The sequence below is a fragment of the Podarcis erhardii genome (genome assembly GCF_964252035.2).
Source record: "Podarcis erhardii genome assembly, chromosome: 5".
Classification (NCBI taxonomy): Eukaryota; Metazoa; Chordata; class Lepidosauria; order Squamata; family Lacertidae; genus Podarcis; species Podarcis erhardii.
In genome coordinates, this window is record NC_138509.1 from 49,092,041 (window position 1) to 49,211,922 (window position 119,882).

Genomic DNA, 119,882 nt, shown 5'->3' on the forward strand with positions numbered 1-119,882 from the left:
TCTCCCCCATCCCTAATCTTAGGCAAGATGCTTGTGCAAGACTTCCATAAGGATGATAAATTATGGCTGTTCTGTGATTGCAGTCTCCAAGGTAATCATCTCCATATGAGGTCATTTATATTTTGAATCTGCCTTCCGCATGCAGCTTTCAGTGCAAACAGACACACTTGTACTGCTTGCACCTCCAGAAACAAATTGGCTAGCTTGTGCTCAGATGAGGAGCAAACGGAAGCAGGGGTGTGGGGAAAGAAATGTCACCCCTCACATGTGACCAGCCTCCCACCAAACAAAGGAGCTGCCACACCAGTAGTGACTTTGGATGCATCACTGGTTATGTTTCTGCATTAAGCAGAAACCCAGATTGAATGCAAGAAGACAGAAAGTACAGACTACCATTGGGATGCTGGTGCTATCATGTGGATGTCGCGACAAACATGTGTATGAACAGCACCAATAAATTGCCATCTAGAAGCACCTTGAAACTGTGCCTAACTAGAGGGGACATTAAATGTGTGGATGCCAATGGCCTGTCTAGTCCAGCATCCTATTCTCAGTGGCCAAACAGATGCCTGTGGGAAATGGTCAAACAGTTGGTTCATCAGAATTGCAGGAGTAGGAAAGCGGCAAATCCATGTTCCCTAAGTCCAGTGCTCCTGATTTCCCACTCCAATTGCTATTATTTAAGAAAATAAAAACTGGGATGAGTGTTTATTGTGGGATTGATCAGCATCATGCATGCCAGGGTGCATGTGTGTGTTTGCATCTACATGATATTATTGGCCTCGAAAACTGCATTCACACATTTAACATCAAATCTATTTTTGCCCTTACTCTTCTCTAAAGGAAGTGTGAACTGCAGCCATGACTAGCGAAATGGGGGCTGTAACACCTTTGTACCAAAGCTACACACTCGCATGGCATAATAAAGCATTTATTCTATGAAACATTCAGAACAAACATTACGGCCAATTCTGTGCATGTTTACCTGGGAGGAAACACCATTGTGTTCAGTGTGGGAGTCATTTCTGGGTATGTGTGCAGGGGATTGCAGTATTGTTGCAATGGAAACCTAGGCATGTCTACTGAGAAGTAAGCCCTATTGAGTCCAATGGAACTTGCTCCCAAATAAGAGTGTGTAGAACCAAAGCCTAAGAGAATAAACAAACTGTTTATGAAGTCAGGCCAGGCTAAATTAATACAGGAGGCAGAGAAAAGCTTTCAGCAATGGGCATGAGTTGCAGAAGTGGGTAGTGTGTGCTTAAGCACTGATCCCCTTTGGTGTTAAGAAGAGGGTTGTTAATAAGTACACAAGGGCGCCTATATTTTTCAGCTGTGAAAACGGATACGCAACACAAACTACTTCACAGAAAACAACACTTCTGTTGAAATTGAGCACATTGAAATAAATCAATAGTACTCACTAAGGCACCACACAAGCCTTTAAACCTTTAAAAAACTAGAGAGCTGAGAGCCAGTTTGGTGCAGTGGTTAGTATATCGGACAAGGACCTGGGAGACCAGGGTTCAAATCCCACCTTGGCCCTAAAGCTGACTGGGTGACCTTGGACCAGTCACTGCCCTTTGACCTAACCTACATCACAGGATTGTTGGATTAATTAAATGAGGAGAGGAAGAACCATGTACGCCACCTTCAGTTCCCTGGAGAAAAAGGGGGGATATAAATACAAGAAATAAAATAAATAATCCATAGTAATGGTGATTACAGACGGCTGTTTATTGCAGGATTGGCCATCATCATGCATGCAAGGCTGTGTGTGTTATTGGCATCAAAATGCCAATTCACAATGCTCCCATCTAATCCAGATTTACGGTACTTTTTCTGGGAGGAATCCAATCACTAAAAACAACCTAATGACACATTTTGTGCTATCTATGGCCTGTTTTCAAATTAAGCCCCACCTGGAAGCACCCAGAAACTGTCCCTTTGCAATATACAGAGAGAATCTTCAAGGCTGAGGAGCCATGAGAATAAATAACCCTTGTGCCCCCTTCCTCCATTTTTTCCTTTTTTATCCTTCCTCGTACACAGAGACACACAGGACTTCAGCAGCATGTGTTAGCACAGGGTTTAAGTAACTGCAACTCCCCAATGAAGCTAAATATGTGCATAGAGATTTTCTTCCCTCAAGGTCAGAGTGTTCACTTGTTTAGAGCTCCGATAAGAATCATGGAATGTGATTGTACTTGATCTGCAGCACTCACCTCAGCTGACTCTAGCTAAATGAAGAGATAGGAAAACAGCCTAGAGATCTCTTTTTGCTCCACTCTAATAGCAGGTAGCCATGGTATAATTTGGCGGGCCTGCAGGGAAACTAACTTACTCAGGAGCCATGCCACTAGTATTAATTAGGCTACTCTGAAGTAATTTAACTAAGTGGCCACGAGAGTTAGAATTCTATAGGGATCAAATTCCTCAGATAAAAAAAAATACAGCTGCTCTGAATAAAAAAAATATCCCATCTCTTTCACTGTCTCACACCACAGCTAAGAAATATGAATTTGTATACTTTCCCCCCTCACCCCTGCTCTGTCTTGTTCTCAGCAAGGACTGTTGACAAAAGGAGCCTAACTTTGTACAGATTGCAACACTTTGCTTAGGGGCAAGGAAGCACCATCTGTTCAAAGGCTGCTCTTGCAAACACATATTTTGAACCCTACATGGGAAAACAACTTGAAGCTAACTCCAAGTGGAGGCAAGGAAAGAGTTAACCTCCTCCTCCCCCTCCCCTCCCCAGTTACTGGGCTCCAAATCCAGTTTATTTCTTGAAATAAGATATCCTTACAGTTGCATATAACAGGCAGTGAGCCTCACCTGGATAGACTGTTGCTTACACACACACACCATGTACCCAAGTACATGGTTTTTGTTTCCGCCCTGCTATGCCATGCCAGACAAACAGTCCAGTGGAGGCTGGTCTATTAGGGCAAACAGAGAACTGCCCCGCCAACATCAGCCAGCCCCCATGCCTCTGTCAGGGACTGGGCAGAGGAGGAATGGTGGAGACCACCTCCCCAGCCTGACAATTCCAGAGAAGAAGAAGACAGTTCAGAATTACAACAGGGGTTTGAGGGAGGCCACAGCTCAGAGGAAGATGAGGGGGAAAGCTAGGAAATAATGGGAGAGGAGGAAGAGGAAGCACCAGGAGGGTGACAGCTGATAGACACAGTGTCCTTAGAAAGCATTCCAGAGCAGCAGCACCCACCTTTCCCAGAACCTGGCAAGCATTGAAAGTAGGAGAGCAAAGGCAGAGCTCAAAGGCAGAAAGTACTTCTCAGCACCTGTAGCGATGACGCATGGAGGGAGAGAAGAGGGGTGGAGACTCACTCGGGGCAACATCATTATTCCAAGAGGCTGCATTCCCAAGCCTCTCTCTGTGACTATTGAATGAAAAGCAGTTGGTAAGAACTTTTCCTTGCCTTATCCGTTCCTGGCAATCTGCCATGGGGGTTGGATCTTCTGCCGCCTGACAACCTGCCTGTCTTCTTAATTCCAGTGCACAGCACCACTCTTCTGAAAAGCAGCACCTGATTTTGGGTAGATTTTATGCACATTAAAGGACAAGAGACTTTCCTGTATCTTGTATGCCTGCCATTTGTACAAAAACAACCATCGCCCTTATAACTGGTGGGAACTTTAGCCAATGCTTTTCTTTTCCATGCATATTGGGGAGGGAGGGAGACGGATTGAGGTCTTCTGTGTTTCCTAGATCCTTGAAAAAGCAATTTTTTTAAAAGTTCTGAGCCTACCAAAGAAGGATACCTTCCTTTAAAAGGACCGGTGTTCATTTCTAGTCAGTACCATAAATTATCATGCAAGAACTGCAACAATTACATTCTGAGCACAAACACAAATTTCCCCAAACTTTACAATGATCATAATTAGATTTCTGGAATTGGGCTGTGAGTGTACAAAAAAGGTACCTGGACTGGGCCGTACATTTATTTTGATTCATTCATTTAATAAAATATTTACTACCAGTTTATACAATATCAGATCGTGGTGTATAAAAATATAGACAATAAAATAGAAAACTTCATAAAAACAAAACAAAACAAATTAAAATATGAGTCCACCCTTTGAATTAACACTTCAGGCTCCATCCAAGGCTAATTGGCAGAGCATTCTCCTAGATTCCTGCCTATTGCAAGGTTTCTAAAAGTTGTAGCTGGTGCCCTTTGATACCGGTAGGGTGGAAGGCAGGGAGGCCAACAGTAGGTGGAGCCAGAGACAATGACAGCCAAAGCCCACTAATTCTAGTTTTGCCCCCCTCCCCCTCCCTGCAGAGTTCTTCAAGGGAAAAGTTGAGAGTAAGGATGAGAAAGCTGACAGCCAGTCACCCCCTGAACTTGTTAAGCAAGAAGGCAGGGGCATAGGGACAACAAATTGAGGTTGCCCTAAAGGATCAGCCTCTGCTTGCTCCCAGTCTCTAGTGACTTAGCTGGGCCACATGATTTTTGATGAAGCCAATCCTCCTCTTTTGCTTACTTCTCCAATCCTGGAACTGCCTCATCTTCATTTTCCTTCTATGGAGCTAGTACAGTAGCTAATGGTTTGTACCATTAACTCAACGTCCTGATCTAACCAATCAAGATTGATTGATTAGTTATACTGGGAAACATAGAAAATGGGAAACATAGAAAAGGTCTGGAGCTCCTTATATTTCCTCTCCAGCCCTCTGCCCTGCACCCACACCCTGCTTCTTTTACTGTAATAAAGGATGTGGTTAAAGCTGCCTGGTTCAGATTTCTGGGGGCATTGCTGAATGATTGCATTTAGAACATAGCTACTGACATTAGCCCCATCAAGATAAAAAGCATGCAGCAATTTATCTGATCTGCCTGGAAGTGTCATTATTTTAAGGGAAACCACACAAGTTTGCCTGCACCTTCTAAAAACTGCAATTAAAAAACATACATGCAAGAGAGTCGCTTTCGCCCGAATCTCAAGGACAAACTCTCAACATGAGCAGAATCCTTGAAAGTGAAGTTCTGTAACCATACATGGCAAAACATTGCACTCATTTGAAATAAAGAAAGAAGAAAAGTCTGGTCTAGAAAGTAAAATATCCACTGAGTTTTATGGAACTCTCAATAATAAAAGCAGCATCGTCCATCTTATTGCACCCTTATTCCCAGAAGGCCAAGGAGTTTATCATTAAAGGAATCTAACTGTCAACTGAGGGGTTAAAAATATTTCAACGTTCTTATATTCAGGGAGATATCATAGGAAGCCATGTCTACCCTGGCAAGGATCTTTCATAGTGCTTGCAATCTGGTCCTTCCAATAGAAGATGCCCTTCTGATGTTGTTGGACTCCAACTCCCATCATTCCCAGCCAGTGTGGTCAATGGGCAGGGATGGTGGGAGATGGAGTCTGGACAGTACAGGTTCCCCATCTTGAAAAAGAAGCTCTGCTACTGAGCTACGGTCTCTCCCTTGAAATCATTACAGAAAAATTCTATCTAAATTGACTGACGTCCAAACAATCATGCAGCCTAGCACAGATGTGGCCTACCAAATGCTGCTGAACTACAACTCCCATTATCCCTGACCATCAGCCATGCTTGCCTGGGTTGATGGGAGTTGTAGTTCAACAACATCCAGAGGGCCAAATGTTCCCCATGCCTGACCTAGTAAGTAGACCTTTTAAGGCCTCTCTTTCTGACAGCCACACTTACACACACACACACACACACACACCCCAGCATCATTCAACAATGCTCCCAGAAATTTGAGCCAGCTTTACCAACATCCTTTCTTACAGCAAAAGAAGCACCTATTGTGTGTGTGCCGGGCAGCGAGGGTGGGGGAAACAGAGACAAAAATAGGAGAAACCCTCCTGACTACGCAGAAGGCCTTGCACATGCATGAACAGGGTCACTGTATCCTGGCTATTATGAAGATGCAACTTCCATTAACTTCCATGGGGCAATTTGGATTTTAGATTATTAACACACACATTCACCTGTGAACACAAGTATTCCCATATGTTTGTGAAGTGACTCTAACTTGCCTTTTCCTTACTGTAATTTGAATGTGGTTAATACATGCTATATAAAAATTATTACCCACATTAACCAATATGTAACTTTTTCAGGGGGAAAACGTTTTCTAAGATGGCAGTTCTAGTGTGAAATATACTGTTATTTTTTCTTTCACAGATCTTATCATATAGGACACAGTCCTCCCACCTAGAAACATATTTTGCTCCTTCTGTGCCCCCCCCCCTGTTTTTTTTCTGGTGCCGCCACTGGGTCCTATGCTGATAACAGCCATGACTGGCTTGGCGTAGCTAGGAGCAAGGCAATCTCCAAGAACTGACCACACTGGAGGTGTAGGTACCTAAATCTCAGTAACTTTATTATGGGCTATAACATGGGTATAGAAAGGTGAAAAACATAGATGCCAGTCAAATCCCCAAGGGGAGTGTGTTCCATAATTGGGGAGCCACAACACAGACAACCTGCTCCATGTCTCAGCATAGTATACCTCACCCAACAAAAGCCCATTGCACAGTGCACAGGCAAGCTAGTACAAGTTCTTGGCTCCTATGCTCTCTAGAGATTTATAAATTAGCATTGACACCTTGAATTGAAGTCAGTAGCATACAGGTAAGCAGTTCAGATTCAACATTATGTGATTCCAACTAGTTGAACTGGTCTAACGCTCTGGCAGCCACATTCTCCACTAGCTGCAGTTTCCAAACTGTCTCTAAGGAGAGCACCACACAGAGTACATTACAGTAACATGAGGTTACCAAAGTGTGGGTTCCCATAGCTGATGTTTCTATCCAATAATGGCAATAGCTGTGGACCAGACAGAGCTGGACCCCTGACATCACTTGGGCTTTGATGGAGAAATGATGGTGTATTCCCAGACTATTCACAGGTTCTTTCAAGTGGAGTATAACTCCATCCATATACTCAGTTCCTGAACCTGAAAGTTACCAGCCCACAGCACCTCCACCTTGTCCAGATTCAACCTCAGTTTATTGACCTGCATCCAGCCCATTACTGCCTTCTGATAATGGTTCTCACCTTATTCTGATGACAAGGAGAAACAGAGCTGCATGTCATCTGTATATTGATGGCATAACACCCCGTACCCTGGATGACCTCTTCCAGCATCATCAGATGTTAAGGAGTGAGGGGAACAACATGCAGCTTTGCAGAACCCCACACCTTTCAAGCCATGCAGCTGAGCAGAAGTTCCTCAATGCTGCTATCTGGAAATGGTTCTACGGATTGGCACAGAGCCACCATATCATCCCACCTCTGACGCCGAACCCACAGAGCTGATCGAGGAAGATACCATGACTGATAGTATCAAAACCCTCAGGTGATCAAGGCAAATCAACAGGATTGTACTCCCTCTATCTTACTCCTGAGAAAATCAATAAACCAGGGTAGCCAAGACTTTGTCAGTGCCAAAACTGGGCCTGAGTCCAGATTGAAATGGATCCAGATAATCTGATTCTTACAAGCATATCTACTGCAAGCTTCTCAATAAACTTTCTCTATAATAATAAATAGTTTCCCTGAGGTTTTTTTGGTCTGTTTTTTTTTAAAAGTTGGGAATTTACCCTCAGTGGACATATTTTGAGGTTGTGATTTTTATGTTCTGCAATTTTACCAAGCAGCCTGCCTGTAGAGTGCCTCTAGAAAGGGTAAAGGAGAGAGAACCAAGGAAGTCTATGCCAGCTTTTAAAGACAGCCGGCGTGCTGAATAAATCTGCAAAACCTTCTGTGCTGCAGAGCCACGTTAATTAATTGTGTGTAGCTCAGATGTCACTCACTGCTAGCCCATAGGCAAATAAGGGAAATGATTAGTAGTGCTGATACCTAATTGATCTAATCAGCAAGTCTTCACTGTCTCCTGCTGCCTTTAACTGGAATAGTATTAGGACAACTGAGCCTTTTCAATTTCTAAAGAAAGTGTGAATTAACATTTTGGTTAGGGGCCAAACTACACTGCAGTTCTGTGACTTTTCATTTCAACAGGTCTTGTTTTTTTGTTTTTATCTTAAAGGAAAATTAGCCACGGGAGCTTAAAATTGTGAAAGGAGGACTAAGTTGAGGGTAGGGCTACTTCCTTTTCTTCAGCTAAAAACACACACACACACACCCACACACACACACACACACACACACACACACACCGCTTCCTGGATAAGAGGTGAACATCTTTTTGAAACAAGTGGGATTTGCTACAAAAAAGTTGCAATTGTTTATTCTCTTAGGATGCAATCCTACATCCTACATACATTTACCTAGGAGTAGGTCGCACTGAACTCAACAGACCCTCCTTTCGAGTAGATGTGCATAGGACTTGGTTGTAAGTTATCACAACAAAAATACTAGCATTTATATTAGTTGCTATAAATTGTAATATGTCTATGGTAAAATAAACCTGGGCACACCTTAAAATGGAGGGTTGTTTGGAGTAGCAGAGTGATTCCATTCTGTCCGTATTCTAACTAAATGTCAGTTTGCACAAGGTGGACAGTTGACCCTGGGATTTTTTATTTTTTTGTGCATTTTTTTGCTGAGGCATTATTTACCCTAGGCCAGTGTTCTTTCAGCTTCTGCATACTTAGAATTCCAAGAATGGAAGAAGGATTTATCACAGGCTCAGCAGAACACTCTGACCATTTAGTTTTGCAGAATTAGTCATTAGTCTACAAATTCTTACCTGACTGAATTGTGGGCTCTGGACTGCTTCATTTTATACACATTTCTCCTACAAGGAGACAGTATATCTGTAAGGAGAATAAATGTGTGTAATCATGTACACACTGTCATCTGCAAAACATCAACAACTACGACAACCACTCCCCACAATCTCAGACAGTCAACCAATCAGCCTTTGGCCTAATCCAGGAGGGCAGGGCTCTTATGTTCTTATATTGTATTCAATAACTCTGCTTTCTGCTACAAGGTTGACTGTAAGTGCAGCCCTAAAACCAAATGCACTGAGAGGATACCGTGATTGCACTTTATCATGCCATTTGCGACATACCATATAGGCAAGATGAATATGAATCTAGGGGTATTTCACCTACACAGCATCCTGCAGGCGTTTGCCTGTACTAACTATGGGATTGCAAGTTGCAAGTAACTTTGCAACATAAGGGTGGGGTTGCAGGTGGGACTAAATGCAGGATGTTGCTGTAGTTCCATTACTATGTGTTGCTCTGTGCAGCATCATTAGCAAAGGAACAGCCAAACTAACTGCCTCAGAGCCACAGCCTCATTTGCAATAATTTTCATAGCTCAGTTTGCTCTATGGAAGCTTTGCATCGTATGCAATTACTATCCTCTGGCAAACAGTTGGTGCATAAAAATGTATCTGGAAAAGGTTTTCCCCATCACAACGGCAACTGGATAAAAGACAGTGGAAGCAATTGGTCCAAATTACTGCATATCAACCTTCAGCACCTTCCCAGCACCCTTCTACACTCATCATATAATGTTTGCTGCATACTTATAGAATCTGTATGACATATTATATTTATGTCAAATTTGTCAATTCTGGCACAGTCAGTTTTGGCCATGTAAAAGTATCCTGATGACTTCAGTGTACCGCTAAGAGGGGGGAAAGTCAATTGCAGTATATACTTCTGTTGGAATTGTTAGCTTGTGGTTATTAATGTTATTGACACTATACATACAGGAAACTTTGTGCTGCAGCTGCATTATCATGTGGTTAAATATGGAGGCACTTTGCAATGCCTTAGAGCCTTTTTCCAGGCTTACTAGAAACCTGAAGACAGAGCAAATCATCAAAATCAATAAGACATTTATTTTAAGAGTGGAGGGTGGGTTTTCCTACCTCCTCCTGGAGGAAAATGCATTTCCTTTAATAGCGTTCATCTTTATGTCACTGTTTTGCTCATAATCAACCCAGGATGGGTGAAGGCATTTTGTATATATTGTGCAACTGTCTCCTGCCCAGACGTGCGCTGCCAGATGATTCCATTAATAAAGAATGACATCCCCAAGGGTGGGTCTCTGAACGCAAATACAGAACCCACAACCCATGCTCTCAGGGAGGGGCCAAAGGAAGCTGAGGGCAGCCACCTGGACTGCTCCTGCAGTTGATCTCCTAGCAGAACTGTTGCTTAGATCTCTCAGTGCAAATGGGGGTGGGGATGCACTTTAAAATCCAGCTGCATGGCTCCAGATGAGATTTACTGAGATCTCGGCGGCGGCAGCAGCAACCTGGGCAACTAGCTATCTGCCACCCATTTTGTAAATGGTTCTGACCAGAACTTGGAAAATCATTGTGAGCATTATGTTAGGGGGGGGGAATGTTTTTCAGCCTGAGGGTTGCATTCCCTTATGGGCAATGTTTGGAGGCCTCTGAATCCAAAAGAACAAGCGTCCTTGGCAGAACAGGGAGTCTGACTCAAAGGTTATGGCAGAGGATGAGAACTTTCCACAGCAAGATAATGCACAGCAACAGCAGGGGAGGAAATACCATGCAGGGGCACCAAGGACACCTTGCATGCCCTCCCCCCCAAATTTTTTGGCAACACCACTGGTTCTTCAGAATTCATAATGCATTGCAAGCTGAAGAAAATAGCTGTCGGGGGGGGGGTGGTCCTTTTAAAACCCAAGAGCTGTGCTGTGACAAAATCAGATTTTAACTGTTTTTGGATTGATAACCTTATAAACAATCTCCAGAAAACAAAAGCATTGCACAACAGGGGAAATCAAGTTATAGATAGATTTATATTAATACTTTTAAATTAGCAAAGTATAAAAACCTGACACAATTTTACATGTTATTTTGCACTCCACATTCCCTCAACCACTGGGACATTTTAGAGCAGGTTTGGTTTCCTTGGGAACACCGGAAACGGTCATACACAGTTGCTTACAGATAAATATATTGAAAAGGTGAACCACGAGCAGGCGCTGCTACTTTGAAAGTGGTATCAGTCAGTCTCCAAATGCAGCCTCTGTTCCCTGATGCCTACCTCTCTAGCCAATCCCGAGAACTGAGAAATTGTTCTCTTTTTTCTAATCCACTTCAAGCAGCTTATTTTAAGCTCTGCTGGCATATACATTTATATCCAGAGTACTGGGCAAACTAGTTTAATAGCTTTGCTCAATATATATTTTATTTTAAAAAATAACAATTTTAATTAATTTTTCAGTTTATACATCTCAAAATAAACATTTTACATAATACCATGTGTAACAATTGACTTCCCAGTTATTTTCTAAATATTTTCTAAATATTCAGCAAAAAAAATTCTACTCCTCTTTGAATAAAGATTCTTCTTGCTCTCTTATTCCATAAATTAAACCTGCTGCTTCCACAAATTCTATCATCTTAAGTTGCCAATCTTCCTTACTAGAGATCTTGCTCACTTTCCACCTTTGGGCTAGCAAAATTCGAGCCGCTGTGGTTGCGTACATAAATATATTTTTTCCTAACAGCTAGGAACTTCAGACTGAACTATTCCTAACAAAAAGGTCTCAGGTTTTTTGAGGGGATTGTTGTTTCAAACTTTTTTTTAACTCACTGTAGATCAATATTAGCAAGATGTTTATTTTAAGAGTGGGGGAAGAATTCAGATACCTACCACAGTGAAGGTCTGAAGGCACATGGAATATAAAAAGAGGGGGAAGGGTTTTAGCTCAATGATAGTGCATTAGCTTTGCAAGCAGAACAAATCACAAGACTGAAGATCCTATGTTCAATTCTCAACATCTCCAGATAGGACTGGGAAGGATTTCTGCCTGAAACCCTGGAGAGCTGTTCCCATATTCTGAGAACTCACAATGGATTCAGAAGCTGTGGCATGAGCTATTGTTGCAGAATCCCAGTTCTGCAATTTGAATGACTGCTGAAAATACCAGAAAATTTAAAGTTCTTTCCACTGCTGGCCTTTCCCTTTCCCCATACTTAACATGGGCTGTTCACTTTAAGAAAAAAAAATGTTTTCAAAGCTCTGTATGATTCTCTGTTTGGCCATTAATTCATCAAAGAGCTTTTTAAAAGAGAGAGAGAGTGTGTGTGTGTATGTGTAAAACTTATCAAGTCTGGAAAAGGAAAGCTTTCCATTTGTAAGAAAGCTTCTCAAATGGCCCCCCTGTTCTAAAAATGAATACTAGATGACAGTTGAGGTCAGCTATAGGCCAACTACTTGATAGCTCTGATACCTGAGGACTCTTAGGTCTGGGTTTTAGGGCTGGTTGACTTAATGCAGTTACATATACCCCGATACAGATTTTAGAGTGGGAGAGTGGATTGCCCCAAAAGGATTAACACCTCCCCCCAATTACTATGTAAAAATCATAAAATCATATGGGGGGGGGATGCTGTTATGTCACATACATTCAAGCCAACTATCACAATAATGATACTCATCTTCTCAGGTTAGAGAAATTGCACTTTGAATATTTGCTGAAGAAGTATGATCCTATCAAAACAAAAGTACTACCTTGTGGGGAGATGTGTAGACCGGACACCACAAATGTGCATTCATTTTGTGAAAAGAGGATTGTACAGCAAAGGTCATTGTACCTCTCCCATGCACTCTGATACCACCTTCTATTCTGTTCTGATGCTTCTCCTCTTCTTTTTCTTAACTAGTATGCCAAAATAAAAATGAGAATAACATTTAACAAAGGTATTTGATGGTGCTGTTTAGAAAATTCAAAATATATTCTAGGCACAGCTTTTAGTCTTTCTTGATGCTAAATCTGGGTAATTTTTTATTTATTTTTTTGTTCCACCAACCTCAAGCCTTGGCTATCAGCCCAGGAACATAGAGAAAGAATTGCTGCAGTGAGTCAGATGCATGGTCTACTGAGTACAGTAACCTTACACCTGTAAACTGGGAAATAATATTAGCAGAGTTGCCTGAGAAATCCCTCTGGGCAGCACCATCCCCCCACCGCAGGATGACATGACAGCAGCAGATGAAGACAATGCTTTCCCCTTCGCTCTCTGGCAGGAGAGATTGCAGTGAAGTCCATTTGGGACACTAGCAGAGAGGTTTCCCCTCCTCCACTTCCAGATCTGACTCCCTGTCAAGGACACGCAGCTCAGGGCATGCAGCTCAGGACTGTCGTTCTTCGGACACAAAATCCAATCTTACAAATTCGCAAGCTGTCTTACAGCATTTAGCCGAAGCATATTCGTGGCCTCCGTCTCTAGACAAATTCATTGCCCAACTTTTCCTTTTGCAGTTCTTCTCTCTCTCCCTGCAGCCCCAATATAAGTAAAGCAACCAGCAGTGCAGTCTCATTCATATTTCTGGTGCGGCAACAAAATGTGACACTTAAAAGGAACCAAAAAGGAAATTATCATTACTGGATCTGATTGAGAGACACACATATGAAAGTGGACAGTGATTCTGTAGTGTAAAGGTAAAGGGTAAAGGGACCCCTGACCATTAGGTCTAGTCGTGACCGACTCTGGGGTTGCGGCGCTCATCTTGCTCTATAGGCCAAGGGAGCCGGCATTTGTCCGCAGACAGCTTCCAGGTCATGTGGCCAGCATGACCAAGCCGCTTCTGGCGAACCAGAGCAGCGCACGGAAACTCCATTTACCTTCCCACTGGAGAGGTACCTATTTATCTACTTGCACTTTGACGTGCTTTCAAACTGCTAGGTTGGCAGGAGCAGGGACCAAGCAACGGGAGCTCACCGCGTCTCAGGGATTCAAACCGCCGACCTTCTGATCGGCAAGGCCTAGGCTCTGTGGTTAACCCACAGCGCCACCCACGTCCCTTATTCTGTAGTGTATGTGAGTATTAATTCCACCATATGCACATTCTGCATCTTGAAAGTTGTCAAAAAACCCTTTTTTAATATTGAAGAAAGTTAGTGTTCTTAAAAAAAACAAAAACTGCTAATTTGCAATATGGGAAGCTGCCTTACACTGAGTCAGGCCACTGGTTCATCTAGTTTAGTTATCTGGCCACAGCATCTTGGACCTGCTGAAGTTTCTGAAGACTTTCCAAAGACAGCTACATATATAGCATGTAACTAAGGCATGTATCACCAGATCAGACATCTCCAGGAAATGCTGCAGCTTGTGCACTTTTAACTGGATTTTATGGTTGGCCAAGAGCAAAATTGTGAAACACCCTTTTAACCTCAGGCTTTATAACCAATGATAATAAAGCCACAGAGTACAAACTGATCTTTAGTTATGCTTGAGGACAGTTGGTGCAGGATGAGGAGACCATGCTTTGAGATATAATAATTATGTGGCAGCTTTCCAGTGGTTCCACACTAAGGAATACCCTGGGCACTCAGACATTGGAAAAAGCAAGCTTCACATGTTCTGTGTCTCGTTCAATTTCTTCAAAGCATTGAGCATTTCTCTTTTGACTGCCAGCAACCTGCCCTTGATATCTCCTAGAGCAAAACGTGTCGACTGCATCTGGCTAACCTCAGACACAGCCCAATGAAATCAGTGAACTTAATTTAGTCAAGAGTCATGGCTAACTTGATTTCAGTGGCCATGTTTGGAATATGACTATGTCAGGTACAGCCCTACAACTTTAGGCTCTTTTTGCTATTTAGTAAAATGCTGACTTGAGGAAACAAGGTTCTTAAAAGGAGTAATTAGTTTTAACAGTTTTTAAACTAATTCACTTAGAAATAACATTATAGTAAAAAGAATTAGAAAAGTACAAGCTACCAAGTGTTTGCAGAAGGTAGAAGCAAGAAGAAGAAGAAGAAGAAGAAGAAGAAGAAGAAGAAGAAGAAGAAGAAGAAGAAGAAGAAGAAGAAGTAGTAGTGGAAGACCAGAGAGCCTGGCGTGCTCTGGTCCATGGGGTCACGAAGAGTCGGACACGACTAAACGACTACACAACAACAATAAGGAGTCTCAAAGTGGCTAACAATCTCCTTTCCCTTCCTCCCCCCAGCAAACACTCTGTGAGGTGGGTAAGGTTGAGAGACTTCAGAGAAGTGGAGAAGTGTGACTAGCCCAAGGTCACCCAGCAGCTGCATGTGGAGGAGCAGGGACGCGAACCCAGTTCACCAAATTACGAGTCCACTGCTCTTAACCACTACCCCACACATACAAAAGAGAAGACTCATATTCCATCCCTAATCTTTGTTTTAATGTTCTACATTTTCAGTTTCCCAGACTCATCATTCCCGTTCATTTCACGGCAATAGTGACTGGCTAGTGTTAACTCCTAACTCTAGTACGGGAATTATTTAAAAACTCTTCTCTGGATCACACACCTCCTTTCCCTAGGTCACAGGTACTATCATCAGAGCCGTCTTAAGAATATCCAGTGCTGTGGTGCAAAGCTCCCTCCAGTGCCCCTGCCCCCCCCCCCCGGGTGGACGGTGCTGCCAGCGGAGCTGGAGGAGGTGGGCAGTGGCTGGAGGGCAGCTCCTCCAGTGGGGAAGAGGCGGAGGCTGGACGCAGTGCTTCTCGGCTCAGCTGGACACTTCGTGCCGCTGTGGCCATGGCAGATGGAGGCTCCAGGAGCGGTGCTGCTTTGGCAGGGCACGCAAGGGTGGCAAGCTGATGCTGGGAGCTGCCGCGTTCCGCCTCCACCTCTTCCCTGGTGCTCTTCAGAACTTGGTGCCCTGGCGCCCCGCACCTCTAGCCTCTATGGGTATCTGACTATCATTCCCCTGACTATCATTCCCTTTCATGCTCACAGAAAGCCCATTGAAAATGTCAAAATTCTGTTTCTTTGTTCACCTTGGCTTTGCTACTTGCAAGGTGTGCTGCTCTCTCTTAATGGGGTTGTGAGATAGGGATGGTACAGGCTGCAAGTTGTCCCCTTCTTTTCTCCTAAGAGGTGCCTAGAAAGGAAGAGGTCTCAGTTCTGATCACACTAGGTGGATATTAGGCAATGACCACGTATGCAGTACTGGCACTTCGTTTTGGTTGTTAAAAAGTGTGGCACTTACTGTAACAACTTTATGGGGAGTACCGGCACCTATTTTTCTAGGGGAAAAGCACTGCTCAGGACTGATAACAGATGTTTCTGTCCAGCCCTTGTAGAGACAGCAAAGCAATGGAGGAAAATTACCTTCATCATATACCCACAGGAGCATGTGGGGAACGAATATTCCATGTTGCTGTGCAGTTCTTCTGCTATGCTGACCTAAAAATCTCAGAGAGGAGCAAACAAATAAGAGTTGCTTTCTGGGAGCTGGTGCATTCATCTGGTCATGCTAAGCCGTACTCCAGTTTACCATCATGTACACACCAGATCATTAGCCTCAATGCCCAAGCTGCAATACAGCGCTAAAAATACCTCACTGCCTTACAGGACTCATCTATGTAAAACTCATTAAGACTTGAAAAGTGTCATATGCCAAATGTTGTTTTTAAGAAAGAAATCATGGTCCTTGAAAAGGATGAAGTCTAAGGTGGTATTCAACTCAGTTTTGCTCAGAGTAGATCTGTAGAAATTAATTTAATTATGCTCATTAATTTAGTGGATCTGCTCTGAGTAAAACGGAGTTGAATGCCACCCGTAATGTTTACCCTGCTCATGGGAGATTAAACATTTCACATCTTTAATATTTTCAACACCCTTCCATAGATTTAATAGTACGATCCCATGCAAATTTACTCCCAAGTAAGTCTCATTGTTTTCAGTGGTGCTTACTCCCAGATATGTATGTATAGGATTGCAGCCTTAGTCAGAGAGTGGAATAGAGATCACATTACAGCAACAGATGCACTGAACAGCTGGTGAGGAGGTGGTGTTAAGGCCTACAAATCTCTAGTATAAAATTAAACACAGACAACTACCTTGATTTTAGCAAAGGCGGGAGGGAGGATATCAAGCCTTTCGATAACCTCCCAGGTTCTATGTGGGATTGCAGGCTTGTTGAAGAGAATATCGGGATGATACAGTAGCTTTTTGGGCTCTCCTTTATTTGGCAATAGCCATGCGCTATTACTGGTCTCCTGGGCAGACTTAGAAATGCTCCTCATCCAAACAGCCATTGACAGTGTGGGGTGAGACAAGGACGAAGCTTAAAAGGGATGCAGGTGCACAGGCCAAAATGGATTAGCCTGGCTGATAACACTGTTCACCCAAAAGGATTTCCCCATGCATTAATATCTCTAAGCCACGGGCCTGCTTTTAGGCTGAGCAAAGTGGGACGAGAAAGGGGAAGAGAAACAACCTGCTCTCAGGGAAAGCAAGGGCAACAGACTTCTGTCTTAACAGCCTCTCTGCTTTGGAGCTCAGGATGTTGTTTCACTTGCTGTCCCCTTCAATTGCCACAGCTGCTGGCTTCTGAAAGTCCCTCTGTGCTAACTTTGCACAGGAGGCTGGGGAAAGAGGTGAAGCCAGTTGCACAACATTCTCTTGCCGATTCTTATGCACAAATCAGATGAGACTTGTGTAAGGGGACTTACAGGGTAAGGATGCCAGATGGGGAATGCCGCTGCCAAATCATTGATACTTCTTTTTCAAATGCAGGTTTCCCCTTTAAGATATGTCAAGGTGCTGCGGGAAAGAATTAGGGCCTTGCTTATGTATATTTAAAGGGAATATCTAAGTTTGAAACACGTGTCCATTTTCGTAAACAATTATGTTACAGGATGCAGGCTTGGTCTGGATGTCACCTTAGGTTTCCTCCAAGCCTGTGGTTTTATATCTGTAAGATGGGATTCTGTAGGGAAGAGGCTGCAAAAGTAGTCATTTTGCTAAGTTGATGGTTCTAACAAGTTCTGCTAAGTATATATTTGCATGAGTAAATAGTAGGCCAAGTACAGGTGTGTTCCTATAGGAATTGCTAGTGTGATATGCTTCCAGGAGAAGGGGGCAGGTCTTCCTCCCCTCCCCTAGGTGGAGGCAATGTCATTCTCAGTGGGTGACTAAAAGGTCAAGGGCCAGTCTCATCTTACCTCTTGTGTATCTGGAACTGGGAAACACAGAGGACTTATGCTGAGTCTGAAGACAGGGCTTTGCCCCGCCACTTCAGCACAATGAGGGAGCAAGAGTGTTAATGTTCTGAGCCCTTAAATTTCATGCTCATGTGCAAATAAAGCCATATATCTCAAATACAACTCAGTCTCTAGTGATCTTAATTTCAAGGAAACAAAACAAGAGATATGCACTCGCACCTTCAAATCTCTCACTGTTCAGAGATTGGGAAGCATGCAGTGCTTTTATTCTAGAAAAAAGGTGCCGGTATTCACTATGATGTTGTTATGGTAAGTGCCACACTTTTAACAAGTGCTTTTCTTCGGGGGGGGGAGGGTGCTGGTACTGTGTACCCTTGAGTACCCCCAGAAAAAAGCACTGAATACATGTAGAAATAGGTAAAGGTAAAGGTAAAGGGACTCCTGACCATTAGGTCCAGTCATGGCCGACTCTAGGGTTGCGGCGCTCATTTCGCTTTATTGGCCAAGGGAGCCAGCATACAGCTTCCAGGTCATGTGGCCAGCATGACTAAGCTGCTTCTGGCGAAACCAGAGCAGCGATTGGAAACACTGTTTACCTTCCCGCTGGAGCGGTACCTATTTATCTTGCACTTTGCCGTGCTTTCGAACTGCTAGGTTGGCAGGAGCAGGGACCGAGCAACGGGAGCTCACCCTGTTGCGGGGATTTAAACTGCCAAAAGGTCGGCAAGTCCTAGGCTCTGTGGTTTAAGCCACAGCACCACCAGTGTCCCATAAAAATATGTACAGAAGTCTAAATGTTTCATAAAAAGCAGCAAGGGTGGGCATGTATGCATTGCCAACAAAAGGAAAGATGAAATTCATCACTCTCGGAAGAGAACAGATTTGCATATATTTAGCATAAGGCGGCATGAACTATTGTCAATCACTAGTTTAAGCCTTCCAGAGTTCTTCGCCCCATGTGACTATCACTGCATGAGGGGAAGCATGGCAATACTCTCTGGCTGACCTCACCGCTCCTTCATTATCATTGTCACCTCTCCCAGAGCTCTCTCACTTGTTGGGGGCTGAACCTCTGCAGCAGGGAGCCAGTTCTAGTCCTGAAAGCTTCTTGCATGGTCTAGAACCCTGGAATATTAGGATTCTAAACCATTTGGGAGCCTACATGTATAGAAAAGCCTTGCTGCAGAAGTTAACTCTCCAATGCATGGAGGGCTGCGGGACTGGTGGGGAATCTGTGTCCCTCTAAATATTTGTTGGATTCCAAATCTCATCAGCCCCAGCCAGCATGGCCAGTGGTTAGGGATGATTGGACCTGTAGTCCAACATTGTTTCTCAGCCCTGGGCTAGAGGGAGGCATTAAATAGAAGGATGAGAAAATATGTGTGTTTTGGCTAAGGTATGGTTTTGTGCCTGTGCTTCAAAATAGAATTTAGTGTATTTTGGGCAATAAGGTGTGGATGCTGTTTGAATCATAAGGTGGCTGGCTGCCATGTCACTATATTTGGTTTCAATAAAATTTTATTGGTTTGAGTTTCTGCCCTACATTGGGTATTTGCTTCTTTAAGATTTCAGCCATTGCAAAGACATTTGTGTCTCTCCGCACTGTGCCCCCCCAATCACCAGCAATAGTGGTGGTTTCTCTGCTCTACCTCCTCACTGCTTCAGCTCACTCTGAGAAAAGGCCAAGGGGATCGTTCAGAATGAGACCTTCTGGCCAAAGTGGCCAGAAGGATACCAGAGTTGCTCTCGCAGTTTGTCATGGAAGCTAGAAAGGCTGTTTTAAACATATATGCCAAGTTAATAATGAAGTGAGCAGAGGATCTGGGGAGCACCAAAGTCCTCACCCCTCCTCCATCCTAAGATAACTGTCTCACTCTGCCATATTTTGGACTGGCCCTGTCCAAGGATGATGGGCATTGTAGTCTAGCAACATCTGGAGGGATGTAGGTTCCCCATCTCTGCTTTGTGATTGAGATGCCTTTTTTTTTTTTTTTTTTACTACCACCACAGCATGTAGCTTAGGCAACAGTTCTTCCTGCATACTTAAGCACCAGCTCTTTATTCCTCTCCAGGCTTTTATTATGCATGTTTATCTGCAGACCTCTCTTCCTGTGCCTTTAATCATCCTGCTTCCTAAAACTCTCCGGAGAACAAATAGAGGGGTGTGTGTGTTTATAAGCTGAATAATGGATGAACACCATGCTGCATTTACTGTGCTGTGTTTCCAGCTAAAGTACATTATTTCTACATGGCACCATGCTGCAAGACCTATGTTTAAAGCTAATGAGCCATAGATTAGCATCTCGGAAAGTCAATTAACACAACTGTCTCTCTTGCTCTCTCTCCCCCCCCCCTTCATTAACTCGTATTTATATATTATTAATACAGAAAAATACGTGGGCTCCTTCTGTGGTGCATATAATACCTGTGTTATTGCTGTGGACAAAATAAATCATGTTAATGGCCCTGAATATTAATCCCAGAAGTGTGGCAACTTTGAAATCAAAGAGTTGTATGTTGCTTCTGGTAAGCAATCAAACTGCCACAGTAAACATAGCTGTTGATTTAGTGTAGCTCCACACACTTTGCTTGACTGGGCTTCACATTCCCGCCTTTCTGCTGATCTCATATAATGTAAATGTAATTAGTCCCTAACTATACATGTAATGTGATTAGCAAAGGAAAAAACTTAAGAGCCCTGTTGAACAAGCCAAAGGTTCATTGGTTTCCAGCATTCTGGTCTCACAGTGGCCCAGGAGAAGCCTGCATGGAGGACCAAGAACAACACTTTCCTCACTTGTGATTCCCAGTGACTGGTATTCAGAGGCATACTGCCTTCAGTAGTGGGGGTAAAAGCATAGCCATCATGGCTAGTGGCAATTGATAACCTTTTTCTCTTTGTGTTTGTCTAAGCTTCTTTAAAGACATCCACTTTGGTGGCCATCACAATCTCTTGTGAGGGCAAATTCCCCAGTTTATTTATGCACTATGTAAAGTATGAAAGTACTTTATTTTTTCCTTAATCTTCCAACTTTCCTGCTTCATTGGAGAGGGCAAGGTTCTACTGCTCCCTATCCATCTTCTCCACACAAAAGACACAATGGAAAAAAGTAGCTTGCTAAAAGACACATAGTTGGAAATCTGCCAATGTTTATGTTGCAAGATGAATCTACATGTTGGGAATCAGAAATACTTGGTGTACAAAAATAACAAATTGGAATTAAAGTTGCTACCTACCTGTGACAATTGCCTTAGCTCCCTTTAAAACACACACACACACACAGAGAGAGAGAGAGAGAGAGAGAGAGAGAGAGAGAGAATGAATAAGAGGACAAAAAGCCATCTGCCCAGTCTCCTCCTCTTTGCAGCAATGTGTCCTGCATTATCTGGCCAGGTTGGATCTATTCACATCCCTTAATGTCATTTTTTTTGTCCATGTGCCACATGCCAATTGCATCCTGATATGTTATGTGACACTGGAGGGCTAGACAGCTGCACCTGTCAGCAATTTCAGCCTCCCTTCTATAAAGTGGTTATGCAAAAGCAGGGTTGCCAGATCCAGTTTCAAAAACAAGAGCTCTTGTGTTGGAAATAAAGAACACACCTTATGTTAGGTTGAAATACGGTGTTGTGAACTGAGGGTAGTCATTCAAAACAAAGGAAATGCTTTATAATTTCAGTGTTGATATGCCTCTGAATGCCAAGGACTGAGGGGTAAGATATAGGAGAGGGTAGTTGCCTTCATGTGCTTCTGTGCTTCCCAGAAGGTCCTAGGACTAGGGCTGTATACATACCCAAGTGCTAATGAGTTTGTGCGTCACGTACATCAAACTTTTTAATGTGTGCTTTTGCATATGTATGTCCACCAGTGGCGTAGCGTGGGTTGTCAGCACCCGGGGCAAGGCAAGTAATTTGCGCCCCCTAACCCTGGATTTGCGCCCCCTAACCCTAACCCCCAGATGTTGCGCCCGGTGCGGCCGGCACCCCCTGCACCCCCCCACGCGACGCCACTGATGTCCACACATGAGCCCTTTCAATTAAAATCATCATCTCATTGTTTTCCATCCGCACAAGGGGGCAGTGTTCAATGGGATGTATTTGAAATATGTGTTCCCACCCACCCTGAATATTTATCTACCAGACCTGTGCAAAACAGTGAGTTAAAATGTGTGTGTGTGTGTCTTCTTGCCTGCCTGCCCCGCCAGCAGCCCACCCGCCCTGAGTTGTGGAAAACCTGGTTTCATTTTGGGCATGCATCCTTTTGCCTGTGCAGGCACTTTATTTCTTTATTTGTTTATCAAATTTTGTGGAACACCAGACTTGCTCAAAACAGCTGCAGCCTACTGAGGGTGTTTGGTAATGGATGGCACCCAACAAAACATTGCTATACATAAAAAAAAAACCCACCCCCACAACGCACTGCAGTATGTTGATTGGGGGCAGGTCAGACACCCACCTATCCCCGCCCTGGATCCGTCCCCAAAACAATTCAGAAGACATGTCTAAGGGTTTTTAAAAGGATTTTTAAAAAACTCAATTTTAACTTACAGGTATTTATTATTTTATTTCAACAATGTAGAAGTGCATTGTGCAGTAAGGTCACAAAGGATACAATATTATCAATTCTTTGTCCAGTGTGATTAAATTTAGACTCTTGATTAATTGACCTATCTCTAGGTCACTTATCAGGTAACATGAGGTGTGATATCACCACCTGTCTTTTTAACTGAGCAAGGGTTTGGGGGAAGGAGAAGGCCAAAACTGAATGTGTGCTGGCTAGAACAGGCTGCATCGAGACATGGATGGGAACATGACTGGCTGCTGCTTTAGACCCAAGCTTGCTGAAGCTATGAGAGCCACTATTAGAGTGTAATGTTCTGCACTTCCTCAAAACTCAGGTTGTAAATTTGTATAAAACAAACCTTTATTCTCAAAAACACTAGTCGCAGGTTTGCCTCAAAGATAAACTCTTTACCCAAAGTGCCAAGACCCCAGAATCTTGCTGTTGCTCAGCTTTTTCAAGTAGGTGCTGTTTGGACTGCAATCTTAAAGCATCACTCAGAGACATGTAGTTTTTCATACCATCCAATAACCATTATTTTAGAGGAAAAGAGGGACAACAGTAACTCTGAATAATTAATACTCCATTGCACTTTTGAATCTGGATAACATTAATGGAAAACCGGAAAACCTGTGTTTGTTATTCTTTTCCCTTTAGCATAATGAAATCTGTGCCTAATTCAGTTGCATTGTGTAATTGGTCCGTAAACAGCATATATGAAGCAATATACAAGTTCTGCGTGTTTCTTAAGGTTAAAGGCCTTGTTTTAAAAAGGTAAATAAAGGCAACCCCCATCCGCTGGACTTTGATTTGGTATTTTGTCATGTTCACAAGAGCCTAATTTCACACCCAAAACCCACTCCCGCTCCGCACCCGCTCCTCTCCCTCTTCCCCTTATTTTTGCATGGGTAAAAAAGTTTACAGGTTCCTTTCGATTTGTCTGTTTCATTACAAAAGCCATCCTTCGTGTCGATTCGGCATATTTAAGTCACTGCAATCCTTCAAGGTCCGGCTACCTTCTTGCTTGAAACTGTTATGTTCAGTGAAGTATAAGCTGCGTGCCAATGTTATCTTGGCTAGAATATTTTCATTCATTTTCTTGGCAGTAGTAGTTGCCTAAATCTGAACCAAAAGCAGGAGAAAGGGAGTGATTTTCACGGAGATCGGAAAACGACGCGGGTGGGAGGAGCATGCCGGTGAAGTGCAAACAAAAAAAGGACGTTTGTTTGCCACGACATTTGGGTAGCACCCAAGCATTTGATGCTTCTGCTCTAATTATATTTCTGATGTGCTTGTGTATGCTTTACTCTATCGCTTTGGGACGTTCTGTTGTGGGAAGCGGCTTATAAGTTCAATAAACTAATGCGCTGGTTGCAATTGCTTTGTCGGTGGACCAGGTGGGAAGAGAGCAAATAAAATCCAGGCCAGCAAAGCGGGTTGCGGGTGCGCGCGTGTCCGAATTCAGAATCCCTGTTGTTATTCTTAGAACACCGCTTGCATCGTATGCAGATAAAGAAAACACCGCTTCCGCAATCCCCCTGGTGGAGACAGGATTCAGCCCGAGCCTGCCCTCGAAACAGGCTTCGACCACGTTTCCTTCTTGCGGTGCCTTTAAGGACCCTCACACTTTCAACCCTTTTGCCTTACAAACACTAACTAACCTCTCAACCAGCCTTGAACACAGAACATGCCGGACGGGCGGGGGGAGTAGCGGGAACCAAAAGCAACAGAAGGGAGGAGGAGGAGGGGCCAGAAACAAGCACGCATGCGCACTTCCTATCTCCTATTTTCCGCCTTACTTTTTTTCCCCTCCTCCCTCCGCAGTATTATGAGGTCAGCGCATGGGACGGCGTAGCCTATGACGTAACCCACCCACTCCCGGACCTCCCCAGCCCTTACAATCCAGACAGAAGAGGGGACGGGGCAGCCAAAGGGAGAGAAGTGGCAGTTGGTCTCTCCTCAGGAAGGGGGCGGTGGACGCGAGAAGACGAGAAAAGACCCGGATGCCGCGGCCGCTGCTGCTGTGTGAGGCGGAGCGGGCCACGGAGGGAAGGAGTTGTGGATACGGCGGCGGTTTGTCGTCTGGGGCCGGCTGAGGGGAGCGAGCGTTGGAGGGGGGGGGCTGCGTCGACCTCGAGCTCCCCGGGTTGTTGCTTTTGTTTTCTGACGGAGTTGCGGCGGCGCCCGTTTCCCCTCAAGCCGCTGCCCGCAAGATGGAGGTAGCGGGGCTGGCCGTGGCGCCGGCGGCGTGAGGCGGCGAGGGCCGCGGGGTAGGCGGCTCGCAGGGAGCCGGCGCGGCTGCGTGAGGGGCGGCGAGAGGCGCTGAGGCGATGCTGTCGGTGTATGGAATGCTGCTGTCGGCTCTGCTGGGCTCCTGCCTGACGCTGCTGTGCCAGATCCTGCTCTTCTACCGGAGGAAGCCCGAAGCCCCCGAGGGGCCGTCCTCGGCGCCCAGCACCGGCATCTACACCACCCGGGCAGTGCCCGACACCAGCCTCAAGGAGTACTTCGCTGGCTTCGTTGGCGGCGGAGGGGTGCAAGAGGGGGCTGGCTCCCGCAGCGTGCCCCCCAGCCAGTCCCCTTCCAAAAATGACCAGGGCACCCACCCGGACTCCTCCTCTAGCTCGGTGGTGGAGTTCACCGAGGAGACCCTCTATTGGCTCAATGCCATCTGTCTCTTTCTCTTCAGGGAGCTCAAGGACACTGGCTTTGTCAGGCACTGGGTCACCAGGAAGATCAAGGTGGAGTTTGAGGAGCTGCTCCAGACAAAGGTGACAGGCAAGGTGCTGGAGGGGCTCAGCTTGAGAGACGTTGCCTTCGGGAACGTTGTGCCCGTTTTCAAGAACATCAAGATCCTGAGGCCAGTGACCTGTAGCGAGGAAGGATGCCCCGAGGAACTAGACTTTGAGGTGGACGTTGAGTACAACGGTGGCTTCCACTTGGCCATTGATGCCGACCTTGTCTTTGGCAAGTCGGCATATCTCTTTGCCAAGATCTCTAGGGTGGTGGGTCGGGTGAGGCTGGTCTTCACCCGCTTGCCCTTCACTCACTGGTCTTTTGCCTTTGTCGACGAGCCTGTGATTGGTCTTGAAGTCAAGTCACAGTTCGAAGGAAGGCCCTTGCCACAACTTACTTCCATCATTGTCAGCCAGTTCAAGAAAGTCATTAGGCGCAAACATACTTTACCTCATTATAAAATCAGGTAAGGTGCTTTGGGTTTAACTGGAGCAAAGCTATACTTTACTCACATTATAGCTTGGGGAATTGTTGGAAGGAAAACTTTCTATTGACTTATTCTTAATAAACACTGTTTAGTAGTATTTGAAACATGGTAATAACAACAATGATGATAACATTCGCAAAAATGCCTTCTGAAGGTGGCATTTTTAGAAGATGAAATGGTTTGTATACATATGCATAGGTCCACAGATTTTTGGTTTGTCTTATCAAAGCCATTATTTAGTTGTACTACTGACCCCACTCCCCCATTCCACACCTCATGGTGCCCCTTATTCTGTTGTTGTTTTTTGAAGAAAGTGCAAGCAGTAACTCACTGCTGTTTTCTTCCAGTCTGCTGAAAATCTTGATCATGTGGAAAGCTTAAGGTGAATAGAGCCAAACATGTACCTTTGATTTCAGGAAAGCTGGATTTAATCAGCTCAGAGAAATGCTAGGTAGGATTCCATGGCTAGATATACTAATAAAGAAAGGAACCCAAGACTAGTGGGAGTTCATGAAGTGAAGAAGTTACTAAAGGCAAATCACAATTCTAATGGGAGAAAAATATGAGGCAAAATGTAAAGAGCTGATGCTGCTGACCAAAAAGTTTGGTGATGAACTAACCCACCCCGAGACTTAGAAAAAATGAAAGGAAGGAGAGGTCGTCACAGAGGGCAAATACAGATGCATACCCAGACTTGTTAGGAAAACTGAGGCTGGCATACTATGTAATGAAATGGATTGTATGGTTTAAGGAAGAGGAAGGTAACCAGGCCTGCTTCATTGTAAGGATGATGAAATGTTAGTATGTACCGGTAATAAAGAGAAGGAACTACTTTTGCCTCTTGTTTTCTCCTAAAAGGGGAACTGTATGTGACCTTGTGACAGTAGTTAAGGGTCAGGATTGCAATTTAAGATAGAAGAGGAATTGGTCAGAAAATGCCTAGCTACCTTAAAAGAGTTCTGGTTTTTAGGGCCAGATGCATTGCATTCTTGGGTACTAGAAGAAGCTGCTGATGTATTCTCAGAATCTCTGTCTATCATGTTAGATATCCTTGAGAATAGGCAAGGACTGGATATAGGCAAATGTTGGTCCAGTTCTCAGAAAAGAGGAAGATTAGACTGCTTTGCTACCAGGAAAGATACTTGAACAGATTAGATAGGGACAAATTTGTAAGCATAAATCTTGACAAAACACAGTGGTTAGTAGAAGCCAACATAGATTTGTCAAGCATAAATACTGAAGGGCTGAATAGTTCTCTGCTATCCCAGAGCAAGAGCATATATAATGGGCTTAAGTTACCAGAGTGTTGCATGTTAAGTTAGACTTGGGTTGCATGTTAGGAAAAACTTTTTAGTGGTAAGAACATGAAACCAATAATCAGTTATCTGGGGTATATGGTTGGGCTTTCTTTTGCTGGAGGTCTTCAAGTAGAGACTGGTCATCTGTTGGGGATGCTTTTGCTCTGGATTTCCTGGAATTTCTAGCTGGGGGTTGGTCTAGATGGCCTATGAAATCCCTTTCTACTCTGATTTGCAAAAGCCTTTCTGGAAGGAAAGAAACTTCATGTCTTTCTTTCCTCTCTACTTAGGGAAAATAACTAATATTCTCTCTCTTGCAAGAGATGTAAATAACATCTCATTCACTCTTTGGTACTCTTTGACCTGCAGAGAACTCTTGGAATTGAGGACTCTCTGTGTTTCCTCTTGATACTCTTCTATTTATGGACAACCTGGGGTGGGAATATTTTTGTGCTGGGTGTTTGGTGCAGGGATGCTTGCAACTGGCAAACAGGTGAGTGTATTTATGGAACTCTGTTTGCAAATTGGAAGCATGCGGGGGGGGGTGTTGTTTTTTGTTTTGGTAAACTACATAAACTTGCTAGAATTTTTAAGAGGCATGGTTTTAATGCTATCTTATTTTGTAGATAGTCTATGTTGGCAAAATGACTTTGTACAAAGTAGCAGAAGAAAGAGAAAAGTTGTTGTCTGTTCTCTGACACCCCTTGACTACACCCTTTTCTTCTAACACTTTAAAACACACATGCCATGTTCAAAAGATTATGTACTCTGTTGATATTTAGTCCAGATCAGCTGCCTTTCACAGTTTTTGGTTTTGTCTTTTAACCACTAATGCAGGTAGGAATTATTTTCCTGTGTGGAGCTTGTCCTGAAAGGAGTGGTTACTTGTCTTCTTCCTTCCTTTCCCTTTACCATCTTTATCATTAGTTGTACAGGGTTTTTCAGCTTAATGTTAGATTGTGGATGTGTTCCCATACATTTTAAAAACACCAATTTTGAGATATCCTACATATCTCAATCCCAAATACTACGTTTAGAGCTTTATAATGTATAATAATAAAGTACTTGGATTTATTCTAAATGCAATAGTAGCTACCATGCAAGGCGCTGGGAGATGTTGGATAGTTTTTCACATAGCATGTGTTCCTGAGCACTAGAAGATTCTGTTTCCATCAGCCTGATCCCCTTGGAGAGGAAGCAGACTCCCTCATTCAGGGGTGGGAGTGCCTTGCTGTGTTCAACTAATCATTGGAGCGATTGTGTTGTTTGCATACTACAAAGTATTCTGCAATTGAACAAATGGTGTAAGTTTTGCTTTTGGGGAATTTCAGTTTAGATGAGTAAAAGGCAACATGAAATAAGCATATAAAATTATGCATAGCACATAGTAAGTTGATAGAGGAAAAAATTCCCTCATAATGCCAGAATTTGTGGATATCTAATGAAGCTGAATATTGGAACTTTCAGGAAGATTTTGAGTGGGGGGTGCAGAGGGAGGAGAGAAGCCCCACTGTGTGAGTGAACACCTTGCATTACAGTGGATTTTAACCAATGGATATTGGTAGAGAAAATTTAGTAGGGCCTAACTGACAGTAAATCACTGATACCACAGAATTATAAAATCATAGAATTCTAGAGTTGGAAAGGACCCCATCATTATCCATCTCCCTGCATTACAGGAATCTCAGCTAGATCATATATGACAGATGGCTATCCAACCTCTGCTTAAACACCTCCAAGGAAGGAGGGTCCACCACCCTTCATGGGAATCTGTTCCACGGTTGAACAGCTAAACTTTACTGGCATGGCTATTCCATAATCAGCCTGGAATATACCACAGTATAATAGTGACCTCCTTTATTCATCAGATAATACCTTAATATACACAGAAAATAGACAGCTTTTTATTTTATTTTTCAAAATTTTTATCCTTTTCATATTTACCTAGAAGTCTGTTCCGTTGTGTGTGGAACTTGCTTCTAGATAAGGACATTAGTGGCTAGGGTTGCTGTTCCTTCTTGCTTCATTTTTTTTAAAAATTAAGCTGGAAATTTTGGCTGAAGAACCCAAAACACTGAAATATCCGTAAAAAGACTTTCCACTTCCATTCTCACAGTTGAATTAAATGCCAAAAAGAGTGAAATGGAAAAGGGAGAGACAACTCTGGTCTTTCCTTTATGATACAACTTTCTATTTTCCTAGTGACTTTGGAAAGCACAGATCTTGGTTCGTCATAGGAGTTTATCTTGTTCCTGGTGACAAATTTGATCTGTGATTATTACATATGTTGGTGTTTTCATTAACTGAAATATGGCCACTGAGTTTAATAAGTTTTGCTAGTACCAAAGGTTAAAAGTTATTTTTTCACAGATCTAGCTGTTGTTGTTCTCCCTGTGTGTAGTATGCAGATTCCAGATCTATTATAATCTGATGTTGGTGAGGCAATCTTCCAGGTGCTTTCTGAAGTATTAATAAACCCCTCCTGGAATGATGTACTGTTTCAGCTAGCAAGTCTCTAATTTGAACTATAATCCCAAATTTAGACTGGTTTTTAAAATGTAACTTTGTGGTTATAAGAGCCTTTTCTCACATGGCACATCTTGTATTTTAAAAACGTATCTAGTGCATATCTGTTTTTAAAAACAGCTTCTCCCTAGACGGAAAAAAAGGAGTTAGAATATTATTAGCTGCTTCGTAACAATATTGGCTCTGATTTGATATTTTCCATCTCTAGATCAAGTGAAGCTAAAATTGGCTTCTTTTGTTTTTCTTATATCCTTCAGTTGGTTCTGTTGATAGAACTTCTCCCTTGATTAAAAGTTTTCCTGATTTTGTATGTTTGTGTATTCTGATGCTGTGGCCTAGATTTAGTTAAACTTGATTTAATTATAATAATATTGAACTTGGATAGTATTAAAGTGATAATCAAACTAGATATTTAAAGAGGAGGGAATCCTTTTCTAAGGTGGCATTTGCAGGTTTTAAGTACTGTTTGTGTAATCATAGAATCTGTCCAAATCTACAATGCTATGATTCTAAGTTGAATTGTAGAGTTGGAAGGGATCCCGAGGGTCATCTAGTCCAGTACCCTGCAAGGCAGGAATCTCAACTAGATAATACTTGACAGATGACAATCCAACATTTGCTTTAAAACCTCCAAGAAAGGAGAGACCACCACCTCTCATGGGAGTATGTTCCACTGTCAAAACAGCGCTTATTCTCAGAAAGTTCTTCTTGATATTTAGTCAGAATCTCCTTTTTTGTAACTTGAATCCATTGGTTTGGGACTTGGCACCTGATGCCTTATTGATCATGGGCACCTTTTTCAGCCAATCAAAATGGATATTTGATTAACTGGATAATTACATATTGCAGCCTTGCTTTTGGTAACTAGAAAACTAGCATATCAGGATAAAGGTTAGACTAAAACATAAATGTGCTGAACATTTTTTATGGTATTTCTTGCAGGCTGAAGTAATACACGCTGATCAATCTTCTCAGTACGAAGTATGCCTGAGTTGTAATGTGTTGACCCAGCTGGATCAACCCCAAGGCTTTGACATTTGTCCAAATTATTCTTCTCTTTTTTGGCAAGGTGTCACCTTGGTGTCAAGTTATTTCCAGATATTTGGGAATAGTACTTCCTACCAGTGTATGACTGAAGGACAGAACAATAATAATAGGCAGCCTATTTACTAATTAATAAGATTTGAAAAGAAGTGGTGTGGTAATTACTCCTTTTCAAAGAGGTACTTAAATGAAAATGATGAAGGGATCTTTCAGAGATGAAGAAAAATAGCTGTTTTGCTCAAAGAGCGTATGAAATGCTATTGTTTTAAAAAAGCTATTAAAGTATGTCAAGAATTGGAAGTCCTGGAAAGGATAAAGTAATGTAGAGTACAAAAACAAGGTACTTTAACATTTCTAATCACCCATGCATAGGACAAATAAGGTTCAGGTAATGAAGCTTTTTCCAATGTGCTGCTCTCCTGTTGTTTTGGACTTCAAATCCCTGCAAGCATGGCAAATGGTTAGGAATGATGAGAGCTGTAGCTCATAATGTCTGAATGACACCATACTGGGGAAGGCAACTTTGACCTCAAGCTGCAGATATATTGTTTGTTATTAAGTTATGTATTTTTTGTGTTTTTATTGGTTTTTGTGTTTTTATTGGTTTACAGAATACAACCAACTCTGTCTGAAGGGTGGTATATAAACAAAACAAACAAACAAACAATATATGTATTAAGTGGCAATATGGACATAAAACAGTAAATAGTCTATTGCTTGTGTTCTTTGTTTTGCATTTTGTTCTAGTAAGTATTAGCAATTAAAAAAGAATTGGAACATTCTTTTAATTGGGACACTTAATTCTCTGGGGCAAACAACTGTTGCATTGAAGGTGACTGGTTTACTCTCTAACATCTGTTTTGTGAATTTGCATGTTGAATGATGTCCATTCAAGTGGTAGATACACAAATGCAGCCAACACAGATTTTGAGGCTGTTACTGATTAGATGTTTGCAGGTAAAGACAATCTCCCCAGCTTTGTGCAGTACTACAAGAGGGTTCCACAAATAAATCACTGGATGGGTATAATTGCTAGCTGTGGAAGGAAAAGTTAAGAGTTTAAGTAGATACTTTCTAGGGCAGACTAATAGTTAATCTAGTCCAGCATCCACTTTCCCATAGCTGCTAACCTAGTGCATCTCTGTGCCTCACAGGTAGGGTATGAAGGGAATAGGGCACTGCCTTTGTTGCTCCACAACTGCTGATACTTGGTGGCATACTGCATCTGAACATGGAGGCCTGTCTTTGATAGACACCTTCCATGTATTTGTTTAATACTCTTTACAAAATAGCTTAACACTGGTCATTACAGTGTCTTGTAGCAGTGACTTCATTTAATTTCTTACACACTGTGAGAATAAATTCTTTTTTTATTTCCTGAATCTCCACCATTAAACTTCTTTGGATGATCCTAAGTTCATCCAAGTTTTAAGAAGGTAGGAGACAAACTTACCTTGTTTTATTTTGCCCACACAAATCATAATTTTAATAACTTTCATCATGCTCTCCCTTTAGGTTACTTTTTAAAAATTAATCTAAATATTAATTTTAGCAAAGGTGCTCCAGTCCCATGGAAAAAGACTTGTGGAAATGAAGTATATATAATTAGCAAGAATGCCTGTATTGAGAAACAATCCTTTGGGCCTGTGGGACCTCCTGTAGAAGAGTAATGCTTGAAAACAGCCTTCCTAATTGCATTTGGTTTTCCAGCACTCAGATCTTACAATATGCATCCATCCATGTGCTATAAAGTCCAGAGGTCCTTTACCTTTACCTTTACCTTACATTTACTATTACAAGCTTATAGTAGAGGCTTGCTATTTGTTTTGAATTAGTATGGGTAATTTTGCAGTCTCTGTCACTATGGCTGTTTGTCCAGGGCCACCATATAGGCAGTGTTGTTTCTGTCTCCTTTCTTAGGCCTATCTTTGTAGACCCTTCATACTTAACCTCTCAATATGGCTCCCTGATTATGGGTTTTCCTCCATCTGGAGATGCATATGCTTCACTTGGCCTTCAGAGGTTTATGAGATGGTCACATCAGTACTGCATAATGATAATCTAAGCTGGTGGTGGTTATTTTTTTATCATAGTTATGACAATTATAGTTGTATTGTTTCTTGTTTTGGGGAAACAGTTCTGTGGTTTATTGTATACTAGTCATTGCCTGGGGAACTTTTATTGAAGCTTGGTTTACACTAATAATAAAAAAAAATATTTGCTACATGCATTTCAAAAAGTGCTTTGCAACTAACGCATTGAGTTCTGCTTTTCACACACCTGCTTCTATGAGAAGTTATTTCCACATAAGTAATATGAAAAATCTGCCAGCTGCTGTGTTTCCTAATTCAAGGTCTTGCGAGTTCATCCATTAGATACCTAATCTGCTTAACATAGCTAAATCAGTAAGGGAGCTCTGTATATAATAAGGACATTAGTCTGTTACATAAAAGGAGCGGAATTCTTTACTTTTTTGTTTCACTTGAGAAATATGATTTTAACTTGCAGGTATGGTAATTTTAAATTGAAATATACTTTTTTTGCAGTTTGTTTCTTAGATTAGGTTTGCAGGATGCTAACAGTTTCCCAGTGGAATTCTTTATCTTTCGGAATATGACATAACCATTTTATGTGGCACCTATGGTGTTTAGGAAAGAATGAATAATGTGAATCCTCATTCTGACCATTTATCAACATATTTCCTCAGATTTGTCTATCTCTATAGTATACTCTTGCATATTGTTTCTCCCTTGCCTTTGTTGAATAGCTAACCATCTTTATTAGAGCTTCTGTAACATTTCTGCATCACAGATACAACAGTAAAAGGTAATTATTGTGCGGAACAATTATTAATATTTTCAAGTAAACACTAGGTAACTGGAGAATATTCTTTCTGGGAACCATTATGTTAATCCTCTATCTTCCTGCATTCTAAAAATTGCCAGTGTATATTCCAGAAAGCATAAGTTACAAAAATAGTTTACGTTTTTTACTTTGAGACAGTTCTTTATTATAGAAATTAAACAACATAATTGGTGTCTGTTATAACATGATTCTTGCAATGATGCCTTGGACATCAGATGAGCTCGTGTGATGGCACAGAACATTCTAACTCCTCAGAGAACCAAGAACTTGGCAACAAAAGGTTCACTGTCTAAGTTATAAAAAGGAATAATTGTCTGTCTGTGTGTAGAACCCCATAGACTTTATTGAAAGAAAAGCTGTATGGGGTGAGCTAAGCTGACTGGGAGAAGGCCTGGGAGGATAGGGAATGTATGAAGTAGAGTGTGCCCATAGGCTAGGGAAATGAAGAAAAGCAGGGTGAAATATATGATCCTGAGGGAAAGGCAAGTATAGGAGCCAAGAGGCCAAAGGAAAAGCATTGGGGATGTGGGTGAGGGAGCCAAGAGGTCATGGGGTGCCAGATCTATGTCCTGAGAGGACTCCTGTGCCTTTAAGAACTGTGTTGAAGTGAGAATTCTGCCAGTTATTGCTTCTAGTCACTGCAGCATTTTAATTTGAAATGCAAGAGCAGTAATGGAGTACTTGATTTTACTTCACATCTTTGTCACAACACATCTTTTAAAACTGGGAAAATATTCCTTATTTTCTGTGAGGGGCAACTGCATATCACATGCAAATGTGTGTTCTTAAAAATGAAAAGCACCCTCTGAAATCTGACTGGGGTGTGTTTGTGTATGTACTTAACCCCTTTCCCTGCCAACCATCTACTCCAAATCATATCTTCCTCCAAACTTATTTTCCACCATGGAAGTGCGAGTAGCAATGCCTAAGTACTCTTGTAAACTTTTATATGGAACCTTTCAAGGAGGGAAAGCTACTGGAGGGGTGTGTGGAGATTTTGTAATAATTCTGTTTTAAAATTCCCCCACTTTTCCGCTCAAAACAGCAGCTCCTTGTGGCTGCTTCTTTCCTCCCCACATAAAGCCCTGTTCACATGCATTTGTGTAATGGGAAGATAGTATTTTCATAACTTGAAAGTAGTCAGACGTACGTTTAGAAGATACATTCATCAAACCTCCAAACTTCTGTTCAGCAGAAACATCTTTGTAACTCGATAATGGTCAGGGGTGTCAGTCAAGGACACATTATTTTACTATATGTTTCTTAAAGATTGTGTGAAAGAAGAAGTAACAAGAGTCTATTTTAAGTTTTATGTGTTTTTACATACTGCTTCTGCAATGTTTCCTCACTATGGTAGGATATATAAGCAGCTAGCCAAGAGTTAATAACTGCAATAACTGTTATTATAACCTGATTTTATTCCTGTTACATGGGAATAAACACCACTAAATTCATTGGGACACATTCATTCAGTTTTTAGCCTTTAGTTAAGGTTAAATTGGCAGCACTAAATTACTGTTTTCGATGACATATTTTAAGAACTCAACAACTTAATAGGTTTTCAAAGGTGTTGTATGTTGAAAATATGAGACAGAATAGTGGAAAGTTTAATGCTGAATCTCTGTCTCAAAAGGATAAGAGAAATCATTTTATTTTTATAGTCTGATGATGGCAAGCATCTTTCCTGGTGGCAGCTAAAAATAACAGATATATTTAGGAAGCTATGCTTGTTTATATAATGATGTTGGCACACATTACTGAAGTTTTAACTGGTCATACCTTAGATATTAAAAATGAAAGCAATCATAAGTACATTTAATTAAGAAGCTCTATTTAACTCAGAACTTTCTGAGTATAACTTTCATGTGTAAATAAATATGAAGAGGATTGCGCAACATCTGTCTTATGTATTCGCTAGAGGGACTTCCAAAGCAGGTCAGGCAGTGTAGTTTAGTGGGTAGTGTTGGACTAGGGCTGGAGAGATTCTTTTCATATTCTACTCTGCCATGAAGCTCATTCTGTGACCTTGGACCAGTTATTGTATTGAGGTCTAACTTACATCACAGGGTTGTTTTGAGTATAAAATATGTTAGTTCAAGTGCACCAGTCTGATCACTTTGGAAGGATGGGATAAAAATGCAATAATAAGTTATAGATCGTTATTCTATTTAAGATAGTGCTTGATTGAAGTATTCAGCCCGCCCCAGTTTTGTAGGTTTGGCAGATGGTAGCTGGGTTAACCTCTTCCCAAAATTGTATTAATCTTCTAGGAGGGTGGGTAAATTTAAAGAATTTTCAAGTTGGTGAAAATTGAAGTTGATGACAAAGATTAACCATTTGTCATCCTCTTCAGGGGTGGTGCCGCACTAACCATGACAAGTGGATTTGTTGAAGCCTGCTTATTCTTGAAACAATCATGTATTTATATAATATATTATTGACACACATTACTGAAGCTAGTCATATCTTACAAATTTAAAATGAGCGCTACAGTTCAGCTAAACCTAGCTGTAGAACAGGTTCTGTATCTTGCTGGTGGAAAATGGATCTGCCTAAAGTTGCAAATCTTCTTTGTCTCAAGAAAATCCAATTTTAAATTATGCTGAGCTTGAGAATTATTTTAAATTGAATTCACAAGCTGCTTCATGGAGACAGTTATTTATTTTGGGGAGTTCCGTATTGAAAAACATGCCAAATTCCATTCTGCTCTCTTTGCTGTTAAACTTAAATAATATGCAATGGGTATCTTGACAAGGTTCTGTAAACTGCATTGTGAATGCAGATAAACATCTGCACCCTTGGTTAGAGTAGAGCACTGTAGTTCTGCTGCACTGGTAAAATTTGGTATCTGAAGAAGTGTGCATGCACACGAAAGCTCATACCTAGAACTAACTTAGTTGGTCTTTAAGGTGCTACTGGAAGGAATTTTTTGTTTTGGTAAAATTTGTATCTGCAGCAAATGTAGCCATATGATCAGTTACCAGATCTGCAGGGTATAAAATGTATTGCAATAGTTATATTGTATATGCCAGGCCATAGTAGAAGTCTGTGTTATAAACTTACTGTCTTGGTAATAGTGTATAAACATTAGCTTCTAACAAAAATAACTTGTACTGATTATTTCCAGTACAAGTTTGCTTTTCGGAAAACACTATCCCACATGATAAGGAGGAAATTGTTCTGAATGGCATAATAAAATGATACCATTGTAAAATTTGTTAGTCTTTAAGTCTAACACAGCTGCCCCTCTGGAGATCATAAGGGTTTGTTGTGCAATCCTGTCATTTGATATTCCCCTTCTCATAGAGGTCAGTGAAAGGGCACACATAAACTCATAATTTCAGTGGCACAACATTGACAGATAGTTCTGATTAGAATGTGTTAGGAGTTATTTTATTTCTTTATGCTGTTCCTGTTGAGAAAACTATTTTTCAGCAGTTATTCCAATACTAGCATGCTAGTATTGTATCCATTAAGATACTAGCATGCTAGTATCTGCATCCATTAACATTTTATGTATGCAAAGGTGAGCAAATTAATGTGAACTCTGTTTAGAAGGATAGAAGTCTATAGTAATTTTATCTTGGCATTTACTTGGCTGCATCTGGTTGTAACAATAAGCTATGGTTAAAAACTGGATTTATCATTACATGAACAAGCCGAGGTGAAACTCAGCTTGTGTACTCCGCTCAACTGCCTGTTCAGTTCTAAAGAGAATAGAAGCTTTCGCTTTCATTTTTAACTAACCACAGGTTGTTGTTGTTGTTGTTGTTATATTTTAAAAACCCAATTTCATACTGCCCATTAGGTGACAGAATCCTAGGGCAGTTTACAATTGCACATTAAAACAGCAATAAAACAAATTCTAAATCAGTCTTCCAAATAATTAATACAAGTACACAATTAAAATGAGATGTATAGCTGCAGTAAACTGATTGCCTTTCTTGTGGCTGATCTCATCCAGAGATTCTGTTTTGTTCAGTATTCTGTGAAGGCCTGGGCAAAACGCTGTCTGGATGGCACCAGAATTACAGTAGTGAAGGTACATTATGCACCTTTCGGAGGGGGCAGTTCAATAAATGTGTGCACTACAGAGAAAGCCCTCTCTAGAATCACATGAGATCCAATGGCTCAGGCAGGCTGATATAGGCAGAAGCACTCCTTCAAGTATTTGGGTTCCAAGTTCTTTAGAACTTATAGGCAGACGTCTGAGGCCCAGGGCATGAATTTTGTTAGAACAAATTTATAAACTCAAAAAAGCAGCCAGTCCCTAGTCCCTCTGAGGCCCAGGGCAAGTGTACCCGGCTGCTTCCACTTCTGCACAAGCCTGCTTATAAGCTAACAAACACCCTGAATTGATCCCAGTAACATTTGGCAATGAGTGCAACACCACTTAGAATCCTTGCAGCTCTATTTTACACTAGCTGCAGCTTTCAAGTATTCAAGGGCAGTCCCTTGTAGAACATGTTAGAGTAATCTAATTAGAAGGTTACTAGGGCATGGGCTGCTAGGCTATCCTGGTCTAGGAATGACCATACCTGGCAAACTAGCCATAAATGCTGATAGACACTTTTAGCCATTGAAGCCACACACACCAGCACCTAGATCTGACCAGCTTATGGAAAAATAGAGTCACGTTTCATCAGTATATTGGTGATGCTATGCTCCATACTTCCTCAATAGCTCTCACCATGGTTTCATTAAACAGCAGTGGGAACAGAATAAAATCCTGCAGGACTCTTCTGCTTAACTGTCAAGGCACCTAGAAGAAGTCTCCCAATGTTTATTGTCTGGAGACAGCCCTGCTGGAAAAACACCCACCATATCACAGTGCCTCCAATCCTCAACCTCCAAAAGGACACTTAGGGTCAGTGGTATCAAAAAGCTTTTGAGAGATAAATGAGGATCTACAAGGTTGCACACACTCTGTCTCTCTCATAATAAGTCATCAACCAGGGCAATTTTAGTGCCGAACCATGACTAGAGTGGGTCTGAACCAAACTAAACTGTGGTTAGTCTTAAAGATAGATTACTGAAACAAGCCAACTTCAAACCATAGAGTATAAAGAATAAGGTGTCTTGAGGAGGCAAGCCATATGCAACTTGTTACTCAGTATAAATTGAACTTCTGTGGATAACTTGGAAACTTTGTCTGAGCCTCTGGAACTTCCAGGCCCAACAGAGATTTTAGGGATCCCAAAATATATTGATGGAAGAAACAGATATTTGCAAATCATTAATTTATAACATGAATAGGCTGGCTGACTTTAGTTTCAGTAGGGTAAAAAGTGGCTTTTGCTGTTGCAACAAAAGCCAGCCTCAACATCTGGCGATAGGGACATGGCCATTCAGTTCCAATCCGCATGTCAGGCAAATACCTTATTGCAGGGATTGGCAAACAGTGGTCCACAGTGTGTCTGTGAAGAACACTTAATATTTGAGTTCTTTGAACTTCTGTGTATTCAAATTGTAATACAATAAAATACAATACAGTGGTACCTCGGGTTAAGAACTTAATTCGTTCCGGAGGTCCATTCTTAACCTGAAACTGTTCTTAACCTGAAGCACCACTTTAGCTAATGGGGCCTCCTGCTGCTGCCACGCCGCCGGAGCACGATTTCTGTTCTCATCCTGAAGAAAAGTTCTTAACCCGAGGTACTATTTCTGTAACCTGAAGCGTATGTAACCTGAAGCGTGTGTAACCCGAGGTACCACTGTATTGTATAGTGTTACTTACGCAGTTGCTTTGTTCTTACAATCAGACCTTTCATCTCTTCGTTGCAGTGTGTAAATTTTGTATGCTTTTTTCACCTATGAGGGAAAGTTTTTAACCTATTTATACATATATTTTGACTAGGTTCAAGCCGTTTTTTCCATTTCAAGTTGTGCCACCTGAAGAATTTAGAGATTGGAATCTCAGTATACAAGATTTTTCACTAACTGAAGGACGACTGAAAGTTTCCTTAATAGAATGTTCAAGGTATGTTCTTGGTACTCTCTGCATGTCTGGTTTCACTGAATATCTTCCATTGGATTTCCCTTGTGGATTGTGGAATGGGACTGTAGCTCTTAAAAATAAAATGAGTTTGTTAACCAACACTATTTAAAATTAATTCCTAAATATGTGTTCCTTTACATTAGTTTGCTTTTCTCTGCTAATTACAAAGATGATTAGGAGTTGTTGCTCACAGCTTCTATTAGCACATTTTCTTCTTTTCTTTTCTTTTTTTGTATCTTCTTTTTTTTGTATCTTCGAAAATGTATTTCAAATGAAGAATACCTTTTTTCATTTTGTTGGTGTCTTAAATGGAGTAGGAATAGACTGTAACTGTAACACTGCTTCATGCTTAAGTATTAATGGTGCAATCAAGTGCTTGCTGTGTTCAGTGTGGTTTACTGCCATGTAAATTTTACTGCCTTAGCACTTCTTGAGCAAAAATGAGTAACTCTGTCAAGCAGATCTTTAGATAGCAATTCAAATTTAAAATGTATTGTCAACCTTTAAAACTCATGACAATTGCAATTACTGATCTGGTCTACTGAAATCTAAGGCTGGTTGATTTGGAGGCCGGGGATGATTAGCTTTTTGTTATGAGCACAGCTTTGTTTAGTGGGTTCTATAACGGAACAAATATTCAGAGTACTTGTTGACAGTTGCACTTACAACATCAAGTTTATAATACTAATAGCTCCCTACCTCTGATATCTGCAAGGTTTTAATTGTTGAAGGATTCTAAAAACAGAACTGATGATAGGAGCTGTCAAGCAGATGAAATACAGATAATTCTCTTGACAGAGTAATGTAAAGTATAACATCAAAATAGCAGACAGCAGTATATGAATTACATTTTATCCGCTGGTATTTTAATATTTTAGTGTGCAAGACAAATCCGTCCTCCTTGCTGATGAGTCCTTGCAGAGCTACAGCCCAGCAGCTCATGGAAATGGGACTGAGAAGGACTATTGGGCCTGATCCTTTTGCCAGCTCTAGGCTGCAGACTGTGCATGATGCTGTTGTGATATGGTAGTTAGACTTACTTGGGATCTGGTAGATCCTGGGCCGGCTTTTAAATATGATCATTATTTTTTCTTCCTATCACACCTCTTCTGTGATGGTGTTAGGTGTGCATGCCAGAATATGGAAGCACGCATGTCTTGAGTACTAGGCTGTTAATACAAAATTGATCATTTAATATATGATCAATTTTCTTCATTCTTTATCACTGTTACATATGTAGTAATAGTGCAAGATTCAACTTTCTGCCTACTTCAGTGTGCATGTTATGTTTTTGAGAAATTGAGAGACTGCATCTGAACAAGTTTCATGTATCCTCCTTTCCCACTAGAGGGGGCAAGTGCTTTATAAAACTTCTGATGTTACTTGTGCTACATTTGTCAAGTAAAATCATGTGGGCTTAGCTATACATTAAAGTTATTTAATATTTTAAGGGGTTCCTTAATATGGGCAAATGTTAAACCAATTACAAACAATGAATGATGGCTTAAAATATATGTTTGTGTTAATGCTACTGATATTCTTGTGTTGCAGATTACTTATTTTTGGATCCTATGAGAGAGAAGTATCTATTCATTGCACATTTGAATTGGGTGAAAAAGTTTGGGAAGAAAAAGAAAGATCTTTTATCAAGACGGTAAATTATATATATGCTATTTTATATTATTTTTATGTGATGGCTCATATTTCCCCTCATTTCACTTAATAACTTGACAAGCAAGCACAATTGAATACAAAGTACTCACTTCTTGTCTCTAAGAAGTTCATGAGATAAAACCAATAGGAAACCCCTCCACCTTTAAGAATATGCACATGAAGTAGCTATGTAACCTTTTACCCAATTACATCAAAAATTTTGTTTAAATAAATAGCACTGAAATAATACTATGAATACAGTGTATCAAAATATTAAGGGCAGGATCTATTTCTCACACACTCACCTACACCGCTCCCCACATTCTTTGAGAGAGATTTCTGTAGATCCCAATGGAAATCTCCCCTGTCAATTCTTGGGCCAGCTAATGGACATAAGGATTGGCCCTTGTGCTCTTCCTGTACATATATACAGTTGTTGTTTTCCTCCCTGGGCCCCTGGCCTTCAAATTACAGTCATACCTTGGAAGTCAAATGGAATCCATTCCGGAAGTCTGTTCGACTTCCAAAATGTTTGAAAACCAAAATGCACCTTCTGATTGGCTTCTAAAAGCTCCTGCAGCCAATTGGAAGCAGCGTTAGCCCTATCGGACATTCAGCTTCCAAAAGTAGTTCGCAAACCAGAACAGTCACTTCTGGGTTTGCGGCACTGAGGAGCCAAAACATTCGGGAACTAAGCTGTTGGACTTCCAAGGTACAATTGTACTTGAATCCCAATCTTTAGTAGTGGGCAGAGGTCCGAGGGAAATAAGCAACACTTGGTGAAAGTGCGGGAGTCGCATTGGTCTCCCTATTCTGTGTATCAGCTCCTTTTTGCACAGAGGGCCAGTAAGGGGAAGCAATCTAAATACATCTGGAGGTTTCTGCAGGATTTTTTTTGCAAATAAATACCACCTGCCCACAACCCAATTGCGTACTTTGTAAATATGTGTTTCTTCCCTTAACATACATAGTAGTTACATACATTTCAACACCAGATGGCAGTATTACTACACATATAACTAGACAGCAGAGTAGGAATTAGACCAGCAGGAAAGAGAGAACTGTGTTTTAAAAGAAGTTAAAAACTGATGATGGTGTGTGTGTTGTGTTTTAACCTACAAGATGTTTATTCTTGGCATTATGGTGATACCAGAAACCAATTACTCAAATTGAAAAAATGTTTAAAACCAGGGTGGATTTGATTTAAATCGAATTTATTTAAAGAACAATTTAAATCACTAGTCAGCAAGGCTTGATTTAAATCATTTTTTACAGAAAGGTTCAACCCTGCTGGCATCCTCTTAATATTTACAACCAGAGGAAGGTTTCATTTTTGGAATAATAAATGTTCAGCGTAGTTTTTACAGTTACATCAAAAAATTACTGATTTGGTTATACCTATCAGAAATACATAGACAGATAATTATGAAATTATTGTTTATATTTGGACAACTTTTCTGCTGTACTTTATTGGAAGGAGAAAAATAATCATTTCCTTAACAATTTAAACAATTTATTTAACTAAAACAATAACATTATAGCATATGTATCTATGTTTGTTAACTGATGTGGTTAAACAATTTAAAAAAAACTTTAGTCTGAGTTTTAGCACACATGAAAAACTTGAAACAAATGCTCATTTCCTGATGAATAGCCTTTGGGCTATAATGTAACTTAAATAGAAAACTATCTTTAGAAAGATTTTTCCTCCAAAAGCATTTTATTTTAAAAATCCAATTTAAATTTTTTTTTTTAAAAAACTGATTTTTTAATTATTTTTTTAAAAAAAACTTTGATTTTTATCCACCCTGTTTAAAACTCACTCAAGCTGCTAGTGAAAATACTCAGATTCTCCTTTACGAGCAGAACAGCAGTCTGGAACATGAGTTGGCAGGGGACAAGATTAAGTTTGCAAGGAAGAGAGACTTCAAGCTAGATGAGTACTCTTTAAGGAAATATTTTATGTGTGGTGACATCAGCCAGGTGAGAGACAGAGGAAATGTGTCCTCTTTGACCTCTCAGTGGCTTTTGATAACATTTGGGCATGGTATCCTTCTGGAGCGGCTCTCTAAGTTAGGGGTGGCACCGCTTTGCAGTGGCTCTGGTCCTACTTGGATGGTCATGTCCAGAAGGTGGTGCATGGAAAGTATGTTGTCAGCAATATGCTGATGACACACAGCTCTACTTTTCCTTTACTTTTGTGGATGTGGCAGTGGATTTGCTAGACTGTTGTCTCGCCTTGGTAATGGACTGGATGAGAGCCAAGAAACTGAAGTTCAATCCAGATATGACAGAGGCATTGTTAGTGGGTGGTTCCCTGGACCGGATGGATGGGAAATTGCCTGTTCTTGATGGGGTTACACTCCCTTTGAAGGAGTTGGTATGTAGCTTGGGGGTGCGCCTGGATCCTTTGCTGTCACTTGAGGCTCAAGTGGGCTTAGTAGCATGGAGTGCCTTCCAACAGCTTCGCCTGGTGGCCCAGCTGCGCTCCTGTCTGGGCAGATATAGCCTAATTTCTGTTGTCTATGCTATGGTAACCTCTAGTTTACATTACTGGAACGCATCATAGGTGGGGCTGCCTCTGAAGATGGTTTGGAAACTTCAGGTGGTGCAGTTGCCGGCCAGGTTGCTCACTGGGGCAAGACAGTTTGAGCATATTGCACTGATCCTGGCTTGACAGCACTGGCTGACAATTAGTTTTGTGTCCCGGTGAAAGTGCTGGTTTTCACCTATAAAGCCTTAAATGGCTCAGAATTGCAATACCTGAAGGACCGCCTCTCCCCATATGAACTGACCAAGAACCAGTGATCATCATCTGAAGCCCCTTCTTTGTGTGCTGTGAGGGTGGCAACACGAGAAGGAGCCTTATCTGTGGTGGCAAAGCCAGTGACAACACTGTAGAGAGTGGTAGGATATCTTACACAGAGTATCCACAGGATCAGATGAAGCCACAGCCCTTCCATGCAAAAGTAATATTTGAATGGTGAGGATAGGCGACATAGCTCCATGGCAGAGCACATGCTTTGTAAATCAAAGATCCTTGGTTCAATCCTTACAACCTCCATTGTAATGAGAAATATTCTGATTTCCCCATACCACTGCTATTTTTTTTAATGTACACCTATAAACACTTATGTAGAAATTGATCCCACTGAAATAATTGAATTGTAATGGATTAGCATGTGAATAATGGTCCTTTGTGACCTAGAAACTAAATCACAGTATAGGGACCTCAAATGTCATAAGTCTGGATATTTTCAAACAATTTCTTGTTTTGCAAGTTTACAGAAAGAGCTAAATTTGTTCATGGGCAGTTGACAAAACAGTTTTTTCTTACTATAAATTGCCCTCTATAATTATTTCCAGTTGCAAAATACCAACCTTAGGTCTTGCTTTCATACTTTTGTTATGTAAGCAGTGAGGATAAATTAGACAGCTTGATGCACAATGACTAAAAATATTGAGACTTTAATCAAATCATGTCCCTTTACATATTGGTGTATAATTGATTTTGAACAAAGATTCTAGGTTATTAAACCTGTCCAGTGCATTACTTCAAATGTCACTTACAATGGAAGATGGATCTGTTTCAAGCAAATTTATATGGTGCATGGGCTGCAATTTTCCACATTGCCCCTAATATGCTAACATTGCAAATAAACCATTACATGGAGAAACCAAATGTACAAGAAGAAGAGTTTGGATTTGATATCCCGCCTTTCACTCCCTTTAAGGAGTCTCAAAGCGGCTAACATTCTCCTTTCCCTTCCTCCCCCACAACAAACACTCTGTGAGGTGAGTGGGGCTGAGAGACTTCAAAGAAGTGTGACTAGCCCAAGGTCACCCAGCAGCTGCATGTGGAGGAGCGGAGACGCGAACCCGGTTCCCCAGATTATGAGACTACCGCTCTTAACCACTACACCACACTGGCTCAAACGTATTAATGGGAAATAGTTGTGGTTGCACATGGATGCTGTTGAGATAGTTTGGGCATGGTAATAGTGAAACTGCATGTAGAATCAATACTATTATGTAACTCTGCAAAAGTTAAATACTTCAGATAAAATATTGTACATGAGAGGTCGCTACATATGGGGTTTCTGGATTTATTTATCCAGTTCCAAGATGAGATTAATATGGTAGGTGAACCTATGAAGCTTCCTTACACCAAGTTATCTAGCTTGATATTTACACTGATGGGCAGCAGCTACAGGGTTTCAGACCAGAGTCTTGCCTAACCCTACCTAGAGATGACAGGAACTGAGCCTTGGACCTTTCCCATGCAATGCCCATAACCTATAACCAAGCTACAACCCTTTTCATATGTTGTTGGCTGTGGAATATACAGTAGTTGTTGTGGTTGGAAATTTTCCATTTTCCATTACTAGATTGATTTTAATCAGTACAGTAGTTGGATATGAAGTAAGGCAGGACTTTCCTTTAGACTTTAGATGTTCTCCATTAAGTGACATTGAACAAACTATTTGTTAAAACTGAAACCTGGAAAATTAAACTAGTGTTAGTCTTTTTTCCAAACAAACAAATTGTTGAGTCTCCCGATTAACAAAGACTGCATTTTCATTGAATACCAAACCATGTTTTAACATTAACAGAATGAACCATAGTAAACCTTGGGTTTGCCTGCTATCTGCTCTCCTTTCTCGCACTGCTCTGAAGAGATGGTTTTGCTTCCATTTTAGACTAAATGCAATTGGTCATGCTTAGCCTTAACCACTGTCCCCCCCCCCAATATAAAAATAGGTGCCAGTACTCTCCATGAAGTTGTTAGAGTAAGTGCCACACTTTTTAACCAAAAAAAGAGAGGTGCCAGTACTGCATACCCTTACGTCCCCCCTGAAAAAAAGCACTGGCCTTAACTGTGGTTAGTTGAAACAAGCCATCTTTGAACCCTGGGTTATGCAGCTGACTTGCTTATGCTAAACATAGTTAAGGTTAGTCACGTTTTAGGGTTTCAACAAAGCCAAACTGTAGCTAATCTTAAACAGAAGTAGATTCTTCTGATCTTCAGTTGGTCACTTTAGAGGAGGAGGAGGAAGGAGTGCACAAGCTCCTCATACTGCTTTATCTCATAATGCTGAAACATAGTTTAGCATTATGTGCCAACTGGGTTAAAGAAAACAGTCTTACTATATCTCTCTACCTATTGGTTGGCAGATGAGGCATTCTGAATTTAAATAGCTATTATAAAACAAGCCAACTTAATCATATGGTTGAATTGATGTCATCCAGTAAATGGCCAACTCTGGAGGGTACCAAAATTGATGGCATTCTTAGAGGGTTATTAGCATTAATGGCTAGAGAAGACAACTGGGGTACATTATGCTGCTACTTCACTGGTAGATGACTACAAGGAACTCTGTTGTTGGCTTGAGCTGGACTTTCATGACACCCAATGTAATAAACATATCAAAATATGTAACCTTATTGGGTCCTCTTTTAGTTTTTTTTCCCCCATTGCAAGAAATTGCAGTAGGTGTGGCATGATATATACTCTAATAAAATGCCATTTTTTCAACTACTTGGTAAACTTGAAGTAGTTGTGAAATAATAGTGTAAATAGACTCAGTCAAATGTCTCTCAGTAATAGTATTTTAGTGAGCTTACTGAAGTCTGCCATTTCAGTGTTTAATCCTGTCAAAGGAAAGAACTGAGATTAAGGCAAAAAACAAATAAAAAACCTTCCATTTTTGAAAATGTCACTTTTTATGAAAATACCAAGTCTTGTAAAACTTAGCATTTGAAAATACAGTGGGGGATAATTTTGAGACTTGCATAACTTTCTGTAATCCATATTGCATGTAAAATGGAAAGCTGTCTGCTTTCTCATGTTGAGCAATAACTATTTGGCTTACTTAGTAACTGCCTTGATTTAAAGTTGTTATATTCTGTTGAAATAGCTTTCCTCTATCTTCCCTTTCCTGGCAACAGTTGCAAGCATTACCCTGATGTGCATATTATTATTATAATAATGTCTGCAGTCATATGATATCTGTCCTTTCCCTCCAAGATCCTTCCAATAAATAAAGGACACAATTTTGTACATACTGTGAATGCACCAAGGTGTGGTTTTTTTAGCTGAACTTGGCTACTTTGGATGAGAAAAAGTCAAGGTGTTCCCAGTCCTATTTTATGTTACAGTTTCCCCTTTCTTAACTCTGTTCTTGAAACAGTAGTCAAAACAAAATAAAAAAATTCCTTCCAGTAGCACCTTAAAGACCAACTAAGTCAGTTCTTGGTATGAGCTTTCGTGTGCATGCACACTTCTTCAGATACACTGAAACAGAAGTTTCCAGACCCTTCTATATAGTGAGAAGGTGGGGAGGGGTATTACTCAGAAGGGTGGTGGGAATGGGTGATTGGCAGATAGCTGTGATGAGCCTGTTGACGACTCTTAACGACTGCAATAGGTCTTACAGGAAAAAGCAAGGGGTGAGAAGGTGAAAAATGGCTTTGTCATGTATATCTGTAACTGGAACTTGAAACAGTAGGTTTACTATTATTAATTAATTAATTAATTAATTAATTATTGTTTGGATGGCTTAGGTGTTAATGATGATTCAGTGCACTGTAACACATGTTTTCTAAAGGCATATGTTATCCTAGGGTATAAACTTAACTTGGTTTATTTTCTTTAAGCAGCTACAAATCCTAAAAGAAACAAAGAGGAGTATTTATTTTTCACAGATGCACTGTGCTGACAATCCATTTTGTATTCACATGGTAATCTGTTCTGTTGCTTATATAAATATTGGACACAAGGCAGAGTTTTCAGTATTACTTGCAGACAGCCATGTTTCTCATTTGAAATTGATTTACAGTGACAAGTGATTTCAGCTATAAAGGTGGACTCAGCATGAAAGCTAATTATTTGTGTAAACAATATGGCCTGTACGTAAGAGTGATAACAATGTTTGTTTTCTTGACCCAACTAAACATGGTGGTTTCCAGGTAATGTGCTTAGTTTCAAATGACTTTCTAAAGCATATGTGATATATTGTACAGAATATATTGCCTGGTTACGAGGTTCCAGCGTAATCTAGTTAATATTGTGTCTATGTATGTGTGTGATTTACTTGGGAGTCCTGGCTTGTGTTCAAACCAGAGTTTCTCAAAATATGGTCTGCACACTCCATTCAGGTAGTCCATGGAAAGGTTGCAAAACAGTCATCTGTCCTTGGCCCTGCAAGTTCATATCTAAAAGAGAGGCAAAGTTGAAATGGTTCAAGGGCCAATTGTCATTCTTGGTGTTCTGGTTCATAGCTACTGCAGCCATGTTTAGAATCTGTTCCTTCTGAAGCCAAGTGCTGATGTCATAGCACTAGCAATACTAGTTGTTGATGTTGTTGTTTCTCTTTGGACACATTAAACATGTTTTATGACTATATGAACAAACTAGAATGAGCAGAGTGAAGCCTCAGATTAATATGCTACCTCACCTCCTCCCATATGACCAAGAGAAGGACTTCTGGCATGTAGACTTCAAATTTCTGGCTTGTTAGTTATGGCATAAAACAAACTCTTTTTAAGTTTCAGAACAAGCCAACTTCAAACCATGGATTGTGAAGCTGACTTGTTTAATTTAACCTTAAACAATTGCCCCTGATTTGTGTGTAATAAGAAGCCAGGATTCATGGAAATTGAATGTAAACATGCCAGTTCTATTCCCAGCTGTACAGGGTGAGGTGGGGGGGGGGAGGGTGAGAGAGTACATGAGGCCAAGACTTTGCTCAAGCTTATTCTAGTTCATGTATGAAGTTCTAAGCTATGGTTTAACGTTATGTTAAACCAGCCTCTTCTGCCCAAAAACATATTTTTGCAAGTTATTGGGATAAGCTCAGTATCAAGCAACGAATATATTGCCTTACCGAGCATTTCCTCTCATTGTTACTAGAAAGATGTTCTGTGATAGTAATGATCTCAGTTCTTGGAGGAGAGTCTACTCTTTTAATCTTCTCATATATATATATATATATATATATATATATATATATATATATATGCAGGTTTTGGTGTCCTCGGGTGTCTTCCCGTGTAAAAGTTGGGGTGTCTAGGCGACGTTTCGACGAGGTCTCACTCGCCATCTTCAGGCTGGTGCTTTCGGCTTCTTGTTACTGGAACAGAGCTGGATCTCAGTGTTTGAGTTCCTATAAATACTGTAGAGGGGGTGTGGTGTGTAGCCTCCAATGTTCTGGGCAGAGAGGAAGTTCCCAGGCTAGTGTGCCTTTTCTTCTTTTGTTCCTTAATTACTTGAGAGATATCAAGTAATTAAGGAACAAAAGAAGAAAAGGCACACTAGCCTGGGAACTTCCTCTCTGCCCAGAACATTGGAGGCTACACACCACACCCCCTCTACAGTATTTATAGGAACTCAAACACTGAGATCCAGCTCTGTTCCAGTAACAAGAAGCCGAAAGCACCAGCCTGAAGATGGCGAGTGAGACCTCGTCGAAACGTCGCCTAGACACCCCAACTTTTACACGGGAAGACACCCGAGGACACCAAAACCTGCATTCCTGTACCCGTGAAAATCTACGAAAGCATATATATATATATATATATATATATATATATATATATATATATATATGGCCATTTATTCTTTCTTTTGCTTGTTTCCTTCTAGCTCGTTGCCAGTCTATATAAGAGGACCTTCCTTCTTACTGCATGATAACCATATTTTTTAGAAGCCTTTGATAGGGGATTCCTTTCTAAAAGGTTTGGAATTCATTTCACCAGGTTGTCCTTATCTTCATATTTGGTGATACTCCAGAAAGCTACTGAGTAATGACTTCCCTTTTAAACATGCTAAACTGATGCTTTCTGAATGTTTAATTGTTAATAGGTGCTTTCTTCCAGTTTGCATTTCTGAGACAGAAACTAGGTTGACAGATCTGAGTTTTCTGGATCTTCTGTGGGTGTATTTAAAACTTGGCTTTACATTGGCCATCTTCCATATACCTGGCAAAGGGAGTGTATGATCTTTTAGGAGAGAATGTTCAAAATTTAATAAAGGCTTAAGCCCAAATATGAATTATGGGGAGGAAGAGGGGAAAGGCACAAGAGATAACCTACTGAAAGCATTAAAGAAAAATACCCTGGGTGGAATTCAAAATAGTACTAAGAAGAGTTAGTTATGCCAGCACAAGAATTATTGTGCTGGCATAGCTATCACCTTAGCATGACTTACATGATAGAATGATCTCTCCTGTCCTCCTGCCACATGCAGTTCTGGGGACTCTCCTGACCCCCTATAGCTGATGGGGCACACAGGGGAAGGAGTCAAGGGAAAGCTTTGTTGTACCAGCCAGACATCTTGTGTTGGCTTCTGCTAGCGCAGCTATTTAGTTGAATCTGGCCAACTGTGTTACAAACTAATACTATTGAGAGTGACATTTCCAGTCATATTTCTTCCTACCAAAGGGTTTTTGAAGTACACTGATGTGGTCTGGTTCACATATGCTAAGAAATTATTTATTATGTGTGAACTCTGTACACTAGTGAGATTTTTTAATGTCAAAAAACATGATCAGAAGCTTATTGTTGACTTGTGAACCTTTGTTTAACTATGACTTTGTGTTAACCTGTAGACCTGCCACACCTCCTTAGCCATGGTTTGTTCAGCCACCCCATATCATGTGCTTACCAAACCAGAAAGGCACAAGGCAAAAGAGAAACATATCAAACTTTGGAGAAACAAGCCATAGTTTGTTTGAACTTCTGTGGGACAACTTGTGCTTTATTAAACCATTGTTTACTGTTATTGTGCAAATCAGGCCAGTGTTGGGTCTGTTCTCTGCCCCCGTCAAGTGGTAGGTGTTAGGGCATATGATTGTCCAAAAATGTTTGTTTTCTTTACATTGCTGTTTCCTTATTTTTACTTCTGTGCTAAAGCATTTAATCATCCTTGAAGGGAAAGTGGCATTTAAACAAATCCATAAATTAAACCTATTTTTGTACAATAAAACTCAAAACAATATTGGTTGATTTAATGGCATAGAAACATAATTCCATCTTTACTTTTCCAAGCTATCAAATCATTTAAATGCCATCATACTGTAGAATCTTTTCACTTTTAATTATTTTACCACACTCGTGTTTAGAGGATATTAAAGTATATAGGTCAAAGGATATGAGCCACCAGAGTTCAGTGATGAAAACAGAGGTTTACTCTTCATGATTTTCTGCTGACATTTGAAAGCTAACAAATTTCCTCAGTAGGAAATAAAACTGCCTTATTGATGTATTATGGTAATTGACAGAACTGAGTGATCTTAAAATGATAAGGTAACATAGATCCCTTTGTTTGCAAATAGGAACAAAAAGGGCAAAAATGTAGCACTCTTTCTGTCTCTAGGACTTGCAGAATTTCCTGAACATTCTACTCTTTGAAAGGCTCACAGAAAAGATCATTTTTTTTTAAAGTATTAAAAGCACAGACAGTTTTCAGCTGCATATATAGAGATGAAATGTCAAATTGCTGCATGCAGAGGAATAATAGTCATGATATACTGTGCAAATAATACTGATATGTTTCACAAATACATTGTGCTCAAAGCAGTTCACAATAAAATTTAAATAAAATGATAATTATAGTATAAAATTGCCAGTCAAACAATTAGTTTATTTAAAAACCTTCTTTCCCCCAATTGTGGTTAAAATTTACCCCACCGATACTTTTCTTTACACCTAAGTAGTCCCTCTTGATATATCATCATCTGCACAGTTGTCACCTACCCAGGGTGCTCCCAAATTTCAACCTTTCAGTTTTATTTCTGTCAACAACAACAAAAACCTGTGAAATCTATTGATTTCTGCCACTGAGGTGCTTTTTCTGTCTCAGCCACTGTTAGTATATTGGAGTAACAAATGTACCACACAGTTTTTAAAACAAAAATCAACCCAAGGAAGCAGATAAGTGCCCTTCTTCTGATAGAAAACACATTGCTGTTGTTTTGGAACATTTTACTATCCAGATGCATATTAGAATTTCACTTGGGATAGTAAAACATCCCCCTCCCCCCAAATTACCTATGTCATTATCTTAGTTTCAGCTTAAGAATTATAATATTGGGGTAAAAAAATCCTAGATGGTTTTTCAAACAAAAGCAGTTACAGGGAAGCAGATGAAAGCACTCCTGACACACAGCACATGGCACTGTTGGGGTCATTCTGCTTCCCTGAGATGCACTGAAATTTGGTTTAGTCAGCTGCTGTTGAAAAGTGAAAAATACAGCACAGTGTAATGTTGAGCAATAGTCCTTGGGGGGAAATAAACACAAAGAGGTAGAAACATTTTATAGCTCAGGAAAAAGAAATGGAAAAGCAGAAGAGACTATTGGTACTTAGGAAACCATAAACAAGGGGTGCAATCCTAAGATGTTCTTTTTATGTTAAGTATATTCTGCTTACAGAAGAGCTAGCTTGCACCTTGTGCTAGAGCTATGCACTGAAAAGCGAAATAGTTTTGAATCTTGCTCTACTCAGCCTGGGACAGTTTTTGGAAATGAAATGCCCTTACTGATGGTGAAGAGGGAGGGGCATTGGTCTGCACCAATGGAATGTCATATTGTCCCCTAATCAAGGGGATCAGAGATTTAATTTGAAATGCTGCATAATTGCTAAATTGGGCATTCTGAGACCTCCCTTACATCTATGCCTAAATAATGTTTTATAATTTATTCTATATTTTCCCACTAGATGAATAGAATTAGAATTTCTATTCATAGAAATAGAATTAGCTGTCATTGCCATTTTTTTAAGAAAAGAGGAGGAAATATGGATGGGCAAAACCTGGAAAAAATATGAAAAATTTGGAAGAATAGACATTTTAATCACAGCTATTCTGCCAAGTCAACTGCGATTTCTAAAAGCAGTGCTGATGGTGTGGAGAGATTGGGACTCATTTCTGGCCCCCAAACCCTCTTGATTCTCTCCCCCCCCCCCAAGCTCTTCTTGCAATATTTGAAAATTGACTTTATGAGTCAGTCAATGTGAGATTGTACAACATTTTGCAATAACTGATCCATGCTCAAGTGCTATATTAGAGGAATCTTTTCTATCAGTGGCTGTCAGAATTGAAATATGAAAAATCAATTGTTTTCCATTTTTTCAGGACTGAGAGAACATCACAACTGCATTTAGCAAGAACTAAAAGTCAATGAGTAATAACCATTCAGCATGAGTTACACTAGCATCTTTTTCTAAATTGCTTTCTTTAGAAGAGGAACAGAATTGCATGTAAAACCAATGGCTTCCTTTTTACATGATGCAGACACTGTCCTCCTAAATGCTAGTTGCCCTGTTGTAGTTGTTTGTATCTGCTGCTTCCATAATTGTCATTGCTTGGAATACCTGGGCAATTCATGCTAATTGCTAAAGAGATTGCGTCTTGCATGTCACAGAAACTGGTTATTTCTGAGTGTTCTGAAAAATTACTGCTTTGCAATTCGAAGGTAAACATAAGCTATTACAAGTATGCCCAGAAAAGCCCCCTTTTATATAAATCACATATTCTAACAGTAGAGAATGTTTTCTAAGTTGGGAAAATATGAGCATTTGTACATATGAAGTTGTCAGACGTTGGTCCATCTAGCCCTGTATTACTCAAACTGTCAGTGGCTCTCCAACTTCTCAGGCAGTTAACTTTTCTAGCTCTACTAATTGCTTTCCTTTACTAGATGGCAGGGATTGACCCCTCTACATGCAAAACATATGCCAGGGACGGCCTGTCCCCTTGTGTTGCCTGAGGTGTCCCCCACCCTTCCACCCCTGCCAAAGCTCTGCTTGCTAGGGTCATGCAATGGCAGCTTCCAGCAAGATCTCACATAACTCTCCCAAGATCTCTGCAAAAGCCACCATTGCAGCCACACAACCACAGTAAAGAGTTGTAACCCTTGCTTAGAGGAATCTGGGTAATAACTGCACTTAATGAGGTCCATGGTGTAGGGGCCCATGAAAGGTTTTTCCTTGTGGGGGCTCCGCACCTGTTGAATGAACTCCCCTCTGAGGTGTATCACACTCCAGCATGTTTTTTTGTTTTGTCAGCAGGAAAAAATATGTACCTTTTTGCCCAAGCCTTTGGGGAGGGGTGGTGGTGCCAGGTGGCTGAATGGATCAGTGCATCTGGCTTTTAACCAGAAGGTTAGTGGTTCAGGCCCACCCAAGGACAGCTGTGGGCAGGATTCCTCATTGCAGGGTGTTGGACTAGATGATTTCTCGGGTTCCCTTCCAGCTCTATGACTTCTATAACCTCTGCTGAGGGAGCCTCATTTTGCAGCTGCTGTTGCGATTTTATTGGTATGTGTTTCATATTGTTAATAAATCAGTTTTAGATGTCTGTTGGGGGCTGCCAGGTGCCATCATACCCACAAATGCCTTCATTGGCATCCCCAGACACTGAGCTTTTATTTTTTTTAAAAAAAGTAGCCCTAGAAAAGTAATTATGAAGCAAAATGTGCAGGTACACTTCTAAGTGATTTCACTTAAATGAGTTAACCTGGGTGTTCCCACCTGTCAGTGTCCACCATAAATGTATAAGTTTTTCTGCCCCTGGTTTTGCAGGCTTTTTGTTTGCTTCAGACTGTACCTGGAAAAAACTTACTGTTCCTCTGAGAAGGGAGACAGATGTATTTCCCCGATGCCTATATGATGTTTTTTGAAAAAAGGAAATGGGAAATAGTTTGAGCCTAATTTATCCCCTACAGCAATAAGTGCTCTATGATTTCAAATCACTTCATCTTTAGTAAAATAAGATTTTCGAATGCAAAATATGTTGATTTGCAGCATTTCAGATTAACTTCTGCTTGAGACCCTGAGCACTACTTGTACTGGAAGAAGCAAATTGTTTGCCACATGGTTTTGAATACAGCATATGATATCTGTAGAGCTGATCTTAATTTGGTTTTCTTTTTCTGTTAATTGGCTTGATTAAAGTCATGGATCACATAGTGTTCTGCTGAGTTGGAGTATGCTATAGTTCATGTAACATGTTCCTATTCAACTTTATTTGATAAAAAACATTCATTTTTGCAAACATGGATAGAAAATGAAATTCTGTACACTATTCAGGTAATAGGGTGCAACTTAAAACAAAAAACTGTATTATAGTTCATTATTGATCATCCCTGTTTTAAACGTACCACATTTTGTAAGACAGATTTGTCTAGAGAAAACATAGTAACCTTATGCATTAAATCTTTATTAGATACCAGATTAAATGTGATTTCATTTTACAATTTCTTTCTTCCCAGGCAGAACTACTAAAAGGAAATTCACCAAGTGTTGGACTCACTCTGCGCCAAATACAAGTTAAGGAAGGTGAAACAGGGCATGTTGTCATTGAAACTATCACACCGAACTCAGCTGCAGCAGTTGCTGATCTTCAGAGAGGGGATAGGCTTATAGCTATTGGAGGTAAGTAGTAAAACAACTTGGATAAAACTGTATGTCAGATCCATCTTTAGCTATCCTCTCTGGACCAGCTTCCCTAATACTGTACTAGTCCCTTCTTCCACACATAGCATATTGTGGTTGTTGTTCACTCCTGTCCCGTACTTAAGTGACCTGAGATTTATTTATAACCTCTTCTTGCTTTCTTTTCCAGTTGTAACTGTCCTTTTCCTCAAGCCCTACTCTCACTACGTTTTCTTTGGGCTCATTTCAATCCATACTTTGTCATGTTGCTTCACCCTCCTAGAGCCAGTGTGCTGTAGTGGTTGAGAGTGGTGGACTCGTAATCTGGTGAACCGGGTTCGCGTCCCACATGCAGTTGCTGGGTGACCTTGGGCTAGTCACTCTTCTCTCTCTCAACCTCACTCACCCCACAGAGTGTTTGTTGTGGGGGAGGAAGGGAAAAGGAGATTGTTAGCCGCTTTGAGACTCCTTAGGGTAGTGATAAAGCAGGATATCAAATCCAAACTCTTCTTCTTGGCTTTCCTTCCCTCAGTTTTTTTGTTTTGTTTTGACATCGTAAAACCTCTTCCCAGTTCCAAGCCTTCCTGTGTATGAGGTTCCAATCCTGTCAACCCTAAGCTGTTAGTTTTACCTACCCTTGCAAAATGTAACACATTTCATAACACTATATACCAAGTTAGTCAATTGGTGTCAGAAGCTTCACTGAAACAGACACAGTAAAACCTTTTTCAGTTCTGTGGGTCTAGGTTACACCTACAGTTTGTTCTAAACCAAAACTATGTTTTTGTGCCTCTTGCTGTTAACAGTTAGGTTGCACTTGCTCTGAAAGTACTTGCTGTAATGCATTATTTAGATTTAAAGCTTCCTTAACACCTGACTTCCATAATTGCACTGAAAGCATCTGAAAATCAATATAAACACATTTAAATTCTTCCTACTCAAAGACAGACATGTTGTCTCCACTCATTAGACATTTCTATGTTTACGTGCAATTGTGTTTTTCTTTTTCATGAATACAATTTTTTAAAAAGTTTATTTACACTTCAATCCCATGATCCCTGAGATGGGATCCTAGAGGATATTTGGAGAATCTCTTTCCAGGGTAGAGAAAAAGAGAGAGGCCCACTCTTGGGTGAGTGAGATTGATCTTGTGAGCTGTCTCCTAACCATTATGAAACTCCAGCACCCTTGCCTTGCAGATGTCAAGTAGTATAGGAGCCAGCTCCTAGAGGGGCCAAGGGGGCTTTGCCATTCAAATGGTGTTTTGTTCACTGCATCATGTGATTGATTATGTGGGGTGGAGCTTACGTGGGCACTCCCAATATTTTATTCAAGTTGGCACCCCTGGTCAGTAGAGACATAAGGGGGGGGCAAGGAAAATGTGCCAGAAGAAGCCCTCCCATTCTCCAGCTCACAACTGAAGTATGGAAGAAACTATGACAGTCCTGGACATGACATTTCTTGCCTGCCCCCACCATTCAAAAACAGTAGGGGAGGGATAATAAAAAAGGTGGAAGAACCAGAGGCAAGGACGGGGGGGGGGGGCGCTGCTCCCTTCCTTCTGCCCTGCCACATCACTCCCAATAGAACTTTGGAATCTGAGGGTCCACTAATTTCAGTCCCAATCCCTCCTTGATGGACTCGTGGAATTGCTATGTTGGAAAGATAAATTTACCTACCCCAGTGCCTGCAGATCAAAACCAAAAGGCACTGACACTGTTCCTGGTATGTAGTGTACCAGTGTGATGCAGCTGCTAGAGTATGTGTGGAAAATGCAGATTCAAATGTGCATTTGGCAAAGGGTGACCTTGAACCTAGACTTCACCGTGTGGCGGGGGGCAGGGAAGGCAGCTTTTACTGCAGCCCCCCAGCACCATTCTAGAAGGTTGGAAGGTACATTAGAGGTATAGCACATCATCCTCTTCAATATTTTAAATGTGAATGGGGTTCTCATCTGAAACCACCTTTTGTTAAAATCTTCTAGATGGTATCACAGTGTTTCTTACCTGGCAGAACTACAGGGTGGTTTTTCCCAGCAGCTGTTGCTTCGCAGTTTCACTTCCCTGGCTATTGCCTGTGTGTAGATTCCAGCTGTACCTAAACATGGGTCATGGTTTTTGCAGGCACTATGGGCTGATGCAACAATAATTATTGATAAATTATTACCTAGAGACCTGAAAAAATATAAATAATTTGGCCCATATCGCATTAGGCACCAACCATTCTGAAATTGAGGAAGTATTTTGGGTTCTTGTGCAACAATATCCAGTAATTTGGAGTTCACAAAACAGATTCCTGAACATTTTTCTATATGTGGTATTCTGGTATATTAGCAACTTACTTCTATCTTTGTAAGTTCAAATTTATTTCTTCATCATCAGTTGGAGTGACAATAGTGAAAATATTCTCCATGGCTCTGGTTTGTGTTAATAGCTTGTGTCTTCTTCCTTGAATCGGGAATGGTTTACATGGTTAGCTACTGAACCAAGTGTTTCACACTGCCATGTTTGATGGTACCAATTCCCTTTAGGATCAATAAGGAGCTGAATTCAGGTGCCTATCACCCTACCACTAGGAGGGGCCAGAGTTCCATTTCACATGTATGCTGTCAAATCTGATTGTCTTGTTCATCATGGAAACAAGATATTCCGGTCAAAGTGCTGCCAAGATCTCCATGTGTCGGGCCCTTTCTGTGCACACAGTTCCCAGTCAGCAGAATCTGGTGTTTGGTATGAAAATTGTCCTCATTGAAACAGGGCATGAATGTTTTATAAAGTCAGCTATATATTTTTTTTTTTCATTACTGTTGATTCTTGGATTTTTTTCTCTTTTTTGACAGGAGTGAAAATTACATCAACAATACAAGTGCTAAAGCTCATCAGACAGGCTGGTGACAGAGTCATCGTACATTATGAGAGGCCTGTTGGCTATAACCAACAGAATTCAGTACCGCAAGATAGTCTTGCACCATTTGTAAACTCAGTGTTTCCAGATGAGGAGACATCAGCAGATCTAGAAAACAAAGAACTAGATTTACAATTTGAGGATTTGGCAAATGAATTAAAGTCATATGAACCCGGAGATGATTCTTCAACCAGTCCCAAGCATACCACAGTGTCATCTACAGCAAAACCACCTGGAACTGTATCACCGCTACCAAGCCGCAAGGGACATTTTGGAAGTCCTCAGGCAACTGGAAAGGCACTTTTCAGAGAGGCAGCCAAACAAGTGGTACAAAAAAATTCTGAAAATATAGATGCAACCCACCAAACAAACAAACAGACAAGTAAACCTCCTGTCCCACCCAGGCCACAGTTTAAAATCACACCACTTCCTAATGAAGTTCAAAATACACTAGAAACTGGTGACTTATCTGCTGAGAAACCAGAGAAGCAGCCACTTCCTGCAAGTAATGGAGATAAAAATTCAGTAAAGCTAACAAAAAATACTGATATAGAAGAAGAACCTACAGGATCCAAATTAGTTGTAAATAAACCAGAAGTAGTTAAGGAGCCTTCCGATTCCACACTGAATGTTAAAGCAGTTACAAACAAACCAGCTGCAAACAAACTAGAATTAATGAAGGACGCTTCAGAATCATTACAGAGTCCCAAAGCAGTTACAAACAAAGCAGTTACAAACAAATTAGAAACTGTAAAAGAACCTTCAGAATCTTCACAAAGTTCTAGATCAGCTACAGAAAACCATAGTTCATGGGAAACACCAGAAATTCCTTATCGCAAACGATTAGGTAAATGGACAAGGACAAAGACCTCTTCCTACATATTTGAAGTAGAAAAAGAGCACAAGTACCTAAATGTGGCTGTTTGGTGTAGGGATCCTTTCAAATTAGGTGGGCTTCTCTGTTTAGGATATGAAAGCATAAAACTTGAAGAAATAGCTTTAGATTGTATAGCTACATCCTCCATGGAATTCATTAGACAATTTAGATTAAATCCTCCTTCACCTAAAGCTTCAGTAACTAGAACTGCATTGCGTAATTTGATTTCTCACAAAGGTTTCAATGAAAATTTTTGTTACGGTGATATTACTATACATTTTAAATATTTAAAAGAGGGTGAACCAGAAGACTCCAGTTTTCTCCTGGAAAAAGAAAAAGAAAATATTTCAGAAGATGAATCTGCTCCCATTCTTCCCAAAGAGGACCCTTATTTTGGACAGATTATCTACACTGAAAACAAGCATAATTTTCAGGACACCCAGTTTCAGAATCCAACTTGGTGTGATTACTGCAAAAAAAAAGTTTGGACTAAAGCAGCATCACAGTGTGTTGTTTGTGCATACGTTTGTCACAAAAAATGTCAAGAAAAATGTCTAACGGAAAGCCCATTTTGTTTAGGAGCCACAAGACGGCTTGAACGAGACCTTCGCACTTTTAAATTTGATAGCCCTGATTCTCTAAGCGTACCAGCATCTCGTGCCGATACAGAATTGAAAACTGCAAACAGAACAACAGGTTTAACAAGACATATCATCAACACTAGCTCCCGGTTGTTAAATCTTCGTCAAGTTCCTAAAGTTCGTGTTAGTGAGCCAGGGGCTGATGTAGTAGAACCTTCGCCAAAGCACACGCCACATGGTTCCGATAATGAAGGTAGCGACACAGAAACTGGTGGTCCAAGTAGCCCTTCCAAACAAGCCAGTACAGGGATAAAGTTAGCAAGAAAAGAAGGTGGATTAGATGATAGTGTCTACATTGCTGTTAAAGAAATTGGTCGAGACCTTTATAGAGGTTTGCCTACAGAAGAAAGAATCCTAAAATTAGAGGTTATGTTGGAAAAACTACAGTATGAAATAGACCAGGAACTGGAAAATAACAATTCTTTAATAAGAGAAAAGAAAGAAACAACAGATACAAGGAAAAAAATGCTATTGTCTACTGCATTGGCTAAATCAGGTGAACGACTGCAAGCCCTAACACTCCTTATGATTCACTACAGAGCAGGCATTGAAGATATAGAAGCTTTAGACCTGGAATCCAGAAAAGAGGATAAATATGAAGACGAAGAAATGGATAATGAAGTTGAAAGTGCTCTAGTAATGGAGCCAGTACTCGAACAACTACTAAAAGAAGGAGAGCTTGAAAGATCTGATGACTTAGTAGAATGATGTTGCACATTTGGCCTTGAGAATGATAAACTGGGAAAATACTTTGCACTTAATCAAAACCACACCAGATACATTAAAATGTAATTAAACACTGGTAAAATGTATACAAGCTGCTTTTCCACAGGTGTTTTTTTAAATCTCTGTAAGAGTATAGTTAGAGTTTTCTTTACAAGTACAGTTCCCCTTTCTTGTTTTTTGTTGACATAGCTGGTCCAATTTGTGTTTAAAGAACATTTTGGAAGTTTATACTGGAAGATTAATTTATTTGAACTTTTTCTAAAGTTTCATGCTAATACAGTTGTTTTATTTTTTGTTCCGTTCCATTATTAAGTTTAATGTTTTGATTTTTAACTGCATGCTGAAATTTACAGCCATGGGGACCAGGTTCGGAAGATTTTGATTGTGTCTCATTATTTGGCTCTTTGATTTATTTCAGAGCAGGGGTGTTTTGTTTTTTTGCCAATCATGCATCATAGCCAACACAGGCTTTATTTTCAGTTATTTAGTAAAGGTGTTACTACATATCATGATGCTTACTTTCCATAATTTTTTTCAGTCACAGATTTTTGAAGCTTAATTGACACTTGAATACCTTTTTCCTTTATGGGTTTAGCAAAATTGTAAGCTGGGAGAGAATTCTAAAACATGTCTAGTTCAAAGCTCAAATAATTATCAGTAGGTGCTCATCTCCCCCTCTCTCCTTCCTTAAAGACCACAAACATTCAATTTCACCTGATCATAAGCTGTACCAATATTGTATAGCAATTTCTTGGAAATGTACCAGCAAAAGATATGTTAATGTAAAAATAGGTGGAAGCCTTATAGAACATATCACTGTAATATTATAATGCATAAAGACCTATTTTTAAGTTGAGTTGTAGCTTTTTCTGTTTACCTAAGCATTGATTTTTCCACAAAATGTATGACTTTTGTGTGTTAATGTTTAAAGGGTAAATGAAATGCAAAAATAATTTACTTCCACTGGTTGTAATGCCATCGTGAACAGAAAAATGCTAGTTAGATACCCAGCTTTTTAATATAGCATGTGAGTTTCCTTACTGGTTCCTGGGCCCAACAGAAATTGGGGACCTTTTTAAAATTTCTTTTTTAAAAGCCTCAGCTGGTCTGCTAAGAAATATATTTGGAGGGGGGTTGACATTTATGTGTCATAAGGCTTTGTTTTCCATATCATTATTTTAGGCCCTGTGCTATATATACAAACACCTGTAGAAACTGGCAAAGCTAGCACACCTAAAGCCTCTTATTTTGACAGACAAGCAATCAGCTATCCTATTATGTTGAATCTGCTTTTCAGTTTGTATAGGAGTGATAACAACCTCTTCACATCTTTTTGGCCTTAAGAATAACCTTTTGCATTTAAAAAAACATAACTGAGCCGAATATTAAATTAGAATACAATCCATACTAGTAAAAAAGGGTACAGTTCTGCTCTTTTAAAAAATTTGCTTCATAACTTATACTAGATACTTCCAAAAAATAAACCCCTCCAAAAGAGTTCAACATTGTGTTTAATGAATTTTATCTCTCAATTTATTTTCTGGGTTGCTTACCAACTGAGGTGGTTTGGAATAATTCTCCATTAGTTTTTCGCTTGAGTCCAGGTACTGCCTTGAAACACTTGCTCATTTGAGAAAACAGCTGCAAAAATAATATAGGCATTAGGTTTTTTCAAAATAATACCTTATAGTTTATCAGTTAATGAAACGGGCATGAAAAGTTTGGTATCAATACTCTGCTATGATGATTGTATAATAAATTAAATGTAGTGCAATATTCTAAATGTTGCGTGAGAATGGTGGCAAAATAATTGTATGGTAGCAAGGGAAAACATAATTATAACAAACACTGATCTTGAGAGGCAAGCTGTATTAATACATTCCTATTATATTCTTTGCTTCTGTGCTTTACTGTACATAGCTGAAAATAAAAAATGCCACTGAAAGCAAGGATATCTTGATGTAGTGGTATGTAACTACTTGACACTTGCACATATTTATAGAAAGTCTGCCCAAGATGATTGTCAGACATGATTTTATCATGAAAACAAGCTTTAATAAATTTTTTAAAATAAGTTCTCAGTTTCTCTGTTGCAAGCTGTTATATTTATAGGATATTTTCAGTACTTATCTGCAAATATTATCTTATCCATGTTGTAGAGGATTGACATCCAAAATTTTTATCTTCAAGTGAATCCTTTCAGTGATGCCCTGGAAAACAACTCAGTGATAGAGAACATGCTTTGTCTGCAGATGGCCCCATCTTTACTCCCTGACGTCTCCAGATAGAGTTGGAAAGGCACCTGCCTAAAGCCCTTGAGAGTCACTTCTACTCGCTGTAGACACTACTGAGCTTGATGGGCTAGTGGTATAGACTGCTTTCACTGTTTCTTTCCATTGACTTGTTAGCTAAGGAACATCTTTCACATCCGCACAGAGGATTCAATGATACATTCTAGGTAGCATGCTAAATTTCTCCTGCATTTGGGGGGACTCAACAAGTGCAGGGGATTGAAAGTATTGTAGGCTGCCTATCAGGATCCATTCTGTTGCAAAGCTGCATAGATAAAAATCTACTACATCAAATTAGTATAAATTCCTTAAATGCACTTTGGCATTGCAGACCTAAACTTCACAGTATTTTGATTTTTTGTGGGGGGAATGTTTCAGTCTCACATATCCTGAAACTGGCAATGCAACCTTGGAAAGTTGCTTTAGGGCCTATATTTCATTTTGTGTGGGTTTAACCTGAGTCCAAGAACACATCCCTTTGTAGCTGCACACTACAGAGCCTTTCTCCTCCTTCCAGAAACATGTATCAAAGTGACAGGACCAATGTCTTTTTCACATGCAAAAACTGACAAATCTTCATATGGATGTGGGCCTACAGGTACAAAATTGCAGTGCAATGTGCTCAGAAGAGAATTTCCACAATGATGCTCTTTTTGTGAAACAGCTATGGCATATTGTCTAATGCTTGTGGGTATATAAAAAACATTTTGAAATTCATTTTACCATGAAATTAAAGCTTCAGTCATAAAGTACTTCAGATTTAGTATTAATTTTCATTTTAAAATAATAAAGTTAACCATCTCCTCTGACCCAAGTTATACCGACGCCACTTGAAGGGATGTTTCTGAAGTTTAGTCTGATAGAAAAACAATATGCAGACTACAGCATTTTCAGATAAGTAATGAAACAAATGCAACCATTATGACATAGTTCTAGTTACAGGTAGCTGTGTTGGTCTGCCGTGGTCAAAACAAAATAAAATTCCCTCCAGTATCACCTTAGAGACCAACTAAGTTTGTTATTGGTATGAGCTTTTGTGTACATGCACACTTCTTCAGATACACACATTATGACATAGATCTCACTTCCACAGTGGCTAGGGCAATCCAGTCTGATGGGTGAGGTATATTATTCAAGGTTCTACTGAAACCATGTATTATTCGCATTAGTACTGTTTCCATTAGAAAAAACTTAAAAACATGTTTGAATAGTTATCACAGGATATTTGATTTATAATTTGAACCATTCAGAAGCATTTTGATAGTGTACAGGCATGTCCAACGGGTAGATCACTGGACGTCTCTGGTAGATCACTGGCTCCCCCCCAAAGAAGCTCAACAACTTTGACCTGAACCCCTAAAAAATGGGGCTTTCCTCCTCCCTAAAAGCTCAACCTGAACTGCCAAGTTTTAAACTCTCTGAGTAGATTGCAGTCTCTTGGGAGTTGGCCACCCCTGGACTATATAACAAAATAAAACAGGCTTATATCCAAAACTCTGAGTAGCATTCTGCTCCTGCAATAAATAGGGCTTCTTCATCTTCTCTCCCTGTGCCCCCATCTGTTCCACAGGGGGAACAGAGACAGACGTTCTGTTTTTGCAAGTGAAAATCTGTTTAAAGCACAAACATTTATCTGTAAGTTAAGTCAAGCAGTCTGAATTTGTATATGACCAAATCCTGTACTCTTAAGTGACTTTGCAGCAGAAGTTGCAACTACAGCTATAGAAGCACCCTTTGCAAAATACACACAACAGAGTACTCTCTTGTTATCAGTCACTATACTGTCCTGTGCTACAGGAATGGTGCTGACTTGGAAGGATATGGAAACAGCATGCAGGAACAAGTGTGGTTTGAAACAGCTTCCCCTAAGCTCTCATATGATCATATCAAGAGCTGTTACAGCAAGAGTGCAACAGCATGATGAAATCATAAGCCTATTTTCTTCCTAGAAGACAATGTTGGAGTCATTCTACTAATCTGTACATCACTTGTAGCAAAACAACATCAAATTGTCCACCGTTTATTTTGGGGGTTTTCCAAGAAATGATAACATTCCAAGTTGTTACTTTTCTGCATAATTAACAACAATAATTAATCTACAGCATCTCTAATTTTGACCAATATATACACTTACAAAAATATGTAAACAAAGTGTCTGCTTTAAGACACAAACCATCTGTTGATAAATGAAAGAAGGCACAGAGATCATGTTTTACAAACAGCATGACAAGTACATGACACTAAATATTTGATATTGATACATGGTCTATCATTTGTTGGAATTCTATTTTCACAACTAAGGGCACCACACATCCTTTCATGAGCTCAGGTCCAAATGAAGGACAACACTGTTGTAGGGCTCAATGGACTGCTGAGTTGCCTATCAGAAGAGGCAGGGGTATTACATTCCTCCCATATAGCAATCTACACAGTCCTTGTCTCTCCAAATCCCCTTGCTGCAAGTTACTCTGCCCAGAGCAGGAATACTTTCTAAGGCTGTGGTTCTGTAGTCTCCTCATGCCTGAGGGCCAGCCAAGAGTGAAAATTTGACTACCTAATTGATAGCTCTTAGATTTATATTATTTGGGCAGACACACAGGTCCCCCAGGAGACATTTGTGTCTTGCAACTCTCTTAATTAAAAATCAAAATAAAGCTTTAAGAAATAAAAATAAAGAAAAAACAATTTCATCCAAATTGTTGAGAAGTTTCAAATCAACTAGGTGAAACTGTTCAGACATCGACCAGTCTTGCTTCTAGTGTCATATATTTGTCTAAACTGTCTTCTCTTGTGTTATATGGGAGGGATTGTCCATCTGCGAGTATTATGCATCTGTAAGTGTCTGACACAATTTGGATTTAATTTATGGTGTGCACCTAGTAACACTTGTCTGAAATTTAAATCATATAATGCACTGTGAATCAATATTTCTATACAGATAGATTTTTTCCACCTAAGTTGCACAAATGTGTTGGCAAGCAAAATATACAGCCATTTTTTGGTTTAGTGCCTACTATCTGATAATAAGGAGTTCAATTAAATGTATCCTTCACAATTTCCATATTTTATTTTTCAATGATTTTTTCCTCTAGGAATAATGGGGAAATGCAGATAATTAGGGGAATTACATATTCTATTTCATGGTTTCAAGGAAAGCTATTTAACAAATGCAACATTTTCATTTTTTTATATAGTGTCCAATCAGATAATTTATCATTGTTAGTTTCAGGCACTCTCTGCTGCTGATCAGTCAAATAGAGAAAATGGTGGAATAAGCAAAGTGTTAATGAATAGGCATTTTAAAGGCATAGATCTGGATTTAGATTTACACTACTAATTTAATCAAAAATATAGTGCATAATGTGAAATGCACAAATTCTTGACACTGTAGCAAACTCCTATAAAAGCTTCCCTTCTCCTTTTATAAGGCAGTGGGTAATCTGCTTCATAATCAAGGGCAATAAATAAAGCTACCTTTGGCTTTTTCTTGTTTACTATTTTACCATTAAAAGTACAGTACAACTAAAATGTCTTGATGAGATGTTCCACAGGAAACACTTGTATACATTAAACTACTTGATATGGCTTTCAGAAATTACTCATCACTTTCTGATTCTTCTTCATTATCGCCTACTGGATGTGACTGGATGTTGTTCTGCGTATACATTTTGGTTTTATAGTGACAGTTATGGTCCATAAGTATTGCCTGCAAAAGAACAAAGCTGTGCATTAGTAATCTGTTAAGCATTTTATTGCTTTCAGCAACAGATGGCTTAGAATTGGGACCAAGTATCTCCTAGCTTCTGTGCATGCACTGCAGCAACCCTGAGGGCTCTCACACTGAAATCAGATGCCTGAAGGTTCTCAAGACATTCCACTGTTCCTAAAGTTGCTTCAGGTTTTTGACACAATTTGTTAGCATGAGGGTTCAGAGAAGGTGTTAGTCTCAAATACCCTTCCATGTGAACTCTTCACAGTTACTTGAATTCCAGCATCAATGTGGCAAAGCCTCACACATCAAAGAAAACCAGATGTCTAACATGCACTGTTAATTCAAACTTCACCCAAAATATAGTAACGTTGTTACTGCTGGTTTCCAAAGATAAGCCAGCCTTGTAATTTTTTTTTTTGTCTTGTGCAAACCAAGTTACCCCACTCAATACAAAATACTGATTTCAGCTAATGAAATAGAACATTACAAAATAGTCCGTTTCTCTATTTGCTTATGTACTAAAATATATCAGAATTCAAATACAGCGAAACAAGAACAAGTTTGTGGTTACCATTTTTTCTTCCTTGGCAGGAGGGCTGCGCAAAAACAAACACAGAGGAGCGAAGAGGATGTCAACGATTCCTATAATGGTCATGAGCCATGGGAATCCAATTGCCTTTGCAATGGCACCACCAGCAGATGGACCTTTGGGAAACACATTTTTTTTTAAAAAAAAAAAAAGAAAAAGTCTTAGGGTACATACATAAGAAAAACAAGAACTAGCCTAAAAGAATCTGTGAGCCAGAAAAAAATAAGTCCTAACATAATATACTGTATGAGCAGAATTAACAAATATACGGTATGCTTGAAAACCTGTGTGTTGGAAAATTAATTGATTTTTTAAATGCCTTTTAAAGCCAGTGAAAATAGTACAAATTCAACATGGATTTTAAAGCTACCCACTAGTTCAGTGCTTTTGTTTCATTACCAAGCAAGAGGCTTGACAACAGTTCCCATAATTACAGAAATGGAAGGCATTCTGCCCTCCCTCTATTCTCCTCCCACCACCACCACCACCAGTAGCCACAAATTAATACCAGTTCATGAGTCCTCTCTTTTTCTGTAATCTGTGGAAGCAGAATGTATGGGTTTGAAGTCTGCAAGGGCCTGGGCCTATAACAGGCCTGGGCCAGCTAAGATCTTAAGGCCACATCTCTCTAGGAGAGTAAACAGAAAGTAAGTGTGAAGGTGGGAGAGAAAATGAATGTAGATGAATGGAATGTCAGGGGTTTTGACTTCAGCCTAGCTAGTTTCTTGCTGTTCCTTACTGACCAGGTTGTGACAACTTTGTCATCCCTGTAAGAAGCTGTTATCTCTATATGTAAGCAGAACACTCTTATTGATCAGTTCAGAAGAGAGTCTAGCTGATGGAGTTTTCAATGCAATTGCCTTGTCCTAACAGAGACTTGGGTAGATATTTACCCCAATAGTGTGGAGACTGACTGTGTGATACAGCTAATAGTGCCAGTGGGAAAGGGATATTTCTTACCCTCTTCTACAGCCTTATCACCTGCATATTCTATGCAGCAAACCCCACTATTGCTGCAGCCTACCAGGCAGCTGGCATTGCCAGCATTTGCTCCAAGGCCTCTGTAATATCCTTTTGGTACTGTTAGATGCATTTCAAGAAGCAAATTCAGCTCTTACCTAAAGCAAATCCCATACAAAATGCAACATCTGCAATTGCATAGACACTTCCATAGACTGAAACATGGCGCAGATCAACAAGGTAACCCATAATAGGCATCATCGAAGAATCCACCATCCCTGGTTATAAGATAGGGAGAAAACAAATGCTATTTTGAGAAAGACCTTTCATTTTTCCTCTTTCCACAGTTTAGAAAACTTATTTTAAAGCATGAATATATGAAAAAAACAGATAATAGTGAGACAATTGCTCATTTTTATGACCAATATGTTGTGTTCAATTTTCCTTATACCATCTTTGAATGTATGAGGTTTTTTTCATTTTAAGATGGTGCCGTTGTCCTAAACACAAGATCTTCCAGCAAATGCAAAACCACCCTCTTCACAAAACCTTATACAATTATAATCTTGCACAGCCCTCTGACCCTTTTCTCCAGAATTGGAAAAAATGATATTCAGAGAACTTTTAAGACCTTCAAAAGAAGCTAAATTTCTAAATATCAAATTATTTCATCACCTGTCAACTCCTGTACTGTATAATAAAGACGCTTACATGACTTTACTACTCCCAGCACAGTTTAAACACACTTGCTTGAAATAAGATGAGATTGCTAATATACCTGGTTGAATTACTTAAACTTGAATCTGTTCACCTGTTGCATTTCAAGCAATACATACTGTATTTTTCGCAAGGCTTGCAGATAGCTTCCTGAAGCCTGGAGAGCGAGAGGGGTCGGTACTCACCGACCCCTCTCGCTCTCCAGGCTTCATCGAAAGCCCGCATTCGCCCCATAGGACGCACACACATTTCCCCTTCATTTTTGGAGGGGGGAAAGTGTGTCCTATAGGGCAAAAAATACGGTAAATTGCTCTTTGAAAGGAAAGGAACAGTAGGGAATTTACATTTAAAAAATTGAAAATTTATGTCATATAAATTACAAAGAATTTTAAGTTTTCTGAGCCCCCCCCCCCCCCCGAAGCTAAAGCCCAAGCCAGAATTATTCACCTGTAGCTGTGGGCCACACCCACTGCTGTGAGCGGCAGTGCTGATCACCCATTAGAAGTGGAAGCTGGGAAGGGTTCTGGATTCAGAGCCACCATCCCCCCAAAAGCAACCATCTCTTAGGAATGCACATAAGCAGGCTTAATTCAGAAAGGATCAACACATCCACAGTCTAGAGAGCTTCCCTTGATTTTTTAAGCATATCCATCCATACGGAGTTTGGTAAGCAAAGCCACACATGAAAGTCTACTTACGGGCCTTACTGTTTAGAGTGACATGCTGCAACATAATCATTAAAATCTAGAACACAGCAGAGCATGGGAGGCAATCCCCATAAGTTAACTTAGCACTTTCCCCTTCCTTCCCTTTTCCTATCAGTCACTAGCCTGGTGCATATGCACCAGCCCTTACTTGAAATGCGATAACATGAATGCACACCTGGCAGGACTACTCCTCCCCAGTTATCACACAGGTGGACATTCACCCCATCTAGAGAAATCTAAACTGAGTCCTATCTATTAACAAATATATTAAAGTGCAGGTTGTTTTTAACCCTATTAGAATGGGTGGAGCCAGGATTTTTGTGGGGGAGGGGAGGTCTTTGTTGGGGAGCAGAACCGATATGATTGGTTAGTTATTTCTATTGTTTTACTTGATCTAGGGGGGCAGCTGCCCCCCTGCCCCCATTGGCTATACCCATGCCTATTAAGATAACATTCAAATGCGATCCTGTATATAACTTTGAAGTCATACTTTCAACCACTAAATCAAATTCCCAGCTACAGTTTCACTTACTTAGTATTTGTACAGTATATGCCACTCAATAACATACATTCTCTGAGCGACTCACAAAAAAATAGAATACATCAAAAAACAGAAACAAGTATTTTGTGTTTTCCTTACCAATGGCAAAACCAACCCCAAAATTTGGTGCTATGAGTCCATATATATTTCTAGCAAGTGGCACCTGAAAAAAGAAAAGCAAACATTCAAAATCAAACATCAAGCTGCTTACTAGATTGTATCATATGACCTTCATTTAATTACTGGTGAGTGTTTGTTTCATCTGATCTATTAGCTTTGATCTATTAGCTTTCTGATCTATTAGCTTTCTGCTAATGTTTATTGTACTGCTTTCACTGAACAATTATATTTGCAATCTCTCTTGCTTACCCTCATGAAAACTCTTCACATACCAGTAGCTCACTAAGTCTTCAAATACTGAGGGGATCCCTAATCACAATCTTATATCCAGGGCAGCTGTCTACCAGCTCCTCCTCATATACTGGCTGAGACCCTACTTACCCACAGACTGTCTTGCCAGAGTAGTGCATGCTCTGGTTATCTCCCACTTGGACTACTGCAATGTGCTCTACATGGGGCTACCTTTGAAGGTGACTCAGAAATTACAACTAATCCAGAATGCGGCAGCTAGACTGGTGACTGGGAGTAGCCACCAGGACCATATAACACCGGTCCTAAAGGATCTTCATTGGCTCCCAGTGCATTTTCGAGCACAATTCAAAGTGTTGGAGCTAACTTTTAAAGCCCTAAATGGCTTCGGTCCAGCATACCCGAAGGAGCATCTCTACCCCCATTGCTCAGCCCAGACACTGAAGGGTCTTCTGCTGGTTCCCTCACTGCGAGAAGCAAAGTTACAGGGAACCAGGCAGAGGGCCTTCTCGTTAGTGGCACCCTCCCTGTGGAACACCCTCCCTTCAGGTGTCAAGGAGATAACAGAACTATACAACTTTTAGAAGACACCTGAAGGCAGCCCTGTATAGGGAAGTTTTTAATGTTTGATGCTTTATTATGTTTTATAGATTCTGTAAGCTGTCCAAAGTGGCTGGGGAAACCCAGCCAGATGGGTGGGGCATAAATAAAAAAATGTTATTAATATTATGCTCTGTAGTCAGTAAGTTCTGACATACAGCGATCGAAGGGCAGGGTGCAAGGAGAAGGGTGCAGTGGCCAGGTTATCCTTTTCCTGCACTCTTCATATTATGGTCAATGGAAGGGAATTAACTATGCCAGCTCCAGCTCGAGCCTTTTAAAAGTGGGATTTTGGGGAAACGAGGGAATTTGATCATGAAGATTCACAGCCTCACCTGGCACTCCCCAAACGTGTCCTGATCCTGGCCCTACCACTGGCAGCTTTTTCCTGCCACACCAGGGACATCATGCCACACCATTCATTCCACCACCCACAGAGGTCCACAGTTCATTAGGGCCTTTCAGCTGTCCTCCCAAGTAGCATTTGATTGCTCCCTACTAGCATTAAACATGAAACATCTAATAACCCATAACAGTTTAGGTTCAAGTTAAAAGAAGCTAATCAGCCATGGTGACGCTGCTGTAAATGAGGAGACTGTGTGCAACCACAAATAAAGACAGCCCAGATAAAAAAACAAATATAATAGAATCTTCCCACAGCTCTCTTCTCCATATTCTCATGCATGAAACCAAAAAAGTATGAATGCTATAGCACCCTTCAGGGGATTACATTCAAATTAAGATTGAAGAAAGTTAGTGTCATCACTGAATCCCAAATACCCTCCCCCAATTTACATCTACAAATACCCACACCAAAAGGATAGAACCATCAGTAAATTATAGAAATTATAGAAATAACAGAATTTGCTCTTCAAAGTATCAACTTTTACTCACACACAAAATGCTTATTCCCACTATTACCATCCCAATTAGAGCACAAAGCCACCTATGAAAGAAGAAACATTATCTTTTAGACACCAAGAAACGTAGGCACTAAACATGTGTTTTACTTCAGCATTTCTACTACAATTACTACTAAAATATTAACTTTAAAATAAAGCAGCAGGTTAATTTATTTATCATGAAAGCTGCAGTTTGTTTCTCATAATGCAGCTACCTGAAGGAACACTGAAAGAATAGAAAATACTGTACAACTGTGTTAAGGAATTAGATAATGTTTAAATTCAGCATACCGTCCCATTTTGTGTGCAAGGACCCCAAAAATATTAGTTCCAATCAGATAAGAGACACTGGCAGGAATAAAAGCAACGCCTGAAAAATATGAACGGGTTATCTTATCAACACTGGTTTCTGTGAAGCATTGGGAAAAGCAATAAGTTCAGACACAGCAGTTTTGATTAGAACATATCTAATGAAGGTCTTCAGCCTGAACCAAAAAAAAATTAATATCCGGTTTGTTTCAAGCCTTTTGTTTGATCTAGCAAGATTATCCATCAAATTTAGACCATTGTTATATTTAAAAAATAATACTTGCTATCGGACACCAGTATCTGTGCATAAGTGAAGTAGCGTGTGTGTATAAAACAAAAGAAAGTTAGCTTCCAAATTAAACACAATAATAAACTGTGTTAAAAGGAGATGAATTAAGATTAAGAGTATTGCAATCCAGACCTGGATGGGGCAGAATTTATTCAAACAGAGGGGACAAATTGCATCTGCAACCCTGCTGCTCATGCCAGGCAGAGTGAAGGGGAGGGGGCAGAAGGCAGGCAAACATCTGACAGCCTGGACATGGGACAGCAATGAGGTTCCATGTCATCATGTAATGGCAGTTAGGCTCAGCCCCTCTCCTTCCTCACCCCCAGAAAACAGCAGGTTACTTATAAGGATGAAATGGGTAAAACTCCCAACACATTGCCCTGAGCTTCTTGGAGAAAAGACAGGATACATATGTAATAACTTTGATCACGCATATTCTCTTTCCTATACTGAACTTGGGTTATGATAAATGTAAAATACCATATATACCAACACCAAACTCAAAAGACTTCAGCGGTTCACCTTTCTGTAGCCAAAACCATATCACTCATGCACAAGAACAGGATATCTAGAGATCTACGGAAGTACAACGCCGCCCCCCCCAACTTAAACACTAAAGTAGGGAAGGGGAATAAACCAGCCCAATGAAGAATGAACATGCTCAGTGCACAGAGAAAGCTGACACAACCAGGGGTGGGGTGTGCTGAAAAACAGGTGGAATGTAAAGGAGTTACTTGGGGAAAGGAAGGGAGAAAGACACACAGATATTTGTGTAGGTTAACAATTGCTTGATGCAACAATGCATAACAAACCAACCAAAATGACAGCATCATATAACCTCTCATTGAAATCAGCATGTTGTTGTTGTTTAGTCGTTTAGTCGTGTCCGACTCTTCATGACCCCATGGACCAGAGCACACCAGGCACTCCTGTCTTCCACTGCCTCCCCAATAAATAGGTACCAAAGTGTCCCTTGATTATGTGCAATATAAACTATAGAATGGCATACCAGCAATCTATAGTATTCACTCAATTGTCTAAAGACACATTTTTAAAAAAATGTTACCATTTGTCTTATGATCTGAGATGGCAATCACAAACATTCTCAGGATCAGAAATACAATAAATGAAAGAAAACACTTTACCGAGTTGCCATTTTCTCGAACACATTGTCTCCATCATCCAGATGGGCAAAGCTGGTTCCAGCATAGCAATTGCCATATTTGAAAAACATATTGATCCTTGAAAAGAGATGGAAAACAAATTGCTGGAATTGTTTCACTTAAATTCCAATCAACAGCTCGAAAAAGCAACACTTACAGAAACAAAACGTCTTTTGAAGACTTGCTTGTCAAATAATACAACACTGATTACTTCTAAATTACTAGTGTGGGAGGAAAGTCATTTAATCTGTAATTTCATATATAGTCCCGTTATCCCCCCCCCCAAAAAACACCCAAAACATTTCCCTATTTTCATTGCATTTCAGAATAGAAAGACAAAATATTTCAGTATGTGATGACACTGTGAAAGTGAACTCTAGTAGGAGCAACACAGTTATCAATAGGAGATTTGCCAATAATTCTATTGCACCTGGTTCACATGCTCCGGTTGTAACAAAACAATTAATCTGAAAATATACTTCTAATTTTGTTCAGAAACAGTTTACTTTGTTGGACACAGATTTGTTAAAAACCTATTCCTCAGGTACTTGAAGCAGAATAAAAGAAGAACACCGAAGACTTTCAGTTGTATTCAATGTAGTACTAATGTGAACTTTTTGTCAGCTCATTTGCAATGGAACATGCTCCCCCTCATGCGTCTCCTAAATCTGTTATTGGGGTCCCACCAACTCTCTGGAGCAGATTTGAGGTTGATAAGGGGGGAAAGTCTCATTGTGCTAACATTAATCCATCCACCAGAACATTTAGTTAGTTGAATTGCCTTTTGTCCCTTTCATCCCTATGGGAACTGAAGCGTTGATCACTTGTTGGCATCCATTTGTCTCAAGAGACAATGGAGTGCACCTCCAGGGGTGAAGTCAGAGCAAAGTGACCTTCCCAAGGTGCAAGTCTGGGCAGTGTGTATGGAGGTCCTGGGCTGCCCAGATAACAATACCCCCCTCTCAGCCTCACTAATGTGGTCCAAAGGAAAGCAGAGTGATACATCTGGCAGTTAAGGACTTCCCCTGCATGCAAAGACAGGCTCCAGAGAATTGATCACTTGTAATAAAATAGAATTGTTGCCTGGAGAGATAAAGCTAATGAGAACTAAGAGTGGATTCAAATGCACACTTTGGTACATGTGCATATACTTGTGGATGACATTCACTATATGGTATATTATGAACTTGCATGCGTGCAAAACATAAGCAGATTCAGGATGCAGTCCTAAACATACTTACTAGGGAGTAAACCATATTCAAGACAGGAGGACTTACTTCCACAGAAAACATGAATAGGACTCCATTGTCAGTACTGTAAGTACACACCCAAATTAATCTTAATTAAGGATTATTCTTCATTATAAAAAGCTGACAAAGATCACACTAATTCTATATATATGATGATGCATATATGTGGGCTGCCTTACTCTCTGCTGCTTAGCCTGTGATGAAATGGTCACCACTAATTTAACAGGATGCCAGATCCCAGCTAATCAAATGTTTAACAGGACAATGTCCCAATATATTGAGTGCATCTAATATATTCAAAAGAAAATGTGATATTCCATGTAAGGGACATGGGCTAAACAGCATTTGTCAATACATATCTGAATTTCAACTTTGGACTATTTGATATATTCTTGATGTACTATGCCGTGTGCAACAAAACGCACATGGGTTTATTTTGCCATAGCAATATATCATACTAATGCCCCATCATTATAGATTACAATATGTACATGTGACAAAGCAGGCAGTGTGGAATCATCATGCACACACTATGTTCATGCATTTTTTCCTACCTGGAAATCTAGGATGTTTGTCTTATGTAAAGAAGCCCTGAATCTACAAACTGCCACTCCACTTTGTCGAACAGCACATTCAGTGCTGAATGTACCTTCAAAACATGTTTATACCCTTTCGATCACAATTAAAAAATACAACAGACTCGTGCTGCAGCCATTTACAGCTAAAAGAGCTTGTTATCTTTAAAATTCAAGTCAAATTTGTTTTAAATCACGGATAAATTATTTCTCCTAGGAAAAGGCTCTCCTCTTGTAACACAGTTCAGCAAAAAAATGACCACTGCTGTCATTCTTTGTTCAAATATGCCAAGTTGCATTAGACTCTGTATGAAGAATCCCTAAAACAATATTGTGGTCTCACTAGTGCTGTGATCCTGAGGGCAAGAAGCAATAGTTCAGTGCTGTTCTTACAAAGATAAAATGTTATGTCTAATGTAATCTTTCCACTATAATCTCCACCTGAAAAACTCATGTCTATGAGCACAAGGTAGTAGATTTGTCCTTCTATCACAACTGAATACCTGAAAACAACACTGGCTGTTTGTTCATATTATAGTTTTAACCATAATGTGCACAAGCTGCATGCTGGTGCGTGCAGCTCAAGTGATCCTTCCTTAGTTGGACTAAGTGATCCGTCCCACAGACTACCAAATACAGATCAGAAATGACCACAACAAATAAATGCAAGTGTGCAATAACTGCAAATACCTGCAGCAATTATGATGTATGGATCCCTCAAGAGTGTCAGCAGCGATGCTCCTTTCTGACTCTATCAACAGATAAATAACCTCAGTTTTAGGGAAAGTGTAATACAAGCATTAAAAAAAAACAATTGTTGAATTACTTACTTCTGGTTGTATCCTGGATGGTTGCAGAATTAGCAATTGTATTGCTGCAGGAAAAGAAATCATAATGTTGGAGTATTTTTCAAAAATAAAAGTAGGTGACAATGTCACAATTCAAAGCTATTGGTCATGTCATAGATATGGGAATTTTACTTACCACCATCTAAAAGAGCCAATGCTGCTAACACCAGGAAAGGTGCTGTCTTCCCAACAAATTCATACATTACACTTCCAAAAGGCGGTCCCACTACCAAAAAAAAGTCATTTACACATTTCTTAGGGTGGAATTCAACATAGTTCTAAGTGGGGTATGTACACAATGAATGAGGTCCACTCATGCAACAGGACTACAGTTGTACCTTGGAAGTCGAATGGAATCCATTCCGGAAGTCCGTTCGACTTCCAAAGCGTGGCTTCTGATTGGCTGCAGGAAGCTCCTGCAACCAATCAGAAGCCGTGGAAGCCCTGTCGTACATTTGGCTTCCAAAAGAACATTTGAAAACTGGAACAGTCACTTCAGGATTTTGATCGTTCGAGAGCCAAAATGTCCGAGTTCCAGGGCATTCAATGACCAAGATACAACTGTATTCCATCCCCCTCCACCAAACCTGTTTTGGGAGTTCACACAACCCTCCTCCAGGGGCACAGAAGAGGAGAGAGGGGGAGTGGCACTGAATACGCAGATCTTGTTCTAACATATTTTAGCTATGTCACTAAAATGACTTTATGAAACAGAGGGAGGGCAAAGAGATACCTGTATATTAATAACTGAAATATTTGACACTTAGCAGAAAGGAACAATCCTGAGGCAAATGACTCAATTAAATGATATATAGCAGAAATAATTAAGATTACACAGCTACTCAGGTATATCTTCTCCAATCTGTACCAATATGGAAACTCATACTAATTTACTAGAAACAGCAGTCGCTCACAAGAAGGCAAAGGCAGTGGTGTCCTGCTGGGAGCAGCACTACCCCTGCTGGGATGGGGACTGCCTCCTCCACCAACACCACCCCCATTAGCCGCTGTTGATTAGAACATTTTAAATCATGCATTTATTGCAGTGTAGGTACATAAAGGCATCAGTGTATGAAAGAGATAGAACTTGGGGGGGGGGAACCACACATTCTTTTTCAATGAATTTCCTCATACTAACCTAATACCCCCATAGCCATGCCTCCCAAGGCAATCCCCATTGCATTGCCTCTTTCTTCATCATCAGTATACACACTGGCCAGCATACCCATACCTGCATAAGCAGTAAACGAAAAAGGACAAGTCAGTACTGATGATTTTTCTCAGTGTGAAAATCAGACAGGAAATCACACAGTGATATGAATAGCAAGGTACATATGAAGCACAAGAACATGCTTCATTTGTTCAAAAAAAAAGCTAAACTTAGCAAGCTTGTTGAAAATAGAACACCCAAATGAGAAGGAAAAGGAATCCCAAGAGCCAAGAAGACCTGCAGTAAAACGTATCCTACCTCACACAGAATATATTAATATCATCTGACCTATAAAACTGAATTTTAAAACTTTTAAAGCAAAAGAAAATTATGCAATAATTCTTTTAAAAAGCAACAATAATGGGGTCATTAGACCATTTCAGCTTAACTGTAAACAGCAAAAAGCTAGATGGACAAAATTTATCTGATTAAATAGAGGAAGTAAATGAAAGTAAAAATTATTTTAACTAAAGAAATACTTAGCTAAAACGACAGAGTCAAGAATATGTTGATTGCTCAAAATGACAGATCTAGCAACCACCAATCTATATCATGAAGTACATATGAATACCTACCAGCTACAGAAGAACAAGAAGATCCGACTCCTTGAAGAGATCTTGCTATAAATAGTAACTTATAGCTTTCTGAAAAGGCAAACACTGTGGAAAAGACAGAACACACCAACACAACTGTATTAAACTGAACTAGATTGATCCAGGATCTTGTAAAGGCATTTCACAATGCATTTACCATAAAAAAAACACCACAGGAAGTGTCCCAAACCAGATACAGTTCACACTTGCTGGCAGAAGTGCTTTGCTGAAAATAGCACAGGAAGAGCCAAGCTAACGTCAAACCTCCATAAGAACATGGATACAGCACAAGGAAACATTCAGATGGATCAGCAGAAGAGCATAGAGTTTCCTCTTTAATTATTCTGTGGCTGCTTGTAAACTAGCAAAGGAAGGCGGGCAAAGTGGAAATGCCAGCCTTCTCTTCCCACTAACTGTGTTAGGTTGTAAATAGTGCTGCTGATTCAACATTTTGGACTGGACAAGAAAAGCAAATATTTTAGGCACCAAGCAACGCCACCCAAATTGAAGCAAGGAATGATCATGTCCATACTATACTGTTATGGAACAATATAAGCAGGGAAGTTCCTCAGTACACTCATGCATGCTTTAAACTAGTCTCCCCATTTATGTATTTCCTATTCGTCCACCCCTCCATCTCCAATATAATATAATATAATAATTTTTGGTGACATGGGCAGGGGAGGAAATGCACTTACTAATTGTTGAGACAAACATGATGCAGAAGCCAGCAAACATGGGAATCTGATAGCCTATTCTGGAAAACAAAACCAACACAATATTTTGGCTTGCTGTTTATGCTTTCCTGCATCTTAACATACTTTAAAAGACCTATTTCACTAGAAAGCTGCTTTAGAAAATTACCGTAGGTCACATGGACCTCTCTGTGGTCTCTCCATTGGGCCTTACTATTTAGCTGTAACAAATACTAAAGCATCAGGTGCTATTGGACCATTCACTAAGTCCTAAATGCCACTAGTTATCAACAGGGCAGTTATCAACACATTTCCAGCAGATAGTGTCAAGGGGTAGAGGCACTTACCTGATCTCCCAGCAGGCAAGTCACCACTGCTTACTAGGAGAGGCGGGGTGAGATAAGGCACTGAGAAGGGCATTGCAGTACAAATGCACCAGCAGGAGCACCAAATTGACTCTGCTGGTGCATTTGCACTGTGCCAACCTTGCCTGGCAAGCAGCAGCAAGTTACCTTCTAGATCAGGTAAGTATCTCTGCCCCACCATGCCAACCACAACTGTCATATATTGTGGAGATTTCATTTTATCTATTATATTAAATTTATATCCCAACTTTCCTCTAAGATGCTCTATATGATATACCTTTCATCCTCACAACAACCCTATGACAGGACTAAGGTCACCCAGTAAGCTTTATGGCTGAGCTAGGATATGAACGGTGATCTCCCAAGTCCTAGTCCAACACATTAACCAGTGCACCACACTGGCTTGGTTAATTTCTTGGCAGCATCTGCTTTGGGTAATGGCTACTTCCACTCTAAGCCACCAATTATTCTGGTAGATTGGAGGCTTTGGATCAGCACATTTCTCTTCATAATGCTCTGATACAATGCTTAGTTTGTCATTCAGAATCCAACATGTTTAAAAAGGTATGTCTCCAGCTAAAAGAAAGTACTGATCTCCAGAAAAGTGTGCATTGTTAGGCTGATAGAAAGCAGGCAATGACTAGCAATGTATGTATAAATTGCCAAGACTGTGTGAAAAGATGGATCCAGTATCACAGAACTGACTGGTAATGAGAATGTACATTAAAAAGAATGGTTTAAACGTTAAACCATTTATAGATTTATTTTCTTGCAATGAAATAATGTGGAAAAATAATATACTTGCAACAAGTGTCTAATTCTACTTTATAATACCACATGGTATTAGCATATGGTAATAGCACAGTTCTATTATTTGTGCACAGTTAGCTGCACAGCTGTTAGATACAATCCTCCAAGTGGTCTATAAGTGAAAGCCAGCTTTGCAGCTCAGATATCACATTGTTCCAAAACTATCTGTGATACACCTATCATATGCGGGTGGCGCTGTGGTCTAAACCACAGAGCCTAGGGCTTGCCGATCAGAAGGTTGGCCGTTCGAATCACCGCAGTCCCTGCTCCTGCCAACCTAGCAGTTCGAAAGCACGTCAAAGTGCAAGTAGATAAATAGGTACTGCTCTGGCAGGAAGGTAAACGCCGTTTCTGTGCACTGCTCTGGTTTTCCAGAAGCGGCTTAGTCATGCTGGCCACATGATCCGGAAGCTGTATGCCGGCTTCCTTGGTCAGTAAAGCGAGATGAGCGCCACAACCCCAGAGTTGTCCACGACTGGACCTAACAGTCAGGGGTCCCTTTACCTTTACCTATCACACATTTTCCATCTGCAGAAACACTAACAATCTGTTTCACTTGCATCATATTTACTTAAAAGCACTTCTAAACAGCTTAATATTTTGAAATCTCTTCTACAAAGATACATTTAAAAAGTAGAATAGTATTATAAAAATTAAACACAGATTCAATGTTCCAAGAGTTCTGTCTGCACATAGAGTAGCCAGGTGAAAAGAAGATAGGACTTCTTCACCTTTAATAGTTGTGTAGAAGAGGGAAGTTGAGTAGAGGCAGGCACAGCTTGTCATTCAAGCAACACCTGTTGAAATTGTATCTTCTAAACAACTATTAAGTGGTGCAAGAGCCATGTGCCCTTTTCCATTTGCAATCATCAGCAGTCTGGACAGTTTCACAACATGGAAGAACATGCATACATATGATGAGCAAACCCCACATGTTCTGTGGATCTGGCTGCCAGACTAAAGTTGTGTACACACTATAGCAGGGAAGCACATTCAAAGTACATTTTCAGTCAAATAATTCTGGGCATTGCAGCTGACCCCATGAGTTACATTTCCACCAACTTAAACAACAGTGCCCAGAATTATTTGAGGATAAGAATGCACTTTGAATGTGCTTTAAATGTAGTGTGTATAAAAAACAAAAAGAAAAGTGGAGTAAGGCAGATTGATAGTTCTTTTCATCCCAGATCTTTAGTGTTCTCTGTTTCGGGACAATTTCACATGGATACCAATACAAATGTGATGTATGCAATGTTCTTTATGCTGTCTTTGTGGGGATCCTTGGTATTGCATCAGGACTTGAATCCTTCTTGGGAAAGGAAGATGATGGTTCCATAAAGGTATTACATACAGATCTCCTAATTAATGGGCCAACTGAAGCTCTGACAGACATGTTATGGCCTTTTCTTCATAACATGATTGTGCATTGTGTATGATAGTATGTGTGAGTGGAACATCATCCTGGAATTCCACTCATTGCTCTTTGTTTATTGGTGTCTTTCATGCATGGCTAATGTGGATGTATCACCAGCACTGTGGGAGTGGATCACAATATTGTTGTTAGCTTTTGCTTCTACCCCTATTTTTTGTGCTTTTGACTTTGATGTTCAGAAACATAGGATTGTGACACTGGGTGGAATCCAACATGGAGAATGTTCTGTGAGTGCAAGGATTTCCCCAGCAGCAGAAAGGGCATGAGATACACTATTATAGATTTTTAGCTCTGCTTAGCTATCAGTAATATGCCTTATTTAGTCTGTTTAAACTGTGATCCATTACGATAAGTGTGCATTCTTCAGTTATATGCTTTTTGTGCTTTAATAAAACCTGCTTTCCTCACTCAAGCATGCCTATTGCCTCTGAATCCATAAAGTAACTTACTGTGGCAACACAATTGGCCTTAGCAGAATAGATAGCTGCACAGCCTGCAACCAATTTCTGCTACTGAGTTGACCAGCCTGTGACCTGTGATACAAATTCCCCTAGGCTGAGGACATTGGCACCTGCTGAAATTGGGGGTCTTGGTCCCTCACTCCCAGACTTCCAACTAGTTTTTAATTAACCAAGCAAGATGGTGGCCTGTTTGTATGAGATACTGTTTTATTGCATTTTGGAATATGCTGGAAGCTGCTCAGAGTGGCCAGGGCAACCCAGTCGGATGGATAGGTTACAAACATTATCATGATTTAGATTTAGATTTAGATTATATATATTATTCTGAGATGTAAAAATCCAACACCTTCAGAAGCTCTTCAATCTTACAATTTCATATTTTGTAGTTGTATGAAATAATCCTGAAAAGTTCTGAAGACAAAAATAAATATTCAAAAATTTTACAAGTATAACAACCACTGTTACCTATTTCTACTTCACACATGCTGGTATTTACCCTGGTATAAAAGAGGTTCATTCTTTCTACAAAAGCCTTCATAAACAAGTGCTATTCAAAGAATACAGAAGGAAGGAGATGTTAAAATTATTTAACGTAACCAATAGAAGCCCCTGTTATTTAAAAAATATTGCAGGCTTAGAGGAGATTTACTATTCAGATACATATTTTAGTAAGAGCAATCCATTAATGTGAGCAATCAACGAAAACATACACATAATGCAAATGATTAAAGGAAAAAGGCAAACCTCTCTCAGAAATGCTGGTATATAAACTGGCAGATCAGTATTAAATGTCACTTTAGTGCGTAAGAGATAGAGCATACCTATTTGTCATTGGCCCTATAAAAGGGTTAGTAAGCAGCTGCACAGTTGCTTTGGAAGCAAACAACAAACCAACTTGGACATTTTCATTTAGCAGGTCTTTGTCTTCCTTGGGGCAGTCAGAAGATGGTGATGCCTTAGTCATATTTACCACCATTTGCTCTGTCCAAGCGTGATAAAAATCTCCTGGTCTTGTCCCTTCAGAATGATTTCCAGTAATCATTGTGGAGTTGTCATAATAGGAGAAGATACTTTGAAAACTATTCAGGCTTAATGTAGATGTCTCCGGCCTAATAGTTTGGATTTCAGTTGCATTTTTTTGGTGTGTAATGCTGTACAAGTAACTGGGAATAATTGGCACTGAAAAAGCAAACAGGACAAATATTATATAAGGAAATATACAAATACCACTATCAAAACACATATAAATGTTATAACTTTGCTGGATCAAACTACAAGAAGATTATGTAAGCTTTCAGGTTATACAGAACTTATTGCCAGAAATCATGGAAGAGTACATAAGTTATAACTGAATCATAAGCTGTGATCCTTACAAAAAATGTGCAGGAAGTTCTCATGCAAACTGAAACACTGACACCTTAGGCATCCTCCTATCTTACCTCCATCTTTGGGGAAAACATAGGTGCTGCTACTTTCTAAAACGATGGAAATTCAACCTCTCCCCCCTACTCTTTTCCATACGGTCAGGAGAATTTGCAACAAGTTCTGCATGGCATCCATTTTCAATGCAAAGTTCATTTCTCTAAAATGCAAGGAAACTAAACTATAAAGTTCCCGAAATTTTTTTCTCTGTTTGGCAAATAGAGAGTGCCAATTTATCAAATATTGTGGGAGAAGGGCTTCTGGATAGACTTGAGCACCAGCAACCAGTAATCCAGCTATTAGGTACTAAATGTATGAGAGGACAGGTCAAGGGAGAAGGGAAAGACCCATATAGTTGATGAAACAGATTTAAATGTTTTTCATATGAATAGGAAAATTTAGTATTTCAATTTTTATTATGTAAATTGCTTTGAGACACCTTAGTGCAAATATGTAGCTAATAATAATACTGTAATTAAGATGAATTTCTTTGTTGGTTTGATAATGTGGGTATAAAATACTTTGAAAGATGTATTTAATATATCTGTTGCTTTTTATGGAACACATTTATTCTTTATGTACTGTTGTGATTTGAGTATAATTTGAAACAGTGGCATATAAATAAGCATCATGACGATACCTTATTGCAAAATAACAGTGGGGTAAGTTTTGATGAAAAGAGAAGTGAGATTATGCTCAAATCCATTTCTAAATGGATAGGGCTTGGGAATGCACAAACAGCTGGAAAATTGTGAGTGGAAGCCATGCCTAAACTGATTTTTAGTTCTAACACAAATCAACAGTTTTAACCTGTATACCCCACAGACTCCAGTGGTATTTTTGATATGAATTACAATATAAACTTCCAATCATTTAAAATCAAGAATGAAAGTGATGCATGCAATGCACACACTTCCCTTTCATAAAAGAATTGTCCTTCTGTGTCTCATATATATTTCATTTGTTGAGGCAAAAGAATTATTATTACACTAATATTACAAGAGTAGGGGAATAAAATATAAACAAGAGATGTTTATACTGAAAGTCACCTAACTGCTATTGTCTTCAACACATCACAATAATTGTTCCAATATGCTAAGAATTGTTTTATTTACAATTCCCATCAGCCCCGGCCAGTTGTAGTAAACATCTAGAGAGCATTGTGTACTTATAGTACAAGTTTCATTCAGTATCTTTTATCAGGAACACTATATTCCTCTTCTGCAGGCCTTTTACCAGAGTTCTTTATTTTCATTGTTCTTTATTTTATTATTAAGTTTGTTTATTCTTCAAACTGTTTTACACAAAGCTTGAACATTAAAGAATAAAGGATATATACAGACTAAAATGCAGCACTTGCAATTAAGTCCCACTGATTTCATTGGGAGCTAAGTCACAGCTATTTTTTATTGATTTCAAAGAGACTTAAAGTGTAACCAAAGAGGCAGAGAAGCAACTTGCCATGGCCCTGCCTCCTACGTGATCTCATGCTCCTGACAATAAAAAAGCTGGAGAATCCCATATAACATTGGCTTTACCACCACTAGTACCTCGTTCCTTTTATATAATGCAGGAAGGATAAAGCTAAACTCTGAAAGGTAAGATTAAACTTCTGCATGCGATTTAAAATCCTAATTAAATCCTAACTGTATTGAAAGGAAGGAAACGAGAACTAAAAATAGTAGAAGCAGGTGAGGCAGCATGTTTTATCAGGAAATATGAGTGACAAAATCAACAGTCATTTACGTGCATCAAGACTTGCAGATGTCTGGATCGATTTACTGTGGCAACAATTATATTTATTTAGGAAACCTTTCTGTCGAGATGTGAAAGGCCAAGTGATACAGCAACAAATTTGCAAAAGGGTGTTTTTCAGTTTCAGAACAAAATAGCAACTCTGGCAAGAATATAACATCAAACACACAGGAAAATAAACACTTCAGAGTGTCACTCAGACACATTGTATTGCTCCTGTTAGAGCACAAACGGCCATAAAAGGGTGTTATTCAAATAACTACCCAAACAGTTACATGGTGCTTTCAAGCAGGGAGAGAGGGAAGATGCAAAGCACCGAGAAGGCAGGAGTATAAACTGGAACAGCTAGGAAATCTAGACAACAGACAGGAAAATGAAGATATGATAAATCAACTACAAAGGTTAACAACATTTGGAAAGTCTATTTTTGAAGCCAGTCCCATTCCAAATTATTTCACTATGTTGAAGTGGCAGTCTGAATAATGAAGGCGAAGCTAGGTTTATAGTTAGGGGAAAACCCCATAGATGTCAGATTATTATTTTTTAAAAGCAAATCTCCTTAACATCAATCACACACATGACTTGGTAGTAGAATTAAATCCAGGTTGACACTCAAGGTTTCATGTGTGTTTGTGTGTGTTATAGTGGGGGAGATACAAGACAGAAGAACATCAGCTCTATAATTTATGGATTTCAGTTTATTTTGGTAAACCTAGATTGCACAGCAATAAGGAATTTGTAAAATGGACTTCCACGATATTTTGAAATGCTGAAGAAATCGTGTATAGAGCATGGTGGATTTAAACCACTGAGAAAAGAGGCCAACTTAAAGGACAAGTATAAAGCAATCTTCAAAGTTTCTACAGCACATAATTTCTGATTAAGCACTTTATTAACTGGTTGCAACAACAATTAAAACACTTGGGTCTATATTTAAACAGAGCCTTCATTCTGCCAAGGAGCATCCTGGAACCTAGTCCCTCCCAGCAAGCAGAAGCAACTTACCCACCATGCTGTCCACTACTGAGTATTCAATGCCATGGAAAGAAATTTTTCATGCCTTTTCATTGGCTACATTCAGACAGCAAGATAAACAATGGTTTATCTTGGTAGCAATGTACTGCAGCAAGCACCATGTTCTTATGTTGCTTTCTCAGGTTCCTCACTTTACAGCACTGTGGATGCATTCCTCCCCGCATTTTGACGCCTAATTACACAAGATAACATCTCGGTAATGGCATACACATACAACCCAGAGCAATTAGCTCACCACGGCTGAGCCAAAGCAGGAAACTTGTGTTATTCCAAGATAGTAACCACTTGCTTCAAACTTGGCCCTACAAGCTGACCAGCAAAAACAAGAGTGGGGCAGCTTAAGAAGATTTCACTATGGGTTTAGTAATGTTAGTAAGTCTACTCTGAGTAAAACTAGGTTGAATGCCAAACTAACAGTATTTTGGTATTGATCATACCTTGCTGAAGTCAAATAATGTCCTGCATTAATATGGGTGTCGTGTTTACTTCTCTGGCCAATTCTTATTAAATACAAGCAGTGGTGCAAGTTTATTCCATCTGTGGCCATATTCATAATCTATGATGACTAAATGCTGTAGCTTTGCAAAGCTAAATAGTCTCATAAGCTCAAAGATGAAAAATAACCTATCAAAAGGAAACATGCATCTCAAGTCCTATCCTCACTGTCATTTTGGTTTGTGAAACCACAAAGGAAAGTACTGTAGATTTTTTTTAAAAAAAATTACATTGCTATTTTTGTCTTATGAATAATTTTTTTATTCAAAGCGTTATTTGACAGTTCCTGCAGATATCCACAGAAGCAATACTATTATAATTGTAACTGGAAATGGTTAAGCGATATGTCCTAACAAATGGCTAGCTTTGTTTATAAAGAAATCAATTGCACTTTCATAGCAATTGTAGCATTTTAGCCTCCTTTAATGGTTGTTAAAAAAACAAGAGGAAAGAATAAAAAACTACGTACCAACTACAGTAAGCAACATGTTGTCCAAGAGCAGAGCAATGAAGACAATCAACAAGATTAGTTTCCGGGATTGCCGACTCTCTCTGAGCCAGCTGAGGACACTGAATTCACTCCAAGCCATGGTTTAGTTTCCCTTGAGTAATGGCTTACACTACAAACATAAAAAATAATATTTTAATACAAATCCAAAATTAAAATGCCTCATCCCCTTTTGTTTTCAAGGCAACCTTCTTAAGGAAGAACATGATTTCCAATCTGCCACCAGAAATGTAAGAGATGTTTGCTTCTCTTCCATTCCTGGGCATAATAGGAAGGGGTCAATGAGGCCGCTTCTGCATTTGGGACCTACTTATAATAGCCAAGTAAATCAATGTTTTCCTGTGATCACTATGAAAACAAATGATAATTCCAGCCAAGCTCTCATCATTGGTTTCAGCATTACCATTCTAATTTACTATACAAAAGCCACTTGCCCTTTTCATAAAACTGACTACCAAAAAATAAACTGTGCCAAGTCCAATTATGTAGGATTTAAAGGGATTGTGGGGAAGGGTGGAGATAGAACTAGCAATGAAGTGCACCAGCACCCAAACATATTAAAATAAGGGCAATAAAGATGCATTCAAATACAATATGAGCATTAACTGAACTGGTATAAATGGAAGATATCTCTAGCCAGCAGGTTTCATTTCCACTTCTGTATTAATTAATCCCTCTACACATATTTCCCAAGGCAAAGAACATCAAGCACTTCAGCTTCATTTTGAATATTCTCAAAGCACTATGAATGGTCAGCAGTATCCAGTGAGTATGTATCTTCTGCTTAGCTTTCAAATCATAAACATCTAGAACTCCAAATGCTACAAATATATACATTTTTTAAAGAAAATCTACATTCAAAGAGGACTGAACACATCTCTCTGAATTATGTTTTGTTCCAATTCCCATATTAGAAAATGCTCACGTTCTAATTCTTCACTGCTTAATCTAGTTTGGCCATAAACAAACAGGATATCAGACAGGAATAATGGATTACTAACATTTGACTTCTCAAAACCCTAGTCGAAACTCCAGACTGGGGATCCCTACATTACTGCTGCAACTTGGGCTGTGAGGACAAGATACTCAGCACAATGGGGAAGGGGCAAATTTGCCTCAAAGCAAGACTCCTGCACCACCTTGATCAATCCCTCAAATTCCCCTCTCAGAAAAAACATGTCTCTCCTGTTTTCTAACCTGCAAACACGGCAAATTGTAGTTCAACAATCATGTCTGATTCAACAGGTTGGAGAAGTGTCCTTCACACAAAGGACACAAAGTAAGGATGCTATTAACACAAAGGCGTATTATTGTGCGAACTACCAAATGCATGTAAACCCCACTATGCATTATCGCTGACCAACAATTACACTCCCTTCTGACTGACAAAGCAGTTTTTGCACCAGAGACTGGTTGCTCTTTTTCTGCAATTGCATTTGGGTAGAGGTTCATTACATGGATTTACTGTGTGTCCTGCTAACTAAGAAAGCCTTAGTTTTGAACCAGCCATATAGTGGGAGCACAGTAGATGACTGAAATCTCCATTCATCAGAATGGAATCTGAATGTATATTTGGCACTGTCCAAAAAAACAGCTTGTGTTACACAATAAGACACATAAAGTGAACTCAGTGTGCACTTTCAGAGCACTACCTTTGTGCTCCCTGTTTTCCTCCACTGTCCTCTCCTACAAAGTGCTGAAATAAAACTGCCAACAATTAAACCAGCTTGGAAGCCACTCTCTCTAACTTACAAGCAGCTTCCTAAACCTAGATGCGTTGAAAGTCCAGCAGTGAGCCAAATGTTCTTTGTGCATGCTCAGAAGCACTCTCGCCCAATTTCAGGTCTGACCTTAGTGCGGAAACACCCTTACTTTAAGGGCTTCAAGAAACAGCAGCCAATTTACAAAGCTAATAACCCACAGGTGCCAGCATCAATTTTTGAGCCAGCCACAGCAACCAAGGTTACTGGGATTAATGCTTCTAGACCACTTCTATTGCCCTTTTTTCAATATTTATTTGAGTATTTTGTCACCTCCATTGCCCAACTAGATACTTTCCCTGCTCCATCTCAGTATCCCACACAGCAGGGGTGGGGCAGCTGCAGCCCTACAGATGCTATTGGACTCCAAAACCCATCAGCCACCCCATCCAGCATGTGTGGCGCAATGGTTACAGAGTGAACCTGGATCAGTCCCTGCCTCACAGGGTTGTTGTGGGGATTGAAGGAGGAAGCGAACCGCGTGCGCCACCTTGGGCTCCTCGGAGAAAAAGGTGGGATATAAGCGCAATGAATAAATAAATGTCGAGGGAGATGGGTGTTCCAGTCCAGCCATGGGGCACAGCTTCCCCCCACCCCTGCTTTGCAAGGCCTAAATCTCGACGTTCCCCTCCCAAGTATACCTCACATTCGTGACCCCTGCCCGCCCCCCTCACTTCTCCACGTGAGCGCCCCCCACTCCCAGACCCACCCCACGCCTCTCCCTCTGGGCGCGCCGCTCGCCCTCACTTTTTTCCCGCCTTTTCTCTCGCCTGCTCCCTTTTCCCGCCTAAATTCCCTCCCCGCGCGCCAGGGGCTTCGCTTACCCTCCTGGGCGGGCGAGGCTTCCCCAGCCGCGGTCCCCCGAGCTCGCCGCTGCTTGCCTGCTGCCCTCCGCCTCAGCAAAACACTGCCTCGTCCGCTCCAGCAGAACTCGGAAGAGCTCCCAGCGCCTCTGGGCAGCTCCACTTACCAGACTCCTCTCTGACGTCACGCCAGATCCTTATCGCTCCCAACCGACTCCTCTGGGGCGCTGCTTGTTCCAAGCAGGCACCCAACTCGACTCAAGCGTCTCTCCCAGCCCCCGCTTTTACTCCCCGCGTCACCTCGCCGCTGCCTTGGACCAAGGAGCTCCCGGAGGATGCTCTGCTCAGGCGGCTCTGCCAGACTTTGGCAAGCGCCTGGCTTGGAGGTCCGGGAAGAAAGCAGCAAAACCATCGCTTGCTGCCGTGCACTTGGTCCCTGTTGCAGCTGCGAGGCGAGGGATAAATACTAGGGGCGCGATGTGTAAAGAACTCACTCAGCCAGCTGGGTTTTTCTGGCGTCTCCAGCTGGGACTCATTGAACAGGATACTGACACTCCTCGCCTCCTCCACGCTGCTGCTAATAGCAGATGCACCTTCCTTTGTTATAGACAAATGTGTAAATATTTAGAAACGGCATGGGTCCTTTAGCAGCTTTGTTAAACCACAGGGACCTTTAAAATAGCATAAGTTTTTAAACAACAACAACAGCAGCAACAACAACAAATTAAACTCCTATGTTTCCCTGTTGGCATTCTTTGTGGCTGGGGAAACCCAGCCAGATGGGCGGGGTATAAATAATAAAATATTATTATTATTATTATTATTATTATGCCTTTATAAGGGATCAACCAGAATTATAATGAATATATATGGAGTCATTGAATCATAGAGCTAGAAGGGAATCCAAGGGTCATCTAGTCCAACCCCCGAATCTCAACACACAGTCTCCAATCCAATTTGAAACCATACCAGACCCTGCTTAGCTTTGCAGATGTGCTAGCCAGTTTATTTCTGCACCATTATATATATTCACTTACCCAAGGACTCTTGCAGGGTACTGGTGGCAGCCGAATCCTACATATAATTCCTTGGGAGTAAAATAATAATGAAAAAATACTGATTTTACTCCCAACAAAATATATTTAGGAACAGTTTTCAGATGGCAGTGAGGAAAGGAGAATCTCATGGTTATGCTTCCCCCTCCAAACAAATAATTGAATTCTAATTTCTAAAAGAAGTCAACATTTGACTAATCTCTTTCAGCAGGTTCCACAGCTGATTTGATAATTTGTCCACCACAAGGAAGGGGGCAGGTCCGGCAAGACTCACAGCCGATGCTCTCAGGCCATTGGTAGACATCGTTCACTATTCTTTGCTTGAACATAATCACTATCATTGGTATACCTATGATAATAATTATGATCAGAGCTTTTCTGATCAAGCTGGAACTTGCCGGAACTCAATTTCAGCACCTCTCAGGTGGGCACCGTTGCCATGATGATAAGAGAACAAGGGAGGAGTTCTGGCACCTCTTTTTACAGAAAAATAGCATGGATTATGATCACTGGGTTGGAACCAGACTAAGGCCTGGGCCCACTTTTCTGAGTGTAAATCCCATTGATGTCAGTAAATTAGCTGAATTTAGGTCCCATTGGAATCCAGGCAAGTTAGCCATGGAGTCTTACTGATTTCAGTAGGAACTTCACCTAACTTAGCCTGGATTCTACCTAATGTGTTTCTATGACCATACTAGTAAACATACAACTTGCATTTGTAAGCAGAGTTACATTCTTGGCTGCTACTAAAAATCTCTCATCCAGAATCTGAAAATGCTTTAAATTCATGAAGTCAGATTTTCCATTGCCAAACATTTTTGTCCCAACTATGCCTTGGTTTGCTCTGTGATGGAGAGATGTCCATTAGAAGGCAGGCTTCATACAATGAGTTTCAAGAAAAGAGTACTCGAGCAGACTTTTCAAGCCATCAGAATGTAGTGGACTATAAGTGTCCTTATTTTAGTGTTCTATATGTTTCACAGGTAGCGATGTGGTCTAAACCACAGAGCCTAGGGCTTGCCGATCAGAAGGTCAGCAGTTCGAATCCCTGCAACGGGGTGAGCTCCCGTTGTTTGGTCCCAGCTCCTGCCAACCTAGTAGTTCAAAAGCTAGGGGAGGTAAATGGTGTTCCCATGTGCTGCTCTGGTTCACCAGAAGCAGCTTAGTCATGCTGGCCACATGACCCAGAAGCTGTACGCTGGCTCCCTTGGCCAGTAAAGAAAGATGAGCGCCACAACCCCAGAGTCGTCCATGACTAGACCTAATGGTCAGGGGTCCCTTTACCTTTACATTTCTATCTAACCATTTTGGTCACTTCTTTTTAATTTATTCTTCCAAGAAGCTCAAGGTAGCATGCATGGTTGTTCTATCTTCTCGTTTTATTCTCACAACAATCCTGTGAATTAGGTTAGGCTGAGATGTGATGAATGCCCCAAGGTCCAGATCCTTGCCCACCACTCTAACCCAAATCCCACAATGGCTCTTGAGAATGAAAGAGACTGAAAGGCATTGCTGAACTATCATAGCATCTTTGGGTCAGACTCATGAAGCTTAGGTCTGTAAAGCATTAGGCATGAAGAAGGCATTTTAAAAATACGTAAGAAGTCATATCAAAGAATGTATTAATACATTTTCCTGGGATAGAAAATAATTCTCCTCATGATATGTAAATGCCTTCTGAAACTTCCATATGTACAAAAACTGACCAGAGTGAGAGGGACAGACATGCATTTCAGGTTGAAGGTTTAGCTGTAAACATATGTGTAACTATATTTGTGTTTGAAGTCCTAGTCTATCAAAAAATGAATAGTTGTGTAGATAATGCTTCGGTGATAGGGAATCACATTTTTTAATGCATTTTAATGAAACATCAATAGAAATATTGCATCAGAAGAAAAAGGAATTGGGCTTTCATAGAACATCAAAGCAGAATTAGCCTTCAGTTGTATTTCCACATGTTTTGTAGATAGAATGGAGAGGAACAAATTTGCTTGTGACAGAATATACTGTACTGCGAACATCGTGACATGAAAGGCCTTCTGATCTGTAGACTGTTATTCTTTGTCCCATCTCACTGCAGTCCATGTTGACAATGGCTATTTAGTATTGCTCAAGTTTAAATCGTCGGCTTTCTTAGTCTCTCAAGCCCTCCTTGCCTCCAAGGAGCTGACATTCTCACCGCCAGATACAAAAAGCCAATATATATTAAAAGGGATCTTGTCAGTACCTTAGGCACAAATGGTTGAAATTATTTCTGAGAGTACTTATTTGTGCACAGATATATTATTAATACTTGCATTGTGGTAACATCCAAAGGTCAATTTGGACAGGTTTCCATTGCCCACAGCAGAACATGCATGGATATTTGGACAAACTGTTTATTCACAAGTATCCATGTGAATTAAGGGCCCCTCCAGGTGTCCTTTTTATTGTGCATTCATGGTTATCTGTGCTCACAAGGCATACTATCGGGACAGTCATATACAATCCCCCTTTCAATATTATTTCATTTCATTGTACACAGGTTGTACAATGACAATAAATGTATTATTATTATTATTATTATTATTATTATTATTATTATTATTTGTGCCTGCAAAGGTTTTGGGGGCAGTCATACAACTTCATTTCCAATCAGGGCAGATACTTTAACTTTCTGCTGAAATTCTGATCTTTTCACATTGATCTCTCTCCTCTACCTTTTCCCTCCACTCTCCTTCCATAGTGTGCATTCATTTGTTTGTAAGCCTGAGGGAAAAGAGCTCTCCCCCCCTCCCCTACCCACATGATAATAATTATCTGAAAAGGTTCACTGAAATCTATGGATATGATGAATGTAGGTACGTTAATTTCAATGGTCTACTCTAAGTAGAACTTAGTTGGATACTGCCCTTGTTTTAATCTGATGCTTTAGGAAGTGTGTATGTGTGCTAGGGCCAGTGATATACACTGTTAATTTCATTATAGTCTGGTCTGGATCTTATCAGTGAGTGAAGATGTATTTGAAGCATAACTGCATGCTGCCCTGGGCACTTTGCAGTGCAGTTAGCCCATTAAGTGGGCAGAAGTGCTATTTTGTTCTTATTTGATGTGGTTCATTTAACGTTTGATGCTAAAACAAAAGAAATATAGATGAAGTATTTTAAAGTACTTCTGTTAACAGCCTCCTCTGATGGGCACAGTTCAGCCAAGATCTCCAAGATCATTAGGCTTTGAGTCACAGTCATGACTAGGATCTTTAAATGAGAAGGAAGAAAATAGATGTCTGCTCACAGAAAAGACAAAGGTCTGCCAATCAGCTCCTGGATGCTACTCACATCTCACTCTCTTTTTCTTGTAAGGGACCTATAGAAATCATTCCAAAGTTATCATTTCATTATCCAGAGGTCAACATCTGTGGAACAATATGGCAACATTTTGTTATTCTCTCTGCACAATATTTATATTATAATTGTAAACTAAATTTCAAATAATACGACTACAGCCAAAATCCATCAATAGTAAAATCATACTCAAATACTATGGCTACATCAGTATGCTGGTCTGGAAAGTCATGTAGCCTTACTGAAATCCATAGTTTTTTGAGGAAACTCTGTATGTTTATTCTGGAAGTTTTTGGTAATTTAGGATTTTCAATTTAAGAGCTACCAGCATGCCATATTTATTGCAATATTTTCAGTCCTTTGCCTCGAGTCCATCCCATAATTTTGTCCATCCCAAGAACACCACATTTTTGCACTTAAGATACACTTAAAATATTGAATGTTTACTCCCAAGTGACCTCTGCTCCATTCAGAGTAAAAGGAAAAGGAAGTTCAAAACTACAAAAAGCACGATGCAGTGAGGCTTCAGATGAAATTATATTATAAAGTGAAGCAATTTTAAGAATATATATATATAATACTCTGCAGCCCTGAGAATGTGCAACAAAATTTAGGGTCTAACCTGAATGTAATTTTGAGAAATTATAGTAATTTATGTGTGTCACGACCCCTGGCTCTGGGTTCTTACAAGGCATGGAGGATGTTGCAGACAAGCAGAAGGTTTGGGGTGTTGTCTCAAAGTGGGATCCTTTGGGACCCTCTTTTGCACTGCCCCAGCCAAAATACATAACCACATTGTCAGAGGATGAGCTACCAACCGCACAACCCCTCTCCTCACCTTCACAAAAGCTTAAGAATACAAAACCAGGCAAGGGGCCTTTCGTCTTTGCACAAGCAGAAAGTGGCCTTTGGGGAAACTATCTTACAGCAGCACAGTGTTTGCTTGCAATTATAAGCCCTCATATATCACCAGCTCCTTGTTGTAGGATTTATGAACAATTAGAATAGAGGAGTAATAATGTTATAGCCTGGAAATACCATTAAAATCCAAGGAGAACAACAACTTGCTGTGTTAACATCTTCCCATGTTATCCAATGAGGGAAGAAACTTCTTCAGGTTTGGCTCACTGGGAGCTCTCTCAGGTGCTGATCTGGTTACTCAAACTTGGAAGCACTGTGACTGTACCAGCTGTGACTACATGTGATCCTAACTGCTAAATTTCCCTTGAATAATGTCTTGGGCCCTTGCAGAACAGGTTATGATCGACACGAGTGAACTTAGAATAATCATCAGATTATTTTGCTTGGGTCCAGCAGAGTTCTTCCTGTGTGTTTCATTCATCCTTAACATATCACACTTTCTAGCACCCCCCGAAATTAAGTCAAAATTAATCATAACAGTTCAAGCACTGAATTACTACTGTTTTCAAAGTAGTCAGTTTTAAGCCTCATCTTATTTAGGTGAATATTTTGTAAACATTTAATATTAATTTACAAATGCAGATTTGCTTCTATCTACATTAGAACGTAGTTTTAATCTCCTGGAACTATGACTGTAAAGCTTTTTTGAGGAAAGGCTAATGCAAAGCAATTATTATGAAAATGTTTGTTGATTTGTGAAATACAGTGGTACCTCGGGTTAAGTACTTAACTCATTCCGAAGGTCCATTCTTAACCTGAAACTGTTCTTAACCTGAAGCACCACTTTAGCTAATGGGGCCTCCTGCTGCCGCCGCGCTGCCGGAGCATGATTTCTGTTCTCATCCTGAAGCAAAGTTCTTAACCCGAGGTACTATTTCTGGGTTAGCAGAGTCTGTAACCTGAAGCGTATGTAACCCGAGGTACCACTGTATTTTGGTTTTGTGTGTCTGATTAACCCTTTGAAAAATTAAAAACACAGTAGGGATAAACTTATTTTCCCTTAATAACTCTACAAATGTTCTTAAATACCACACACTTTATTGTGGATGTGCAATTCATTCCATGGTTCCATTAAAATGGCATAAAGATGCCACCATTAGGTTTGGGGGAGGTTTGCATTTTTAATGCTCCCACCTTTCAAAATCTAGAAAACTAGTTTCTCCTTCCATGAAGCAAAATAGTTTAGGTACCACGGTTCACTGCATTCAGCAAGCTTTTTACACAGGGAAGGGTTCAAAATACAGGGTCCACCTGCAGCATGACATACTACCACCCACAATTCTACCACTTCAGTCTCCTGTTATTTTAAAACAACTTGCAAAACTGACCTTGCAAAACCACTGAGTCAGGATGAGGAGTCAGCAATCCCACTCCTCATCCCAACTGTATCACTACAGATATTGTATTGAACTAGTGGGATCTGCAACAGAATGTTTGTGGCATGGAATGTTTAAGTTCCATTATCTCTTCCTCGCACCTCTCTCTTTTCCCTTAGAAAAAGTCAGCATCGCATGCCCGCTGGGCTGTTTTTAGATAGATATAGTTTTCCCCTTGGTGGGGGAAAATGTTTTTATTTCAGGTTTGTAATAAGAATATTTTTTAAAAGAATATAACACAACACTATACAGAGCAGTCATACAAGTTCATGTCAAGATTAACACACCTTTAACCAGTCCAATAATATAATATAATAAAGTGCCAAATATAAGATACTATCATTTAAAAGGTCTACAAACCATGGAGATGCTCCAACCCTATCAAAACGTCCCCTCTTGTGATTTTCATTGTGGCTAGCTAAGGACCAGCACTCAGACAACTGATTTCTCATATGTTATATTTAATTCCTAAGATACCGCCTTAATTCCATGGACTCTTGACCTGTGCAGTGATTTTCCAAATCATTTCCCCTGTTCTCTACTCCTTGTCTGGATTCCTGTGTCAATCTTTTCTCCTGTTAAATTCTGCTGCGGCCAAGTATAGTCCCATTCTTGTTATTTCCATTGCATCCTTTTGACACCATAAAAAGTTTTCGTCCGAGGAATCATATCAAGCACTAACAATACAACCTCAATGGAATTTAAAAACACAACATTTAAACTTTGTCAGGCAATCCATTCAATGGGGAAATATTAATGGCCAATGGTTTCAGGAGCAGCTGGCTATATCATTATACACACAGAGACACACACTGCGCCCTGAAAGGAAGGCCTCTATTGCCATGTCTCGTTACTCTAACAAGAAGAGAGGCTCTGTCAAGCAAAATAAAAGCCGGCTAACAACCAGGCTAAATCTCACATTGTTTTATCTGTCTTTTCAAACCTAGTATAACACTTGACACAGCCTTGAGGGCAACTTTGCTTTAGCTTCATAATCAATAAGAAGCCACACTGACTGCAGTGTTACAAACCTAATTATTTGTTTCTGGAAATTTGTCTCTCACAAAAAGGCATCTGACAAATAATCTTCCCATCGCTTGAGGTCAGAGGAATCCAGTCATTACATGCAAATTGTGTTTATATTGACTGTTTACACTGCTCTTGAAACCTTTTGGCATTTAGTTTTCTAAGCACCGAGCAGTAAATACCACCTTCTAGGCATGGTGGAAGTACAAATGGATGTAACTATAGATCTATGTTTCAAATGTGATTATGTTTGCATGATGACCCGTGTGCAACGGTCCACATTTAAAAAAAATAAAATAGCAATATGCTTCCTCAGAGTTAAATATTGGTTACACCAGGGTGCACCCCTCTGTGTTCATTTGACAAGCACATATAGCTTAACTGTGCATTGGGCAAGCTAAGAAAGGGAAACAGTCATCTGTGCTCCTCTGGGCCCTGAACTTTGAAAAGAAAATGTCACATCTTGCCTTCAGCCCATAAACAGTTTTCGTCAGGAGCACAGAGGTTGAAAGAAAGGTACAAAGCAAACTTTCCATGAGCATCGAGAAAGGCAGAAAGTGCAGTGGCAACTTAGAGATGAATTGATTTGCTGTGGCATGAGCTTTCATGGGGAAGAAACTACTTAACTGGATGCATGAAGTATCAAATCAGATCCATGGGGAAAATTGGGGCTCGCTTGAATCAGATACTGAATTTCCCCTTTTAAAACTGATGAGTTTTCCAAATTCACTCAAATTTATAGACTTAAGGACCAAACCAGACATAACATGGGAGATCTACTATTGGATCTCCCTACATGTTATTTTCTTACATAAGGAGTTGGATAGGGAGGCTCTGGTGGGTGGTGGTGGGAGGGTTCAAACCACCTCTTCTGTGCCATGGTTCTGATGCAAATCCAGCCCAGGGTTTGCTTTTAGGAAAAGAAAACAATGTGGAAAGATATAATATCACTTCTCCCATGTAAGATCTAGCTGGGCTCTCCTAGTGACTGGTTTGTTCATTCTTTTGAAGTTTATATACTGTTTTTTAATATAAAAGTTCTCTAGGTGGCATCAGTAGGTCCACAGAGGCTTGTAAACATGCTTCATCAAGACATTGACTAAAGTGCAGAGTGTCAGATAATGTGGGCTTCCACATGTAGATGTTCAAGGCTCAAGATCAACCCTTCCCCCAAAGCATCCCAGACTTGACCCAGAAGTTGAGCAGGTATCAATGTCTAGGTCAGGGCTGGTACTTTCACACAGCTCTTCCCACAGACAACTGGCTTGATGGCAGTTGGTTTAACCATTATTATCTCTCCAATGAATCCTTTATGGGGGTGGAGAGAGTATCTCTACGAGGAAATTGTCAGTGCCTTCTTCAGACTATAGATAAGCCAGGGTAGTTATATCAGTTAGACTGGTATAATGACAATGACCTGAATCCTAAGGTAAGTTAACCCAGCAGTCTCCAACCTTCAGAGGCTTGGAGACTTGTTTGAAAATCTAAGGAACTGTTAAGGCACCACAAAATACCTATCTCACAAAATAACAACTGGTGATGCTCAGAACCACCAAAAAAGAGGGAAACATAACCACCCAAAACAAATAAAGCCCAGACAAAAAAGCAGGCAACCCCCCCTCAATACCCCATGTGAAGGCAGCCCCTTCAAATAAAGAAAAAGCAAAGCAAACCCCATAAATTTTAAAATAAAAAATTAGGAGGGACAGGAGACAGTACAAAGGGAAGGTGTCTGAGGGCCATGTTGGGGGGGGGCAGAGTTAATTTAAGAAAGCTTACAGAATGAAACTTTCCTGTTTGCTACCCCCCCCCTTGCAGCTCTCCTAAAATTAAGTCACAGAAGGACCATTTCCCATTCCTTCTGCACTTCCTGACACCTCCTGCCATGTTCTTCAGGCAGGCTCCCAAAACCTCTGAAAAGCCTTGCAGCTGCCTGCAGCTGGGAGGGAGGAATGGGCAACTTCACCTCCCTGAATGTCCTTAGGTTAACTTTTCTTAGGTTCCAAGCCAATATGTTTGTTTGTGTTCACACACAGATACTCTTTCACAGTGGTTGGTGTTTGGAGGTGCAAATAATCTTGCAGCAAGTCCTACCTGAAACCTGCAGTGCAGACCCTATTGAACTTATGTCAGTGTAGGATTGCAGTCTTAGTCATACAGAATGTTTATATTGTTTTTTAAACAAGTTCTCAAAGCTTTTTACATAGAATTGAAAACTGTTCCTTAGCTTAGTCGAATGTAATTAAAATATTGCTGGAAAATGCATGCATTTTATAAGCACGAACACCAAGGGTAATGTCATGTGCCTGCTTTGTGTATTTTCTCAGTTACGGCAATTTATTTTGTTGCAGGATTAACCCCACCACCCTCCCTTCCTTCAATTGGTCCTATGGATTTAGGACAGATTTTAAGAAATAGAAAAATTGGTCTAGGAATAAAAGGAGCAATATAGTGCTGATTCACAAATGGGCAAATGCAATGTGATACTACAACAGATTGTGAATGTCTGTGTTCTGTTGTGTTAATAAATGCTCCTGTGAGGCTCTTAAGGATAATAAATTGCTGCTAATGGAACATTGTCCCCAGCACGTACAAGTAATTTCCACCTTCCAGACATTTTCAGATGATGTACACATTGCTATTAGAAAATCCTAAGTAAGTTGCCTGGGAATGAATGGGCAGCTTTTTCTAAGGCAAACAGCTGCTCTTTAGGATAGGTAGTCTAGCAGTATCTGTTTAGGACAGAGGTTTAATATTCCTGTCCCTTATACATTTACTGCAAAGAGAAGGAACAGTCAGTGAAATATCCTATGATGGAGGATTTAAAGACATGGTGAAAATATACCAGTGGGTTCTGAAGCTGAAAGTCATAATTAGGGCTGCAACAATTAATGTTTTATCAGTGGAATGCAGCAAGATCCAAAATTCAGAAGTGTCCCACAGCATTTACTTTTTGTTAAGTGTTCATAGGAATGGCAGTCTCAGTTACCTACACTGAATAAATTATTGGGTCAGGGCAATTTTCAACCTGGGAAAGTTTTAATTGCTGGATCTGTGAGTTTAAGCACTTTCAACTTCTTTTTTGTCGGATGGTGAGGCTATTTTGTTTCTGCTGTAAAAACGAGTAAAGAACACAAATAAAGGCACAAATAATCAGTGTTTGGTAATATGCAAATTCATTTAATTGCAACTGATTACTCAGTTCATTTATTAAAATGACAGATTTGTGAACTAAACACCCTTTCATTGGGGCACTGTCCTTGTGTTAATTACAAATGTTTATTAGATTTCCCGATATATGTCCATTGTTGTGGAATGTACCTGACCTGTATATTTTCAGGACCCACCTTGTTCTTTCTTACTTTATTTTAAAAATATTTTATTTTAAGACTGCTTTTAATGTTGTATTTTAAATAGTTTCAACCCACCTGGGACTTTAGGGTGAAGGGCAGGTAATCACCACCACCACTCAGATGGAAACCATCCAAAACACCATTTATTTGAAACACCATTAGAATAGTTTCATGGATCTGCCTCTAAAGCCTCTTCCTGCAGCAGAGATTGAAAATAAAGATGAGTTGAGGGAACCGGATGGCATGTTTAGGCTTGATAGATAAATCAAGATCTTTAGCAAACTGGACCACAATGCTAGTGCTGAGTCAACTGTAGCTTCCGTTTTCTTATCTCTCTCTCTCACTGCAAAGGCCATTTTGCTTCTGGCTACTCGCCATGCAATGTGAACCAAGAGAGGAATAGAAAGAAGAAAAGAACTGAGATGTAATTTGGATCAGGGCTTAGCCAGAGAACTTGTCTTCAGCCTGCAAAATGCAATGAAGAAGAAAGTGCTTCTGAACTAGTGCAGAATGTATTGCTTTCATCACAGAGAGAAATACAGTACTTCCCACACATCTGGGATCAGGAGACTGGGCTTCTGGGTCAGAAGATATGACTTCTAAACAAGATTGAGCCAAAGCGTAGTAGAATAATATCAATAGGATTCGGCTGCAATCGTATACACATTTACTGAGGAGTAAACCCCACTGAACCCACTGGGATTTATTTCCAAGGGACGTGGGTGGCGCTGTGGGTTAAACCACAGAGCCTAGGACTTGACGATCAGAAGGTCGGCAGTTCGAATCCCCGCGACGGGGTGAGCTCCCATTGCTCGGTCCCTGCTCCTGCCAACCTAGCAGTTAAAAAGCACGTCTAAGTGCAAGTAGATAAATAGGTACTGCTCCGGCGGGAAGGTAAACGGTGTTTCCGTGCGCTGCTCTGGTTCACCAGAAGCGGCTTAGTCATGCTGGCCACATGACCCGGAAGCTGTACGCCGGCTCCCTTGGCCAATAAAGTGAGATGAGTGCCGCAACCCCAGAGTTGGTCACGACTGGACCTAATGGTCAGGGGTCCCTTTCCCTTTAAACATGCATAGGGTGGCACAGCTATAACCAGTCAAGACTTGGTTTTTTGGGGGGGGGGCACAGAGACCACAGAGATAAACCTCAGATGGAGGCTTCCAAATTTCCTGGAATTTGGATGGAATTTAGGACATTGCATAGGTTAATTCTCACCCAGATGTTCATAGCATGTCCACCAGGTAGCTATTTATGACCATGTAACATGACTTTCAGAATGTTACAAATGCAACTGTTTCTGAAGTCTCTTTTATGATCAGGCACTGTTGTTTTCAATTTCCTGTTAAGCTGGAACTATTATAATTTGTATGTGAAAACTGATATACGCCATGAGCATGTACAGAGTACCTTTTCCTCACCACTACAAACTTCTGCACCTCTGGGAAGGGCTTCGAAGCAAGTGTAAACTATGCCACCTCTTCTTTAAATAATAAAGCACACATTTTTATTTAATAATAATACTTGCACAGTGTATGTGTGAAGTATGTGGAACCAGAGTATTTGGATCATATATTTTATAAATACATTGATGTTTTGAATCTTGGCAGATAAGACCCTTTCAAATATGCCAGTTTTAGTCTCCTAGAACCAGACAGACCTGTTAGGGCTAAAAAAGCAACCCACAAAAGACTGCCTTTGTTGCTTCCATCCTTAAATTTGCAATATTAGTATGAATTCCCTCCTTGTAAAAAAAAAAAAAAAAGGACAAAGACAAAGTAATAAAGGGGCAAATTAGAGATAAAAGAAGTAATTTACAATCATTGGATGCTCATTACATCCTGCTGCCGCTTTGTTCTTCTGAGAAAGTCAGCTTTAAAGTTTGAATCTAAGCAGAGGATCGTTTCAACATCCATAGCAAATGTTCTGCACATCCCTGAACTACTGCAATGCAAAACATTTTGTACAGGAGACCATAATTAAGCGAGAGACAGAGGCCCAGATCTATCTCCTGCTGACACTAACAACAGGAGTTCTGATATGACTAAGCTCTACAGAAATCCAAGTTGAATTAAAATGGTTGACCCATGTTTGCAGAATTTTACAGCCCTGAGCATGCTCCAGGTTGCTACAGACCGGTCAGAATGACCAGGAGAATGTGAACTCTGTTATTCCTTTTATACAAATATTTTATTGCTTTTATTTAAAATACTTATTAACTGCTAGCTGGGGCTGATGGGAATTGTAGTGCAAAACCTCTGAAGGGCACCCAGTAGGGGAAGACTGATTCCCAAAGACACAGGAATGGATATATGGAGCTGTTTAGTACAGATCTCCGTCTCTCATTCCCCCTGGTTCTGGCTAAGTTGTCAGGTGTTTTATCAGAGCTGTATAAGAGAGACCGTATTCCTTTTCTTAATGAAAGTATGTTATGCAAAAATCTCCAGCGTTTCATTTTTCAGGAAGTCAAGACCATAATAGGCAGCGTCTGTGTCTCACAGGTGCAAAATCACTGGTGTTTTGCCCTTCCTGTGTTTTCTTAAGTGTTTGGGGCAGGAAGGGTTCAGTGGTGGTCACAGTAGTACTTAAAGGGGAGGGGAGGCCATTGTCATTCTGCAATTAGACCTTTGTGCAACAGCTGACATTTTACAAGCCTGCTTCACTGCTAACACTTGCAATCAGCTGTACCATCAAGACTGTGAATCATATGCTGCCGTCTGAGACAAAGGGTGGACTAATCAAAACCTGCACAGGGCTTAAAATTCCAGGAAACGGGCAACCAGTAAAGGAGGAGATTCACCGCTGAATGAAAAGCTTAAGCAGAAGATGAACATTTAATTATGTGACTCACTTGCTACCTTGTTCGATGTTGATGAGATGTTTGACGAAAGATCTGAAAGGCATCCCAGGGCACTGCAGGCAGGAGCAAGGGAACAGGGCAGTAATGACAGCTTCAATTTTGAAGGCCTTTTTTCACAAAAAGGCACACCCTTCTAGATCATTGCCATCTGCTAATATTGTCCCAAATCATCAGACACCCCCCTCAAGCATGACACCACTTACCATAGTCCTTTGCACAACTTGGAGGCATGCACAGAGATACTGCTTCTGGCTGCCCTACCCAAAATAAGTTCAAGAAACAGGAGAAGCTTTGGCTAGCAGGCTGAGGGACCAATGACTTGCAAACAGGCTCTCCACACTAGTTGCATAGGAAAGGGAGCTATTCCCAGACCCCCTTTACTCGTTGTAAAAGCCCTAGCTGCTGAAACCCTGCCCTTTTTCTGGCTACCCACATAGTCACAGAGCAAAACAAAAAAGGCGGTAGTGAAAATATGTTTCTCAGTCCATCATTTGAACACCTGGCATTAGTCGGGTATGCTTTTATCATAAGCATCTTATTAAATGCATCAGAGTTTATCATCCCTTGTAGAGCAAGCACTGAGCCAATATTTAAGTCACTTGTTAAAACTGTTTTAAGACATGACATGTGTTATATATAGTCAGTGTTTAATCTCTACTGGCATGATTCAACCAAAGCATTTCATTTCAGTGGAAGAGAGTTATAGCTTAAATACCTCCCATTAAAATCAATGAGACCATAGGCCTGCTTTATTCTGACTGACTGCTGTGCCTTAAGTATCTAACATACCTGAGCATGACTGGAAGTCCAACCTCTGACCAGAATCCCCTGTCTCTCCTCTCAGATCTTGATGTTGTAGGCAGTCAGCATTCAGTGGCAAGGGAGGTATTCCTTGCACATGCTCAGAAATGCTCTTGCTGGCTCTGTATTTTGAAACATGCCATATAACAATATTTGAATAAATGCCGTTTAGATACATTATACCAAATACGAACAATATTTAATTATTTTTTAAATAATTTTTATTAACCGGCCAATCAAATCAAATTAAATCACATCACATAAATTCCGAATTACAAAGCCAAATTTTTAATTTTGTTGGGGGGACCCATATTTCAAGATCCGAAGGGGGATTCTGATCATCTTCTTGCTACTGCATTAATGTCCATTTCAATCCAAATCAGTCCAAACAGAGTTCATAATTCTATCCAGTCTTATCTTGCTGTTTCCACATCACATCTTGTTCATATATTTTCTCTTTTTTCTTTGTGATCTCTTCTGATAGTCTCCTTAAGCTGATAAACACCAATAATAATCCTGTGTGAATTTTCCGTTCTTCCAATCCTCAAATCGAGATGGTTTCCATATATCATCACCTTCATAGATAACAGCGCTCTTTCCATCATTAATTGCAGAACTGTTATTCTTAAGTCCCACTGAGGAATTTCACCCACAATATAAAAACAGCTCTATTTCTCCTCTCAGACTTAAGTCCTCCGACAGAACTTCCCAATATGGCGATGGCATTTTTAACTGCGTCATTCCAAAGCTCTTATACATTCCACGCTCTTCTTAAAACATGCTTTGGTTTGAAAGTTTATCTCCACACAGCCTTAAATCCACAGCTTAAGTCCTTAAAACGACAATTCTGACTCGTGAGGGGAGGGGATTCTTGTTTAATCACATAAGGAAAGAAAGGAAAGTTTTTTCCCCTCCCCCATCAGTCATTTGCCATACCGTATCTTGGCGTATCTTCTCATGTTTTATTCTTGTCTTGTTTTATCAGAGATCTCTTCTGTTAGCAGTCTTTACTCCCCCTCCTTCCTTGAGATATGTGCATTCCTTCATCCAAATTGTTTCTTTTGAAGTTCTTGCAGCTAGTGGCGCGGATCAGGGACGGCGTCCAGGAATCCCACAGGAGGGCTTTGTGCCTAGTGCCCCCATCCCCACAAATTCGGGGGTGGTATAGGGCACAGCAGGCAAGGGCAGTCCCCCCCACCATCCTGCGGGGGGTAGGGAGGCTAATTACTCCCATCATAGCCTCCAAATTACCTCGTGTGGGTCGGAGAGATGTTATTGTCAGCCATCTTCTGATGCGCCCCCTAGTGGCCCCCCCAATACGAACAATATTTAATTCCCTAAAAGAAATATGAACACAACAATATATGTGCTTATCTGGAAATAAGTTCCATTGGGTTGAATTACTTCTAAGCAGAGTGGCCAGGTGAAAAAAGGAGAAAGGGCTCTTGTATCTTTAATAGTTGATGAAGTTCTCTCTTTTATACAGCTATTAAAGGTGCAGGTACCCTGTGTTCTTTTTTACCTGATCAGCCTGCTTTCAACTTGCACAGAGTTGCAGCCTAACAGCACACTCCTATACATGCCAATTTCACTTTGATGAGACTCTGAGGTAAGTGTCTATAGGAGTGCAGCCTAAGACCTGTATATTGATGCCCCAATATCAGTATACAAAAGTTTAATGAAGATTAAATTCTAATTCTCCTAAAATGCATTTTTACTTTTTTTATTCCTCACATTTTAATTATGACCTAGACTATAAGTGCGCACTTTTGAGTTGACAGAATATACTGGGTACTTCTACATTGTTTCTCAGTAACAATTCTGAATGAAAATGTGCTAATATTAAGAACAGTATACTAAAGTACTAGCCAAATTGTTTTGAAAATTGAGGGCTTTGCTGCCACAGAGCTGCACTGTGGCTCTGGGTCTATTATTATTATTATTATTATTATTACTATTATTATTATTGCCTCATTTTCCCCCAAGTAATGGCTTTGTAAATCACTGCACCATGGGATTTACCTACAACATTAAAATCAGTTAAGGTCTTTTCATGACATTTTATGCTTACAAAAATAATGATGGAATGAGAATACTGAAGCAAGGGATCAAAGAATAACAGTTTGTGTCAGAGGATTCCATTTGGTGTCTTTTGATTTTTTATGTCCACGAGCAATTTGTGTTTCAAAACTATTTATATGTTTCAGTGATGCCATCTGGTGGCCACTGCTAAGTCTGTCTGATGAGTCAACTTGTGTTGCACGTAGAACAGAGGCCAGCCTTCCAAACAAAAGGACAGGCGTTTGGAAGCACGCAATAAAAGTTCTTGGGAGGATGTATAAGAAAGCAAGTTATTGCTAGGGTGGTTCCTCCCCACCTCCACTCCAGAGCTCCTGTGCCTTAACACCTGCTTTGTCCAAACCATCTTAGGGTTGCCATATGTCTGGAATTTCCTGGACATAGCCAGAATATTGCAAAAAGTGTCCAGGCAGAAATTGACTAAATGTCTGGGAAGATTTTGCCAGTGAAAAATGGTGCTTTGCCCATGTGCTGCATATTTACAGTGAAGATGGAGTATTCTGCTATCACTGTGCATTAGGGAAACCTACATGACCTGAAGGTGTTGCTGTGTAATGCCAGGTCAATGATGAATAAAACCACTGCCATCCACGACCTGATTGTGGATGGAGGACTTGACCTGGCATGTGTGACAGAGACCTGGTTGGAGGAAGCAGATGGGCCTGTCCTTGCCGCTGCTTGCCCACCAGGTTTCTCTTATGCACAGCAACCCAGGTCATGTGGGCGGGGAGGGGGGGTTGCAGTGAATTTTAGGAAGTCACTAGCTTGCACCAGGCGTCCTACTGGGAAGATCCAGTTTTCTGAGTGCATGTTCTGGAAGTTGGGCAATAGGGGCAGTACAGGATTCCTTTTGGTGTACCGACCTCCCCGCTGCACCAAGGATTCCCTGTCTGAGCTGCTTCAGGTCGTGGCGGATTTTCTCCTGGAGACACCTAGTTTGGTTGTCCTAGGGGATTTTAACATCCATGCCGACACAACCTTACAAGGGGCTGCTCGGGACTTCGTGGAAAGCATGGCCTCCATGGGGCTGACCCTGAATAAGTTTGGCCCAACTCATAGTCATGGACATGCCTTAGACCTGGTGTTCACCTCTAGTGACGTGGGTGATCTGACACTAAGTAAAAGTGAAACAAAAGAAGTGCCATGGTCAGATCACTTCCTGGTGCAACTGGACTTCTCCGCGACCCTTCCCCTCTGCAGGGAGGTGGGACCAATTCGGATGGTCCGCCCCCGCCACTTAATGGATCCAAATGGTTTCCAGAGAGTGGTAGGGGATGCTTTATCCCATGTTGATGGCCTTTCAGCTGATTCCCTGGTGGCCCGCTGGAATGCGGAGTTAACCAGGGCTATTGACTGTCTGGCTCCGAAGCGCCCTCTCCGATTGCATGGAGCCCGGACAGCTCCATGGTTTTCTTCGGAGCTGAGGGCGATGAAACAATCGCTGAGACGGCTAGAGCGTCGGTGGCAAAAAACTCACTCCGAATCTGACCGGACACAGGTTAGAGCTCAACGTCGAGCCTACCAAGTGGCGATAGCGACGGCGAAAAAGACTTTCTTCACCGCCTCTATTGCATCTGCAGAAAATAGTAGCAGGAGACTTTTTCGGGTGGTTCGTAATTTAACGGAACCACCTTTACCACCGGGGCTTTGTAAAGACCCCAAGATCTCCTGCAACGATTTTGCAAAGTTTTTTGCAGATAAAATCACTCATATTCGGAAGGAGCTAGACACCACCGTGGGAGCAGGGCTGGGGCGGGAGAGTGCTAGAGCTCTGTCTGGTCAAGTTGCATGGAATCAATTTCAATCCATTACCCCCGAGGATGTGGACAGGCTGCTTGGACGCGTGAAACCAACCACCTGTCTCCTGGATCCTTGCCCATCCTGGCTAATAAAAGCAAGCCGGGAAGGGCTGGGCGATGGGCTCTGCGGGGTGGTGAATGCTTCCCTCTGTGAGGGAACATTCCCAGATCCGCTGAAAGAGGCGGTCATCAAACCGCTTCTTAAAAAACCATCTTTAGACCCGGCCAGTATGGCCAACTATCGCCCAGTCTCAAATCTTCCGTTCTTGGGCAAGGTGATTGAGCGCGTGGTTGCTGAACAACTCCAGGCATGCCTGGAGGATGCGGACCATTTGGATCCCTTCCAATCGGGATTCAGGCCTCATCATGGGACTGAAACTGCCTTGGTCGCGCTGGTTGATGATCTCCGGCGAGCTAGGGACAAAGGTGAGAGTTGTTTCCTAGTTCTGCTGGATCTCTCAGCGGCCTTTGATACAATCGACCATAACATCCTTCTGGACCGTCTAGAGGGGCTGGGAGCTGGGGGCACTGTTACACAGTGGTTTCGCTCCTTCCTCCTGGGCCGTGTTCAGAAAGTGGTGGTGGGGGATGAGTGTTCAGACCCCTGGGCCCTCACTTGTGGGGTGCCTCAGGGTTCCGTCCTCTCCCCCATGCTTTTTAACATCTATATGAAGCCGCTGGGAGAGATCATCAGGGGGTTTGGACTGGGTGTCCATCAATATGCAGATGATACCCAGCTCTACCTCTCTTTCAAATCAGAACCAGTGAAGGCGGTGAAGGTTCTGTGTGAGTGCCTGGAGGCGGTTGGAGGATGGATGGCGGCTAATGGATTGAGGTTGAATCCTGACAAGACAGAAGTACTGTTTTGGGGGGACAGGGGGCGGGCTGGTGTGGAGGACTCCCTGGTCCTGAATAGGGTAACTGTGCCCCTGAAGGACCAGGTGCGCAGCCTGGGAGTCATTTTGGACTCACAACTGTCCATGGAGGCGCAGGTCAATTCTGTATCCAGGGCAGCTGTCTACCAACTCCACCTGGTACGCAGGCTGAGACCCTACCTGCCCGCGGACTGTCTTGCCAGAGTGGTGCATGCTCTAGTTATCTCCCGCTTGGACTACTGCAATGCGCTCTACGTGGGGCTACCTTTGAAGGTGACTCGGAAACTACAACTAATCCAGAATGCGGCAGCTAGACTGGTGACTGGGGGCGGCCGCCGAGACCACATAACACCGGTCTTGAAAGACCTACATTGGCTCCCAGTACGTTTCCGAGCACAATTCAAAGTGCTGGTGTTGACCTTTAAAGCCCTAAACGGCCTCGGCCCAGTATACCTGAAGGAGCGTCTCCACCCCCATCGTTCTGCCCGGACGCTGAGGTCCAGCGCCGAGGGCCTTCTGGCGGTTCCCTCATTACGAGAAGCAAAGCTACAGGGAACCAGGCAGAGGGCCTTCTCGGTAGTGGCACCCGCCTTGTGGAACGCCCTCCCATCAGATGTCAAAGCGATAAATAACTACCTGACATTCAGAAGACATCTTAAGGCAGCCCTGTTCAGGGAAGTTTTTAATCTGTGATATTTTAGTGTATTTCTGGTTTTTATGGAAGCCGCCCAGAGTGGCTGGGGAAACCCAGCCAGATGGGCGGGATACAAATAATAAATTATTATTATTATTATTATTATTATTATTATTATTGATATCACTATATTGATATGAGGTTCCTTAATGCACCATATAACAAATTATGCCTACAATGATGCACTGTACAGTTTGTTTGTTTTTAAATGGACAATAGACCTGCCTGCAGGCATATAGTCTAATATGTAAGACTTAGCACTTCTTCATGTGGGCTTTTAAGCTCACACTTTATGAGTCAGCTTTGGGCACCTCAAGAATAGCCAGTGAGATTACATTAGGGATGCAGTTACTATGGATGTGAAAGCAGATAATGGGTTGATGTGGCCTGAAAGCACTCTTACAAAAGCCATAGCTTTGGAATTACAGTGCAGTTTGTTGTTGCTGTTTGGGTGAGAAAACAACTTCTCTCAAAATTAGAAAATATCGCTATGAGATAGTGAGGCTGCAGAAATCGCTCACAACTGTCCATCTTCCCTCAGCTATTTGGCCATGTACCAAGAACAAAAGAAAGAATTTTATATGCCTTTTGTAGCAGGATTGGAGAAGGAGGAGACCAGGTCACCTCACTATATGAAATAGGGGGGGGGGGGCGTGTTTGCCTTCCAGACCATGCCACCAATTCATCCTTTAAATCTGCAGGTTCTGAATAATGTTTGTAGCAAGCCCTCTACTGAAACGGAAAAGAATAGGCAAGTCTGATGTCCAATGAATGTTGGGAGATTCAGGACAGATTACAGAAAATGCTCCTTCATTCTGGGTGCAGTTAAACTATGGAACTTACTCCCAGGGGGGCGGGCAGTGGTGGCTACCAACCTTGGATGGCTTTAAAAGAGGATTAGACAAACCCCTAGAGGAGAGGGGGCTATCGAAGTCTACTAGCCATGATAGCTATGTTCTGCCTCCATGGCCAGAGAGGTAGTCATGCTTCTGAAACCAGTTGCTGGAAACCATAGGAAGAGAGAGGGCTCCTGTGCTTGAATCCTGCTTGCAAGTTTCCCATGGGCATTTGGTTGGCTACTGCTGTGAGAACAGGACGCTGGACCTGATGGGCCATGGGCTTGATCCAGCAGGCCCATTTTATCTTTTCATGTTCTTAAGGCACATACAGTGGTACCTCAGGTTACAGACGCTTCAAGTTACATACGCGTCAGGTTACAAACTCCGCTAACCCAGGAATAGTACCTTGGGTTAAGAACTTTGCTTCAGGATGAGAACAGAAATCGCGCGGCGGCAGCAGGAGGCCCCATTAGCTAAAGTGGTACCTCAGGTTAAGAGCAGTTTCAGGTTAAGAACGGACCTCCAGAACGAATTAAGTTCTTAACCTGAGGTACTGTATATAGTTTTTCCTAATGAAAATCCCAAGTTGTTGTTGTTGTTGGCGTGTTGTTGTTTTTTAATGGAACCGAGTGAGCACAGGCCTGAAAAGTCCTTCAAAAGTGTGAGCATTGCAACAGCAGCAACAACAAAACAACTACAACTTTTGTCCATATACCAGAAGTTGCATATTTGTTCACAAATAGGCTCACTATATTTATTTCCTCCCTTGCTAGTGGGGGGAAAAAATCCTGCTTTCAAATAGCCCACTTCTGCCCTCCTGCAGGGATCAAGATAGCTGGTTCATAATGGAAAGTGCTATAATTTGAAACCTTTGCATTCTTCTCCCTGGTGCTTGCTGGAAGGCTCCAGTGTGTTTGCACAATGATCATAATGTGTATTTATTAATGGAAGCACACAAAAAATGAATGCTCTGATAAGACATTGGCCTTTTTATAAATGCTGGTCAAATGGCTATGCTCCAAGATGTAATTTGAAAAAATAAAGGCAGTAGAGCTGGAACACTTTCCATTTGGACAATTGCATGCTACACATGCTTTATTTGCAATGCTTTTTAATTGCGTCATTTGGACATGGACAGACAACAATGCTGATGTCACCAGACTCTTTTATGTTAGTAAATTGGCCAAATTTATGACATGGACAAACTTTAATAAGCTATACTGCGATATATTTGCTACCAAGCCGTAAATACGTTTTCATTACATATGATGTAGATGTGATAGATACTGTAGTGGCAGCCCTAAAAGAATTATTAGGGCAAGCTGGTTTTTTAAAAAAATGAATACATCCACATTTTGAAATTTGATGTAAGTTCTTTAATTTAAAATTTAAATTCATTATGTGGCTTAGAGTACAATTAACTGAGGGGGGAGGAGAGAGATTTGGCCAATTAAAACAAAGCGCTTAAAAGCATATGCTGTAGGAATTTTGAGCTAAGTAGCAGTAGATTTGGAATTGAACAGGATACTAATTTTAAGTATTTCTTCAAAGACCTACCTGGAATAATTTTCAAATTATAATTTAGAATCTGTTGTACTGTAATAACGTGAAATGAAAACACAAAATATAATTCAGCAGGTTGGACCCAAAGAGAGGACTTGCCTTCCTCTCATGAGAAGGCATTTCAGGGTTCAAATGCCAACTTGGCCATGAAGCACACTGGGTGACTTCAGGCCAGTCACTTTTTACTTTTTAAACATATTACATACATAGCCACTACCGAAGGAAATGGTTTAATTTCTTGCAGACAGGATGCACCTTTTAAAGACAGCTCCCAGTTTATCAAATGTTGGAACCATACCCAAAGCGGAAGCACAGTTTCCACCAGCTGAAGTTGAAACGGGGCATATAGAGCAAATCAGAAACTCCTAGTTATCAGTTACATCTTGCAGTATTGAAGTATGTTTCTGTAGGACAAAACCACCTAAAATGTGAAAGCCTTCACCTGAATTAACACTGCTGGTCTTGTTTGCATTTTAGTCTCTCAGTACTTGACCCATTGTTTGAAATGAATAGCAAGGCAAGCTTATGGAAGAGTAGTATGTGTCATCTGGAAGCACAATCCTCTAAACATGTGATTGTTTCTTTAGACCTTGTATCACATACGGCAATAGGCAGCAGTGTCAACAGTCACTTATTCTTTCCACAAGTCAATGAGTTGCTCCTTCAGAGCACTCAGCATGGAGCCAGCCAACAGCCAACATAGCATGAAAGCCAAGTAATTCTGCTGAAGCGGAGAATCAAGTATCACCAGCTTTTAGAAGAAGGTCTGTGCTAGAGCTTTTCTTGATTATCTTGTTTCCATGGAATTATGGATACATTCAGATGATCTCCCCCCACCCCCAAGAAACAATCACTTTTACAAGAGCATTTTGCTCGCACTACATGAAGACGTTCGCAGCATACTTTTATTTGTTCATTTGCGGCAGCCCTTTATTCTTCACACAATCTCAGGCCAAGGAACAACATTAAAATACAACAACAAAAATATTTCATTTAAATACAACTTAATGTAAAAAAACAAACACCAAGCAATATGCTAGCAATGTACAGTAACTCCATCAGCCAAGAGAGGGCACTAGTCTAGCCCAATGGCTGTGTGAATAGTCACATTTTTATGTGGAGCTGACACTTTATTATCATGGGAGGGGAGGGCATTCCAAACTGGGATGCCACTATTCAGGGTGTTTTTTTCTAAAAAAAAATGTTTAGGGGTACTCTCATTTTCCTACTCATATTGAAATATTCCCCCTCAAGGAGGCCAAACTTAGATTCACAAAATGTTTAGAAGAATGCGTACCCCAGAAAAAAAGCACTGTCAATATTGAGAATGTCCCTTTCCAAACCAGCTCTGTTATGTCAAAGCATATATTCTATCTTATGTTGTTGGTGTCTTCCTGGGAGAAACTATCCTCAGAATTGTGGTGATATTAGATCAAGTTCCCTTCTCTTTCATTTCCACATTATTGTGAGAGACACTTCAAACAGTTGAGCATGCTTGTTTGACATTTCTGACATTAGACCTCAGTGGAAGAGCACAGATTTATGTACAGAAGGACCCAGGTTCAATCATGCCTGAAACCCTGAAAAGCTGTGGCCCGTCAATTTAGATAATATTGAGTTAAATGGAACAATTGTCTGGCTCAGAATAGATGTCATGGACTCTGTGGTTCCATCAGTATGTGTCATAGTTTGGCTACCCCAGATGGACAAGGAGGAAGAGCCGATGGAGGGCTGGAAGGCTGGCACAAAGGCATGGAAAAGGGAAGTCCTCTGCTTTTGCCTCTGGATGTCAAAGAGAGAGAAGCAGATGGGCCAGCTCTCTCCCCTGCCCCTTCAGGGAGTACTGAGCCTTGTCAGGGAGCAGGCAGGACTTCAACCAGTCAAAGAGAGGGGCAGAACAGGAGGAGATGGCAGTGGTGCTGGAGGCAGAGGGACAGGACACAGTCTTGTCACTGAAAACAAGGTGCCACCTTCTTTGGTGGGTTCAAATGCACCCAGAGAGAGCACATGTCTGCAAAGCAGGCCCACAGAACAAGAGTGTGTAATGAGGAAGCTCAGCCTGCCTCGTCTTTAAAAGTTTGGCAGAAGGGACATGTTACCTTTCAGGACGTCTTCGAAGCATCCATTAGGTTATGAATCTCTTAGAATCTAGACTTCTGGACCTTAGGTTTGCTGCTGAGCCTATACTGCTATTAGTCTTTCTTACACTTAACAACAACAACAACAACAACAACAACAACAACAATTTTATTATTTATATGCCCCAGCCGCTCTGGGTGGCTCTCAACGAAATATTAAAAACACCTCTTAAGTGTTCCACACTTCTGTTTGTGCTGTGCCTTTCCCCCTTGCCCTGCTCCTTTCCCGGAGAAAACCTGCTCTTTTATGCTAAATTGGAGCAAACATCAATCTGGAAAGAACCCCAATTGCTGAATGAGTGCTGGACATTCAGCGGTGGTGTTTGGGGTATGTGAGTCTGACAATAAGGCAGCTTCTGGTGGTCCTATGGCATTCCATCTTCCATCCACGCCTATTTTCAATTTTCCCTTTCCACTATGTTTAGTTTGCTTTAGGGTTTCCACGCCTAAGGTTTTTTCTTAAGGTTTCCTTTCGTTTATCTGCAAGCCTTGGGGTTGCACCAGGTCTGTTGATATCTCCCTCTTCTGTGTGTATGGTGCTGTTTTGGGGACTTAAGAGTCCATACTCAGTGCCACTTCAGAGGGGCCACCCAAATTTACATCTCCAGAGTAATTTCAAGACAGCTTCATATTTACCTATGTTTTCCTGGAAGCACTAGTTGAGCTTTGGGTGAAATTGTGTGCGTTACTTTTCAGTTATATCAGGGCAAGCTTAGAGGCATTGTAGAGCATAAGTAAATATCAGGCAACCTGAAAGAAATTTGTAAGTCATTCCAAACAGTGCTGTTATTTTGGAACAATAGCTGCCAAATGAAACTAAAGATTAAATACCTAGAATGGTGTGATGCAGGCATAACCTTTATTTGTATTGTTTTGCATACATTAAAGCACATGATAAATTATTCATTAATTCCAAGCAATCAATCATGATTATTGAGGTTACTGAAAGCCTCTTTATTTAAATACTTTTTGCTTAAACCATAGGAAACAAACATAAAACAACTGCTTTTATTGGACAAACGTCATTAACAGTTTGCAAAAAGATCAGGAACTCAGAACGTGGATTTTTATTTTCTCACTTCTTACCAGCGGTGTGCTTAGTGGGTGGTTTAGCAGGCCCCCTCCAAGACCCACATCTTTTATGCTGGGCCCCGGATCTCTGGACTCCTTTACCATTAAAAACAAACTTTTTAAAAATCTGCTTTGGCTTGCATTGAATGTAGTGCTAAGGAACTGTCCCATGAGCACAAGGATTTCTGCTTGTGCAGTGGGACTTTCTTCCCTCACAGGCCCCCTAAATCTGTTCTGGGGGTATCCCCAAGCCTCTGGGGCAGATTTGGAGAGGGGCACACATGAGGGAGGGGTCAAGTTCCATTGTGCAAGCAGAAATCCTTGCACTGGCAGGGAAATAAATTAGTGCAATGTTGAGGGGGGGAGCCTTTGCTTACAGGGCATGCTGGGGATGCTATGAAGCACAGTGGCAGAGAGACCCCAGCCACACCATCTTAATTCACTCAGGCACCTAAACTTGCATCTATACATATAAATTAGCATATGCACATGTTGTGCCAATTTGTGGCATGGTTGTTAATCTCTTAAGTACCTAGCAGTGCTCCTGCTTCTTATACGGGAAGGACAATCAGCTCAGATCAAAATGTCAACTGTAAAAGGAGTCCAGCATAATCAAATGTTGAAGAACTGCCCACTTGTATTGAAGCAGGGTTTTAAAAGTCAGAGCAGTGACCCTACCAGGAATACTTCACTGATACGAGAGCCTATATACCTAGTTCTGCACTACTGAACTTTCTGACAATCAAAATGAACTTGTATATAGCATTTGTGTGACAAAGAGAATCAAACCCACTTTCAAGACCAAGTGTAAGCACCATTTGGAAAATATTCATGCATTAGGATGACAACGCTTTTCTGTGATCAATGTATACATTAAGTTTCATTGATTTAATCTTTGTAACAGCACTGCTATGAGATGGTGGTATTTCACTGTGAAAATGAAAGAGGTTAGTGAGAAAGCACCAGTCTGTTCAGCCAAGTTATCATTGGCAAAATTTGGTATAAGAATTTAAAGTGCTTTTCAGACTGCAGTTTTACAGAAACACTGACAGTTCATGCCCAACTCTGCCTCTCTGAAAATATTATAGTAGCTGCAGCTAGAACATTAAATCAGATTAGTTGTGCACACAATGACTGCTAACTCAAAGCAAGTGCATGCCTGGGGGGAGGAATCTTTGCTGTTTGCAAGGTGAGTTTTCATTATGTGCTTTAATAACAGGAGTACATTGTTGTGAAATAAAGTTTCTAGTGATAGTACTGTAGGAAATAGAAGAAATGCATTCACTATGCTTAATAAGAAAAATTACGGTATTTATGATTTTGAGAAATTATTGGGTTGTTTTGGGTTGTTGTTTTTTTGCTCTCAGCCATGTTTCATTTCTCCAGCTCTGGAAGCATGAGAATCAGTTGGCCCCTCACCTCCACATTCCACAAAAGCTATTAGTAACACACACACACACACAATTCTGAACACCATCCATTATCAGCAGCGCATAATACATAGTTGAGCCATAAAAAAGAAGAAGATCAGGATGTGTGATGAGTGCTTAAACTCTATCCAAGTGTTCTCTGCAAAGTAACAAACAAAGATTGGACATATGCAGGAAAAATTGACATATCTCTCTCACCCACATATATTTTCCAAGGAACACATTGTGAAAAGCTTCATGGGGCGGGGGGGTATGAGACCTTGTTATTCATTCAGTGCCTGGCAAACCAATTCAATCTTCTCTCTTGCACCAGGCCCAGGGGTGGGAGTGTTCAGTCACTTCCACCCAGCTCTCCTGGCTAAGCTAGCCTCCAGCCTTCTGCCACTGATGAAATGTTGCCGGTTTCATTCCATTGATGTTATTATCCTTCTGCCTACGAAATGTTCAGGTGTGCAGCAGTGCTTCCTACGGGATCTCCTCTACCCTGAAATGGAGTATTTTTGTAGAGGAGGGAAGCTGCCCTAGGATCTGTTCATCCTGAGCCACTGCTGTTGTGTGATGACACTGGGCCTGGTTGAAGCATCAGCTCCAGCACTTTTGCTGCCTCCCTCCACCTTCCATGTCGGCTGCTGTGTGTGTCGGGGCTAGAGATGTGACAGAGTGCCTGTTGCTTGATAAAGCCTTGCCGCTTGGCAGCCAGGTTTAGGATTGCACCCTAAATGCCACACTACTCAGTATTAGGAGCAAGTTGTGCCAATTAAAGGGCTTTTTAGCAGAGGCAGCCGAAGAAAAATAAAGACATCCACTTGGTGACAGTGGTGAAGTGGCCAAGAAGGGGTTGGTTGGACTGGTTTAGTTGCCTTCCTTCTCCCTCTCATGGGGCAAGCTACAGCCTAGGCTGTCATAGTGCTTTTCATTAGCTTTGCCTGGTTTAGTATCTGTGGCATCTCCTGCACAAGGCTAGTCTGGCCACAGTTGCCCATGCCCTGATAACCTCCCAATTGGATTCCTATAATGTGTTCCATCTGGGGCTGCCTTTGAAGGCAGCAGTTTGGAAGCTTGAGCTGCTACAGCTGCCAGGATTTTAACTGGCACAGCCTATTCAGGTCATCTATCATTAAAAGAGCTCAACTGGCTGGCTGCCCATTTCTATGCCCACTCAAAGTGCTAGCATTGACTTTTAAAGCCTAAACAGCTTGGGATCCCAGTACTTGCAGGAGTGCCTTCCTGCTTGCACTCTCAGATCATTAGCTAAGGTTCTTTCCTGTGATTCTTTATTTTCTTTAGCAAATTTGTACACCATTCAGTCAAAAGGAAAGTCCCACCTCAGTGCTGAATGATACAAAACATTACATGAAACAATATAAAATTCAAACAGGAATACTGTATTGTTAGTCAAGTAACTAATAATACAAAAATGGTCACATTTCAGGAAAGCTTGATTAAACGAAGATCTTTGCTTCTAAGTTAATACAGATGGAACTTGCTTGATCTTCTTTGGCAGGTAGTTCCATAACATCAGTGCTGCTACTGGTAGAGGCTGATCTGTTAGGGTAAATGGACAACTGGCCCACCAACCTCAGATTGCCCTCAGCCATCTCTCACCTGTCCACTTTCTTGCTGCCTACCATTCAGGGGGTGGCTTTGCCTGGCAGTGGCCCCAAATTGTTTAAGGCTTTATATTCATACTAACAGCATCACCTTAAATTTGATCTGTGGGTCCAGAATTGGTCTCCACAGTCACCTACGGACACACTGTTAAGACCATATTTGGCTATGAGTGATTGCCAAAGAAAGAAGAAGAAGAGATTGGACCCAGTAGCATATTGGCTTGTTGGCAGATTTTTCAAGCTTAGGAAGATACCTGAGTTTCCAGTAACAGACACCTGTAGGAGCATCCCCCAGACTGCATGCCTGCACTTTCAAAGGTCATGCAACCCTGCCCAGAACAGACAGCTGGCCTATCTTCTGACCACAGAAATCACTTGCCCACAGAAGCTGTCATGCCAGATTCACTCAGTTTCCTAGCCTTCATCCAGCCCACCACAGCATCCAGTCCAGAGCTTATACAGCCACTTGTGGTTCAGATGTGACAAAAAAAATAGACCTGGGTGACATCAATGAAGTGAGTGATAACTGGAGAGGGGGCTTTCTCAGCCATGGTGCCTCATTCATGGAATGGCATCCCCCAGGAAGTTCACATGGTAGTAATGTTGCCATCTGAAACTGCCTTTTTTGCCCTGGTTGATAACCATCTCTAGGAGAGACGGAGGGAATGTAACATGGTGGGTTCTTCTGGATTTCTTCTCAGTGGTTTTCAAAGCCATTTGCCATGCTTAGATCAGGGACAGCTGAGAGAAAACCAGCTTCCACACCAGTGTCCATCAAGGAGTTCTTGCTGTTATGGATAACCCCTTAATTGCAGATTCAATTGTCTATATTTTGATGAAATTGTTTTATTGAACATTTTAATTTTGGATGCCTATATTTCAATGATTCTGTATTTTTTAAAATATACCTGTAAACCATATTGAAGTCCTTTTTTTGCATCAAGTGTTATTTAGATTGATTGATTGATTGATTGATCAATCAATCACCATCATATTTTAGGTGCCAAATAAACCCCCTTTTATTATCCCAGGCTTTTAAATTTTAAGCATTTTGAAATCTTACCAATTGCCTGTTTTATTTTGTTATTTCAATTGTGTAAACTTACATGGAACCAATTTCAGTAAGATGTGGTATATTAATATTGTAAATATTTCATTGTTATTATCAATTATTCTAGCTCACCGCTGTCATTGCCAATGGAGTGGGGGGAGCCAAATGGTGGATATGTCCACACAATTGTAAATATTCATATTTAACAGAGAGGCACCTTC

At 40.7% G+C, this 119,882-nt stretch overlaps 2 protein-coding genes across 2 annotated transcripts; one reads left to right on the forward strand and one right to left on the reverse strand.

Annotated features, from left to right (window-relative positions):
- The first annotated feature begins 24,747 nt into the window (after positions 1-24,747).
- Positions 24,748-60,725, forward strand: PDZD8 (PDZ domain containing 8). Its single transcript, XM_081863645.1, has 5 exons — positions 24,748-25,648; positions 39,260-39,382; positions 40,952-41,054; positions 55,324-55,486; positions 58,326-60,725. Exons 1-5 carry the CDS (start codon positions 24,777-24,779, stop codon positions 60,614-60,616), a joined length of 3,552 nt encoding a protein of 1,183 aa, XP_081719771.1. The 5' UTR covers positions 24,748-24,776; the 3' UTR covers positions 60,617-60,725.
- A 4,207-nt stretch (positions 60,726-64,932) lies between these two features.
- SLC18A2 (solute carrier family 18 member A2) lies at positions 64,933-89,936 on the reverse strand. Its single transcript, XM_081863740.1, has 16 exons — positions 89,822-89,936; positions 87,199-87,349; positions 82,844-83,201; positions 78,958-79,016; positions 78,242-78,325; positions 77,595-77,687; positions 76,593-76,682; positions 76,439-76,482; positions 76,299-76,359; positions 73,766-73,861; positions 72,314-72,392; positions 72,015-72,066; positions 70,251-70,314; positions 68,345-68,464; positions 67,209-67,342; positions 64,933-66,631 (listed from the first exon to the last, which is right to left on the reverse strand). The coding sequence occupies exons 2-16, from the start codon at positions 87,317-87,319 to the stop codon at positions 66,521-66,523; spliced, it is 1,566 nt and encodes a 521-aa protein (XP_081719866.1). The 5' UTR covers positions 87,320-87,349; positions 89,822-89,936; the 3' UTR covers positions 64,933-66,520.
- Between the last annotated feature and the right edge of the window lie 29,946 nt (positions 89,937-119,882).

Excerpts from the sequence above, each read along its gene's own strand:
- PDZD8 (XM_081863645.1), top strand. The coding sequence starts at position 24,777 with ATGCTGTCGGTGTATGGAATGCTGCTGTCGGCTCTGCTGGGCTCCTGC. Across the intron at positions 25,649-39,259 it reads TTACCTCATTATAAAATCAG|GTTCAAGCCGTTTTTTCCAT; the intron begins GTAAGGTGCTTT and ends TATTTTGACTAG. Across the intron at positions 39,383-40,951 it reads TCCTTAATAGAATGTTCAAG|ATTACTTATTTTTGGATCCT; the intron begins GTATGTTCTTGG and ends CTTGTGTTGCAG.
- SLC18A2 (XM_081863740.1), bottom strand. The coding sequence starts at position 87,319 with ATGGCTTGGAGTGAATTCAGTGTCCTCAGCTGGCTCAGAGAGAGTCGG. Across the intron at positions 76,483-76,592 it reads ATTGGCTCTTTTAGATGGTG|CAATACAATTGCTAATTCTG; the intron begins GTAAGTAAAATT and ends CTTTTCCTGCAG. Across the intron at positions 66,632-67,208 it reads CTGCCAAGGAAGAAAAAATG|GCAATACTTATGGACCATAA; the intron begins GTAACCACAAAC and ends GTTCTTTTGCAG.